This window comes from Hippopotamus amphibius, chromosome 7 (genome assembly GCF_030028045.1).
Source record: "Hippopotamus amphibius kiboko isolate mHipAmp2 chromosome 7, mHipAmp2.hap2, whole genome shotgun sequence".
Taxonomy (NCBI): domain Eukaryota; kingdom Metazoa; phylum Chordata; class Mammalia; order Artiodactyla; family Hippopotamidae; genus Hippopotamus; species Hippopotamus amphibius.
This window is the reverse complement of record NC_080192.1, coordinates 3,723,195-3,845,090: the sequence shown is the minus strand read 5'-3', so window position 1 is coordinate 3,845,090 and position 121,896 is coordinate 3,723,195. Positions and strand designations below refer to the sequence as shown.

General features: G+C 59.2%; 2 protein-coding genes and 3 long non-coding RNA genes across 10 annotated transcripts in view; 2 read left to right on the top strand and 3 right to left on the bottom strand.

The window, feature by feature from the left end:
• Positions 1 to 2,097: 2,097 nt before the first annotated feature.
• On the bottom strand, positions 2,098 to 53,886 carry WNT7B (Wnt family member 7B). 3 transcript variants are annotated; one of them, XM_057741963.1, is made up of 4 exons: positions 53,408 to 53,886; positions 26,628 to 26,850; positions 8,836 to 9,107; positions 2,098 to 3,305 (listed from the first exon to the last, which is right to left on the bottom strand). In XM_057741963.1, exons 1-4 carry the CDS (start codon positions 53,501 to 53,503, stop codon positions 2,826 to 2,828), a joined length of 1,071 nt encoding a protein of 356 aa, XP_057597946.1. In that variant the 5' UTR covers positions 53,504 to 53,886; the 3' UTR covers positions 2,098 to 2,825. The 3 variants fall into 3 exon arrangements, with proteins under 3 accessions (XP_057597946.1, XP_057597947.1, XP_057597945.1); XM_057741964.1 differs by having other exon boundaries at positions 26,624 to 26,850; positions 53,408 to 53,882; XM_057741962.1 differs by lacking the exon at positions 53,408 to 53,886 and adding an exon at positions 29,394 to 29,836 and having other exon boundaries at positions 26,624 to 26,850.
• Positions 53,887 to 55,541: 1,655 nt separating this feature from the next.
• Positions 55,542 to 66,442, top strand: LOC130856920 (uncharacterized). The gene is made up of 3 exons (XR_009054723.1): positions 55,542 to 55,677; positions 65,591 to 65,845; positions 66,226 to 66,442. It is a non-coding gene; the product is annotated as an uncharacterized LOC130856920 (long non-coding RNA).
• A 15,038-nt stretch (positions 66,443 to 81,480) lies between these two features.
• On the bottom strand, positions 81,481 to 84,981 carry LOC130857385 (uncharacterized). Of its 3 annotated transcripts, XM_057743022.1 has the most exons (4): positions 84,711 to 84,981; positions 84,023 to 84,196; positions 83,004 to 83,064; positions 81,481 to 82,786 (listed from the first exon to the last, which is right to left on the bottom strand). In XM_057743022.1, exon 4 carries the CDS (start codon positions 82,651 to 82,653, stop codon positions 81,727 to 81,729), a length of 927 nt encoding a protein of 308 aa, XP_057599005.1. In that variant the 5' UTR covers positions 82,654 to 82,786; positions 83,004 to 83,064; positions 84,023 to 84,196; positions 84,711 to 84,981; the 3' UTR covers positions 81,481 to 81,726. The 3 variants fall into 3 exon arrangements, with proteins under 3 accessions (XP_057599005.1, XP_057599004.1, XP_057599006.1); XM_057743021.1 differs by having other exon boundaries at positions 81,481 to 83,064; positions 83,975 to 84,196; XM_057743023.1 differs by having other exon boundaries at positions 81,481 to 83,064; positions 84,098 to 84,196.
• An 18,820-nt stretch (positions 84,982 to 103,801) lies between these two features.
• Positions 103,802 to 109,803, top strand: LOC130857010 (uncharacterized). Its single transcript, XR_009054735.1, has 3 exons — positions 103,802 to 107,910; positions 109,389 to 109,541; positions 109,689 to 109,803. It is a non-coding gene; the product is annotated as an uncharacterized LOC130857010 (long non-coding RNA).
• A 9,980-nt stretch (positions 109,804 to 119,783) lies between these two features.
• Positions 119,784 to 121,896, bottom strand: part of LOC130856637 (uncharacterized) — a 2,547-nt gene continuing 434 nt past the window's right edge. Inside the window, exons 1-3 of one of the 2 annotated variants that reach the window (XR_009054634.1) lie at positions 121,063 to 121,361; positions 120,492 to 120,858; positions 119,784 to 120,337 (exon numbers count right to left, since the gene is read on the bottom strand). This is a non-coding gene — a long non-coding RNA (uncharacterized LOC130856637). Of the gene's footprint in view, positions 120,338 to 120,395; positions 120,859 to 121,062; positions 121,362 to 121,896 lie in introns of those variants that run through there. The other variant, XR_009054635.1, reaches the window with a different exon arrangement.

Below are 121,896 nucleotides of genomic sequence, written 5' to 3'. Positions count from 1 at the left end.
GAGATGCAGCAAGGCCTGGTGGCCAGCCAGGGCCCTCGGGCGGCCTTCCCACACCCGGAGAGGGCAAGGAGCGCACGACAGGGCCACTGGAGTCAACACCCACCAGATACAACTGTACAGATCCGCGGGGACCCGGAGGACAGACCCCACCTGGGGTCCAAAGGGGAAGGAGGCACAGAGGGAGACAGATGGTGGGGGGGGGGGGGGCGGGCAGGGCCTCCTGGCTGTTGGTCACCCACCCTCAGGCTCCCGCTTCTCCTGAGAGCAGCACCCAGGCCCCCCGCCCCGTGATGGGCTCTGGCACCAGGCCACGGCCCTCCTGTCCCCGTGGCCTGACCCAGGCTGTCCGGGGAGGCCTTAGAGGGTGTGTCCCGACCCCACCAGTGGCCCTTGCTAGGTGGGGAGAGGCCTACAGGTTCCTGGAGGCAGGCATGGCAAGCCCCTCCCCCCGCCAGGTGCGAAGGACAGGGTGGGGGAGGGGCCATCCATACAGGGCCAGCCCAGCCCACACGGCGGGGGGGCCACATGAGGGCTGAGGGGGACGGGGGCTTGTCCTTGGGGGACCACCTCCCACCCCTGGAGCAAGAGCTCCGGAGACATCACACACTCACTTCTCTGATTCCAGCTTTATTGGAGCCGAGCGCTCCCCTCCTGGGGAGGCCAGGCACAGCCCGTCGGAAACCCGCCCGCTCTCCTGAAGCGGGGGCACCGCAGGGACGCGCAGCCCCTCGGCCACCAGCATCCCTGCCTGGGCCACGCGGACACCCCTACCCCCACCCAAGGGAAGGGCCGCTGCTGACACACGTTTAGGGGAGGGCGGGGTCTCGGCCGAGCGGCCGAGGGACAGTGCGCGTGACTTGGTGGCGTGAGGGGCCCCAGGGGTCCAAGGGTCTGTTTCGAGCAGGAGGAGCCTGGCTCGGGGACAGCGTGGCCACCCCCCGCCCCCCAGTACCCAGTGTAGGTCACAATAATTTAAAAGACACTATAGACATTTCGACGCTATATAACAATATAAGTTAACCAGGTTCCTTGGCAGAGGACGCTAGGCCTGTGGACTCCAGGGTGTCCTGGGACCTGGGATGGGAGGGAAAGGGGACGGGGGGCATTCACAGTGGCCTGGAAGCTCCCAGGACAGCAGCTGTTGGTGGAGTGTCCTGGCGTCATCGGGGCAGGCAGGGTGGACGCCAGGGCCAGGGCCCAGTGTCACTCACCCCAGGCTAACGTCCAGCCCAGCTGGCTGGTCAGTAGCCTGAAGACACATTTCCATAGGTTTCTGTGAGAAAACACCCTAAATTCAGGGCAGGGACAAGTGCACGGGCAGTGGCGCACCCGAAGCCGGGGCACACCCTCCTTTCCAGCCCGGGACACGTCGCTTCCTCCGTGCTTCAGTCTCCCCAGGGTGTGGGGGAGTGTTGGCAGAGGACACGTCCAGCACCGAGTCCCAGGCCCCCAATCTCTGCCCGCCCCGCACACAGTTTAGAACCAAGCAGGACCCCTCTCCAGGCCTGTCTCCCAGGTTTCGGGGCGATTCGGACCTCAGGGGAGGGTCCGCATGGTGTGGGGACCGCGGGGCAGTGTCTGGAGGGCAGGCGCCTGCTGGCACCGCACCCTGGGTCTGAGTTTTCTCAGCATCAGGGTCAGGGTGAAAGGACCGGTACTGGGCAAGGAGACCACTGGAGATGCTCTCAAAAGCACCTCGAGGGGGGCGTGGACCCCAGTGAGGCTGGCAGTGGGGGGAGAAGGGCACGGCCCAGAGCACATCTTTCAGGGTCAGGGGCCCTGGGATGAGAGTCAGGAAGCCTGAGCTAAGGTGGGAGCCTCCACGCATGGCCTTGGGGCCTCTGGCTAGTGCTTGGGCCATTCTGGGCCTCAGTGTCCCTGTCTGACAAATAAGGCAAACACCCCTGAACCATCCCCGCCCCACCAGCTGCCTCAGCACAGTGCTGCCCTGGGGGTCTGGCTGGTTCCGGGGTGGGAGGGGGCTCTGTAAACTAGGGGATGTCGGGTTGGTGGGGGACTGGAAAGGCGACAGCATTAGGGAGGGGGTGCAGCACGTCTGGAATCTGACATGGGTGACATTTTGATTTGCTAGAGCTGATTTTCAAAAGAAGGAAAGAAAGGGCCAGAGGTCCCTGTCCATGGCTCTCCTCAGAGCCCATCTTGGCCGTGTCAGTCACCAAGCCCCTGCCCAGCTCACATGGGGACCACATGCACCGCCACCTCCCCGGGGACAGGGCCATACACAGGGATGCTCCCGCGGGTACCCAGGGGCCAGAAGAGGAAGCAGAGGGCAGCGAGGGGATGAGCTAACACAGAGTACAGAGTTAGGACCGGCTATGCCTTAGTGCTAAAATCCTCTTCTGATACTAAGAAAACATAAATAATTTTTGTCAACATCTGCCCAGACTGCCCCAGAGCCCAGTGACGGATGCGGCCTGGGACAAAGTCTTTCCGTGTCCATACCACCAGGCGGGGGAGGAGGACACTCAGAGTCTTGTCGCTTTGCTTTCCAGAATATGTGTGTGCCCTTAAGGTTCACTATCCCGGAGAAAAGAAGAGGAGTTCACTGGGCCGCGTCAGGGACACTCATGCCATTGGCCTTGCCCTCTGGGCCAGGTGATGGGCACTGTTCTGCCACGGGAAGGGACAGGAATGGCAGGAGGGCGCCCCTGGTGGGGGCAAGGAGAGGATGATCGGCCCGTGGGAGCTCTCTCGGGCTGGGAGCTCCCACCTTCTCCACCCACCTCTGCCCCAGCCGGGCCAGGAGCAGATGTGCAAAGAGCCGCGGGGCGGGGTGGGCGGGGCCGCGGGCGGGGAGGAGCCGCTCACTTGCAGGTGAAGACCTCGGTGCGCTCGCTGCACGTGTTGCACTTGACGAAGCAGCACCAGTGGAACTTGCAGTTGCACTGCCAGACCTTGGTGTACTGGTGGGTGTTGTAGCCGCGGCCGCAGCACATGGTGTCGCAGCCGTCGGCGCCGGGCGAGGTGCGGTTGCACAGGCGGCCCTGCGTGCCCACGCTGCCCGTGGCTGCGTCCTCCTCGCAGTAGTTGGGCGACTTCTCAATGTACACCAGGTCCGTCTCCATGGGCTTCTGGTAGCTGCGCAGCTGCTTGATGCGCAGGAAGGTGGGCTGCCGCAGGCGGCTGGCGCGCACCACCTCCACCTGCACCGCCACGTTGTACTTCTCCTTGAGCAGGTGGCCCACCTCGCGGAACTTGGGCAGCGTGGTCCAGCACGTCTTGGTGGTGCACGAGCCCGACACGCCGTGGCACTTGCACTCCAGCTTCATGCGCTCCTCCAGGACCTGGGGGCCACAGGGCAGGCTCTGTGGGGTGGGGGGAGGGTGCTGGGGTGTCCCCCTCCCCCCCTTCTCCTGACCTGGAGCCGGCTCCCCACTTCCTGCTGTGTGACCACACATCAGTGTTTCCCCCTCCCCAGCCTCGGTCTCCTCATCCATTACATGGGGCTGCAGACCATAAGGTCGGTCCCTGTCGCACACGGCCTTGTGAGGGTCCAGTAAGAATATGCAGTACTGGGCAGAACTGGGCAGAACGTGGCGGACATTTATCAAATGTGTTTCACTAAATTCTTACGACCCTTCAGGGAGCTGCAGGTCAATGCACTGATAAGGAAACTGAGCCTGGTGGGGGGGGGGGGGGTGGCGTGGCTCCAGGACTCGCTGCAGGTCACAGAGCAGCAGGTGGAGAAGTTGGTGCATGCAGCCATCCAGGCTGGGGGAGGCACCTCTCGGTGGTAACAGGTCCAGCAACAGCAGGTGCTTAGTAAGTGTGGATCCCCCACCTCCTCTCTCCCACTCCCTACTCTCGTGCCTGGTGTCGGCTCCGGCGTGCAATCGGAGCTTAATAAGCGGCTGTTCAGTGAAAGCCTGGCACGCACACGGAGCGCTGCACACCTCTGCTGAAGGGCAGGGTGGGGGCGGGCGGGAGGTGAGTGCACAGATCAGGGAGGCCTGGGCGTGCTGGGAAGCCACCCTCCGGCCCGTGTTGTTCTTTCTCCCCAGCTCCCCGAGGGCCCGTGATGGATGCAGCCGTGTGTTTTCCTTGGGCCTCCCTCCTTGGGCCTCCCTCCTTGGCCCCGGAAGGCCGATTCCCAGAGCCAGCCCTGACCCCAGGCACTCATTTACCCGGATCGAAAAAGCCCTGCCAGCCAGGCCTGATTAAAGATGGGGAATCATTAGCTGCCGCCCCTGGCTGCACAAGGGCCATCTGTCAGCTGTCCGGGCTCCCGCTGGCCTCATGGTGACAGCCCAGCCCTTCAGGGCCTTGGCCACCCTCTATCCTCTGGGCCAGAACCCCAGCCCTGCCCCTCAGTGAATGAATGAATGAATGAAAACACAAAAGAAGGAAAAAGAGAGAGAGAGACATCCCACGGTGTCTGCTACAGCCCAGGCACGTTCCCCACCCTGACCACGTGGGGCCCTAGACCAAGTCGAGGAACCCCATGGGGGCTCACAGTTCAGCTGGGAAACAGAAGGAAACTGACACACAAAGCAGCAAAGTGCAGGGGCTGTGAGAAGGGGAGGCTGCCTGGGTGGGGGGCTTCCTGGAGGAGGCGGTGCCTGCACTAGGTGCGGACGGAGGTGGAGGAGCTCATCAGACAGAGAGGAGGGTGTCCCAGGAGGGGTGCAGCATGAGCAAGGGCTGGAGAGCCGTCACCGTCACCACGAAGGGAAGATTCGGCCGAAATGAACGTGACGTGAGGCTGGCGGCCCCGCGTCTGGGGGTGAGGCTCTCTGCCCCTGTGTGGAAGACGTCCTGGGTGGAGCCAGGAGAGCTGGGGAGGAGGGAGGTGGGAGGAGAGGGAAGGCTGATGCTCCACCATGGGGGGGCCAAGGTGGGGAGGGCCCCATGTCCAGAGGAGGGGAGGGGGGCCAGGTGTGGGGAGTATTCAGGACTGGAATTGCAGCGCTTGGTGACTGTGCCGTGGCGTGTTTGGGTCCAAGGCACTGGCCAGAAGCCTGGTCTGGGGGTCTGAGGGAAAGGTGGGACCCCCACCCTGGAAAAGTATGTCTGGGCCTCTTCTCTGCCTCCCACCCTCCCCCAACTCCTGCTCATCCCAGTCAGTCCTCTCCTTCCCCTCTCTCAGCCCCATCCCACCTTCATCTTTGCTTGGAACACCCCCTACCCCGAAAGCCCCTCCCTCCATTAATCTGCCCTTCAAGGCTTGGAAGCTTCCCCTGGCCTGGCCACACTGCCTGCCATGGATGCCCCCAGGCCAGGCGCGAACCAGAGGCACAGGCCTCTCAGAGCCCTCAGCCCAGGTAGCTCATCCCACCCCACGCCGCTGACCCAGTAGGTGCCTCCTCAGATGTGCGGTGATGGCTGCAGACCTGGCAGGCGTGTTCAGACTACCGTTTGTGCAGGCCAGGTGGTCCAGGCTTACTTGCCACCGGTGTGCCCACTTCAGCCCCTGCTGAACAGCTGCCCTGCCCCTCGCTCTGCCGCCTGCCCCGAGCCCCTTCCCTCCACGTTCAGACCCTGTGTGGCCAGATCCTGTGTGACAGCCGGCAGATGAAGCTGATCGGGCAGCTGTTTGCAGAGCAAGGGGCTGCAGCCTCGCTTGGCTGGGTCGCTGGGGCCTGAGCCTCTCCTGGGAAGTGATCACAGGATTCAAGAATGTGCCGTTTCCGTCTCCAGCGCCCTCGCGATAAGAGTGACAGCGACGGTGGCGCCAGTCCCGCTGCCCCAGGAGACCACCTAGGAGGGTGCAGAGTGACCCACCCTACCCGGAGGAGCTGCTGGCTGAGCAGGGCCCCTCCCCTCCCCTGGGCCTCTCCCCCACCACTCTAGGTAGTGGTGGAGGGTGGATGGGGAGGTACAGAGAGGACCGACTGGGGTTCTTTGCAGAATAAAGGATGGTCCACACTCTGGGGACAGTGTTTAATTAAGGCCAAGTTAGGGGGAGTCACAGGGTTGGTGGACCAAAGTCCCGAGGGAGCCTGGAGTTGAGCAGGTCTCCATGCTCAGCCTGTCTGACCCTGGCCCACCAGGGATGGGGTGGGCCGCGTGCCAGTCTGGGATGGGCTGAAGAGTGTCCCCCCAAATTCATGTCCACTCAGAACCTCAGAATGTGGCCTTATTTGGAGATAGGAACTTGGCAGATGTAAGTAAGGTAAGACTCAAGATGAGATCGTCTTAGAGACAAAGGCAGAGACTGGGTGATGAGGCCACAAGCCCAGGAGCGCCCGGGGCCAGAGGAGCTGGAAGAGGCAGACAGGATCTTTCCCTGGAGCCCTTGGAGGGAGCTCGGCCCTGCCGACACTGACACCTTGCTTTAGGAGCCCTGGCCCTACGAGAGAATGAATTTCTCCTGCTTTAAGCCACGCAGTTTGTGGGACTTCATCCGGGCAGCACCAGCTTCCTCTCCACCAGACTCGCTGAACTCTGGGGCCTTGGGGGTGGGGTGGGCGCAGGCCAGCCGCTCTGTAATGGGGCCAGGGTGCCCCCGCACTGGGGCTGGACTCAGTCCTCTAGGAAACTTCAAAAGCCACACCCACCCCACCTCCACCACCATGAGAAGCCCCCAGGGGCACTGTGTGGCCACCACCATCGGTGTCTTCCAAGGGCTCAGACCACACACACGCTGCACAGCTCCACGGGGTCAGGGCTGTGGGAGGGGCAGTGGGGGAAGGGGCACAGGTACATCACACCCACCCATCCCACTCAGTGCGGATGAGGAGACCGACTCAGGAGAAGGACAGGACCAGCCAGGGCCTCACAGACAGCTGGGGACAGTTGTGGCAGGGGAATCCTGGCTGCTGAATGCTTTATAGGCCTTTCCTGTGGCTGCCCTTGCACGGCTCATCTGCTCCCCCCGCCCCCGACAATCTCCTTCTCCTCAGTTCACAGCTTCCAGGTTCATGGCTTCACCCGGGTCCAAGGCCCCAAGATGCTGCCGCTCCTCCTTCCTTGTCTGCCTGGACAGGCTGCGCCCCAGCACGAGCCTCCCTGTTGCCAGGCCTCCTGTCTCCCCCGGGGACCCGATCCATCTCCCTTGTGCCTTTTTACCACCTGTCAATTGGCAGACTTCCCTGTCCCCCCCACCCCCTGCCACTGAGTCTTCATGTGTAAAACGGGGACAGTGAGACCATCCTCCCAGGGCTGTGGGAAAGCCCCTGCTCAAGACCTAAGCCACTGCAGAAGCTCAAAGGGTGGTGGTTCAGTTGAGAGTTCAGACACACCTCCTCCTCCAGGGAGCCCTCCTGGTGTCTCCGTGTGAGTGAACCTCTCCTTCCTCTGCCCTCCCAGATCCAGATCACTATTTCCTTGTGCCTAGAGAATGGGGCCTACATGCGGTCTGTGAGCTCCTCGAAGGCAAAGGCTGTCACTCATTTCTTCATTCATCTGTTCATTTGACAATAATTTAATAACCATCTGCTACACGGCAACCTCCACATCTACAAGATGAAGTCAAACGCCTGGTGCTCAAGGCCCATTCTGGGTCGGCCCCTGCTTACTTCTCAAGCCCTGTCGCACCCACCCCTCATGCTCCCACCGGCCCAAACCATTTGCAGCGCCCCCCTCGCCGCCTCCCTTCCCCTACTCCCACACCTCGCAAGTGCCAGCTCCTTCTGCCCCTGCTTTTCTCAGCTCTGGCACGCCCTTCAAGGCCGCACGTGGACACCACTGCCTCCAGGAAGCTGCTACTAACCCCCCCTCAGGTCCCTGGGCGCTCACTGTTTCTGGGTGCGGCCCCCGCTCCCCTCATGTGGACCCTGTCAGAGCTGCAGGAGCTCCCACGCCAGGGCCATGTCTCACTCCTCCCCATCCCTGTGCCCAGCGTAACGCCTGGCACACAGAGGGGCAGCGAGAGGCAACGAGCTCAGCTCCTGGTCCTGGGACGGAGGGCATTGTCAGCTCTTTGCCTGGAAAGGCAAGTCTGTCCCCAGCCTGCAGAGCCCCTCGGGCCCTGGCGCCCTGGGTGCAGCCCCCCGGGCTGGAGAGCCAGACCCAGAGGCGTTCCGCTCGGCTGGCTGCCCTATCTCGGGCCATCTTGCCGCCACGGCGGCCGCTCCTCCCAGCGCGGTATCTGGGACCTCATCTCCCAGAGGCGGGGCTGGACTCGCCCCGACTTCTTCCCCAGTGTGTCCCGGCTTGAATGTCCTCCATTTTCACCCACGGGCTCTGCGTCCCCGCCCCACGCGGGAAGCTGGCTGCTCAAGAGCCCCCAACTCAGTGTCTGCCCTTCCCTTCCTGCTTCCTGGGAACACCCCTTCCTCCGGTCTCTCCAGTAATCTGAGCCAAAGGCCGCCTCCTCCGGGAAGCCCTTCCTGGTGTAGCGGCACGACCCCTTTAGGAGCAGGGCAGGGACATGGACTGTGGCCCAGGGGGCTCCCCTCACCCTTGGGTCCAGGGCCAGGCCCGGCTCCCACCTGTGTGCAAACAGGGTCCCTGTCTCACCCCTGCCGCCCACCAGCTGGGGGCCGCGGGCACATCACTTCACCACTCCCAGCCTCAGTTTTCAAAGCTCTGTGATAGGAACAGTGAGGCCCACCTCTTCGGGCGGCTGGGACGGACAGACGTGACGGCCTGTCCTCAGCACTCCCCTCCCCCTCCCCGCACCTTCAGGGTTCAGTTCGCCAACTCCCTCCGCTAGGAGAGGAGCCCAAAGCTCGGAAAGGTCCACACCCTCCCTGGGTAAGGCAGCCTGCACGCTCGACCCAGGCCGGCCCACCCCGCGCCGCCCCGCCCCGCCCCGCCCCGTGCTCGCTAGCCCCGCCCCGTGCTCGCTAGCCCCGCCCCGTGCTCGCTAGCCCCGCCCCGCCCGCCCCGCCCGCTGCTCGCTAGCCCCGCCCCGCCCCGCGCCCGCCCTACCTTCCTGCCCGCCTCGTTGTTGTGCAGGTTCATGAGGCGCCTGGCGTTCTTCTTGATCTCGCGGGCGTCGACGAAGCGCCGGGAGAAGTCGATGCCGTAGCGCACGTCGGCGGAGCAGCCGCCCCACTTCCAGCCCTCGGCCTGGTTGTAGTAGCCCTGCTTCTCGCGGTCGCACCCGCAGTTGCTCAGGTTGCCCTGGCTGCAGGCGGCGGTGACGGCGTGGGCCACGCCCGCCGCGGTGATGGCGTAGGTGAAGGCGGCCTCACGGCTCCCTGCGGGCAGGGGCGGGTGCGGACGGTGAGGCCCCGCAGGTCCCGGCCCGGCGGGCTCGGGGCGCCGGCGCCGGGCCCTGGTCCCGCTGCCGGCCGGCTGTGTGACCCTGGGCTCAGCCCTTGCCCTCTCTGAGCTTCTCACTCCGCAAAGTGGGGCCGATGGTGAGGACAGTATACAGTGGGTACGTGAGACGCTTCTCTTCCTGCCTCAAGAGCCTGGGCTGGAGGGGCCCGGTTTCCTCCTGGGAGACAGCGGGGGGGGGGGGGGGGGGGGGGGCCCTGGGAGGGGATGGCTGGGGTCTGCACCTCTGCCAGCCTCCCAGCGCTGCTCGTCGTGAACCAGCCACTGTGCGCATCCCTTTGAGGGCACCCACCCCACCAGCCAGGAGCCAGGCAGAATCCCCCCAGCTCAGAACGGACCCCGGGCCCTTGTTGCTGTCTCTCTCTCTCATCACCCACTGTCATCCCCATCACCGCCTGAATCTTCCTTCTCCAACACCCCTGCCTGCTTCAGGGGCCTCTGAAATGCCAGACTTGGGTGCCAGTCCCCCCTGCCTCCCTCAGCCCCCAGCCACCCTCCAGGTGGGTGCAAAGTGCAGTTCTGTATCCCCCCCGCCCCCCAACACACACACTTTCCCTCCGTCTCCTCTGCCTGAACTGGGAAGGAAAGGCCTTGCCATCCAAGCCTGAAGTCTATGCCCGGCTGGACCCCCCAACCGCCTCTCTCCACACTCCACCCAAAACAACAATTCAAATTCCAGTGCTGCTCACATGCTTCTGGACGCTTCCTGGTCTTTTTGTGGAATTTCCTTCCCCTTCATCCCCAAATTTTAACAGCCTTCCGTGGCTGGTTCCAATGCCTCCTCCTCCAGGCAGCCTTCCTGACCACCAGCCAGAAGGGAGCCTGGGCTGCCTGATCCCCCTTAGTGGCAGATCTGACTCTCTCACTGCTCTTGACACTGTCCACCTGGTTAGCCCTAGCCCTGGGACTTCCTGGCTCCACATGGGTCAAAGGTCCCTTAGTTGGGTGGGTCCAGGCTCTTATTCTTTATGTTACATGGCCTCCAGCCTATGCATCCTGCCATCCTGGCCCCAGTCTTTCAGGTCCCTCTCACTTTGCCCACGAGCACAGAGGCTCCCTGGGGGCCACGGCCGTGTCTGTGTGGTCCCCGACAGCTGTAGTATGGGTACAGAGCTCAGTGACATCAACTGGACCAAAGCCAAGCTCTGGTGAGCAGGAATGGCCCTGCCTTCAGCAATAGTGGGGCGTGGCCACCGGAAGCCCACGCCCCCATCCTTGCACAAACCCTGTGCTTGTGCCCCGTGACCGCCACCATGCCCCTCTGTGTGCGTGGCTGCTGCCCCTGTTGTGGGGGGCTGGCGCGACACCCCCAGATTGAGAGAGTGTCGAGGGTCAAGTTAGGTCCATTCCGCGAACATCCATTGAGCGCCGACTGCATGCCCAGCCTTGTGCTGGGTGCTGACTGCGTGCTCTGGGGTCCACCTCCTCACCCACCAGCCGGCTGAGGGGGGTTCACCTAGATAGGCGTCCACATTCCCCTCGGCCACTCACCCTCAGGGGGGTCCCCATTCCCTTGAGGAGCTCAGCCTTGGCAGGGTCCCTGCTCCCAGGGTGGCCTTCATCCTCAGTGAGTCCCTCTACCCTGGGGGTGTCTCGCCCTCGCTGGGATCCCTCTTCCCTGGGGGGCTCACTTATATGGGGTCCCTGTTCCTGGGGTTTCTCCCATTCAGGGTGAGGACCAGGGTGAGACCTTCTGGTCTCAGGGGCCCAGAGCAGAGGAGGCTTTGGTTGCCATCTGCTGTCTCAGAGGGGGCCACAGCTTCCTGGAAACGTCCATCCTCTGAGAAGAGCTGAGGGGAAGGTGCTGTCAGGTGTCCCTGCCTCCCTGGAGAGATCAGGGCCTGCAAAGGGCACAGGGTGGCACAGCCCTCCCAGGGCCTTGCTGCTCATCCAGCCTCCCTCCCGGGCGGGCCCTTCCCACCCCCATGTCCCACCTCCCACCCAGGCACTGCTCTGTAAGAAGCCACTCTCAGCTCAGGGAGTGGCTCTTGGAGGAGCACCGAGGAACCCTGGTCCCTGCACCGTCCAGGCCACCAGCTAGGAGCACCAGACAGACACAGGGACAGGGAGAGTATGGTGCCTGGTGTCACGCAAGCCCAGGAAGTCCTTCCGACAAGCCTGCGCACAGGCATGTGAGGGCAGGGGATGCAGCAGTGAACTCGTGCAGGGATTCCAGGATAGGAGGGGACCACAGACCTCTGCGAGGAGGGCCACAGGGAACTATGGAACCTCCAAGAATGCATTGACCTTCCTTTCTAAAGGGGAAGGGAGTGGAGTCAGGGAAGGCTTCCTGCAGGAGGTGACATCTTAAAATAAATCTTACCAAGAAGTATGAATTAAGTCTCCATGAGTGCGTCTGTGTGGTGTGTGTGTGTAAAGTGTGTGAATGTGGGACTTCCCTGGTGGCACAGTGGTTGGAAATCTGCCTGCCAACGCAGGGCACACAAGTTCAGTCCCTGGTCCAGGAAGATCCCACATGCCACAGAGCAACTAAGCCCATGTGCCACTACTGAGCCTGTGCTCTAGAGCCTGTGAGCCACAACTGTTGAGCCCACGTGCCACAACTGCTGAAGCCTCAGAGCCTAGAGCCCGTGCTCCGCAACAAGAGACGCCACCCCAATAAGAAGCCCGTGCACCACAACAAAGAGTAGTCCCCGCTCTCCGCAACTAGAGAAAGCCCGTGTTCAGTGACAAAGACCCAACACAGCCAAAAATAAATAGATACATTTATATTAAAAAAAATACATTTTTAAAAAAAGCATGTGAATGCGTAGTTGTGTGGTGTGTATGTAGTAAGTGCACACTCCCGGTGCACGCACAGCAGGAGTGAAGGTACGGGGGTGTGAAACGGTTCGGTGCTGCTGGCGCTGCGAGTCTGAGATCAAGAGCAATAAGAGAAGAGGGGGCCGAGGTCCCAGGGAGCCAGCCTGTGGGTGGCCAGAGATGTCCTGTGTAGCATGTGGCACTTTCTGTGCAGATGCTGGGGCGAGAGGCTGTGGGACCTGGATCTCAGAGCTCACTCTGGCTACCCGAGGGGTGGGATCCCGGACCTACTTAGAAAGTGGGTCAGCAGAGCTGTGCTTCTCTCCTCATCACCACCATCACTCAGCTGCTCTCACAGGGCCAGCAGCCCTCTAACCCTTAACACGTGCTCTCATCAAACTGTCCCAACAATTATGCAAGACAGGTCCCCATCTCACAGGTAAGGACACTGAGGCACCCAGGAGTTGTGACACTAGGGGTCAGTGGCTGAAGCAGGACTTGAACCCAGGCAGTGGAATCAAAGCCCAGCGCGGCAGAGGGAGGGACGCGAGGCCTGGCGGGCATTGGAGGCCATCCTGCCCCAGCTTGGCCCCTTTGCAGCTCCGTAACCTTGGGCAGGAGGAGACAGGAGAAGAGGCACACACAGCCCCCTTGAAGAGGAGAGGCTGCATTTGAGCCACCTGTGGACGCCAGGCATGCAGTTGGGGGGCACTAGCTGGCAGGTGAATGCTGGTTGGGAGCTCTGGGGAGGCCACGCTAGCCTCAGAGTGGGTGTGTCACAAGCTGGGCACCCGGCAAGGGCTTAGAAATCTCCACCGGTTGTGTAATCACACCAGGAGGCCAGGCCAACAGAATTAAAAGTCCCACAACCAAGCCCTGCCTAAGCGAGCACGGTGCGGGCGTGCCCTCAGGGGCCCTGGACTCACTGCCACCCGGACCCTCTTCTTTCCCGAATGCCCTTCCTCCCCAGCAGCAGCCGGATGGCGGACGCCCACGTCCTCCATCCTAAAGCCCCCAAGCAGGCCCGTAGGCACCCCGGCCGGGCCTGTGTGTGTGGAGGGCATGTCACAGAACCCTCCCCCCGCCTTTCTGCTCCCGCCTGGTTTCTGCCCGTGCTCAGCTCAGACCCAGTTACTCATCAGTTACTCACTGGGCTGCCACTCCCGCTAATTCCTTTTTTATTTGGTTTTAATGAGCCAAACCCTCTCATCTCACCATGGAGACAAGGGGCAGGCGAGCAGTGAGGGAGTCGTAGTTTGGGGAGAACCGAGGAGGATGGTGTGAGGTCCTGGATGGAGGGGTTCCCGCCCTCTGCACGCGCGTCTCATTTCATGCTCACCGCAACCGCACGGCCCCATTTCACAGACCTGGATGCTGACTCGGAGGGCTTCGTAACTGGCCCCAGGTCACAGTGCGCCTGACGGAAGGAGGAGACGGCCCCCTCCTCAAAGCACCGCTGGGGCCGGCTTGCCATCCCCGGCGTGCCGCCCGCGTGTCCTCCAGGGTGAGAGCGAGCGACTGCTTAGATTTAGAAAGAAGCCCCTTGACCCCGTGGGCCTTGCCCAGCAAACATGGAAGGCTCCCCAGGCCTCAGAGATGCCCTCCAGCCCCGAGGCCCGACCCTACCCGTCCCACCCCCCGCCCCGTGAAGCCCCGCTTGGCCAAGTCTAACAGCTGGTCCACCTGTGGGCAGGTGCAGCTGTCTCCCGCACACCGCTCTGGAATAGGGAGTAGCCTGGCTCCCTGCCGCCTGTCCTGGTGGATGCTGGCCCCCTCTGTGCCTGGAACCCGGCCTGTGTTCCCATGTGGCTGCAGCTCACCCAGGTGCTGGACACAGCTGGGAGGCTCCCTGCGCCCGGAAGCCCCCCTGGGGCGAGGCACCCTCCTCTAGGCACTTGCCAGGTGCCCGAGGGCAGCAGGAGTGGTGGGTAGAATCCACGTCTGCTTCTTCCGGGTACCCCCACCTGGCAGCATTATTCCCTGAGCCCGCACACGAGCAGGGCTGGGGCTGGACGCGCTACACGCGTCACCTTCTTTTATCTCCATGACCACCCACAGAATAGATCCTCTTGATGAGACCCATCCCACAGGTGGGAACACTGAGCCTCAAAGGCGGAAAGTGATCTGCTCCAGGCAGTAGCAGTAACGGCCGTCTGAGCACAGCGGCTGCTCCGGATCTGCCTGGTGATAGGGGTGGGGAGTCGGGGGAAGGCAGTGTGGATGGTCTGTTCGGGGCCAGCAGCTGTCCTGGGGGTACACTTTGGTCTTGGGAGGCCCAGAGGCCCCTCTTGGGATCCAGAGCCCATCCCAGCGCGCATCTGCACCCTCGGACACCAGAGCCAGCAGCAGGGTCCTGTGGTCTGTGTCTGGCACCTGACAGGTAAGGTGGGCTCCATTAGCTATGTAAGGCCCCTTGGCCCGAGGTTTCGGGAAAGCAGAGAGGGAGGTATGGGGAGACTCAGGGAGGAGCGGGCAGAGAAGCACTGGACTTATAGTCTCACACCTGCTGTGTGGCCCCAGGCAAGTCACAAACCCTCTCTGAGCCTGCATCCTTATTTGCCCCACAGCCCCAGGAGCAGCTCTAAGAGCAAACAGGACAAACGGGCACCGCCCTCACTATCACCAGGGTGGGCCTAGGGACCACCAGGTACAGTGAGGACTCCTAGGACAGGCCCGGGCACCTCTCTGTGCTCTCCAGGGCCTCCTCCCAGCCAGCCCGCCCAGCCACCCCCTCCACGCATATTCCGGGTGAGTCCAGAATAGCCGAGCCCTCAGAGACCTCTGCTCATGGGTAAACTGAGGCGCTGGCCGCTCAGGGGCCACCAGCTCTGCTCTCTCTTTCCTATTGGCTAGTCAAACGTACACCCCCCACCGCTGGGCACAGCTCTGCCCCCCCTGCCCTGCTCCGTGCCAGCCAGGGAAAGAGGGTCTTCCTGCGGCAGCAGGACCTAGCCCACCCTGCCATCTGCCCACCCTGACCCCGAGGAGGACGCTGGGGACCAGGCAGATCTTTGCGAGCTGTTACTGAAGGGGACAAATGTGCCTCCTGAGTCCCTCGGGGGCATGGGCAGAACAGAGCTCCTCTCACCCTCCCAGGGCAGAGCCGGGGGCTCTGCCGCCCTCCCCAGGGCCCAGGCACGCCCCTCTCACTGTCCACCCAAAGCCACCGGCCACTTCCGAGCATCCCTAGAGGCCTGGCGCACTATCTTTAGAAAGCCACGAAAAGCCCTAACTGAGCTCACGATGACCTGGTTAACTGCAGGCCTGGGGAGGCAAGGGGAGAAAGCACTTGGTTCTCTCTGAGAAGAGGAGCTGGGAATCTGGAACCTCGGTGCTGGGAGGGCCTAGGGGACCATCCGGTGCTACCCCACAAGGAGTCGGAGGCCCAGAGAGGGGCAGCACGCTGCCCAAGGTCACACAGCAGCTCAGGAAGTGGCACCCCAGACTTGACATTCTGAAATGACTGAGATGAGGTCAAAGATCTGGGGGCCACACACAGTCCCAGAGAGCGGACTCAGAGTCTGGGACCTCAAATTCAAGTCCAGACCCTAAAATTGGCCCATTGGGTGACCTTGGAGCAATCAAGGGGCCTCTCTATGTCTCGGTGGCCTGCAGAATGAGGATAATTGCTCTGATACAGCCCAGTCGCCGTGTCAGAGGACCCATGCGTGGTCCCAGGGGGCAGGCCTGGCCCCAGCGCACAGAGGGTGGCTGACCCAACCTGAGCTTCATGTCCACACGTGTGGCACACACCACACACGGGCTCTCCGTGGTGCACACAGGTCTAGGCATCCGTGTGTGGACCTCTGCGTGTGTCCCTGGGCACAGGCCTGGACTTATGTTTGCACAAATGCAGTTCCCTTAAGTGTGAGCACCTGTGTGCTCCAGTGTGCGTGCCTGTGCTGTGGCCAACACAGCCCAGTTCTGTCAAACCCCGCCTCTCCGCCAACCTGTCCTTGCCCCTCTTTGAAAAAACACAGCAATGGGTCTTCCCTGGTGGCGCAGTGGTTAAGAATCTGTGCTCCCAAAGCAGGGGGCCCGAGTTCGATCCCTGGTCAGGGAACTGGATCCCACATGCATGCTGCAACTAAGAGTTTGCATGCCACAACTAAGGAGCCAGCGTGGCACAATTAAGGAGTCAGTAAGTTGCAACTAAGGAGCCCACCTGCTGCAACTAAGACCCAGCACAACCAAATAAATAAATGTTTTTTAAAAAATCAAAAAAAAAAAACACAGCATTTTCTACAATTCCATAATAAAAAGGCAAACAACCCAATTAAAAATGGGCAAAGGATCTGAATAGACATTTCTCCAAAGAAGGTATAAAAATGGCCACAAAGCACAAAAGGAAGATGCTCAACACTGTTGGCCATCAAGGAAATGCAGATCAAAGCCACGATGAGAGAACCCTTCACAGCCACTCGGGTGGCTAAAATAAAAAGAGAGACACTGACAAGTGCTGACAAGGACGTGGAGAAGTCAGAACCTTCATGCCCTGCGGGTGGGAATGGAAAATGGTGCAGCCACTATGGAAACGGTTTGGCGGTTCCTCAAAATGGAAAATACGGAGTGACTACGTAACCCAGCCATCCCTCTCCTAGATACGTACCCGAGAGAAATGAACACACGTGTCCACACAACAACTTGGATGTGAACACTCACAATAGCCAAAAGGTGGAAACACCCCAAATGTCCCTCAGCGGACGGATGGAGAGAGAAGCCGTGGTCTCTCAAGCAGTGAAACGCTATCCAGCCCCGTAAAGCAACGACGTGCTGACACAGGCTACGACACGGGTGAAGCTTGAAAACATGACGCTCAGTGAAAGAAGCCAGACACAAAAGCCACACATTGTATGATTCCATCGATACGAAATGTCCAGAAGACGCAAATGCATAGGGATAGGAAACAGCCAAGCGCAGCCAAGGGCGAGGGGGATTGGAGGATGATCGCCTAGGGGTACGGGGCTTCTTTCTGGAGTGATGAAAATGTCCTAACGTAGACAATGGCGATGGTCGCACAACCTGTGACCGCACCAGAAGCCACCGAGTTGTACACTTTTAAGTGCATGAATTGTACGGTATGTGAATTATATCTCAGTAAAGCTGCTACAAAAACATACACCATCTGACGGGTTTAGGGGATTGCACACAACCTGTCCTACTCGAGTTAAACCCTCACAGGGGCCCCACCTCACCCTGAGGATGCTTGGCTCCGAGGAGGCAGGTGACTGGCCCGAGGTCTCACGGCCAGCTGACCACAGACCTGGGATCTGACCCAGGGCCCCAGAGTCCATGCTCAGACCACTCCCCACCCACCAGAATGGGGAAGCCACACGGTCTGTCTCCCACCTCACTGACCAGGCCTGGGACCCGGGCTTGCCTGTGCCACGCCCAGGCACGCTCTTCCACCTCTCACCCTTCCCTCCCTCACTCCTCCGCTACCATCCCCGTGTCTCCCCAGCACCAAGCATGGCCCACCCTCCTGGCCAACCCCAGAGTCCCAGGGGTGCGACCCTCCGCCCCTACCCGTCCCCAAGCCCAAGGCCAAGCACACAGCAGGACAAGACGAACACATCACAGCCCAGGGGACTAGTGGACTGGGAGGGGTCACAGGGAGAGCAGGCAGAGGCTTCGATCAGGACCTCGGAGGGGTCCGCAGGACAGGGTGGCAGTGGGAAGGGACTTGGATGGAGGGTGACCAGGGAGGACCCCCTTTCAAGAAGGATGCCCAAGGTGAGTCCTAAATGACAAGAGAAATGAGCCCTGCAAAGGAGCAGGGAACAGTGTCCAGGCAGGGGAACAGCAATGCTAAGGCCCTGAGGAGGGAGGGAGCTGGGCGTGTGGGGTTTGACTCAGGAAAGAAAGCCACACCCTGTCGACTTTGGGAGCGCATGGGGACCATTTTAGATTTTATTCTACGAAGATGAAGAGCCCCTGGAGGCTGCTGCTGTGACCAACATTGGAGAGGACCCCCTGGCTGGCGGCAGGGGTGTTGTGGAAGCAGGGAGACCCAGAGAGAGGCTGTTGAAGGGTCTGGGTAAGACATGCCGATGCGCTGCCAGGTGGAGGAGGTGCGTGGCCAGGCTTGGGAGACGGTCTGAGGGTGGAGCCAATGGGACCAGCGGGCGGACTGGGTGAGGAGGTTTGGGGAAAGACAAGCCCAGAAGGACTCCTGACGTGGGACCTGGGCAGCTGGTGGGGCTGTCACCACGAGAAGGGTGGAGAGGCTCAGGTTTGGGGGAACTCAAGCAGCTGCCTTGGCCCCGGGTCGTTGGGGGCGCCCAGGGCACAGCAGAAGGGGAGCTGGGCAGCTGGGCACCCATGCCCTGCACCCATCCCCATCCAGTCACATCGCCAGGGCCAAGCCCAGGTGGAACCAGGGCTCCTGGGTGACCCTGGCCTGGTCCTTCACCCCTCCGCGCCTCAGTGTCCCCCTGAAACACGGGGGTGAGGCCCAGCGCCGTGGGTCCCAAACCTCTTTCACAGGGGCTTCTGCCGGACGGATTCTTCCCGAGGAGCAGGTCAGAATGAGGCTGTCCGGGCTGACGCTGGGTAGGGTGGGCTTCCCGAGGCCCAGGCCTGAGGCCCGGCTGCTGGGACCCTGCCAGCCAGGGAGCGCCCCCCCCTCCTCAGAGACCCTCACCCCCACCCCATCCGGCCCTCAGGCTCCCAGGAGCTTCGCAGGGGTGGGAGGATACCTCCCCCTGCTCATAGTTTATAGGCAGAGAGATGGAGGCCAGGGAGGCCAGGAGACACCCAAGGCCACGCCAGCAGCTTCTGGTCCCCGAGCGGGACAGGCGAGTGCCCGTGTTGCCCTCGGAGCTGCCACGCCCCAGCCTGGCCTCTGGGCCCCGGCCTTGGCTCCGTCAGGGGGCCTGGGCACGCGCCCCCTGCCTGCGCTGCACCCCAGGGCACACAAGACGAGGCGGGGAGGCCGAGGCGGGGGAGGCAGCGGAGCCCAGAGAGGCCTCGAGGCCCGCCAGGCCCCCTGCCAGCCTGACCTAGGGTTCTGGGGGGAGCGGCCCGGCCGGGGCCACCCGGGTCCAGTCTGCACTCTGCGGAGCCACTGCTGGAGAGGCTGCCTCGCACCCCGGGCCTGTTCCCGCGTCTGCTAAAGGGAGGTGATAACATCACCCGCCGGGCGGGGTCCCGCGTGGCCTGAGGGAGGGAGGGCCGAGTGCGCAGGAGCTGCTTTCCTCACGCATCTCAGAGCCGCCTGGACCTGGGCCGGGGGCGGGCGCCTAGGTGGCAAAGGCGTGCGGTGGCGCCGTGTGTGTGCCGTGTGTGATCACGCGTGCTGCGTGTGCCGTGTGATCACGCGTGCGCGTGTGTGCACCTGTGTGCCTGTGTACGTGTGTGTGGCCCTCTGCGTCCCTTTTCCTGACCGTCTCTGTCTGTCCTTCCCGCTCCGTTGCTGCCCCTCTCTCCACGTCCCTCTGTCCCTCTCTGTCCCCCTGTCCCTCTCTGTCCCCCTGGCTCTCTCCGGCCCCGCCCCGGCCCCCACCCCGGCTCGTCCGGGCTGAGTCAGTGTCTCCACAGTAAGCTCTTCCCTGCCGTTGTCATAAACAGAGCGTTGGAAACAGTCGTGCCAGGTCCGAACATGCCGGCACACCCGCGCCCGCGGCCTTTGTTCTGGCCCAGCGGGGCCCTCACCCCCGCGGCGGCCCTCCAGGGGGATCGTGCTCCAGCTGAGCCCGGGGGGGGCCTGGCCCGGGGCCACGTGGCAAGGGGCAGCACGGCCAGGGCCCCGGGGTCTGCATGCCCGCTGGGCTGGCCTTCCAGGAGCTTCCGCCCCTGCCCCGTGGCTGTGGGGAGGCTGGCAAGGCCTCTCCTGCAGCCTCTTTCCTTAGGGAGGCCAGGCCCAGGCAGCCTGCCCGCGGACCACTCCCTCCCTCGTCGGGCTTGTGCCAAATCCGCTGCCGCCTGTGAGGGGGACGTGGTGGAACCAGAGCCCCTTCCCCTGCCACAGCTGCCCCCGGGCCACCCCAGCCGGGACCTGGACCCCGACCGGGGCGCAGGGCTGAACTTCGGGTTCAGATCTCTAGTTCTTGCCAGTGTGTGGCCATGGGCAAGTCAGCCATCCGTGGGCCTCAGTCCCCCCTTCTATGCTGTGTGGACAGTAGAAGCAGGAGTGAGTGACATTTGCACAAGGGCCCAGCCGCAACGGGAGGAGTGGTGCGCCCACATGGTGGCAGGAGGGGTCCCACGTGGAGATGGGCTGAGGTCCGGGCCAGGCCTTGCCCTTGGACGCCGAGGGTGGAGGCCTGCCCACCTGTGATCTGTGTCCTGCTCGGTGAAGCAGAGCCCAGAGCCCTGGACCGCTTGTCCATGGAGCCCTTGGGCAGAACCCAGGTGTGGGCACTGAGGAAGCAGAGGGCCTTCCTGCCCTTATTCCGAGGAGAGACCCCCACGTCCTGGCGGTGTCGGGGCCCCACCTCAGCCCTGGTGCGGGTGGGTAGACGGGGGCCTGGAGAATGGGAGGCTGTGCCCTCTCCCCTCCCAGACGCCCTCCCCACCCCGCGGCCTGTCCTGTCTGTCGGGCCCTGCCAGGAAGGGTGGAAAACTCCCACCTTGGGTGAGTTCCAGGCGGACCTTGAGGGGCCGTGTGGAGCGATCTGCCACTGCCCAGCCCGAGGCCCCGGCTGGTCACGGCCAGCAGGTCCAGAGCCTGCCCACCTCAGGAACCACGGCTCCTGGGAGCAAGGGGCCTTCCGGTGTGGTGGCCAGAGCCAGGGCCGCCTGGAGTGACCACGGCTCCCTGCAGCCTTAACCAGGGGTGGGCGTGGGGCTCTTGGCCTCCAGGAAAGTCTTTCTGACTCTGACACCGTCCCCCGTGTCCTGGCTGCCCGGACCCTGAGCCTCAAGCCTGGACAATGTCTGCTCTGCTGCCTCAGGCTGGGCCCCTGGGCTGGGGGTGGGGGCTAGGGAGTGACCGGGGCAGACAGGACGAAGCTGTGTGTCCCACAGAGCTGGGGCCCGTGGCCCGAGAGGGCACGGCCAGTGCAAGGCTGGGGCCCAGCCAGGCCTCCCATCTCAGCCCCATCGGCTCACCCAGGGCATCCTGGGTGCAGGGCTCCAAGAGCAGGGCTGGGTGGCCTTCACTCCACCGCCAGCACCCTGCCCCAGGCCTGACATACAGCAGGCACTCAATGCTTGCCGGCTGAGCCGTTACAGGGGCTGCCAAAGGGAGCCACCCTCACCCCTGCGCTGCTGCAGGAAGCGGATGGTCAGTGACCCTCCGCCCTCGGCCAAGCTGGAGAATGGTGTCCTGGGAGGAGACAGTCACCCCTGAGTTCAAACGTCCAGTCTGCCCCTGACCAGGGTGGCTCGGGCGACTCCTGACCCCTCCGAGAGCCGTGTCACCAACAGAAGTCTCACAGGAGTCACAGAGGTCATTTAAAATCTTCTAGTTGCCACATAAAGAAAAGTGAAGATAATTAGATGAACTTCAATTTGGTAACATATCTTACTTAGCCAATATATCCAAATATTACCATTTCTACATCTTAATGGAAAATGTTCATTAAAGAGCTATGTTACGTGCTTCTTTCTTGCCAAGTCTTTGAAATCTGTCATGTATCTTACACTTACAGCACATCGCAGTTTGCACGTGCCTTTATCTCAAGTGCTCCCCTGCCCGCGGTGGCCCGGACCCCTGAGTGGACCGTGCAGCCCTCGCCCCTCCTGGGGACTCATGTCGGACCTGCCTGGGCCCGGTCTGCAAGCCCCACGCAGGGGGTCGGGCACACAGTGTGCCCAGGGCCTGGGAGCTGCCCTGTCTCCTCCAGGGCTCCAGCCAGTGGCCAACTTGGAGCCCGCAGACCCTCGCCTCGCAGACACTGGGAGGTAGGTCACTCTGCTCCCTGGGACTGTCCAGACACCGATGGCCTTTGCTGAGCCCCTACTGCAGGCAGCCTGGAGGCTCAGGGCTTGCTCCCAACGCAAATCTCACCCACAAAGCAAACGGGCGCCACGTGAGGAAGGATTAGGGGTGGCCCCTATGCCTGGTCATGTCCGAGCGGCACGTGATGGGCGGGACTCAGTGTCGCATGGCAGCTCGGGGTGGGGACGGGGGCGGGGGCCCGAGCGCACACGGCCACGGCCCCCATGCCCGTGCCGGTGGGTCCCAAGGGGCTCTGGGCTCAGGCAGAGGTGGGGCAGTGGGCTGCAGAAGCCCCTCTCTGCTCAGACACATCGGTGCCTTCCTGGCCTTCACAGTGCTCACACCTCAGGCCCACAGCCCTCCAGCTATGACCTCCCCTCCAGCCTTGGGTCTCCCCACCTTCCTGTTTGCTCCGGACTCTCCCACAGTTCCTGGAAAATACCACCCACTTTCTGCCCTCTGGACTCCGGTACACGTGGTTCCCTCCACCCAGAACCCCCTTCCCTGCTCTCATCTTCAGGCTGCTTTGGGCCGCTCCGTTCCTTCCTCCGGTCTCAACGGACACGTCACCCATCAAGGAAGCCCTCAACAACAGTCCTCCCTCCACTGTGGTGCCCGTTAGGAACGTCCTGCCTTGCTCGGGGTCCCTGGGCGCCCTGACTTTCTAACAGGTGTCCCTGGAATACGAGGTTCACCCCCGACTCTCATGTCTCCCCGCCGTCCTCCTCCTGCAGCCCATGGAAGAAGACAGCTGAGCTGGGGATACATTCACACACCCCACCCCTGAAAGTTCATCTCCAGGTAACGGAAGAGATGGGTAGGAGGGGCCAGGGTGGCCCAGCCTCACTCTGTAGAGGAGGAGCCCTGGGTGGGCTCAGGTGGCCAGAGGGTGGTGGCCGCCAGGCGTGAGGGGAGACCGTGTTGGTGGAGGGAGGGAAAGGGGGAGCCTCAACTCCCCAAAGGAAGCACAGCAACTGGCGCCCAGAGGGTCCCAGGGCAAAGCCAGCGCAGGGTCATCCTAAGAAAGATCTGTCTTATAGGGAGTAGTGAGCTCCCCATCCCTGGAGGCATACAAGCAACAGCACCAGGTGCTGGAAAAGGAGTTGCAACTTTGCACAGGGGTTGATTCGCACCTTTAAAGGGTTTGCCTTCTGCTCTCAAAATTTAGGCATGGCCCAAGGTCACAGGCAGGGCCTGAAGGGGGCCTGTCCCACACACCCAGGCTATCCCCCCTCTTAGGGCCAATCATTAATTGGCACTGCTCGAGTGGCTGCCTGCCAGCCCGTGGCCCAGCTCTGATCCCGAGCCCGGGGCACCCGCATGCCTCACTCGTGGGCTGGCCTCACGGCTCGGCCCCACTTCCTGCTCGTGACTCGCAGCCGCTGAGCCCTGGGAGGAGCAAGGTGCCTGCTCAGACCACCAGCACAGCACCCAGGGGGACTCCTGCTGCCTGCGGGACTCAGCCCAGCTCGGCCTGCAGCCAAGGCCCTTCTGGCTGAGAGCTGGGCATTCCTCAGAGGGCAGCAAGGAGCCAGGGAGGGCTTCAGGCCGGTCGGGAGACAGTTTGGGTGTTAGGAAGCCTGCCCATCCGGGGTCAGAGTGCAGAGGAGCCTTAGGCAGGCGCTGAGCTGGCCCGGGGCTGAGAGACCCTGGGAGGATGAAGCACCAGGGTGTGACTTCAGCCTGGCCGTGGACACGGAAGAGCCAGGAAGGGTGAAAAAAGGCGTTCCCGGCCGGTGGGGAAATCAGGTGTGAATAAGCAGAGCAGAGGGGAAGGGCCTCCCAGGGTGAGAAGCTACGGGAGCAAAGTCCCGGGGGAGGGAAGGGGCCGACAGGCTCGGGGAAGAGAAGGAAGTCGGCGATGGCCGAAGCTCCAGTTTTGAGAAGGGATGGAGGGAGGCAGGAACCACTCAGACTCCAAGCTGAGGAGCTAACTTTATCCTGGGCAATAGGGAGCTACTGCAGGTTTTGGAGGAAGTGAGTGGCATGGCATGGCCAGGTCTAAGTAGGAGGCAGAGGGAGGAGGAACTGACAGCTGCCAGAGGAGGGCCGGGGAGGCAGGCCCGCCGTGGCCGTGGGGCAGAGTGGAGGGATGGACACAGGGAACAAGCCCAGGTTTCTGCTGAGACGACGGGTGCTCAGGCCAGCGGGGGAGGCTGAGGATGGAGATTTCAGCAGCAAGGTGCTGGGCGTGTTCAGCCAGAGGCTCCCATGGGTCAGCCGCACCGAGCAGTCCACAGGGGGTGGCCGTGCGGGTCTTGACCACGGTGTGGGGGAAGGGGGAGGTGATTGGGGTGGGGGGGTCAGGGCTGGGAAGGAACAACCAGAGAGGCTGGAGGAAGGCCCGGCGAGCTGGGGCCCAGCCAAGGAAGAGGGTCAGCCAGCCACACCGAGGCCACTAAGGGCCAGGACAGGGGTGACTGGTGTGCGAACATGAGGCACGGGGACACGGGCTGTCCTCTCTGCCAAAAACTCTGCCTCTGAAACGCTCATGAAAGTGAGAGGAGGGGGTGTCCTAGGTGGGCTCCCTAGAAGCAGAACCTGAGCTGCCTGATCCCAGGGGGCGCTCAGGGCGTGAAGAACATCGCACACAGAGCAGCCTCACCTGCACAAGTGGCTCCTACACCCCCTGCATCAGCCGTCCTCGGCTGTGGGTGCCCCGCTCTGTGGGCAGAGAGCTAGTCTCCAAGAAGCAACAGCTGGGAGCTGCTGGCCGAGCTCCGCACAGCACAGGGAATGCTCTCAGGAAAAGGGATCTGGGTCCCCTGTGGGGGGGCCGGTCACTGGCAGGGGGGCCGACGCCACTCCTCTGGGCTTTGGAGGGTGCGTAGGAGCCTGGCATTTACTGGGTACTGTTGGTGAAGCTCCACGCCTGGGGTCTGACCCTGAGGAGAGGCTCAGAGCGGCCAGGGCTCCCTCACCACTTTTGTCTACCAACCTCATCCAGTTCGGATTAGGGTTAGGGTTAGGATTAGGGCTGGGTCCTAAATGAAGGGCAAGCTCCCACCTGTCTTCAGGCCACGGGACCATGTCCACTGCCCGTCCCCCTTTGCACAGGGAGGCCAGGAGGGCTACCAGAAAGAGGGGACCTGAACCCAGCTCCCCCGTGTGGCCACCAGCCACGGCACAACGCCCCTGGCCTCAGTGTCCTCAGCTGTGCGGTGGGGATGTTCACAGCTGCCCCAGAGCCCAAGGTCTTGGGGGCAGGGTTCCAAGCAGGCAAGTGGGCACCTGACATGAAGCCAGTCCCAGTGCCCACGCCCTCCCAACTGCAGGGGATGGGCAGGCAGCCCCATCCTCGCCTGCTGGCACCTGGAGGGAGGAAGCTGCACTTGGGTGGTGGGGCCCTCGAGAGGGGGCGGTGCCACCCTCCTGGCTGTGCCAGGTGCCACCCACAGGCTGCTCACCGCAAAGGGGCCCTTGGGGGCTTTCCCCTGTGCCTCCCTCAGCCCCACACAGGCACTCCAAGCCCTGCAGAGCTCAGCTCTGGCCTGGGTCCTGGCAGCTGTGGCTCCTCTCGGCAGGCCCAGGCTCCCTGGCCCTCCGGGAACGGAAGGACCTGTTGTAATCACACAGTTGGAGGCCCACCTGTGCCTGCAGGCTGGGGTCTGGGGTAGCAGGGCACCCCTGCACGCCCGGCGCTGTGGACCCTTATCCCTCTCCGCCTTCTAACCCTCACGACGGCCGGCGGGGGGCGGGTCGTCTCACCATCCCCACCCTCACTTGTTCCACAGCTGTGTATTAAGCACCTGCCCCACACAGGCACCGGGAGAGGCCCTGAGGACCCAGATGGGGGCCTGCTCGCTCGGAGCTCAGGTTACAAACAGGGAAACTGAGGCCCCGCAGCCCCGCGCGCCAGGCCCGAGGTCACACAGCAGCTCCAAATCAGGTCAGACTCCGCAAGTCCCACGTCTCCCTGCCAGTCCTCAGTCTCCCTCCCTGTAAAGTGGGTATGAGGGCGCCTCCCCCAGGGCCGTGAGGACAGGAAGCGGGTGCAGCCAGGACCGTGCAAAGCGCAGGGGGGCGCCGCCCGCAGGAATCTTGCCAGCCCTGTTTGATGTGCTTCGGCGGCTGCCACTGCCCGTGGAACTGGAGGCCAACCCCTCTCCCCTGTCCCGACTGCCCCTGCAGACCCCCCACCCTGCCCTCCCTCCAGCCGGACCCCTCCCCGCCCCCACGCGTCACGCTGCACACCCCGCGCACCTCCGCCCGCGCGGTTCCCTCCGCCTAGCGTCCTTTCGCTCTCGGAGTTCCAGCTACAATTATACAGCACTTCCTGTGGGCTGGGCACCTTTCCCATCAAGCCCCCCAACCACCCCCTGCAGGGACCACTCCTGTTATCCCACTTCCAGACACAGACGCAGAGACATGGAGAGACAAAGGCTCGCGCCCAGGACCACCCAGCTGCCGCGCAGCCGCAGGGCGCGCCTCTAACCGCCGCACCACCGGCCTGCCCCGCTCACATCCACACGGACGGTGTCCCCCAGCCCGACAGCCAAGACCGACGGCCTTTGTCCATTCACACGGGCTGGCTCCTATCAACCCCTTCCCATCCCAGATGCAGCAGTGTCCCAGAGGGCCAGGCCAGGTCCGGGTCTCCCTGGGGCCCTGGGCCTCCAGGAGGCGAGGCCCGCAGACGTGCTGTTACAGCAAAGAAATGGGCCAGCGGGTGCAGAAAAGTGAGCGTGGGTGGCCTGGCATGGCCTTCAGTGGATGGGCGGGTGGCCTGGCCCCCAGGCACCCAAAGCCCCGAAGGCAGGGTCCCCGGGAGCCTGGAGGCGCCCTTACCTACTCGGAGCTCTTGCCCGAAGACGGTCTTCTCGCCGAGGGCAGAGCAGTTCCAGCGTCCGAAGCGAAACTGGTACTGGCACTCGTTGATGCCCATCTGCGCCCCCTCTCCGATCACGATGATGGCATCGGGCCGGCTCTGGCAGATGGCGCGCTGCCGCGGGGCCAAGCCGGGGATCTTGTTGCAGATGATGTTGGCTCCCAGGGCCACGACGGACGACAGCGCCCTGCAGAGAGGAGAGGACGCCGGGCACGTCAGACACCTGGGCAGGCGCCCCACCCCCGCCTGCCCCTGTCCCCACTCAGCCTCCCGGGCAGCGAATGTGTTCCAGCAGCCCAGCCCGTGCCAGGTGCTGCCCGCCAGGGAACAAAGCACAGACCTCGGGGGCCACGTCCCACGGACCCTCACGCACGAGTCTAGCTTGAAAAGGCACACGCACCCGTGCCCCTTCAGCCTCGGATTTGCAGGAACAGGATCACAAGAACCACGGAACCACAAGTTCCACAGATCAAGAGCCCCACGGAATACAAGAACCACGCTTCTCTGCCCCTCAGAATCAGATACATAGACGCTTCAAGGAACTGACAACCACCCCCTTGGGGCTGTCTGCAGCTGCCCCCAAGCAGCAAACCCCAACTCCAAGCAGACGATTGAGACTTTCCCATCACCTGTAGACCCCCCACCCCAGGGTGCCTGGGCCAGGCAGGCTGCTACACGGGCCCGGCCGGCCGGGAGCCAAGCCCACCAGGTCCTGACTGCAGCTGCAGCCTGTGTGTGACCTTGGAAAGACACGGCCTCTCTGAGCCTCAGTTTTCACACCCATGACATGGGATGTAAAACACCTGTTCGCACCACACAGGCTCAGACCAGAGAACTGCAGGGAGAAAGGCTGCACACGAGGGGATGACTGTTATTTTTATCCCCGTTTCTGCAGGACTGGGTGCACTCAGAGGAGGAAACAGGAGCTGATGTGAACTGAGCACCTCCTGTGTGCTGGAGCTTTTACTGCAACATTGTGTCCTCAGAGTTGTCCCCTGAGGGTGCCTTGTACCCTCTCCCAGCACCCTGCAGGAACTGAGGGCACTTGCTGGGCTTCTTCTTTCTTCGCTTGGGTGTCTTCAGTGTGATTGTTTGTTTAAGGAGGTGAAATTCACGTAGCAGAAAGGTAACCACTTTACAGTCCTGTGGCATTGACTGTAGTCTCCCTGTTGGTCCGCTGCCACCTCTACCAAGCTCCCAGGCGTTGTCACCACCACGGACAGCAACCCCCTACCCCTTAGCAGCCACTCCCCCAGCCCCTGGCAGTCACTCATCTGCTTTCCGTGCCTGTGGCTGGTTCTGGCCATTTCACACACATGGAATCATACAACGTGTGACCTCTTGTGTCTGGCTTCTTTCACTTAGTATAACCTCCCCAAGGTCTATCCTCATTGTATCGTGAACTTCCTTCTTTTTATGGCCAAGTAACATTCCATCATACAGTGACGTCACCTTCCGTGGATGCAGGCATCGCTGATGGACCTTGGGGCTGTTTCCACCTTTTGGCTCTCTTGAGCAACGCTGCTCTGAACATGTGCGCACGGGTTTCGTCTGAGTCCCTGTTTTCCACTCTTCGGGGCATGTACCCAGGAGTGGAATTGCTGTGTCACATGGTACTTTGTTTTGTGTTTTGAGGAAGCTGCAGACTGTTTCCCACAGAAGCTGCATCAACTGTTTGGCTTTAAGCACCCAGGGAAGGGACAGCAAGCTGAAAGGAGGGGAGCTGGTTTCCACAGACCCACAGCAACCGCTGGGTCTCCAGACAAGAGTCTGGCTTCCGAGCAAGAGAACAGGGGGCAAAAGGTGGCAGTGGGGAGGCCACGAGGGGCTTCCCGAAGCCGGTGCGCAGGCCCTGGCCTCCTTGCCCAGCGAGTTCCCTCCTCCTGCCCACGGCCTGCCAGTGCCTTTCTTGAGAGAAACGAGCCAGTGTTTTTCCAGGGCAGCCGAGCACCCGCAGCCAGCTGGGAAAGTCCCCGTGTGGCCTGAGCCCACAGCACGTGCTGCGACCAGGATGCCCCAGCGACACTCAATCCCCGTGGCCCGCCCACCCCACCCGCTAATCTGGCCAAGACCCCCCTGGGACTCCCACGGGCACAATGGGCAGAAATGCCCCAGGCTGGCGTGGAGGAAGAGCATCTGGGCGGGCGGGGCTGGGAGCGGGCTGGAATCCGGGGAATTCAGCCCAAAGTAATTGTAGATGCTCAGAAAACCCGACCCGGGGAAGTGAGATGGATGGGAACCCTGCCGGGCACCAGCCTCCAGGCCTCGGGTCGGAGCCTGGACGCTAAAAGCACATTCCCCATCCCCAAGTCCTTCCAGCAGGCTCCGGGCCGCCAAGGCCCCGCTTCCCGGGGTAAGCAGCCCCGCTCCTAGCGGCGGGGGTGCAGACAAATGGGGGCTGACAGGATGGACCTGGGGGCAGAAACAGGTTATTGCAGCCCTGATCTCCCTCCTCCGGGCAGGCCACCCCTAGCGCCCCGCCCCCTCCACCCAGCACTGATCACGCCCCCGAGAGCCCACCCACAGCTCCCTGGGTTCCTTGGCCCAGAACTGCAGGCCTCCTAGGATCTGGCCTCTGAAGACCCTGCTTCCTCTGCTTGTGCTGGTCCCTCTGCCTGGGATGCTAGTCTCCCTGCCGTTTTGCTGTCTGGCAAACTCTCCTTCCTTTCCAGGCCCAAGGGCAAGCCCCGCTGGGCTCAAACCCCTCGGCCCCCGGCACCAAGGACACACCTTGTGGACTCTTGTCTCTCGAGTACCAGCCTCACCCCTGCTCTCGTGGTTGTTGCTTCCATGCCTGGCTTCCTCTCCGCAAACACGTTGAAGGCGTGCCAGGTCTCAGCTGGGGCCTCGGGGGCTGCCCCAGGTAGCCGACCATGCATGTGGAATGGGTGAATAAGTGAACGAATGAATGGATGCTCAGGGATTGTGTCTAAAAGAGCTCCTGCAACTCAATAACAAGGAGACAAGCCCATTTAAAAATGGGCAAAGGGGACTTCCCTGGTGGTATAGTGGTTAAGAATCCACCTGCCAATGCAGGGGACACAGGTTCGATCCCTGGGCCAGGAAGATCCCACATGCCGCGGAGCAACTAAGCCCGTGCACCAAAACTACTGAGTCCATGTACTGCAATTACTGAAGCCCGCACACCTAGGGCCCGTGCTCCACAACAAGAGAAGCCACCGCACTGAGAAGCCCGCGCACCACAATGAAGAGTAGCCCCCGCTCGCAGCAACTAGAGAAAGCCTGTGTGCAGCAACGAAGACCCAACACAGCCAATTAATTAACTAATTAATTTTTTAAAAAATGGGTGAAGGACTTAGACCTTTCTCCAAGGAGAGACAAATGGCCAACAAGCACGGGAAAAGATTCTAAACATCACTCATGGTTAGGGAAATACAAATCAGAACCGCAGTGAGGAGATACCTCACACCCACCAGCATGGCTGTGATCAAAACAACAGAAAACAGCACGCGTTGGGGAAGAGGTGGGGAAACTGGAAACGTGTGTGTCGCTGGTGGGACTGTGAAATGGTGCAGCCGCTGTGGACAGCGGTTGGGAAATTCCTCAGAAAGGAGTGACCATAGAATGGAGCAATTCCACTCGTAGGTGTACATTCAAAAGAATGAAGGCAGGTGTTCAAGCAGAAACCTGTACACAAATGTTCACAGCGGAACTAGTCACAAGAGCCAACAGGAGGAAATAACCCCACGTCCACCAACGGATGACGGATAAACAGAACGTGATCTACCCAGACAATGGAATATTATTTGGCCACAAAAAGGAAGGGAGTCCAGATACACGCTACGTGGACAAAGCTCAAAAACACAATGGACAGTGAAAGAAGTCACACACAAAAGGCCACATATTGTATGACTGCTTTTCTATGAAATGTCCAGCAAAGGCAAATCCACAGAGACAGAAGCAGGCTAGGCCAGGGGCTAGGGGTGGGGCAGTGGGGAGTCACCACTTAATAGGTGTGGAATTTCCACCTGCGGTGATGGAAATTACAGAACTAGATAGAGGTGATGGTTACACAACATGGTGAATGTACTAAGTGAATTCTGTGTGCTACGGAATTGTATACTTTAACACGGTGACAGTGGCAAATTTTAGGTTAAATGAATTTTAAACACAATTTTTAAAAATTTGGGCTTCCCTGGTGGCGCAGTGGTTAAGAATCCGCTTGCCAATGCAGGGGACACAGGTTCGATCCCTGCTCCAGGAAGATCCCACATGCTGTGGAGCAACTAAGCCTGTGCGCCACAACTATTGAGCCCATGTGCCACAACCACTGATGCCCAGACACCTAAAGCCCGTGCTCCACAACAAGAGAAGCCACGGCAATGAGGAGCCCACGCACCACAACAAAGAATAGCCCCTGCTCGCCGCAACTAGAGAAAGCCTGTGTGCAGCAACGAAGACCCAACACAGCCAATAAATAAATAGATAAATAAATAAATTTTTTAAAAACTCAGATGTAGTTGATAATTCAGAAATGATTTCAAAAGTGTCTTCCTTAGAACGAGCGGATCTTTTTCCCTTAAAGATATTAAATATTCCCATTCTGAGCACCCACCTTGGACGATACAGGCCTCTGCTGTGTCTCAATCCTCTCTTTCCGAGATGAGCCTTGCCACCCCCATGTTACAGGTGTGCGGACTGGAGCTCAGAGAGGCTGAGGGACCTGCCCAAGGTCACACAGCCAGGTCCCTGCTTCTGGAACTCAGGTGGAGGCAGCACGGTGGCTCAGAGCACAGCACACAGGAGGAGCGTAATATAGAAAAAATGGCCTGGGGTGGGAAACCACGTCCACTGTTCATTCTCAAAACCCAGCTTACGTCCTCCGCATGCTTAAAATCCTCCAGGTCACTTGTTAATTCAGCCAGCTTTCTGGACAGCTTCTATTGCTGGCGGTCGAGGTCTGGCAACCGATCCCGGGGCCCTGTCCATCCCCTCCCTCACAGCCTGACCTCTGTCCTCCCTGGGCAGGCCTGGCCCCGCCAGCCCCAAAGACCCGCTCGCACTGTTCCTTCTGCCTGGAGGGCAGGGGGCTGCAGACGTGAGCAGCCGGCACAGTAGGAAAGCGCTGGAGCGGGCAGGGGCACGAGTACACGGCCACCACGGAGCTGGGGACCCGCAGGGCCAGGAGGGCGGACGCAGGCAGCATTCTGGGGTAACTGCGGTTTGGGGGTGAGGGCATGCTATGGGCACTCGGCAAGGTGTCGCACCGGGTGGGCCCGGCTCTCACCCTCCGGGAGGCTGCCCGCCCTGAGCTGCCCGCCCAGGTGCCCCAGGAGAGGCTGGCAGGGCGGCTCCGCGTGGCCCTGAGTGCCAAATAGCCGGGCGGGGCGCTCGTGCTTCAGTCGCCGACTTTTTCCATGGAAAATTCTGCTCCGGGTTCATCCCCCTGCGCTATTCAGGGGCCTCGGGACACAGGCGAGATGCCAGGGGGAGTGGGCAAAGCTGAAAGTCTGGAAGTTTCCTCACCGTGGCCTGGGCCAGTCCCATGAAGGAAGCTTGGAGGAGGAGGGTTTCGGGCCCTGCAGACGAGAAGCCCCCGCCTCGTCCCCGTCCCTGGGGGCTGTGGGCAGGGCTCTCTGGTCCCACACCCGAGGGCGCTGGGTGTGAGCCGGGCATCGTGTGAGGAGAGGGCCGCCGCTGAACTGTTAGATCTTTCACCTGCCAGAGTGGTCCAGGTGGATGGGGCTGCCTCTAGGATGAGGGGGTTCCAGTAGGGGTGAGGGGCAGGTGACCACCGCCAGGTGACAGATGGGCAGAGACGTGGCCAAGGGGGTGGGGCCTTTGCTTATGATTAGCTGGGTACCAGGCTGCCCACCTGGCAGCCCGTGGGGAGGGGTTAGGAACGTGAGTGCTGGTGCAGGCCAGCTTGGTTGGAACCCTGGCTCTGCCTTTTCCTAGCTCTGAGACCTCAGGCAAGTTTCTTAACCTCTCTGTGCCTCAGTTTCCACATCTGTAAAGTGGGAGTAATAATAGCCATGATACATCCCAGAGCTGCCGGGAGGAGCACAGGAATCGAAGTACATGGCACTTCACAGCTGGCCTTGGTGAGAGGTCATCGATGTTGGCCATTAGTAACTAACCCTTGCAGCCTGAGACTGGAGCCCCATTGCTGACGCTCGTTCACTGAGCCCCCAGGACCCTGCTCCCTTTTGGGGATCAGGGAGGGACCAGACATCTTTGTTGGGGCCAGGGCTTAAACTGGCAACTCCGAAGCTCCCATCAGTTGCTGCATCTGCCACCAAGAGGCTCATTCCTGGACCAGCTCTTCCCTCTGACCCAGCAATTTCTACGATAGGGTCTCTACACCCAAGGAAAGACATGCACTCAGGTCTCCAGCTCAAACTGGGAACACCAACCCAGGTGTACTTGACCAGGAGCATGACAGACAAACTGCGGGATATTCACCCAGCCGGATGCAAACCACTTACACAGATGAGCTTCCCAGGCACTGTGTTGAGTGAAAGATGGGAGAACACTGATGCCACCACATATAAAAGCCTCCAGGCAAGCAGAGCTCAGAAGTCAGAAGAGCATTACCTTGAGGTGGGAGGCGCTGCTGGGGAGAGGCACGGGGAACCTGCACTGCTGGGGGCCAGCATGTTCTATCCCGAGCTGGGCAGTGGTTACACGGGTGTATCAAAATGCCCACTTGAGATTTCTGCACTTCACGTAAGTTATACCTCGACGCAAAAGTAAACTGTTGCAATACAAAACTTTACAGGGCTGGCAGAACAAGGCAAGAATGAAAACGCCAGGTTTTCTTACAAAAATTTAAAAAAGCACCCTTAAGAAATAAAATGTGAACATTGAAAATCATTCCTTGGGGGGGACTTCCCTGGTGGCGCAGTGGTTAAGAATCTGCCTGCCAATGCAGGGGACACGGGTTCAAGCCCCGGTCCAGGAAGATCCCACATGCCACGGGGCAACTAAGCCGGCACGCTGCAACTAGAGAGACTATGTGCTGCAATGAAGAGCCCACGCGCCGCAGTGAAGAGCCCACATGCCACAACTAAGACCCGATGCAGCCAAATAAATAAACAAATATTTTTAAAAAGTCATTCTTGGATGCTTTGTGTGCCTGGTCTTGAGGGACGCGAACCCCTCCTGCAACACACGCTCGTGGGGGCTGCTGTGGGCTGGGCCCCCAGCCCTTGCAGGCAGAGCGGGGTCAGGCCAGAGCACAGCCCAAACGCGGGCTCAGAGGCCCTGAGATCAAAGGGCACCCCAGCCTGGCTCAGCTGAGGGCCACCCACTGCCTGCGTGTCAGCCCCACTTCGTCCACAGATGTTGCCAGCCTGTCCCCACTGGTCCTGGTCCTCTGGGAACCCTGAACAGCGAGGCAGGCTGCCTCAGCACCTCCCGGGGCAGGGAGGGCAGTAGGCACAGGGGAGCCTGAGGACCGTGGGATTGGAGGGAGCCCTTCGTGGGTGGGGCTGCACCAGGCAGTGCCCTCCTGCTCTCAGCCCGTGCCTGGCCAGCACTGGGACCAGGGGCAGAGCGGCCCCCCCACTAGCTGTCCTCTGCCCAGAGATGCTGGGCCCATCGGCAGGGCCAGGCCCTGATGGGCAGCCTCCTCCCAGGGCTGCCCAGCTAGGAGCCCTGTCTAGGCCAAGCCCCCTCCTGCCTGGCCCAGCCGTGGGGCTCTTCCAGCACCCTTGGGGAACAACATCAGAGACCCTGAGGGCCCAAGAAGGGTCAGTGGGGGGAGCCAGCCTCACCAAAGCTCAGAATTAGAGCCGTCCTGTCCTTCGCTGTCTCTGGGTAGCACACCTGCTTCGTTCAGGAGCTAACGCGTCCTCACCTGCCCCAGAGGCTAGGAGTCTAACCTAAGCCCCTCACGCTGTTGGACTCAAGGTAGCGTGAGCACCTGCTGTGTGCTGGGCTCTGAGCTCAGGGGTCCCCTCAGTGGGGGGGCCAATGTTATAATAATAATTATTATTATTGTTATTCCTCAGAATAAGGACTGAAAGGCCCGGAAGCTCCAGCCACCTGCCAAGTAGCTCAGGGAGGGAGGGAGAGCGGGCGCCGGGACCTGGCCCCAGACCGGCCAGCACCTCACCACCCTGTCCCTGACCCTCACAGCCAGCTGGAGGGGTCACCTGTCCACCAGGAGAGCCAGCCTCCCCCATCGGTCCCTGGGGACAGGAGGCTGCCTTGGGGACCAGCTGTCTTGGGGGGCCTCTCGGGGGGCAGGGGCGCTGCTGAAGGAGGCCCCCACACTTGCGCCAGGCCCTCCCCACGCAGGCCCCGTGCTGCTCCAGGGTGGCGGGCCGTCTCACGTCCCACGTGCACACTGCCCGGGCCACGCCAGGCCCAGCTGAGCCTCAGTGGTCACCGTGGAGCCGCCACGTGAGGGACAGACAGACGCGTGAGCGAGTGGGACTCATGGGGACGGCTGCCCCACATCCGCGGGGGCCTCCCAGGGACAGCGGCCCCGCTAGCGCGGCCGCCGGCACACCCTCAGCAGGGCGGGGCACAGGGGCACCCCATTTTCTCCTCAACTGCCCCAGGTGGAAAAAGAGCAGCCTTTGTCCCCACTTTACATGGTGTTGAGTACGTAGCCTCTGGATGAAGGTCTAGCGCTCTGAGTCCCAGAAGGTGGGCAGGCTGCTAGGATGACGGGGGTGAAGACACCCTAGAGTGCCCTCAGCAGAGCACTGATGCACTGGTACCTCCTGTCTTCCAGCTTAACGCGCCGGAGAGAAATGGTACCACTGCCAGTCCTGGTCCACGCGACAGAACAGCCTCTCAGGCCCAGGGGAGGTCTCGAGCCATCTGATCTGTCCACTGGGCCTTAAAACTCTGGGCACGGATGCGGCCGCCAGAGCCAGGCACCTCCACCTCAGCATCTCGTTTCTCCTACACACTCCCCAGCAGCCAGCCTCACAGACCCCAGCCCTGGACAGGGATGCCCCAGCAGAGGGTAAGCGGCTCCCACGCAGGGACCGCCAGCTCCCTCCCACTCAGAGCCCTCTCGCTGGACAGAGCACCAGCTCTAAGGCAGCCCACCCACCCCACAGCGCTCTGGGTTGGGGCAGCCCCTGCGCCTGACCCATCACAGAGTCCTGGGTATGTTCCCCAGGCTAGGACCGGGGCAGCACTCCACAGGCAAAGACTAGGATCCAAGTACTTTCCGGAATCCAGACCTCAGGACCCCAGACCCTTCCCAGAGCCACGGGAGCCAGGAGGGGGGGGTCACCGGGGAGGAAGCTTGTACCACCCTTGGGAAGGTGAGCAGTGAGGAGAGAGGGCTTCCCACTGGCAGCCCTGGCTCCCTCTGCCCTCTGGGGCCACTCACCCCACCCCCAGCCTCCCCCTTTGCCCCGCCCCAGCATCAGCAGGACGTGCCCTCAGGGGCTGAGCCACGCCTCTCGCCCTGCCCTGGGCTGCTCCTCATTGGCCCTGGGTGCTGTCCGTCATGATGCTGGGCCTAGGCACGCTGCCATCACTCACTCCTACCCTCCGGCACTCTGCTCTCTGCCTCTGCACCTTCACCCTCCAGGCCGTCCTCCCAGACCTGCTGATCTCACCACCTCAGAGGCCCTCCTTCGAGAGCCTTCCCACCCACTGCCCCCCCACCTCCACCAGCCCCCATCCCCTCGCCCAAGGAACCAGGCCTGCGTGCTTGACCGCCTCAGGCTTTTCCTGAGCCATTTGGGGCAAGGCCTGTCCACCACCACCAGCACTGCCCAGCACCCAGCCAGGCTCTGAGCCGGCCTTGGACGTGAGCCCCCCACCCCCACCCCAGCCCCAGCTCCCTGGGAGATGGGGACAGGCTGACTGAGCTGGGCCACATCCCCAGCCTCCCCCAGGCCCCCAGCCCTGGCCTGGCCCCGGCCGCCCAGCTGCCCAGGGCTCTTCCAGCCCACGCTCCTGGCCCGGGGCGCTTTGTAATTCTTCATCCCGGGCATCCTCCAGCAAAATATTTGAAGAATGTTCTAATTATCTGCGATCAGCCAGGGAGGCGAGCCTGGGTCCACTTGTCCAGGAAGTAACTTGGCAAATACCTGGGAGGACAGCACCTGGCCCCCACGCCCACCCAAGGCTGCGGCCCAGCCAGCCTCTCCAGCAGGCGGGCAGGGGTTGGCCCAGAATGTGCTAGCCCCAGATGGGCCGGAAGCAGCTCTTCACCGGCCCTGGAGCCCAGAAGGGCCCCGTGGGTAGAGTGGAGGACAGGGGTGCCTCGTGGCCTCAGTTCTCCTGCCTGTCAGATGGGGACAAGAATGTCTTCCAGGTCTGGGGTCACTCTGCAGACCCCCTGGGCCACCATCACAGTCCCAGATCCAGAGCCAGCATGGTCCCCGCAGCCTTCCTCTGTCCGATGGGTCAGGATAGAATGGAACGGAAGGCTGGAGGCAGGTGCAGCCAGTGCAAGGGCCCTGTGGCACGCAGGCCACCCGCCCCTGCTCTGATCTGCCTTGAATCTGCTCATCTCCTTCCCCGGCTGGGGTTCTGGGCCAGCCTGAGGGGAAGCATGGGGCTTGGGGACATCCCCAGTCCTCAGGAAGGCCGCTCCAAAGCTGTTCTGAGACTCAGTTTCTCATGTGAAAATAGGACACAATCAACCCTCTGTTGCCAATGGCTTCTCCCTCTACTGGGTCAGGAAATACCTGAACCCCCGGGACATGGGGTGGGGGGGGGCATGTGTGCAGAGGGCAGGCCTGATGGCAGCCTGCCTGGCCGTCTGACCTGTCCCCTCACCTGCCCAGTCACAGGACCTGCACTTATGGGGGCGACAAGACAAAAAGACCGCACTTGTGGGAAAAAAAAAACAAAACTAAAAGACCACCCTTCCTGAGCAGCGTCCCCGACCCTGTCCTACTTCACCCCCAGGGGGTCTCTTCCAGGTGGGCCTTGTCAGCCCCCTTTACAGATGAGGAAACTGAGGCTTCAAGAGGACACACAGCAGGGAGCTTCGTGGTGGCGGACAGGGAAGAGGGTGTCCCAAGAGGCCTGGAGAGAGGCCTGGAGGCAGGAAGGGACCCAGCCAGCCCTCCCCGCCCCACCCAGGCCTCAGTTTCCCATCTGTGTACTGAGGGGCTGAGGTACCTGTAGCCATACCCTAAAGAGGGTTCTCTGGGTTGGGGTCTCGCGGTCAATTCTGCTCAGCCGCTGACTCTCACTGGCCTCTGGGAGCCTCAGTTTACCCATCCGTGCGATGGGGAGACCGGCCCCTGCTCGTGGGCAGGGTCTCCTGCAGGCTGGTTCCCTGCACCTGGGTCCGCCCGCTGCAATCTTTCCAGGCCAGTGCTCTGCTCAGCTCGCTGCCCGCAGTGTTCCCGGGGAAGAGAGCAGAGCGTCCGCCTGCTCCCTCGCGCCCCCGGCGGGCGGCTGCCCGCCCGCCCTCCCCACATAGCTGGCATTCCTGGCCTGGCGTCCTGGGACCCCACCCTGGAGAGAGATTGGGCAGCCTGAGGGAAAGCAGGTGGCGGGCAGGGGGTCTTGGGTAGGGCTGCAGCCACCACCATCCAGCCCCCACATCTGCCAAATCTCTGAAGTCAGAACCTCACCCATTCATCGTGACCCTAAAACCCCAAGACACTGACCTCGGACCTCAGAAACTTCTAGACCTCTGCTGGACATTTAGGCCCGTCGTGACACTCCCGACTTCCAACCACAATGGACCAGCAATTCCCCCTCCAGGGCCACCCTGCCCCTGCCCAGCAGCCAAGCAAAATTCAAGCCCAGCTTGGTGCCCCCTCCTCCAAGAAGCCCACCAGGTCTCTCCTCTATTGTCCCTTCCTCCTACCCAGCACGGTCACACCTATGCCAGGCTCCTGAGGAGGCCTTTAGGGGCTGACATTCAGCAATGCCTGTCAGGCCAGGCTACAACCACATTTCCTGCCTCCTCTGCTGTGCCCTAGACCGTCCCTAGGCTTTACCCCTGATCTTTCTCCTCGCTTCCCCTGGTATATGTGGAGATATTAACCCCCAGAGGCACCATGGCACCTGAGGCCCCACAGCAAATGGAGGCCCAAGCAGGGATGAGACCCCCCTGGCCCGGCCCCAGATCTGTCGGACGCGGGGGCGCCTGCAGGCCTGGGTGACCAGGATGCCAGTCTGAAACCTCAGGACAGACGGATAGACGGACAGGCAGGTGGAACAGGTGGGAGGAAGCTGGCAGGCCCCGCTGGCCCCTGGCCAGGCTGGGAGTCTGGGCGCCTAATGACTTGGCCAGCGCCTTGGCCTTCCTGACCACCCTGGACACGGTCTGAGCAGTGGGTCTGGGGGCCCAGCCCCTGTGGACAGTGAGCAAGGAGCATCCGCTCTGTGCCGACTGCAGGGCCGAGTCCCCGCCCTGGCACTAAGCCTCAGGCAGGCGTCCTGGAGGGTCTGTCTTCCAGGAACAGACGCAGGTGGGGGCCCTGCCTGGGCCACTCAGAGCAGAGTGTGAGCCTGAGTGAGCCCAGCCCCATCCAGGCTGTCCCCTGTCCCACAGCCCTGCCCGCTGCTCTCAACCAAGCAGGGGACCCCTCTGGGCCAGAACCCCCCTGCACAGAACCCTCACCACCCACCTCTTTTTTTTTCATCTTTTTTGGAGTCTAATTGCTTTACCGTATGGTGCTAATTCCTGCTGCACAGCAAAGCGAATCAGCTACATGTGTACGTGTATCCCCACATCCCCTCCCTCTCGAGCTTCCCTCCACCCTTCCTATCCGACCCCTCAGGTCGTCACAAAGCACCGCGCTGATCGCCCTGTGCTCTGCAGCAGCGTCCCACTAGCCCTCTGTGCTCGTTTGGTGGTGTCTGCATGTCAGTGCTGCTCTCTCTCTACGTCCCCGCTTCCCCTGCCCCACCCCGCCCCGCCCCGTGACCTCCAGGCCGTTCTCTCCGTCTGTGTCTTTGTTCTTGCCCTGCCACTGGGTGCCTCAGCACCATTTTTCTAGATTTACTATACATGCGTTAGCAACGGTATTTGTTTCTCTCTTTCTGACTTACTTCACCCTGGATGACAGACTCTAGGTCCATCCACCTCACTACGAGTAACTCAGCATCGTTCCTCCGCACGGCTCCCCTCTCTTTTTCGGCAGCCCACGGCTCCGGGCTGCTCCCACCGAGCGTTCCTGGGCCGCCAGGGCCTCCGCAGCCACGCGCCTCGGCGTGGATGCCTTTTGGGACAGGGGCTCCCTCTCCACCCTCACCCACCTCGTCAGTCTGGCGGTGGTGACCCGAACAAGTGGTGAGTGCTTCCTGGGCCAGAACACCTCACCGAGCTCAGGGGTCCCCGGGGCTTGACCCAGGTGGCCTGGGGTCCTGAGCACCACCCCTGTCTTCTGCAGCCAGCACCCCCCCCATCCCTGGCTAAAGGAGAGGGGCGGTACCCTGTCCCCAGTCACCCAGCCACCTGGCAGGGGTTTAGTATCAGAGCCAAGAGCAGGACATGGCTCTCCAGGCATTCTCCCCACTGCCAGCTCTGCCCCAGGCCCTGTCTGTCTCCTCAGCATCCTTCCACTGCCCCGCCGTCCTCCTGCTTCCCCGCCCCCCCCCCCCCAGGAGTCCCCACTGCAGAAGGAAGGTCAGGGGTCGGCTCTGGGTTACACTCAGACGTCACGGCAAACCCTTGCTCTCCGATCCTCTCTGGGACGGGCTGGGAAACAAGCACGTGAGCCCGGGGGTCAGCCGGAGCCTCCCCTCCGATGCCCACTCCTCGGGGCACAAGCGAGATGTCGAGGAGGACTTCCCTTCGGCCCTCAGACCCTGCCTCGCTCCTGGTGCTGCACAAAAGGAAAGAGAGGCCCTGGGCCGGGGGGTGGGGGCGGGGGGGAGGGTTCCACTCCTCACACAGCTCCGGGAGCTGCGGCCTGGAGTGAAGCCCTGCCTGACCACACAGCCCTCAGCTGGCATTTCCAGGCCAGTGTCTCCGGGGTCCCCCATGCCCTAGGCGATGAATCCAGAGTCCGCGTGTGCTCTGAACAACCAGGAACAGGGTGAGTGACCAGAGCCCAAGGCTGCTGATTCCCCGTCCGGTGCGCCACGGTACCAGCCTCACAGCCAGCGCCGGGTCCTGGCCCCGCCACCCCCAGGCACACTCCTTGTGCACCCCCACGGGCCGGCGCCTGGCACCCCAGCCTATTTCATGGACCTGAGGCTCAGGAGGGTCACCGTGGAACCTAGACATGCTGGACACCACACTCCTCTCCCGGAGCAGTGCCACCATGAGGGGTGACGGCCCCGCCAGGGCAGTGCCAGGGGTTTGGTCCAGGGGGGCCACCAAGCCAGCACAGTAGCCTGCTGCAGGGCCCAACACAGGCGGACGGGGCAGAGAGGACACGGGACAGGCCCAGGAAGATGGGGACGGCAAGGCGATGCAGCTGGCTGCTTCCGGAGGGGGCGTGTCAGCAGCACCTGGAAATTCCCAGAGCTCCCCCCACCCCCCGCCACAGTCACCTGGAGAGAGTGGAGTCTGGGGAGCCTGGCCGTCATCCAGCCCCACCCCCTTCAGACCACCCCCTGTGCCCACCTGTGCCAACACACCTGGGGCCTGGAGGCCTCTGCCACCCCTGGGCAGTGGGCCCTGACCAGGTCAGCGGGCCTCGCTGGGCCCCAGACACGCAAGCAGCCATCTGACCATCCGACGTGTTCACTGGGCACCAGCTGAGAGCCAAGGGCCGTGCTCAGCGCGGGGGGAGGGGCAGCGGTCAGCCCCACAACCGCAGACCTGGCCTCTCAGGGCCTGGGTGCTGACAGGGCTCCCCTCCTACACTCGGCCTCCCATCAGCCCTGCAGATCGCACCACGGGACGTCCACCCCTCCCCTCAGCACTCCCTCCATCTGCGGTCGGCAGGACAGCCTCCTCCCCTCTCCCCCATCGTCCACTCTGCGCCCAGGGTCTTTCCTTAGCTCTGGAGGAAGCTGCTCGTCCCTGTCCCCCCGAGGGTCCCCAGGACTGGCTCAGCTGCCCTGCCGCCACTCCAACCTCGCCTCCCGCTGCCTCACCCCACTCTAAGCAGCTGTCACCACTCCCCATCCCCCCAGCCCTCCCCCCCCCACCCCAGTCATCCCACCACCAGGACCGCCATTCTCCTTCTCTCCGGCACATTCTTTAGGGTCCAGGTCAGAGGTCACCTTCTGTGAGAGGTCCTGCTGTGGGTACCACAGGGCTTTGCACAAGGATGGGGAAGGAAGGCGGCTTCCCAGTTACACCTGCACAGAGGCGGCAGAGGGGGCTGCTGGCGTGGAGAGCAGGCTCGGACTGCTAGGGAGGGCTGGCGGGGGGCAGGAGGAGAGGGGAGGGCCCCTGAGCATCTAGGCCCAACACCCGGATGGAGAAACTGAGGTCCAGAAAAAGGGACGGCTGCCCACAAGGTTGCCTCAAGTCCACGGCGCGCGGCACCACACACGTGCCGACCCGGCAGAGGCCACAAAATGGGGCCACCTCCTCTCTGCTCAAGCTGGTCTCAGAGGAGAAAGGTCAGGGCCCAAGGCAGGGAGGGACCCAGGGCAGGAATCTGAGGGCTTCTTGGCTCCCCCTCACCCCCTGGGAAAGCTGCCCCTCTGGCCCCAAATCTAAATGTGGAGGCAGCCCCTGAGCTTGAGCAAGTCCTCACTCGGAGCCTCACGACTCCTGGTCAACAGACAGTTCTAACCAGCTGGGTGAGGTGGTTTCTGCCCCCATGTGAGGTTACAGGCAGCGAACTAGAGGGCAGTGGAGTTTGCTGGTGGCACGAAACCTGCGTCAGCAGGACACCGCGAGAGGCAGCGCAGACCCAAGGGTCAGGCACTTGGGTTCGAACCTGGGCTCAGCCCCACTGAGCATGACCTAGAGGGTCATTCGGTGCTCTGACCTCCACGTTCCTCCCAAGTGGGAGGCCCTTGCGAAGCTCCCTTTTTCTGGCAGCCCGGGAGGGAGCAGGTTCAAGGCAGACCCCTGAGCTGTGCACGCATCTGCCCCACGAGACAAAGCCTTTCCAGGGGCCCTGGTCCCACAGAAGGGGAATGCAAAGCTCTGTGTCCCCCCAGTCAGGGGCCCAGGGGGCAGGTAGTACATTCTGGAGGAATTCCCATTCGAAAGGGTTTTTCATCTGTTTCGCAGTTGGGGACAGTGAGGGCCTCAGTCTCAGCTCTGGCTCCCTCGGCGCCCTGGCAGCACTGCTGAGTGCTACGGGGAGGGTGAACGCAGCCACCACCCACCCTTCCCAAGGCTCCTGCCAGGGGCCTGCCCCTTCACAGCTCCAGCTGGGCATGGCACCAGGGCTTTCTAGCACAAGGAGTATCTCTGGCTTGGGAGGCACGTGGAGAAGGGTCGGGAGCAGGGATGGCCATGCAGGGTGGTTCTAGAAAGGGATGGAGGCCCACAGGTGTCACTGGGATGGGACTGCCAAGGGCTGCTGACTTGGGCCCTTCCAGACCACAGCTGATGCCGGGAGCTGCTTGCTGGGCAGGGTGGAGTCCGCCCTGGGTCCCGCTCCCGGCAGCTGGCAGGCTTTAGGGTCTGCGGCAGCAGTGGCTACTTAGGGGCTGCAGAATTTCAGTGTCTTCCACTCACAGCCTCAGACCAAGCCCTTCTGGCATCCCCAGTGCCTCAGAGGCCACCTGCTCCAGCCCGAGGCTGGGAGAGGCATCCGTGGGCAGGCGTCCAAGCTCTGCTCTGTGCTCTGCTGCTGAGGCTGCGGGATGACCTGCCCGGAGCCTCAGCATCCCCATCCACGGAGCAGGCAAACCACACCACATGGCTGCCTTGCCCAGAGGACCAGGCGTGCTGGCGTCCTTCCAGGCAAGGGCTTTCCCCATCATCCCTGGCCCTCAGTGCTGCATCTGCTTGTATGCCTCCAGGGCTGGAGAGCTCACTGCCTCCCTGCTGGCAGCGGGGCTGGCCCAGAGGATAAGGATGCCCTGGGTGAGAGGCAGAACGGGAAGGGGTCCTGGGCAAGCAAAGCAGCTCTGTGATGGAGACCGGGAAGATGGAGAAAGGGAAGAGGAGCGCACCTGTGCCCACCCCCGCCCCACCGGCCAGCCTCAGGGGAGGCCCCCGCCCCGAGCCAGGGAAGGAGGACAAATGGTGGTTTTGTCCTTGGCCAGCGGGCGGCCCGCACCACACAATGACCCTTTCATCAGGCTGAGGGAGCCCTGGGCCGGGGTTTCATCTGACAAGGGAGGGCGCCGGCCTCCTGTCCCCTTGCTGGGGGAGTGGGGGCGGGGGGGTGCGCCCGCTCTGAGCCGGACCCAGGACCACGCAACACGGAGGCCCCGGGAAGCCAACTGAAGCCCTCCGTCTGCCCCAGGACGAGCGAGGCCCCAAGAGTTTAGGGGGCTGGCCACAGGTGCACGGAGGGGCCTGTTCTAGGACCCCCCCAATCCTGAGCTGACAGAGGGTCTGCGTCCCCACAATCAAGACCTCCACCCCACCCCACCCCCTCGCCCGTCACCACCCACGGGTGCATCCAGGGCACGTGGACGACAGCCCAGGTTCCCAGCGTGGGTTGTGGGCTCCCCACAGGCTGACCAGCCCTGGGCCCTGCTCCCCGAGGCTGGCATCAGACTCCAGGGGACATGAGCATGGGGGCAAGGCAGAGGCAAGGAGTGTGACTTGCTAGGCCTGTGTCCACAGTGTCCCCAGAGAAGCCAAAGGAAACGACATGCAGTCAGGGCCTCGGAAATAAACAAGTCACCTCCCTTCATGGTGATCTCCCCATTCCAGGGCGCCAGCCTTCACCACCCCCAAGGCCCTGGGCATCCCGGGGCTCTTCTCCCTACTGGACCAGAGCCAGGAGGGCTGTTACCCTAGGCTCTGGGTGATCTCAGGAAAGGGCCTCTCCTGGACCCTGGCATTCCTGTCTGCCCACCTCAGCAAGATGCTGAGAGGCTACCTGGAGAGGAAACGTGGGTGATTGTGTTTGACGGTGAGTATCGTTCCTTCCTCTAGGAGTCTCTGCTGTGCTTCTGCTTAGCCTGGGCAACTCCTATTCATCCTTCAAAACCCTGTTCTCAGTGTGTCACCTTCTATATGAAGCCCTCCAAGATATCTCAGAGTTCATCCCTCTCTCCTGAACAAGCACAGCTACAGGGCCTCCCTCTGTCACAGGGGGTCAGGCTCCCTGCTCCTGTGACAGGCTCTGAGCTCCTAATAGCTGAAGATGACCCCATCTTCTGAGCACTTTCTATATACCAGCAGAGCACGTCTCTGCATTTGCTTGTGGAAGTCTCATACCTCCTCTAGGTTACTGTTCCCATGGCCCCCACTGTACAGAGGACACTGCTGAGGTTCCAGGATGCACACAGGCAGTAATAGACATGTGAACCTAGCATCGGGGTCACCCTCAGGCCCCTTGGCTTCACAAGGACCGAAGGGAAACCTGGTTAGAAAATGGGCCCTTCTCCTGGGGGCCACAATACATAGCTTCAGGGCCTAATGCAGCCCCAGGAGGAAGCACGTGGGACCCACTTTCCCCTCCCGCCCCTCCTGCCCCACACACAGAGGGGCAAAGGAGTCATGACTGAAATGCACCACTTCCCCCTTTAACTGACGCATCAGTGACGTCTGAAATTTTCTGTGATTGGAGCGGCTCTGCTCCTGCAGCTGGAACGGGGGGTCCCTTGGGGGTTGAGATTTTGTCAGGTTCCCTGGCTCTGATCTCCGGCGTGCACAGCTCTCTACAGAGTCACACGTGCTTTTGAATCCCAACGGTGTGCGGGCCTGACCTGAGCCTGTGGCAGAAGGATCTTCGTTTCCAAGTGACCGACGCCGAGCAGACTGAGGCCCAGAGAGGTCCGTGGACCTGCTCACGGCCCCACAGCCGACTTCCTCCCATCACCGGACACACACAGTCTCCTAGGCTAGGAGCTGCTCCTCCCCAGGGCAACCTGTCCTCGCTGGAGCCGGTGGCCCCATTCTGCCCCCACATGGGCTGTGATGCCACGGGGGTGGGCCTGATTCAGCACGCCCCCCACGGTCATGCCCACAGAGCTTCTGGGACTGCGGTTGGCACCACCAATAAAGCCACAGAAGCAGAGCCGGGAAGAGGCCCAGCCTTGGCAGGGCAGTGGTGAGCGCCCCTCACCCCCGACGGCCAGGTGGTCGGTGAGTAACTGCCCCGTCACCATGACTCACTCGGCTCCCCAGAGCGGCGGTCACCATGAGAAACGCGTACCGGAAGATCTGGGGGTATCACTGCAGCCAACCCCCACATCTGGGAGAGGGAGGCCGAAACCGGAAGGGACCTGCCCAGGACAGCAGGCCAGGCTGGTCCTGGCACGAGGCCTCGACCCGGCCCCTAGACCAGCCGACCCGGCACCGCAGGCCCTCCCCTCGGCCTGCGGTCCCCCACCTGCCCTCCCTAGGCCCCGAGAGCTCCTGCTCTGACAGCAGAGGAGAGCGGCGCGGGCCAGAGCTGCCTTGGATGGCTGACCGGGCCAGGCTCAGAGTCCGGCCGGGGCTCGGGGCTCTTCCAGGCCAGCACACCCGTCCGACCAGATCAGTGGCAGTGGCCCAGGCATGCATCTGGGATTTGCTGTGCACGGACCACAGCCCGGGATGCAGGTCTGGGAGAGCAGCCCAGAGGAAAGGGGCAGGATCCATTGTCCGCCAGCGTTTGTGATCCCAGCAATGGATGCCTTCTGGAAAGTTCTCTGGAGCAGAAAGAGAACTCTTCCCAGGGCCCCTCCTGCCCCTGGCATCCGCAGATCCCACAGAGCTTACCTTCCTGAGCATTCTGAGACGGCTACTGAGGTGGCCCTACCACCGACCCCCAACAGCGATGGAAGCACTTAGCAAGGCTGCCTCACCTGCATTCAGGCCTCTGCTCACAGACGGCCCACAGGGTCTTCTCACCACACTCACTTTCATTTGCGTCACTGAGGCCCTGCCCACCCACGGCATCTTACACCCCCAACCCTAGCCTAGTCAGCCCTATGCCCACCAACAGGCGGGGAGACCCCAGAGATGCGGGGGCCTCCCTCACTCTCGGGAACGCTGGAGGTAGCTTCTGCTCCGGAAAGGCTGGCATCAGCACTTTCTTCCCCCCGGGGGCTGCAGGTCAGGCTGGACGGACCCCAGGGCAGGGGTTGCTGAAGGCAGGGCAGGGGGCAGAGTCTGTTTCCCCGCCCTCCCCGCCAGCACCCACTCCAGACCCCAGCACTGGCCCAGGAACGTTAGGGAAAGCTGTTGCCTTAGGAGAATCTCTGCCAACAAAGCTGGCAGGGCACACTGGGGAGCAAGCCTCAGTGGGCACAGATGGTACTCACCGCAGGCCTGGATTTGCGGTGCCAACCACAAGGGAAAACTTAGGGTCAGTGGAGGTAACTGGCTACCACCTGCCCCAGGGTCCCTCATCGGCTGGCGAGGCGGCCCGCTCTCACCAGCTCCTGAGCCCCCAGCCCACCCCCTCCTCCCAGATCCTTACTCCAAACCACCCGGGGATGACTCCCGGTTTCCCACCCCTGGACACCTCCCCATGAAGGCCAAACCTCAGCCAGCTGGCTCCAAAAGCGATTTCTTACACAGAATAGCTCCCATTCCCTAGCAAGGCTTAAGACTGACATGCTGGGGATTCTCGGGAGGGGGAGGCCTCGGGACCTCCACCTCCCACCCCTGAGAACCAGAGGCTGAGATTTCAAGACCTCCTGAGTCGATCCAGAACCCAAGAGGGACGCCACAGCGGGAGTCCCGGGCCTGGCACTTTCCTCGCCTGAGTCCCCGTGATCAGGCGCTCCCCACCAGCCTCCGCGCCCTGCCCGGGGCGGCCTGCCCGCACCCCCCCCCAACTCCAGGCGATGCCTCCGCAGCCGGGGCTGCCCGCCGGGCCTGGAGCGCTCTCTGCGCCTGGACCTTGTAATTATGTCCCACAGCCCGGGAAACCGCGGGCCTCGCAGCATCTGGCTGCGGTTGCGAACTTTTGTTTCAAGATGCGCGACTATTTATAGAAGGAAAACTGGTAGGATAGTAATTTCCTAGGAGCTGGAGGAGAAATTGGCTGCGTCTCTATTAAAAGGGGGTAGGGGCGCGGCGATTTATTAGGACTGCGGCCGCGCGGGGGGCGGGGGTGGCGCAGGGAGCGGGAAGCCAGCGGCTGCCCCCTCTGGCCGCGTGAGTCGACCCCGGACGTGGCCCGCGTGTCAAGGAGGGGGAGGGGGAGGGGAGGCGAGAAGGGGAGGGAGAGCTGGCTCTGAGGTTTAATCAGTAGCATCCAGCTTAAATTCCCCCAAACGGCGGTTCCATAAATCAAACGTCTTTTTAAATCGGAGGCCAGAGCATATGCGTCCCATTAGGAATCCGGCGAAGCCACCGCTGCGCCGACGCGCCCCTCGGCTCCCTGGGCCCGGTCGGGCCCTGCCGGGAGCTTCCTGGAGCCCGGCGGGCGCTGCCCAGCCCGACGCACACGCGCGGCCAAGCTCCTCGCGGTGCCTCGGCCGGGACACCTGGGCGCACCTCGGCCGGCAGCACGCCCACCCCGCGCGCCCCCCTCGCCCCAGATGAGGAGTCGGCCGCGGCGAGGGTCCGGCCGCTCAGCGCGGCGGGAAGCTGCGCCAAACCACAGCAACCTCGGAGGACAGCTTGGGTGCTGTCTGGTGCGACGCGGCGTGCACGTGTGTGCCAGTGTGTACGCGGCGGAGCAGATGTGTGTGTTCGGCTCCCTAGAGTGTGGCACGGCCGTGCGGGCCGCGTGTATTTATATAGGGAGGGGCATCCCGTTGGTCCAGGACTCAACTGGGACGCGCAGGGAATCTCCGCGCTGCCCGCGCGCCCTCCGGCCCTCGCGCCCGCTGCGCGCAGCCAGGTCTACGGGCGCCGTCAGGCCTCTAGCGGGCCATCCTTTCTCTGACCTCAAAGCTAGAACTTCTTACTGTCTCAGCCGCCCCCCAATTCCTCAACCTTGGCGGCTTAGGCCGGCCAGGGGACCCAAAGCAGCCTCGCTCCCGCGCGCGCCGGCCGCCCGGCGCCCCGCCCAGGGACCTCACTGCCGCGCTCCCTGCTCGCCCAGTTCCAGCGCGGGAGGCCAGGGAGGGGGGCCCCCACCAGCCCACCCCGCGCGGGACCCGCGGCACTCACAGGTAGCTGCCGCTGGACAGGATGAGAAAGATCTGCGGGCAATAGACGGAGAGGAGCGCGCCGCGCGCCGCCAGCAGGAGCATGGTGGGCCGGCGCTCCTGGCGGGGGGTGGGGGCAGGCCCCGCGGGCAGCGCGCGTGAGCCGGCCGAGGCCGGGGTCTCCGCGGCCCTCCCGAGGTAGGGCGGCGGAACGGGGCGCTAGGGACCCGCGCTCCCGGGCCCCGGCGCAGGGGTGGCCCGTGCCCCGCCTCCAGGGCCGCGCATCTCGCTGGGGCTGGGGCTGGGGCTCGGGCTGCGGCGGGCGCTGGGGCTGGAGTGCCGGGCCGGGAGCGGGCAGTGGGCAGCGAGTGCGCCTCGGCCGCCGTGGGGCCCTCCGTCCGTCGATCGGTCGGAACCAGCTCTGTCGCTTGGTCTGGCTCACGTCTTCAAGTCTCCTGAGGCGCGCGGCTGCCATTGGACGGGCCACCCCTACATCCGCCTCCTCCGCGGGCGGGTTTTTTAAAGGGAAGGCTGACCGAAGCGTGCGGCGGGAGCCGCCTCCAGGGCTTGCCCAAACGGTCTTGGCTCGGACAACACCCCCCACCAACTTCCGCGAGCCACGTCGCTCCCGCCCGGTCTGGAGGGTGCACCTGGGGGGAGGCACCGCGGGGTAACCGCGCGGGGGCGTGCGCTCCCCTTGGTGTTGTGCTGGGCGATGTGTGCGCCTGTGTGCTTGCACGCGCCTGTGTGTGCCTGTGCGTGCCTGCGGGAGCGTGGGCGCGTCTGTGAGGGCGCAGGTGTGTGCGCCTAAATGCACTGTGTTCGCTGCGCCTCTGCCTGCCTGCGCCTCCGCCTGCGTGCGCCCCTGGGTTTGGTGAGACTGACTGTGGGTCGATTGCACTCACTGCCACGGCCAACCAGGCCCAGTGTGCTAGGGCTCCCTTGTGCACCAGCACGCTGGTGTCTCTGCAGGGTCCTGCCTCTGAGTCTCTTTGGAGAGCTTGTGCACTTGATGGAGACCCCCAACAAGTGCACAGAGGCCCCAACTCTGGCTTCCCTCACCTCACTGCTTTGCTCTCCTTTGAGAGGTTGGTTGGGATAGGTGTAGGGCGGAGCACACCCACAGGAACACACTTTTCTGAACAGTCCTCCTTCCAGTGATATTTTAAAGCCCAAAACACAGGGTTTTGAGTCCCACCTCCTATTGTCTGCCAAGCCGAGCCACGTATGAGTATCTCTCTAGATGCAGCGTAGATCCCTTAGGCAGGAGTTAAGGCACAAAGAGGGAAGATGACAAAAAAAGCGAGGTCTGTGCAGTATGGCCAATGGCCCCGGAGGGAGTGGATTTCCTGGCTTCTCGCCCACCATCCAGGAGGAGGGGGCCGCTTCCTCCACCTTCATCCCTCTGGGCCCTTCTGCATCTCCCGAACCCCAAGAGCAGGAGGCAGGCATGGAGCAAGGCTCATCCTGGGACTTCATGACTCCAGTTCCAGGGGACAGAGGGCACCCAGGTTCCAGATGGTTCCTCCCCGCCCCAGCTCGGCCTCCTCCAGGGCTGCAGCTTGGAGGCTGCTCAGTTTCAAAGTGAGGACTGCAGGCACTTTGTGACTCCTCAAAGCCATGTGTTTTGAAATTGCCCCCAAATCCAAAGTGCATCTGCTTTTGAAGCCCTATCCGCAAAACGATTTCAAGGGCTGAGTTTTCCGTTCCTGCTGGCACAGGGGCTCTCCAGAGGCTGCACATCTGCACCGGCTCCCCAGCTAGGGGGCATGCGCGTGGTGGCTGCACATGTAGAGATGGGGGTGAGGGGAGCTCCCCCTGAACATTCATAAACATGGGGGTGTGGGCTGGGGGAGGGGGCTGTGATCACGGAATGTTCCCCCGATACATACAATCTCAGATATTTGCTTGGAACTTTTATTTTCATTTTTTAAAAGATTTTTTTGATGTGGACCATTTTTAAAGTCTTTGTTGAATCTGTTACAATATTGCTTCTGTTTTTTTATGCTTTGTTTTTTGGCCGGGGCGGGGGGGGGGGGCATGTGGGATTTTAGCTCCCCACAAAGGATTGAACCTGCACCCCCTGCATTGGAAGGCGAAGTCTTAACCAGGGAAGTCCCTGCTTGGAACTTTTATGACTCTAAAATCCCAGCTCAAAAAATAAAATAAAATAAAATGAAATCCCAGCTCCTGGGACTCGTGGCCCTGGAATACACTGTCTGGAGGAGTCCCCAGGTGCCTGTGAGATCATTAACAACAAGAAAGGATTGACTTTATTTGGACCCCCTCCACCCCCAGAGCGAAGGCCCTCAGAACTAACCTTCCCAGCACCCAGGGAAGGAGGTGCTGCCGTTACCCCACTTTTCAGATGAGAGAAGATGGGCTGGGAGGTTAAAGAGCTCACTCAAAGCCACCCAGTGAGGGGTGAGGGAGAGGATGGATCTCCAAGCCTTATTTTTATGCACCCACCGGGCTTCCAGGTCATTTAACCCCTTAGGTCACATCTGGCCCAGCTGCCCCTCCTCCCCACCTTGTGTAGCCTAGATCAAGTAGCCTAGGTTCCTTCCCTCCAATACAAACACCACCAATGTGGTGATTACAGGGGCTGAGTCTCCTCCTTCCCCGCCCACCCCCCTCCTTGGCAGGTCCCAGGGTGACTCTCTGGCTTTCTTAGATCTAGTTCCACAGGGGTGTTGGGAGACCACATCATCTCCCCCCCCAGGACTGGGAAAGTATATGTTTCAGGGGGCATGCCAGGAGGAGGAGTTCCCCCCTCCAGGGCTTCTTGGTAGGGGGCAGAAGATAGAGCCAGGGCCACTGCCTGGCTGTCTCATGCACTCCCAGAGAGCCTGGCACAGGTGCCTGGGCGCACAGGCTGGGACTCACTTGCTGGCTTCTCTCTGTTCAGACACTGGCCTATTCAGAACAGCCCGAGCTGCAGTCCCATTTACAGAAGGGAACGAGGAGGCTCAGGAAGGAGTGGCAAGGGGGAAACTACCCACAATCACATCACCTCAAGCCCTGGCCCCACCCCTGGGAGCCCAGGCCGGCACCGCCTTCAGCTCCTTCCACTGTCCTGGGCGGGGGAGGTGGGGCGGATTCAGAGAGCTCTTCCTGCAGCTGGGGGAAGGGGTGCATTCAGATGACTCCTGTTAGGAAGAGTGGTCAGTGGTGGATGTCCCAGCTCTGCCACTTACTCTCGTAGACAGTGACTTGGCCTCCCTTGCTCCATCACTTCCTAGTTCTTAAAACGAACGGGAAGAGTAAAAGCACTCACCTCCAGGGTTGCCAGAAGGCAAGAAGGCCTCAGTGCCGAGAACCAGGCAGCAGAAGGCAAGCCTCATGAGGGGTTGCCTATTATTTTAGGGGGCACAAGGGGAGTCACCAAATGCAGAGGCTTCAGGAGGGTCCGGAAAACAGTGCCTCCCTCCCTACCCCACCCCCACCCCCCAGCAGACTCAACGGGCACTGAACCCTCACCTCCCATAAACAAACACCCAGGGACACAGCCTACACACAGACCCACAATAAACAGAGCCACCAGCAGCCGCAGACACGCCCGCCCAGGCCTGCAGAACTGAGGCTTGGACAGGGAGCTTCCAGCCCTGCCTCTGAGGCCACTGGCCTCAGTCTCTGCCGGCCCTGGGCCTCAGTTTCTCCATCTGTAAAATGGCGGAGTAGGCGACAGATGGAGGGGCGATGGATGAAACTATTCTCAGGTCTGCTTCTACCTCTCCGCCTGGGAGGCCGCGGCTCGGCCGGCGGCACCGGGGCTGGCCCTCCCTTAGGGCTTTTCACCAGCTTTGCCCGCGGCCGGACCCGGCCTGCCTTCCCACCGTTGGCGGCGCACAGTAGGCGTGCAGGGCGCGTCGGGGCGCGGAGCCGTGGGCGAGGTGCACAGCACCCCCCTCACGGTCACACTGCCCCCCCACCTCCACTTCGAGCAAGGCCGAGACAGATTCTGTCTAAAGGAGATCGCAGCTCAACAGGTAAGGACTCGGCTGGGTTCAGGAATGTGGAAATACGACTCGGAGCAGCTACTGCAGCAAGCAGCGAGCGCGGCCCGCCGGGCGCCCGCCCGCCCGCCGGGCCGCGCGAGGGGGAGCGCGGCGAGAGGGGGCCGGGACGAGGGCCCAGGGCGGGCGGGGGCGCGGGGCCCGGACCGAGCCCGAGGCGGCCGGGCCGCCCGTGCGGCCCATCCCGAGCCAGCCGGACGAGTTGTCAAGGTAATTTCAACACGTCCGGGTGATGGATAGAGACGAAGGGCCGTGGCGGGTGCCCAGGCCTGCGCGCTCGCTGCCGGGGTGCGCGCCCCCCGCCCGCCCGGGGCCCTCGGCCGCCCGAAGCCCCCCGCCCCCCGCCCCGGCGCGCCCTCCAGGCGGCGAGCGCTCGGCCCGGGCTCGGCGCCCAGTGCAGCCCGGGGGAGGGAAGGCGCGTCCCACCCCCGGGGCCTGGAGCCCAAACAGGTGAAAGTACGCGCCGGGCACGCTCGCCGCTACCCGCGAGCCTGGCCGCCCGCGCCTCCTGCTCTCCCTCCTCCAGTCCTGGGCTGGGCGTCCCTCGGGTGTACCCGCCGCTCAGAGGGCTCGGCTGCGTCTCTGCCGGCCCGGGGCGAGCGTCCAACACACAGGCCAGCCCCGGATCCCCGAGAGCTGCCCGTGCTCCCCTCCGGTCCCCACGTCCCCTCGGGGACCCCTGGAAGCGGCTCCTGCTGGCTGCTCCGATCCTGGGCACCGGCCCCTGCCCACGGGGCTACTCACCCCAGCTTCACGTAGAGAACGCCAAAGCAGAGAAACACGTAGAAAATCCACTTGCGAAAGTTTCTGTGCATGATCCAGGGAGGGGGGCTGCGCCATAGACAGCGGCGGCCGGAGGGGACGCGCGGGCCGGGCGAGGAGCGAGCAGGAGCGGGGGGCTTCGGTGGACAGCTCTCAGCCGGCGCTGCGGCTCCGGCGGCCGGCGACGCGCGGGCACTCGGCGCGCGCTGCCACCATGGTGAGCCCGGGCCGCCGCCGCCGCGTGCGCCTGGGGGAGTGACCTGGGCCGGGGGCCGCAGCCTCGGAGCGGGGCTGAGTGACCGCGGGTCCCCACGAGCGCCGGCCGGTGCCCGAGGCGGAGCGCGGCGGGCGGGCGGGCGGGCGGGCGCTGCCTCCACTGGGCGCAGCCGCCTGGGGCCGTGCGCGCCTCGCCGAGCGCTGCGGCGGCCAATGTGTCCGCACTTGTCGGCCTCCCCAGGTGACTCGCGGCCCCGGCAAGCGAGCTGCGAGCGAGCGAGCGCGCCCCAGGTAGGAGGATCCGCCTCCCGCCCGCCCTCCTCGCTCGCCGCGCGCTCTCTCTCCCTCGCTCGCGGGCTCTCCCCTCCCTTTTCTCCTCCCTCCCCCGTGACACACAAACGCATCTATCCCCCGGAACCCCCTCCCCAGGCCGGCTCCCTTCCGATCGCCCTGCCGGGACTGGGAGGGAGGAAGAGGGTTGGGTGCGTGGGGAGGGGGGGTTGCGCGGGGAAGGGTGCGGCACCGAAGAGACACCTGCGGAGGGGCCAGCCTCTCCTCTGCGCCCGCGAGGGTGGGGGTGGGGGGAGGGGGCCGGGGGAATGGCCGGTTCAGGTTTTGGTAGTCACTTGGCTTCCAGTTTCTAGTAGGGGACGGAGAGACCACCCACCCCCATCGCAGTTCTGGGCACTTCTCCCCTACCCCCAGCAATTATCCACCCGGGGTCCCCCAGGGCCACACCCTTAGCCCAGGCATCTCTGCCAACCCCACAGACCTTGATCAGAGCCCTCCTGCAGTGCCCAGGGTCCCCCCACACTTGTCAGTACCACTGCCAGTGGCGCCTACTCAGAGTAGGGACAGGGAAGGGTCAGACAGATGCAGCGGGGTGGCTCAGATGACCTCCTACAGAAGCCATTTGGCTAAGCACCATGATGGAGATGGATAGGAGGATGTTGAGGGAGCTTCCCTGGCTCCGTGGGACGCTCCCACCCCAAGGATTCCATCACAGCTCTCCCTGCCGCCCCTGGTCCCCTCAGTCTGCGCCATCTCCTCTGCAATGCTGGGCTCAGTATTCACTGTTCAGTGACCAGAGGGTGAGGTCAGAACCACTGTGGTGCCTTGCACACCAGAGTGATCTGACTTGGCTCAGTCCTGGGCAGTGAGCACCCAGACGGGCAGACCTGGCTGCTGGCCAAAGTCCTGTCTGTTCTGAGAGGGCAGGATGGTGACCTCTGCCTAAGCACTGTCCTGACCAGGCTCCTGTCCTGCTCCGAGCGTCTACAAATCTGGATGCCTCTTAGGCAAGTGGATGGAACTGGGAAGCACCTAGTCCCCGAGGACGAAGCACAAGACCCAAGACTTGCTGGGGTGGCAGTGAGAGTGCCAGAGGTGGGGGGAGGCCTGTTGCTTCCAGTCACCCTTGGGCCCACCTAGCCGAGCCCCAGCGGGGATCTTAACTCAGAGTCCACCTCCCCCACCCCGCCCCACCGCCATCCCTCTCGACGCCCAGCTCCTGATCCTCTCTTAATCCTTCCAAATCCCCTGAACCTTTGCCACGACCCGGGCGCGGGCCATTCCTCGGCCCCAGGATCAGAGGCCGGACGGGTGCAGCTGCGCGGAGCGGGGCAGGTAGAGAGCGTTCACAGAGGAAAGGGACGTTGACGATACGCACAAGCAGGGAAATCGAGGCACAGAAAGACGCGAAAGGACAAGAGCAGCCTACCCCCCCCAAGGGTGCCCTGCGTCCCAGCTCCCCAGATGTCACCCCATTTCACGGACCGGGAAGCTGAGCCCCGGAGACGGGAGGGTGGGGCCGAGCCCTCGCAGCCGGCGGCCGGCAGCCGCGGGAGGAGCTGGGGCGCGCGAGCCGATGCTGCCACCCGGCGGCCACGCGGAGGGCGCGCCGAGACCGGGGCGGCCGGGGGGTGTCGCGGGCCGCTCGGGCCACGCCGGGTCCCGGCGCTGCGAGGCGGACGGCGCGCCGCGCCCTGGCACCTCGCCCCCAGCGCCCCCAGCCTCAGTCCCCGCCTCCGATAATGGTGAGTCCTCGGGGGCCGTGGAGCGCGGCGGGACTCGAGCGATGACCCCCGCCGCGGCTGCCTCCTCCCGGCCCGGGGCCTGGCGACCGCCCCGACCTCATCCGCACGGACCCCCGCCCCGCGCCCCCGGTCCGCTCCCGGCGCCGAGGTCGGGGGGGCCTCCCGGGCCAGCCGGGCGCGGCGGGGCCAGCAGAGGAGCGCGTTACGGCCGGCGGGCGGGACGCCTGGGTGGGTCCACTCGCCCGGCCCGCCGCCCCGTGCCTCGGTTTCCCCGGGAGACCCGGAGGCAGGGCCGCGCGTCTCGGGACACGGGGGACAGCGGCGCAGCGTCGTGCCGCCCCCTGCCGGCCGCGGGAGGGAGGCGGCGCCGGAGAGGAAGGTCGGCGGAGCTGCTACCGCTGGGCCAGGTTCGAGCACCGCCCGCGTGACCGCCCGCAAGCAGCTCCCCAGAGCGGCCCGATTTCTTGTGGGCGTCTCCCAGAGGGTCCCTGAACGGCTCCAAGGATGGGGCAAATCTGGTGTGGAAGACTCTGTGACTCCCCTCCCTGTGTGTGCGTGCAAGCATGTGTGGGGATGCGCGCACGCGCGCGCACACACGTGCAGGCAGCAGGCCTGAGGTTCCTACCCAGCCTGGGTCCCCAGGGCTGGTTCCAGGGCTCTGAGGTCTGCTGACACAGACAGGGACACCCCCCACCCCCCGCCCAGCCCCGTCCCTCCTCCCTCCTCCCAAATGGAATTGCAGCTCCCATCATCCTGAACAGGGTGTGGCCAGTGTCTGCCTCCCGGGGTCCCGCATCTGTTTGTTTGTTTTTTTGAGGGGGGAACAACTGGGTGGAAGTGGAAGGGGTGCTTCTGCTGGGAATGGGGGTCTGGTGCTCAATGAATACAGCCACCTGCCACGGCCCAGGGACAGAAGCCTCCAGAGTCAGGGTGTCCTGGGGACCCCAGATGGGTCTTAGGCCACTTTTGGGCTCAGTAGGGGTCGATGGCCTCAGCCGCCCCTTCCCTACATGACCTCAAGCAAAGCTCTCAAGCTCTGCAGCCTGGGTTTCCTCATCGCTACATGGAGAAAACGATAGCACCTACACCTCGTGGGGTTCTGACACTTGAGTGAGTTAACCCAGGTGAAGGTGCTGGGGCGGTGCCGGGCACGTGGCGAGCACTGTCTGTGCAGCCTCAGCCTGGCATCTTCTGGCCCCTACCTGCCCCTCAACCTCATCACACACACACGAGCACCCTTGTTCTCCTCTCCCTTGTCTTTCCTCCTGCTGCTTGAAGACATCAAGCTGGTCCTGCCCCAGGGCCTTTGCACTTGCTGTACCTTCTGGCACAGTGCTCTTCTTCTGGTTCTGTGTGGCCTCAGCATAAATGTCCCCATCAGAGGGGTGCTCACATTCCTCCCCCCAAACATACTCACCGGTGTTCTCTATCATAGCATTGCTGTTCCCTTTGTGACACTGAGGACAAAGTGTTGTTATTTGTTTCTTGTGTACCACCAGCCTGTAAGCTCCATGGGGACTACCTCCACATCTGCTTTGGTTCCTGTCCTATTCCCAAGATAAGAGACAACCTGGCAGATAGTAAAGTCTCAATAGGCAATTATGGCATGAAAGATTTTCCAGGAGGCAGCTACAGTTGTGACTGATCGTATCAGGGCTGTATCAGTATTGTATCTCTGTGCTCTAAGCTGTGGAGAGCAGGGACCAGACATCCGCTCCTTTGAACCTGGAGTTTGAGCTCAACCACCATCTCCCGCATTGGCCACACCCCATTTTCGTGCGCTTTCTCCTGCCTCATTCTTGCATCTTGGGACTGGCTTCACTGTTTAGTGTTTCCTGAACCCCAGCAACTCCTACTGAGGTGACACTGAATGTGTGCTGGGCCCCTTCTAGATAAGCAGCAAGTGCTCATCTACTGGGCCTCACACAGCCTTGTGAAATGGTGCTAGTAGACCCATTGCACAGATGAGGACACCGAGGTAGAGAAGGAAGTGCTTGGCCAAAGTCACACAGTTGGTGGAGCCCGGATGTGAACCCGGGCCCATCAGGCCCAGAGCATGTCTCAGCATCTAGGGAGGCAGGGCCTGGGCCTCATGGAGTGGAGGGTGCAGGGCTACCTATTCACTTCCTGCTGCTGGAAGCCCCAGTTCAATGGGAGGACAGGAGGCCATGAGGAAGTTGCTGATGGTGCTGGGAAAACCCCAGGGGAGGGAAGGTATGTGAGGAGGGCCCGAAAAGGAGGGGAAGTGCAGTGGACAGAATCCCTAACGGCCCCACTAGATGTCCTGCCCTAATCCCAGAGACTGTGAATGTGATGAGATATCGTGCTCACGATGATGTTATATTATGTGGCAAAAGATGTGATACGTTTACTCATTAGTTGACTTTAAATTCTTCAAAAAGAGGGTTATCCCAGCGGGTCTGACCTAATCACACGAGCCCTTTAAAGACAGAGAATTTGCTTGTGGCAAAGGGGCAGGCAGAGAGATTCGAAGCACAAGAAGGATTTGACATGCCATTCCTAGTTTTGAAGATGGAGGGAACTTCATGGCAAAGAATTCAGGTGGCCTCTAAGAGCTGAGAGTTCTTAGAATTGGAGAAGAATAGAGATGGATGCCCCATCTCCTGGAGGAAGGCCCCTTGGGCTGGATGAGATGGAGAGGAAAGGGGCTGTGACCTTCAAGGTTGGGGTGGGAAGGGAAGAGGGAGGGGAAGGACTAGGGGTTGGCATTGGGAGGACATCTGGGCCAGTCCTTGGAGAGTTACGTGGACATGATCCATCACATGGAAGTTCATCCAATACCAAGGATAAGCACCATTCAGGAGAATGCCACATGCTTGCCCAGGTGGAGGAGCTACTTAACAGCTTGCCAGAGAGAGGGGATCCCCAGGATGAGAGATTTTCAGTTCTAAAACCGGATGGTCCCAGGCAAACTGGGCCACATTGGTGGCCCTAGCTAGAGCAGCTCTTTTTCTCATTGAGATGGAGTAAGAAACTTGTTTCAGTAGCTGCCAGGACATAACCTGTGAATTTTCTAGTGGAAGGATGTCTGCCAAGGCCCAGGCCTTTTCACTCCCTATCCAAATTTCCCTGCGCAAACACCTTCTCCTCACTCTTTTCAAAGACCCAGGATACTCAGAAGCCCCACAGGTCAGAGGGTGGGGGCCGTGATAGACAGTGAGTATGGAAAGAGAAGTCCCCATATCAGTACTTGGGTGGGCGAAGATGGTTGGGAAATTAACCTCCATTTACTACCTGCCACAACTTGCAGAAGGCAGTCAAAGCCATACTCAGAGGCAAATGCGTTGCTTTCATCACTAAAAGGAAAGATGAAAGTAAGTGAACTGGGTATTGAGATTAAGAATTTTTATTAGCAATGTATTAGTTCAGGATTCAGCAAACTTTTTCTGAAAAGGGCCAGATAGTAAATATTTTAGGCTTTGCTGAGCTACATGCAGTCACTATCACATAGTCTTCTTTGATTTATTAATCTTTTTACAACTCTTTAAAAGTGTAACATCCATTCTTTTTTTTCTTTTTTTAAATGTATTTCTTTCTTTTTCTTTTTTTTAATTAATTAATTAATTAATTTATTTATTTATTTATTTTATTGGCTGTGTTGGGTCTTTTTTGCTGTGCGTGGGCTTTCTTTTTAGTTGCCGTGAGTGGGGGCTACTCTTCATTGTGGTGCACAGGCTCCTCATTGCCGTGGCTTCTCTTGTTGCAGAGCACAGGCTCTAGGCACGTGGGCTTCAGTACTTGCAGCACATGGGCTCAATAGTTGTGGCTCACTGGCTCTAAAGTGCAGGCTCAGTAGTTGTGGCGCATGGGCTTAGTTGCTCCGCGGCATGTGGGATCTTCCCGGAGCAGGTGTCGAACCTGTGTCCCCTGTGTTGGCAGGCAGATTCTCAACCACTGCACCACCTAGGAAGCCCTGTAACATCCATTCTTAGCTTGGGGATTTGGCCCCCAGCCATAGCTTGCTGATTCCTGATTTAGTCAGGACTGTTTTCCATTGCAAATGACAGAAGCCAAGCTGTAAGCAATTTAAAAAAAAAAGGGAAACGGTGATTCATATAACTGAAGAGTCTAAGGGCAGTGTGACTTCAGGTACAGCTGGATCCAGGGCTCAAATAAAGTTACCATGATTTTTGTCTCTCTTTCTGTCAATTCTGCTTACCTAGAAATTAGCCTTATTCCCAGGCAGGCCCTCTCCATGCAGTGGCCCCTCACTGCTCCAGGGTTCTGCCTTACAGGTTGATAACCACAGAAAAAGAGAACTTCTCTCTCCCAGCTTCCAACAAAATTCCAGGGTTGCCTGTCACTGCCTTTGACTGGCCTGCTTGGGTCACATGCCTCTTCTTTAGCTGGTCACTGTGGCTGGAGAGGGAAGCACTGGCCTAGAATTTGGAGCTCAGGTTGGGGTCATTGCCATCCCAATTGCATAGACTGAAAAAAGGGCCGCAGTGGCTCAAAAAAAAAAAAAAAATGGAAGAAGGGAGTGAATGCTGGGTGGGAAGAATAACCAGTGTCCACTGCACACTTAAAGCTCTGTGTTGAACAAACAGTTATATAGCACAGCCTCTGTCAGTAAGTCATTTATGGTTCATTGCAGCCCTGTGAGGGAAGTTTTGTTATCACCGCATTTACAGATGAGAAAACTGAGGCACAGAGAGGCCTTGCTCAGGGACGCGAGGGTGATCCAATATTGGAAAATTACTATAGCATGTTCCATCCATAGGTCAAAGAAGAAAGGTCACAGGCTCATCTCCAAGGATGCCAAAGAGGCATTGAGAAAAACTGAAGACTCCTTCCTGGTTTGAAAAAACAAGCATATATCGATAACAAACAAAAACGCTTAGAGAACTTGGACCAGAGGCTGCTTCGTTAGCATGACAGGAAATACCCGGACTTCACCATCTCTCTGTTGCTCTCTCCCCAAGGCCAGCCTTTTGAGCCCCTCTCACTCTGGGCTCTTGGCTTGTGCCCTAAAGCCACTCAGCCTGGAGTCCAGGCAATAGTCTGCGGCCCATGATTTGATCCCACCTCTGTGCCTTCTCCATGCTGTTCCCCACCTGGAACTCCTGTCCCTCTCCTTTCCACAGCTAGTTACAGCGTGACTCCGACCATTGACCTCCTGAGACCTTAGGCTGGGTCAGGCCATAAAGGGCACTGAAATCCAGACCAAGACCTTGAACCTTGTCCTAGCTAAGGGCCAAACACTATGCACTCGGGTGCCTGAGTGAGCTGGGGTTTCTCAACAGTGGCGCCTTGGACATTCGGGGGCTGGACCATTCTCAGGGTGGGGGGGAGGCTGTGCTGGACACTGTAGGCTGTTTAGCAGCTTCCCTGGCCTCCACCCACGAGACGCTTATAGCCTCCCTCCCCCTGTTGTGACAACCAAAAGTGTTTCCAGACATTCTCATGAGAACCGGGGGTCTAAGCTACAAGATGTGGACTTTGGGGTGTGGGGAATGCAGGTTCTGTCCATCCTGTTGCTCTGATGGACAGCTCTGTCCATCCCCAGGCCATGGCTGAGTCAGCCAGGCTCAAAGGGGCGCGGGCACATTTGAGCTCCCGCTTGGCGGAAAAGTCCAAATAAGCAATTTCCTTTTAAGCCAGTGACACAGCATCTGCATTGCCTCTGCTCTCATTCCACTGATGCTGGCTGGTCTCCAGCCACACTCAGCTACAGGGGGCCGGGAACCCTGGTCGTGGGCTGGGCTGCTGCCTGGGGCCAGCTTCCATTTTCTAGGACAGGTAGACACACACACCCAGACCAGGGGAGATGGGGACAGTGGGTTTTGGAGGACTAATGGCAGTCCCTCACACCCCTTTAGACTCTGGTCCCCACCGCAGTCCTCTCCATGCCCATTGTCTGACATCTTCCCATGCTACTCATCAGATCCCTATGGGCCCTTCTAGGCCTTTGGTCTAGAGGGTACAGCCCGAGCCCCTTAGCTTAGTGCAGGAGACCTTGTACCCAGGGCAGGTCCTGCCCTGGCCTGGCCAGTCATCCACTGGTCCTATGTGAGCCACTCAAACCACCTGCAGGCCTTCAGCCTGATCACTCCTCTTGTTTTCATGTTGTCCTCTCTTCTTCAAGAGCTCTTCCCCACGATACCAGTTCTGATTAGGTTTGAATGCCTATTACAGCAAAACTCAAAACTGATTGCCTATTACAGCAAAACTCAAAACTGCAGTGCTTAAACAAGATAAATGTGTGTAGTTTCTTTCCCATAAAAGAAGTCTAGAGGTAGGCAAACTAGGGCTGGTATAAGGGCCATACATGTCATCAGGGACTCAGGGTCCTGCCGGCTCATTGTTCCGCCTTCCTGAGCATGTGTTCCTTCACCTCAGACTCCAAGATGGCTGCCCGAGTTCTGCCATCACATCTGCTTTCCAGGCTGCCGGATGGAAAAAGGGCCAAAGAAGGGCATGCCTCTTCCCATTCCTGGACACTCCCACTCACTTCTCATTGGCCAGAACTTGGTCACATGGTCATACTTAGCTGCAAGGGAGGTGGGAAATGTAATCTTTCAGCTGAGCAGCACTAGGCCCAGGTAAAATTGTTCCTAAGGCAGATGGGGAGATGATATTGGAGCACACCATCGCCAATTCTCCCCACCCACTCTGTGATCCACTCAGATGTTCTATCCTGAATCCACCCAGCCTGGATCCAGGATGTCCAGACATTGTCCAGACATTCCTCCCTTGGGGCTCAGCTGGGCCCCAGCCTGCAGCCAGATCAGAAAGTCTGTGCTGAAGAAATAAAGGAGCAGGTCGACACCCCCACCTCCCCACCCCCAGCCACCCCTGTGCATGAGAAGAGGGTTGAGTCAGACCCACCCCGGGCTGCTCTGGGAAAAGCCACTGACACAGGGCCGGGAGGTGCCGGCGAGGCCTCACTGTCGAATGCAGACACTTCCATGTCTCCTGGTCGTCACCCTGCCCCTGCGTTTAATGTCATGCATTTTTCACGCCTCTTAAGCAAAGTGTATTCTTTAGAAAACAGAGCTGAGTCACCCACTTTCCCAGCCTCTCAGAGAATGACTGGCCCATCATTTGGGAGGGGGGAAGCTCATTTCTGCACCGGGGACTCATCCTTAAGAAGCTGGATTAACTGTCTGAAATGTAACTGCATCTCTATAGCCATAATCCTATTTGCCAGGTTGATCTCCTAAAAGCAATGAGGTGTTTGTTCTCTGCCTTGGGCACCAAAAGCCAGGGCACCAGGGCTGACCCCTGACCGCAGCGATGCCTGGGAACCTGTATTCTTACCCCACACCCCAGGTGACTCATGAACAGCAAAGACTTTGACTCGTGGCCAAAGTATTTGGTCAGAACCCCTTGCTTTAAGGGCGGGAAGACTGAGACTCAGGGAGGGAAAGGACTGCCAGGGTCACCCAGTGGCCAAGCAAGGACTGGAGCCCTAGTGCACTGCCGCAGTGCCCAGGGTCTCTGAGCTCTCGTGGCAGGGGTGCCAGGGGTTCTTGCCCTGCCCCCGCTCCTGTAGCTGCAGCCGGCAGAGCCAGCATCTGACCCTGGGGCTGGGGTCTCAGGCATGGACTTCATTGCCTGCACCCATCCCACCGTGCGGGGCCCTGAGGAGGGCACACGGACCCAGGTTCCACGGAGGCTCCTCATCTCAGCCTGAGATGCACACAAGGCCACAAGAGGGCAGCACCCAGGGCATCAGGGCCGTCTCCAGTCCCGGCTTCTCTCCCAAGGCATCTGGAAAACTCGAGCCTCAGTTTGCTCAGCTGTGCGATGGGAGGTTGTCACCAGTGCTGAGGCCTTGGTCAACACTGATGCCCTGTGACCCCTTATCGCTGGTGGCGTCCCCGTAATGCTGAATGAATGAAGGGCTGGGTGAATGAACGAATGAAAGACCCGCCTTGGCCTGCCAAAGCCTGCTTCCCTCCTCAGCACCTGTCGCCCTGCCCCCGCCCCGCTGCCGTCGCCTCCACCCCAGCGGTGGTGGGGCGGGGTGCTTACGAGGCCCCTCACAGCCGGCTCCCAGATTCCTGGTGAGCAAGCGGAAAGAGGGCTGGGGGGAAGACGGGGGCTGTGGGCCCCAGGCTCTGTGACCCTGAGCCTCAGTTTCCCCATCCGTGAAACGCTCGCTGCTGCCTTGGTTGTCACCCTGCACAGGGCTGGGCACACACTAAGGGCCCCCGTAAATGAGAGGCATCAGCCCGTGAATGGCTCTGACTGCAAACACTGGGGCATCTCCAGGGCGCTTGTAATACGGAAACTGCTCTGCTCCACGGCCCCGCCTCTCTCGAGGATCTGTGCGCAAAAGAGGGAGCAGGTGCGCACGTGTGGATGGCGGAGCCGCTGGCCTCCTCCACTTCCAGGGGGACAGCTGGGACCCCTGTGGGTGGACAGGGCAAGATCCAGCCTGGGGCCCAGAACGGAGCCCTGCCTCTGGGAAAGTGGGTCCTGCTGGCATACCACGCCCCTCCCCCACCACCCAGAACACGGGGACCGGCAGCTCCTGCCTCCCAGGACGCACTGCGTTTCACTCCACACGACTTCCCCGCCTCTCGAGCCACCTCAGCGCGCCAGGCGCCCTTGCCGTCCCTGCCTGGTGGGCGGTGGACAAAAATGGATGCCGAGGCGCCTGGGCTTGGGGTCCACACACAGTTTCCCTCCTCCCCTCTGCACACCTCCAAACCTTCTCTGTGAGTGTGTGTGTTTCTGTTTTTGTTTAATTATTTGCCCGCACCAGACAGTATGCAGTATCTTAGTTCCTCAACAAGGTATCGAACCCGTGCTCCCTGCAGTGGAAGCTTGGAGACCTGACCATTAGACGACCAAGCAAGTCCTCTCCGCACCTTCTCTGGTACTGGTCCCTGCCCCCCTGCCGGAAGATTGTTTCTTGGACTGTCTGCCTGGCTTCTCCTCCAGGGCTCGGCAATGGCTGCCCTCCTCCAGGAAGTCTTCCCTGAACACCCCCATCTGGGGCTCCCGCGGCCCTCGGCTTCTGTCCGTTTCTGTGGTATCTCCCCGGGAGTGCAGAGCCACCCCATTTCTTCCTGGGGGACTGGGGCTTCTACCACATTCTCCCCAGAAACTGGAGAAAACATGGGGAAGATTTTAGGGGCTGGGAATAGCGTGGTGCAAACAAACATACCTCAAACACACACATCTAACTGGTTTCCAGGCTGGTGAAGATGGTCTCCCGGAGCCAAGCCAGGAAGAACTGGGCCTGACCCAGGAGAGAAAAGTACTGAAAGCTCGCAGTGGGCGCTGGGCGGGCTTGCAGTTGAATTGTATAGGATCTGCGGTCCTGCCCATGAGGCCAGCTGGGGCCCTGTGAGCCACTGGGCTATTAAAGCAGGTAAATTCCTGCGGTGGTTTGGCTGTCAGGGTCCACAGGCAGATGCCTCTTTCTCTGGCCACAGAAAGGGCCTTCTTTTCTGGTCGAGTTTTTAAGAGCCCAGAGAAATAGGTGCAGACGTTATGAGGCCCTAAAGCTCCCATCACGCCCCCTGGGACTTGCGCCCCAGGCCAAGTGCTTGGAGGAGGCCAGAGATAGAGGCGTGAGCTGGGGGGCCTGCTGTTCCACCCCAGCAGGGAGAGCATGGGTGCGTTTCCAGCCTCTCCGGGCACAGCATCCTCACTCCTTTGAGACAGAGGCTCATTCACGGCACTGGTGACAGCGAAAGGGGGACCACCACCTGCGTTTGATGGGCAGGCCAGGCTGTCCAGAGCCCGGGGGTCCAGAAAGACACAGGGTGACTCTGCCCTCCAGGGAAGATGCCCCTGAAACTGACAAGAGCCTAGCGCCGTGGGAGTCCCAAGGAGGCCAGCACCAGACGGGGGTATTCAGGGAAGGTTTCCTGGAGAAGGGCAGCCATTGCTGAGCCTTTTAAATTTATTTAAACTTTTTTTTCTGGCCTTACAGCATGCGGAATCTTAGTTCCCCTGTCAGGGGTCGAACCCCTGCCCCCTGCAGTGGAAGCGCAGACATTGCCGAGCCTCCAGGGATGAGCAGGCAGACAGTGCATGGAACCGTCTCCGGCCGAGGGACCAGCCTGAGGGAAGGCACAGAGATGAGCAAGAGGGAGCCTGAGTGAGGGGCCAGAGGCCGAGGCTCCACTCCAGTGCTGGGCGAGTGGCTTCCTTTCAGAAGCTTCAGGGTTTTCATCTGTAAAATGAGGTGACAATGCCTGCCTGCCCCCAACGGACCCTGCAGGCACCTCCCTGAGGGTCTCAGGAGCACAGTGCCTGTACCCCACCCTCAGCAAACCCACTTGCACTGAGCCCCCAGCCCCCACCACCCCTTCCGGACACACAGATGGTCTTCAGTGACCCCTCATGCTCTATTTTAAACACATTGCCTAGATCTCCTGCCCCCAGACCGTCACCAGAAGGCTCCTTAAACTCCTCTTCAACCCATGTAGGGGCTGCCACCTCCTCCAGGGAGCCCTCCTGGTTGTCCCAGGTAGCCTTTAGATGCTCCCTCCCCTTCCCCCGCCCCCCACAGCCCCCCTTGCTCTCAACCTGATCCCGCTGTGCTGTCTGTCTCCCTCCCTCCAGGAGAAGCCTCTGGGCAGATCTGGGATGATGATTTGTCTGCGCTCTGCACTTGTCAAGTCCAGAGTGGTGCCCGGGCCACGACCGCACGGCCAGGGCGACTGTGGGCTGCCCAGGGGTGACCACTGCGAAGCCTCCTTTGGCAAGTGGAGGTGGTGATGGTGACGATGGTGACGACAGCGGAGGTGATGGTGGTGTTTGAGATTAAAAACAAGGGAAATTTCTTCACAAACTGGGTCCAGTTTTGAACCTGGATTTACCCTTACATGTTACAGTCCTTGGACAAGACCTGCCCACTTCGGCCTCAGTTTTCAGCGGCGGTAACAGGGGAGGATGGTTGGGGTGCTGTTGGGGGGGTGTTAGGTGACTCAGTGACTATCCTGAATGTTCTGCACCCAATCTGGATGTGGGGCTTCTTTCCCCACCAAGCCGTTCTCAGATACCAGCCGGGCATCCCACAGTTCAACTCTGTCCCGACGCTACGTACCCAGAGATGGTGTCAGACCCCACAGGGTCAGGGCTCCGTCCTACAAGACCACCCCCCACTCTTCAGATGTCAGTTGTACGTCCAGGTTGTCACCTGTGCTTCTGACCCGCTGGCTCTAGATGGAGGTTCTGACAACTCCCTCCCCCGGTGGGATTAATTTGCTAGTGCGGCTCACAGAACTCAGGGAAACATTCCATTTACTAGACTACCAGCTGATTATGAAAGGGTAAGACTCAAGAACACCCAGATGGAAGGGATGCACAGGGCACGGTGCGGGGAGGGGCACCGCGCTCCCCAGCCTCGCCGCCCTCCCAGCACCCCCACGGCTTCATCAGCCCGGAAGCTCTGGGAACCCTGTCCTTTCTGAGTTGTTCTGGAGGCTTTATTACTTCCACGATTGATTAAGTCATTGGCCATTGGCGATTGATTCAAACTCCAGCCTCTCTCCCCTGCCCAGAGGTCCGGGATGTGGGGTGGGACTGAAAGTTCTGACCCTTCGATCATTTGATTGGTTCTTCTGGTGACCGACCCCCTCTCCTACGTGCTTCCCGGGCGTCACCTCGTTCACATAACAAAAGACACCTTTCTCATTCTCAGCACTTAGGAAATTCCCAAAGTTTTAAGAGCTCCGTGAACAACAAAGGCCAAACATCTATTTCTTATAATAAATCTCAATATCACCCTGCCCAGCTGCACCCCTCAGCTCTGGGCTCCTGGGGCCTCTCTGCGCTCTTCCAAGGGTAGATTCGGGATCCGGGTTGGGGGTCTGCAGGTGGGCCGGGCAGGGGGGTGGGGAGGGCCGGCCCCGCTGTGCATGGTGGGCTGCCCGAGCCTACAAGCCCCTGGGTGCCCAGGCTGGAAGGGTGGCCCCGGCCTGGGTGCAGAGGTGAGTGGGAGGAAATGGGTCCCCGGGGTGAGAGGCCTGGTGACACCGCCCTTCCCGCCCTCACCTGCACCCTGGGGACCGTAAGGACACTCGCTCCCGAGAAGTCAGAGGTCGCTGTCCCCCTCCCCCATGCTGCCCAATGTGCTTCCCGCCCCCGTCCCCCAGGACTCACGTGGACACGTCTTCGTCCGCAGACAGCCCCTGGCCTCTCACCCTTGACCTTGGGGGTCCACCCAGTGCTGGGCTCCTCCAGAGTCCCCCGACAACCCCCTGTGTTCCCACCAGAGGGCGCTCTGCGGCCGGGAAAGGATGCGCGGGAGGGACTGGCCATGCTTAAGAAGAAGGGCGCGACCTGGTGTACCTCCCAAAAAAAAAATTAAAAAATTAAAAAATTAATAAATAAATAAATAAGAAGAAGGGCGCGGGGTGTGGGGGCCGCACCCGGGGCTGTGAGCCCTGCAGGCCCCTCCCTGGTGGTGCTGCCTGGGGGCTGCCAGGAGGACAGTTGGGGTCTGCAAAGGGCTTGGGTGCATCCCCCCCAAGGTGGGGAGACCGAGGCCGGGACGGCCACGGGAAGCGGTGGGGGAAGCATCTGAAGCTAGGGCCCCCTTGGGGCTAAGGGGTGACCGAGGCCCCAGAATCGCCCTCCTGGGGGCCGAGGGCCCTGAACCGGACACAGCGGAGGCCAGCCCGGCCCGGGGGCTGGGTAAGTGTGGGCGGCTGGATGGCATTCTGAACTCTCCCCCCAGGAGCTCAGGGTCGGGACGGAGACACCCGAACGCCAACCAACACGCCCAGGGTCAAGGGCGGCCACAGTGGCAGCGGGTGGGGGAGGAATCGGTGCTTCCAGGAAGCTTCCAGAGGGACAAGGCGAGCTGGCCGGCGGGGCGAGTGTGGAGTCTCGCGTGCTCCAGGCAGCGGTGGACCACACACACTCACTCACACACACCCCCTCACCCGCTGAGGACTGTGCTGTCACCACTGCTCGCTCAGCCATATGCCCACAAGGGTCTTTCTGAGGCCTACTATGTACCAGGGTTTGTGTGTTTTGGAGGATGTAGAAATAAGCAAAAATTTAACTCCTTCCCTTTGAAAAAAAAATGGAGTCAAGTCTGGCAGGAGAGAGAAGACCCAGCTGGAGCCGCACAAACCTCCTTCCTCGGGGCTGGGAAGGGCTGGGACGCCAGAGAGCACAGCAGGCAGATCCCAGAGGGCTTCCTGGGGCAGCGCCGCTGGCCGAGTGAGTCTGAGGGCTGAGGAGCGGGGCCGGCAGCGCTGCGGTCACGGGGTACGGAGCAGGCAAGGCCCTGGGGTGACTCTCAGCTGAAAGGAGGCCGTGTGGCTGGGGGCCTGGGTGAGGGCCGAGGGCTGTGGGCACAGCAGCCGGGGGGCAGCGCCAGAGGCCTGGGAAGGAGCCGGTCTTCGGCCAGGGGCACGGAGGGTGGGACGGTCTGTCCACTGAGCAGGGCTCGGGGAAGGGCAGCTCCACTCATGAGACTCTGAGACTTCTACCCTCAGCTCCTCCATCTGGTTCAGGGGGGCCGGCCTCCTGGTCCACAGGCCTGGAGGCTGGGCCGTGTCCTGTCTCCAAGGGCAAGCCCCAGGTTCAGAGAGGAAGCAAATCGTCAGCGGCTTTGACTCCGACCAATCACTGGAGTGATGGCAGGACCCTCACCCCAGCCTTTGGGCCGGATAGAGAGCAGCAAGCGATAGACATTGGGGTGCAGGGTGTGCACCAGCGGAGGCGCACAGGGGCTGGGGGACCACCAGAGCTGAGCCTGCGGGGAGGGGATGGCTGGAGCGGGTGCACAGGGGAGGCAGGGGAGGGGTGACTGGGGAGGACTCACACAGTCCCCCTGGCTACAGCGGGGACCAAGACAGGCAGGTCTCAGCACGGGTCTGAGCCTGTGGGGGGCCGGGAGGGGAAGAGGGAGGACGGCACAGGAACACCCGACAGGAAGGAGAGGGATGTGGGCCATGGGAGGCCACTGCAGCTGAGACCAGGGGGAGGCAGCCTTGAAGGGACCCGGATGTGAGCACGGCAGGCAGAGGGCACAGCCAGTGCAAAGGCCCCGCGGTAGGAAGCAGCTCAGCACAGCCCAAGGGCAAGGGCAGCAGGAGATGCACAGACACAGATGTGAGGCTGAGATTTTCTAAAGTCCCCCCACCCCACCCCCCAGTCAGGGTCCCAGGGCCCCTCATCACTTTAAGGCTGAAAGGAGTCAGTTTGATTCAACTGGAGGCACCTCCTCTGGGAATCTGGGGCCCTAAGTCACAGCCCGGCGGAGGGTTCACTCCAGGACGCGCTGTCTTCTGAGTTCGGGCTTCCTGTGTGGCTGGGATGGGGGTGGGGGGGTCTGGCCCAGGGCCACCCCTCCCCAGGCCAGCCCATCGTCCGCCCTGCGGCCGGAAGCGGCTCCTGCCCAGGGCAGGCGGGGCCTTGGGGACCGTGAACCCGGCTCCGCATCTGCGCAGAAGCCGCCCTGGCCCCCGTCACCCTCTGCTCACAGGGCACCCCCCACAGGGCCGCCTCCACCTAAAGTGAGGAGGCTGGACGTGGCGGGGGGCCCCTGCCTCCAGCACAGCCTCCCAGGCTGGGGCCCCCTCCCTGTGCTTCCAGCCCCACAGCTCTCCCCACGACCGTCTAGTCACCCGGCTGGGGGGTGACCACCCCATCATTGTCCCGTACGGCAGATGGTCACCGCTCAGCCAAGGCAAAGGGGAGACAGCCAGAGGGGAGAGAGAAGCCAAGGCCCCATTTACAAGTGAAATGACTCCAGGGCTGGCCGCAGCCTCCCCCTCAGAGGAAACTAATCCAGCTCCTAGGTTCCCACCAAGCCAGGGTAGCTGCAGAGGCTTCGGTTACTGGCCCCAAGGGAACTGGACCTTAGACACCAGGCGCAGGGGTTGGTGGGTGGACCCGTGCAGAAGTCCCCTGGTCCCCAGGGTGCCCACCCTGGGCTGGGGTTGCCCAGGGGGGACCAAGGCACCCCAGCCGGAGTCTACTCTCCTCCAGGTCTCAGGATCACAGCGCGCTCCCCCTCCCCCGCCCCCGAGCATCCTTGAGGAACGATGTCTACGTCCAGCGGGGAAAACAGAATCCATTTGTTCACAGCTGAATTTGTAGCTAGCGCTCTGGCTTTAGCAGACCCGTGATCTTGGTCGACAGGGTAAACTGAGTCAGCTCAGAGTCCTCCTTCTCCAGTGGTATCTGACTCCTACAGCATCACCATCAGCGGTGCCCAGCCTCGGACACCCTCTGTCCAGGCAGATCCAGGATCCTCCTTCCAGCCAGGTCCCCCTGGGCCACCCATGCCTCCCTCACAGCACATCCCTCTCGGGGCATCTGGAAAAGTGGACCTGCTCTCATGGCCACTCCAGGACCGCCCAGCCTCACCTTCACCAAAGCTGGGACTGACACACGGCTCCACCCACTGTGCTCCCAGGGCAGGGGGCACAGGCCAGCCCCGCCGGCCCTCAGAGCCCAGCCCTGCCCTGTCCCGAGGGTCGGCGACTCCTTCAGGTCCACCCCCCAGGAGGCCTGCAGCAGTGCCAGGTCAGGGTCACTGGCTCATCGTCTCCCCAGAGCCATTGGGATGTGAACTCATGCTGGCTGGGGCTCTGGCTTCTAGAAGCTTCTTTTGTTGTTTTTCTTTCAAAAACGTTGTCTCAGCCATGCTTTTCAAAGTCTATTTTAATGTCAAAAGCTGACCAGAATCTATTATCCTTCCCTGAGATATCTCCCTTCTTGCTGCTGCTGCCTAGCGGGCCGTGGGGGGTTGTGCTGCCAGTCTTGGGGAGAAAGACACCCCTCCCACGGCAGGCCAGGGAGGCCAGGCTCATCTGCCAGAGGAGGCCTCAGGTCTGATTGGATGATCAGGTCAGAACTGTGCTCTGAGTGGACATCTCAGAGTCTGGCACACACTCCTCCCATAACTTTCCATGGCTACCCATGGCCCCCCAGCCTGCCGCCTGCTCCCTCCTCTCCAGGCACGGGGGAGCCCTGCCTCCGCTGACACAGGCCCCAGAGCCCCATCAGCACAAGTTCACAGGGCCAGCTTCAAAGGGCCATGGGTCCACCTGTCCTGACCACTCCTCACAGGCTCCTTCGCACCTGCTCTCCCCTACACCACCTCCTCCTGATTGACCCTATTCAGCTTCAGGTCTCACCCGTGAGGCCCCCTCCTCCAGGCAGCCTCTCCTGATTGCCCCCTGCACCCCAGGCTCTTACAGCCCCAGGACTTCTTCTATCACCCTGCCTCCTGGCTAGAGTGAGTTCCTTGGGACAGAGGCCTGGGGTGCCTTCTGCCGGGCATCCTTTCTGAAGAGAGGGCACCACTCAGGGGTGGTGGGGGTACTTCCTGCCTCCTGCACTCAGGAACTGGGGGGCCAGGCTGAAGGAGATCAGCCAAGAATCAAACAGGAGAAGAAATAGAAGTGATGCTGGCAGCTACCACATGTGCAGGTGCCGGTCCTTCCATCCTCACAAGAGTCACTGACCCTGAGGAAGCAGGTGTGAGAGTGGAGGGGCAGCCTTGACACAGCCGTCCCAGGCCCTTCTGGCATGTATCCCGAGGGCAGAATTCTGTATCATTCGGGGGTGGGGGCCTCTAAAGGGCTGTGGGGGCTGAGGAGCCTGAAGGAAGGAGTCAGAAGGGATTTGGGGTACAATCAAGACGCCACAGGATGTGGCATGAAAAGTAGAGGTAAAAGATGAAGGGAAACTAAGAGCAAGAAGGTAGGTTTAAGTGGAATCAGAGGTGAGCTCACAGCTTTGGTTCGAAGCTCCCCAGCAGCCAAGGCGAAAAGGGAAAGTGGCAACTTACAGAAGTGATTCCTCTATGTTTGGAGTCAGAAGCCTTCAGGTCTCAATCCAAGTCGGGCTGCTGGGTGCAGTGGCCTCCCCTGCTAGGCCCTCAGTACACGCCCATCACTGCCACTCACTTTGACCTGATGACAGCCTACCCAGTGCCTGTCACTCCCCTCACTATATGCATACAGAGATGAAGGGAAGACGCAAGCGGTCCTTCATGATATGGTGGGTCTGTGTGTCCTCAGGGTGAATCCCTCAGCTTTGTATGGATTTCACTCCACAGCCCTGATCACTCTCTCCTTTTTGGCTGACCCCATTACCCTGTGACGGGAACACTGAACCCTGGTCACCCCGTCATCCCAGCCAGGGGCCTCTGGGTGCTGGGTCTGTGCTGGAGGACTTGTCTCTGCCCGGCTCCTGGGGGGCTGCCACCTCTGTCCTTCCCCTTCCCTGGCTACTGCCCAGGCCAGGGCTCTCTCCCTGCCTCCCTGCAGACCAGCAGGAGGGGAGCCCAAGAAGATCAGAAGGCGTCATTCGGAGTAAAGAGAGAGAAGGTAGTGGTTCAACACTGTCCAGAGAGACCGTGCAGAGATGCTGGGGCCAACCTATGTCGTGACGCCTGTCCCAGTTGCCGGGTTAGCTGCTAACAGATCACCCCGAAGGACGGAGGCTTGTCATGGCCGTTTTACTCCCCTCAGGGACTCCTTGGTCCAGAGTTTGAACCGGACACAGCGGGAAGGCCTCGCCCCTGCAGCACCAGGTCGGGGGGCCTCGCTGGAGGCAGCTCAGGGTCCGGGGCTGGCATCGCTGCAGGGGCCTCGCTCACACGTCAGACAGTGCCGGCCGTGGTCTGTGACCCCTCCAGGGGCCTGCCCCTCCCCCGCTGGGTTCCTGGAGCCAGTGCCCGAGAGAGCCAGGTGGAGGTGCCGCCTGTCACAGCCCAGCCCTGAAACCACCAGCGGCCTTCCATGCCGTCCACTCGCCCAGGCTGTCCCGGGCCCACCCACACCCAGGAGAGGGGAATTAGATGCCGCCCCCGCATGGGCATCAGCCAGGTTCTAAAGAAAGGCCACAGAGCTCCATCCTTCCGTTTGGCTCCACGCGGCGCTCTCTGTGCTTCTGCAGCAAGAAAGTACGGTGGCTGCTGCCACCCCCACACCTAGCGGGGAACATTCTATAGGCGCAGGCTCCCTCCTTCAGGGGCTTTGCTGCCCCCGTTCCCTTTGCAGCTGCAGACCCACTCCAGCCGCCCGGGGGCTGGCCTGGACAGAGGACCGCAGCTACATGCTCCCTGAGCGCTGGCGTCCGGCCGGGCTCAGCCAGTGGGAGGCGCTGGCGGGAGGACAGGGGCCTCCACCAAAGGCTGGCCCCAGGCTTGGGACCCCATCCCTCCCTCGCCCCTCTGCCGCCAGCCCCGGGGAGCTCCTCGTCCCCTGCAGCTTGTCCTCAGCTCTGCCCACGCCCGTGTCCCTTCAGGAACTGCTCCTCAAATAGCCCACACTGAGGGTGCTCTCTGCTCCCTGTTCACAGGGACCTTGCCCGACAGAAACGCCAGGGAGAGGAGATGCCCGCTTCTGCTTGGCTAGGGTGGCCCCCCGGTCCTGCCGTGTCCATTGGGCTCTGGCCGGGGCCTGGGCCTCCACGCGGTGGCTCTCCCCGCAAGCCTCCCACAGAGAACTCCTGCTTTGAGCAGGTCACTGCCCAGTGATGGGGACGGGGCCGAGTGTTTTAACTCCAGAAAGACCAGGCCCCCGTGGGGGAGCCGGCGCCAACTCAGACAGCTGAGTAAACAGCCACGGTCATGTTTCCAGGCCCCCTGCAGCCTGGCTGCCCAGCACGCCGGAGGCCACTCAAGGCCAAGAGTGGGCCTGTGTCCCTCGGTAGAGATGGCGGCATGCCCCCCCCGCCAGCCCCCATTTCCCAGCTCCTGAGTCCCATAGGACTCTGTCTGGTGGACAGTGGGAGGGAGGGGGGTTGGCCGTCCCAGAGTGGGGTTCAGACCCACATCCCAGACCTGGCTCTGCTGCTTTCACCCTGGGACCTTCTGAATGTTCCTTCCGCTCCCTGGCCTCGATGTCTCCAGCTGTGAAATGGACTGAAATGCCCCCTATTGTCATAGGACAAACAAGGCAATGGTGTCAAAAGCCATGGGAATTGAGGTGCAGGGTGGGGACCTGGCTGGGCAACCCTTGAGCGGGCGCTGTGAGGTCTCCCAGAGGGTGGGGAGCCAGGACTAGGCCACATGGAATTTTAAGAAAACCACTCAGGTGGTGGACAAATGGAGGTAGAGGGCAGGTGTGGGGAGACCCAGTGGAGGCCGTGCAGGGCTAGGCTCACAGTGCAGCTGAGCTCGGGGTTGAGGGGGGCCTCGGTGGGAGGTGGACAGAGCTGGGATTTGGAGGGTGACCTGGCAGGCACCCATGCCACCCTGTTCTGGCTGGGCCAGGCCTGGGGGCAGTGTCACCCTCACTGTCCTCTTTCCTCACATCCCTGGAATCCAGGGACCCTGCTCCCTGGGACCCAAGGGGCTACATGATGAGAACACACCCTTGAGGTGTTTGGCCATCACCTTGGGGAGATTAGTTTCGATTTAACCCCCAAACGATAACTTCTCAGCTTTCCTAATTGCATCCAGCTGTGCAGGGCCTCATGCAGCCCTTGCCTCCCTCAATAGCCCTGGCCTGGACCCGCGATGGAGACTCCAGGGCACAGGGGTGATGGTGGCCTGGTGCCTCCTGTCTTTCCAGGCCTGGTGGAGGCAGAGCTCACCTCAGCCTGCCCCACAGGGGTGTCGCGGCCATTGTCAAGGGGGTGAGTGGATGGCTTCTCCAGCCATTGGCTCTAGGGCCACTCATGGCACAAACTCAGACCTTCTGGAGCCAGCGTGCATAGCACCGACCTCGCCCTGCACCCTCAGTCTCCTGCATCCCCCACCCCATCCCCTCTACCTGGGATGCTGCTCACCTGTTCAGGGCCAGGTAGCCCCTCCCCACCCTCTTTGCAAACCCCACCTCCCGGGGAATGAGTCACTCGCTCCTGCTCCAGGCTGCCCAGAGAGTGACATCCGTCAGGTTTCTGCCTCTGGACTCAGAGACCCCAAGAGCAGGGCCACGTCTGGTTCCCCTCCAAATCCCTAGCCTTGATCCATCATGTCAATACTATTACCTAAGTTTCACTCAGTGTTTCCCTTGCACTGGGTGCTATAGCATCTTCTGTGTGTTGGTTCACTGTGCTTTATAAAGTCATTCCCCCCTCCACGCACAGAGAAGTTGAGTGAGCTGCCCAGTGACACACAGGACAGGGGCCTGGAGGGAGAGGGGCGGCCTGGCCCTAACACTGTGCATCCTACCTGAGGACCCCGGGTGAGTGGCCGCAGGACCAGTGGCTGGGCCTTGTTACCTCTGCTTGGCCTGAGGGCCTAGGTCACAGGACAGCAAGATGGCCACCCCTGGGTTAGGTAAGCTTGCTCCCCGCCTCCCATCATATCATTCCATCGGGGGGCCCAGCCCCCAGCAGACCCGCGGAAGTGACTCGCTCACCTCCCAAGAGTCTCTTCATTCAGAGGCCAGGGTCCCAGAACAGAGGGGGCCGAGGGGAGGGCACGCAAAATGACACTTGGGGTCATAGCAAGACTGGACGCCTCACTGGGCTCTCCAGCGCTCGCCTCCTAGGCTGAGTCCCCGGGGACAGCCCTGGAGGGAGTGGGAGATAGGGCACGCCCGCGGCTTCCCCTCCCTGCCCCGCTGGGGCCCCGCCAAGCCTCACTCCCGCCCGTCCTGCTGCTCGCCAGTCACACATGCACAGTGGTGCCCGTCGCCTGTCTCCTTTCCTGCAGGACACTCGGGGAGACAGGGTGGAGGGGCTTGGGGGACCTCACCCGTCCTCTGTCCCCCCGGCCCCTCTGGGACTCAGTGCCACAGACGTGGGGCCAGTGGTGGGAACCCCTGGATTCTGGCTCTGATCCCACTCCAATTCTGTGTCTGGCCCATCCTGGGCCTAGTCAAGTCCTTCCTCTCTCTGGGCCTCAGTTTCCCCACCCGCAAAAATTGACGCTCAGGTTCCGTGGTTGATGGCCCTTCCTACCCTAAAACCACATGGCCCTGCTGGGTGCCCGTTTCGTGCCCGGCCTGGCGCCAGCATCGTGCCCACTGTGATGGGTGTCCAGGCCGGGCCCCGGGAAGCGGGGGTGGGGTGGAGCCTGGCTGAAGAGCCTGATCGTGCTTCATGCGGGCCAGGGAGGTGAAGCGTGTCAGACCTTAGAGAGCAGAGGTGGGGCCCGTGTGAGCAGGCACGTGCAGAGGGGAGCGGCCGGCACATCCTCGGCTACTGACCCGTCAGCCCTCCCACCGCCATCGCGATGGTGCTGTTGGGAACGTGGGTCTGCAGGCCGCCCGCCACGGTGGCCGCGGGGTGGCCTCAGGCAGGTTGCTGGACCTCTCTGAGCACATCTCCCTCCCCTGTGAAAGCCCTTGGTGACCAGTACAGGACTGCGGGAGGGCGTGCAGCCCCTGGCCCAGAGCCCCTGACACACCGTGGGGACTCAGCTAGGCGGAGCCCGGGCCTGGAGGCTAAAAGCCCCAGAGGGTGGTGGTGGCTCTGGGGACCCCAGGTGTGGGCCTGGCCCCTGGCTCCCCTCTGCCCTGGGGCCGGGGGCCTCAGGGTGGCGGCACCACCCCACTCCTGCCCCTACACCCAGGGCCCTGTGAGAGCATCCCAGACATGCCCCTTCCTGCTCCCGTGACCGGGGCCCTTCTCTTCCTTAGTTGGGCGGCCCCCGCAGAATAGTGAGGCCGGCCGGCCGCCCCCGCCCCTCCTCTCCTCCTCAAGCCCCTGGTGGCTGCTGGTTGGGGTCGGGGGCACTTTTCCACCCGAGGCGTCTGACGACGCACATCACCAGCCGCCTGACAAGTCACGTCCCTGCAGGGTCTGCCCATCTGGCCACTGACCCCCCGAGGCTTCGATTCCGCACCTGTAAAAGGGCAAGCCCGTCTATGGGAGAACAGGGAGACTCCGTGAACTAGCACAGGTGGCGCTCTCAGCCAGGGCTCCTAGTGAGGGTACGTAGGTCCGTGTGGATGCACACGTTTGTGGGGGTCTCTGGGTCTGTGGGCGCCCAGCCCTGCGGTGCCAGGGGCTTGGGCATTGGGCCGCCATGTGTCACATCAGCCACCAGGGGGCAGCAGCGGGGAGCCGTTGGGCCCCGGGAGCCGGAGCCAGGCCCTCCCCGAGCCTGCGCTTAGTGCCGGGAAGGCGGGAGGGAGGCGAGGAGGCCCGGCGGGGTCACTCGGGGCCAGCAGAGGCGTCTGGACTCGGATCCCAGCCCTGCCGCTGACGCCCGCACCCCGGCCCGCCCCTGCGCGCGGGCGCTGCGCTGCGGTGGCTGGGGCTCTTCCAACGCGGAAACGCGAGGCCAGGCCCCGCGCAGCTGCGGGCCTGGGCCTGGGCCTTCAGGCCTGGGGGCCCCTGCCCGCGCGCCTCCGGCCTCCGGCTGGGGAGCAGGGGCTTGGCCAACGCCTCCCAGCAAATTCGAGGCAGAGGCGGGAGCAGCCGGGCCTGCGGACGCCAAGGCCTGCCCTGCACACCACCAGTCCCAGAGGCCACCAAGAGCAGCCGTCCTGCCGGGCCTCCAGCTGGGCCCACCCTCAGGGAGGTGACCGTCCTCTGGCTCCCAGGCCCCCGGGAGGACCCGATGAGGCTTCCGTGGGCCCTGCTCCACCCGCCTTCATGGGGCAGTTTCAAATCTCAGGGTCCCTTCCTCTCCCCTGGGAGGTCCAGGGGCTGCCGGGTCGCGCTAGCTCCCGTGGCCTCCGTGGGGAAGGGAGGTGAGTCACCCCTTGGGACCCTTCCGTGCCCAGTTCCCATCTCTCCTGGGCAGGTCCCACCTGCAGAGGAGCCCGGCCAAGAGCCCCAGGAAAGGAGAGGTGCCAGGCCTGATGGGGAAAGGGGGCCTGGCTTCACGTGGGCCAGGGGAGGCCTGACAGGGACGTGAGCGGACGTCCCCGGCCGCCCTCCGCACGCCCCAGCTCGGCGTTTCCTCTGGGCCCGGCACAGGAAGGCGGGCGGCCTGGAGCTCTCTGCTCTGAGGCCGGAAAGGACGCATGTTCCAGGAACATGCAGCTTGGCAGGTTGCAGCTGGCAGATCAGGCAGCTTCCGAGGCGTCCGTGCTGCGGAGCCACCCTTGCGGCCCAGCATGCGTCCACTCCCGCTGGGACTGGGCCTCAGTCCCCTGCAGGTGCTGCTATGATCGCAGGCCGGGCTCCAGGCTCAATACGAGGCCACGGCCAAGGCTGGGGCCTGAGGGCCGCACCATTGAGGCCAGGAGATGAGTGAACATCCAGGGTCCCCCAGCGGCCCCAGGGTGAGGCCACCAAGCAGTCCAGCCCGGCATCCTCTCCCCGCTTGGCCCCGTGGCCCCCGTCTGGGGCAGGGCCGGGAGGCCACGGGCGGCCATCTTCCAGGCGAACTGGGGCCCAGCCAGCAGCGTCTCCCCGCGGCCTCCTCCCTCGCTCTGAGCGGCATGACCTCATCGGGAAGCCATTCCGGAAAGGAGCTGCAGAGCCCCTGGGAGTGGGAGTGGAGAGGAGCTTTCCAAGGGCCCTCCTGGCAGCCTCTGGTGCCAGACCAGGGCAGGCGTCACGCCTCCGGGTGTCTGCCTGTGTGCGACCGCTGGGAGGGCAGCTGGCTTTTGTCAGCTTTTCGGGGTGACCAGGCCAGGCTGGGGAAGTCAGGCAGCAGGGCACTGGCCCCGGGCGGCTGGCAACCCGGCGGGCAGAGGATGGCTCTCAGGAGCCGGAACCGAATGGCTGGACAGGAGGGGAAGCTGGGCCCTCCCCTCTTCCGGGCCTTGGTTTCCCTCAGTCCAGCCCCCTCCCCGCCTGAGATCTTGCCCTCCCCCTCCTGTGGCCTCAAGGAGCGCTGGACATAAGTGAGCACGTGACTGTGCTCCCTGCTGCCTGCTGATCTAAACCAGAGGCCCGGCTGCCTGCAGCTGGCTCTGAATCGCTCTTTCTGGGCCATGTGGTCAGGGCTGAGAAGGGTGGGGAGCTGCAGGGGCAGCTGGGGTGCTGGGAAGAGAGGAGAAACTTCCTGCCCTGCCTGAGGTGGGTCCCGTGGGGCAGACAAGAGGAGCTGCAAACCCTGGTCCCAGCCCTCCCACCCAACTTGGATTCCAGAGAAACCTCTCAGAGCCTCAGTTTTCTCATCTGTGAAATGGGGCTCACAGTGCCCACCCACCCACCCACCCCAGAGAATACTTGGAAGGACTCTGGAAACCACATAAAACAGAGAATAGGAGGCACAGGTGCTTGCGGGGGCCCCGCAGAAGAGCACCAGCATCAGCTCCCTGGAGGCCAGCTGCTGGTCTTCACACTGTTGGGGCCAGAAGGGTCCTCCCAAGACATGGGTCTGTGTGATGCTCGTTCCCACGAAAAGCTCCTTGCCCTAGGGCAGATGAGACTGTCCTCCAGCCACACCTGGCTGTGTGTGTGCCCAAGCTCACCACACCTTCTTTCAAATTCTGTCTAGAGAACACCTACTCATCCTGCAAAACTCCAGGTGAGATGCCCCCCCCTCTGAAATGTCTCACAGGATTGCTCTGAGAACCAGAAAAGAACCTGCATGTGTGAACACGTGGGCAAGATAAGGGCTATCACGCTCACCGCTGTTCTTGTTATTTTCTAGAAAGGGGTTGGGACTTCCCTGGTGGCACAGTGGTTAAGACTCCAGGCTCCCAAGGCAGGGGACCCCGGTTAGATCCCTGGTCAGGGAACTAGATTCCACGTGGATGCCACAACTAAGGAGCTCACGTGATGCAACTAAATAGCCAGCAAGCCACAAATAAGGAGCCCGCCTGCCACAACGAAGACCCGGTACAACCAAATGAATAAATTAAATATTATAAAAGAAAAAAGAAAAGGGTCATAACCAAGGGCCTATGGGTGAGCAGTAAGTTCTCCTGGGGATAGGATTTAGCAGGAGGATTTTCGGGCTTGGGATTTAAGCCCAGCCTTGGTAGCTGGTAGATTCTCAAAGAGGAGAGGAAGAAATTGGAGGCTAAGAATAGGCAGTAGTGCAGCAGTTTTAAATACAGTTGCCAATTCCTTGGTTCTCCTCGCATTGAGAGGTAGGGTCTATGTTCTCTTCTCTTGAGTGTGGGCAGGCTTGTGACCACTTCAATCAACAACAGGGCGTGGCGACAGTGCTAACTGCCAAGGCTGCTACCCTGGTCACCCTGAGTCACCGTGTCAGAAGGATGTTCAACTCCCCTGAGACCTCCATGCTGTGAGGAAGCCCAAGCTACATGGAAAGGCCACACAGAGGTGTCCTAGCCCGGGCACCAGACATCGCAGAGCAGAGCAGAGATGTCCCCACTGTGCCCTTTCAGGATAACTGACCCACTGAATTCATGAGCAGAATAAAGTGGCTGTAGTCTTATGTCACTGTTTGGGGCACTTTGTTATGCAGCACTAGCTAACTAAAACAGGTGAGGAGCTCAGCCAGCCCCGTGGCCCCGTGAAACAAGACCGTCCCAATTCAGTCCCAGCAATGGATTCTCCCCAAACGCTCTCGGCGTTCCTCAGCCCAGTCTGATGTGTAGCCAGTGCTCGCGGCGGGCTCGCTGAATAGATGAATAACATCAACCTCCTTCATGGAGCTGTTCCTGGGTCACTCCCCAAATCCGGAAAAGGGTCTCCCCTCCCCAGAACTCCCAAGGACCTTTGTGGCTTGGGTAACGATGGACCCAAAGCTCTGGGGAGTTATCCAGGTTCTGTGTGGCATGTTTGTGCCCTGTGTCTCGGTTTCCCCACCCATGGAATAGGGCACTGAACTCATAACCTCTGGGGTCCTCTGGGCTCCCAGGTCTGCTTGGCTGGGGGCAGAGCTTGTGTGTCTCCCCCCAAGTCCCACATCCACGTGATTCCACCTCCCACAAAGGCAGGAATCATGACTGTAATCTCACCCTTGCCTGCTCAGCCCCTGGCCCTGGACCAAGGTCAAAGGTAGACACCGCTGGTTTTCATTGAATGAAAGAATGAGACAGTGAATTAATGAATGAAAGAACGCTTCCCATGTTCATTCAGTCAGTTTTCCACACACACAACCAGGATTCCCTTAGAGCAGCTCTGGGAGCCTACTCTTGCATGTCCCCTGTGATGGGGAGCTCACCACCTTTCAAGATAGCCTGTTTCATGTTGAGGCAGCTGTGATCAGAGAGTGTTGCCCTGAGCTGGCCTCCTTCCTGGGCCCCAGGGGAAAGTGGCTGGAGGAAGAGGGAAGGGGCACATGCCAGAGGAAGGAGCCCTTGGTACCCACAGTCCTCAGAGCCTGCACCTGAGGAGTGCCAGGAGCAGGTGAGGGGACCCCAGGGCTCCAGAACCCCCTTGGCTCTCTCCGCACTGGCCCAGCTGAGGTCCCAGGGTGGGCGGGGGCAAGGGTAGTGAGGGCTGTTCTGCCCAGAGCCCAGAGCCCAGCTGGGGCAGGGCCAGCACACCAGGAGGTCTGCAGAGCCTAAGAAAGCAACTGGGCAGAGAGAAGAGCTGGGGCGGGACAGGTGGTCTGTGTGGTTTCCATGGCTTCCATGCTTCTGCCTGCCCAGCCTGGCCTGGGAAAAACAAGCTGGGCACAGAGCACGCGGCGCCTGTGACCAGCAGGACAAAGGCTGGCTGTTCGGCACCCAGGGCAGCCAACCGGGCCTGGCCGGCGGAACGCGGTTTAGACCAGGCCCGTCGGGGCTGAGCTGCCAGCCCTGCCGCCTGCCCCTCGGGCTCCTGGCGAACGAGCTGGGGCTGCGGACGGCGGTGGGGGCAGCAAGGAGGGCCGGAGGCAAACACCCTCCCCAGCCCTGCCCTCTGGGCACACAATCCCCTGGCCAAGGCGCTCGGGAAATTGAGGCCAGCCGAAGCTCTTTGGACAAAGGAATAGGATTTCCTCCTCCATCGCTGGGTGAGGAGCCAGGAGGCCAGGGCGTCAGCGGCAACACACCCGTGGGTCTCCCACCCCCCGAGGGGCACCCCCAAACGTGTGTCTTTGCTGCCTCTGTGGACAGACGCTGTCTCTGGCCCCAAGCCAGACAAACCCAAAGTGCAGCCCCCACTCGAGGATGGACGGAGCAGGTGGCCGACTGCCCCCCGGCCGGGGCCGCTCAGCACTGCACCCCCCAGCAGCCTCAGAGGCGACTTGCTTGAGGACACAGGCTGTGATAGCTGTGTCCCCTCCCTGCCGCAACTTCTCCACACCCTCCTCATGTCTCCTGGAGTCCCCTCCTGAGCCAGCCAGGCTCACACAAATGGGTGTTTCAGAGCTTCCCTGGCAGTCCAGTGGTTAAGACTGTGAGCTTCCACTGCAGGGGCACGGGTGCAACCCCTGGTAGGGGACGTTCTGCATGCAGTGCAGGGTGGCAAAAAAGAAAACAAAAAGCAAATTGGCGCTTCAGGACCGGCTTCTGGGAAGACCCCGAGGGAGCCAGGGGCTCACAGAGGGGGCTCCTGCCAGCATTTCGGTCACAGGGGCTTTGCCGTCCAGAGCTCAGAGACCGAGGGGGTGGGTGACCTGTCATCCCCATAACTGTGACCCTGGGCAGCGTGGGCAGCCTCACCAAGGAAGGACGCTGAGGCCAGAAGGACCCAGGACCATGAACCAAGGATGCTGGGCTGCACCTACAGGAAAGAGGCCTTGAGGTTAGCAGAGATGGGGAGGGGGCTCAGAGCAAGGGGTCTGCCCACATTGCAGCTCTCAGGCCTACAGAAGCCCCTTGCTGACCCCTCGTCTGTGCCTCCCCGGGGGTGGGGGAGTTCCCGGCACCCCTCCCCTCTCCTCTCCCCACTTAGGGCTAGGCCACCTGCCTGCCGGGGTCTTAGCCCCGCAGCTGAGTAGGGGGCGGAGTGGGGCAGTGTGGGCTCCCAGGGCAAGCTTCAGGGAGCAGGATGTCAGTTAGCCATGGCCTGGCATCACCACTGTGGCCGGGAGGGGAAGGATGCAGGCCTGGCAGAGGCCACACCCTGTGGGAGCTCTGGAAACTGGAGAGGCCACCGGCACTGGCCTGAATTGGGTGGAAGCGACCAGACCTTATACTCTCACCTGCATGCATCACCGGACGTGGCCGGCCCAAGGAGGCCATGACCTTGGGCCAGGTGGGTCTCTACATGTCAAGGCCAGCCCTGAAGGGGCTAGGGCCCAGGGCTGCGTACACCGAGGGGAGACCTTCGGGGGGACAGGGGAGGCCCAAAGCACCCACAGGCAGGCGCTGCCTTGGGGCCTCTGTCCTGTGCAGCTGCCCCTGGCTGTCCCGCCGGCCCCTCACCCTCAGCCCCACCCCCAGCCAAACTCCTCCTGCCTCCTGCAGGGTCTGGGTGAAGCCACACGTCCGCGGGGCCAGCCTGGCCCTCACCACCCCTTCCCACCTCTCCGCCCTCGCCCTCGCCCTCACCTGTGGCCCTGACCTCACAGGCCCCCAGCCTCCACTCCCCAGGCCTTTCCGAGCACGGTCCCCACCCTGGGTTTCCTCCATCACACCCCTGCTTCGGCCACCCACTCAGCCTGCAGTGCCCGAGCGTGTGTCCCACTCACCTCTACCTTTGCCACCTAAAACCGTCCCCTGCCCTGTCCCTGAGTCACCCCGTCGCTCTCAGCTGAGGTCTTAGGAGGCCTTCCCTGGCCCACGGCCCCAGCTCCGGATTCTCAGCCTCTCACCGGCTTTGCTGCTGCAGGGGCATAACTTCCGTGGGCTCCTGCGCAGACACCGTGTCTGCCTGCATCACGTGGTGTCCCAGGGCCTGGGGCCTAGCTGACCTGCAGTGAACACATGGAAATAAGGAAGGAAGCCAGGAACTAATGAATGGACACGTGACTGGGTGAACGGCGTCGGGGTGACCGTGAACTAGCTTTGCCACACTGAAGACGGTGAAGGATTTCCTTTTGAGCCCCACGAGGGGCAAGCCCTGAGCTCAGAGGCCACAGGACCAGCTCAGAAAACGTCTTTGAACTCTGGGAGAGGGATAGAAGCCGCCCTTCATTCGGGACCAAAGAGCACTCTGGAGGACTTCCCTGGCTGTCCAGTGGTCAGGACTCTGTCCTTTTACTGCCAAGGGCACCGATTCGATTCCTGGTAGGGGAACTAACATACCACATGCCACGCAGCGCAGCCAAAAAATATAATTAAAAAAAGTCGCTCTGGAACATTCCCAGGAAAGGGCGCTCAGGGGCAGGGTAGATCCCTCAGGACCCCCTTCATCACCCCAGTGGCAGCCCTGCTGAATCAGGGCCTGAGTCAGCGTCCGCCTCCCACCTGCTCCCGCGGGGGTACCTGCCGGGATCTGCATCCCTGCATCCTGGTGCTGGCTGAGACCTGCAGCCCTGGGCGCCCGCAGCCTGCGCCGCTGCTGGGCAGATCTCTGTGTCGGAACTTGTATGTTTCTGCACTCAGACGTCCCTCCAGCTGTCTTCCCATGGAGCTGCCACAGCCCATCAGATTGTCACAGAGATAAGTCATCGGGTCCCAGGTGCTGGGGCAGGCGGGGGGTGGTGAAAGGCAGTCCCTTGACCCAGAGCAAGTCGCTGCCTCACCCACCTGCTTCTCGGTGGCGCCCCCCGCCCCCACCCCCGCCCCCGCCTCCTGCCACCAAACCCGCTGTGCAGAGTCCACGCCCTCCCTTCCACGTCCCCACCTGCTCTTCCAGGCTCCACCCGTTCCCTCTGCCTCCTTGACAACGACCTTCTATCTCTGCTGCATCTCCCACTGCTCCCTTCCCTCCAACGCCCAGCACTCTCAGCTCTCTCCCTCTTCAGGGAAAAAGCACACTCCATGCCACACCCATCTTTCTGCCACTGTCATCCCCATCACAACCCCCAACACGCTCCTCAGCCCTTTTTGTCCGGTGCTGTCACCCCCCACCTCCCCCCAAAACAGCTCTTATGGGGCGGACAAAGAGCTCCATCTTGCCAAAGCCAAGATCCCCTGCGATTCCATCTCACAGCCAATACACGTCCCCCCAGAAGCTTTTGTCCTCCAGCCTGCACCCTCTCCAGCCTCACTGGGTGCTCCTTCCCTACGTCATGGCCAGTCAGTGGAGGAGAGGATAGGGTGAGCTGCAGTGAGGCCTGGGCCGTGAGTCCCTAATGCCATGAGATGCTCCCGTGCACCCCAGCAGCTCTGTCTGGTACTCGTCCAGGTGTGGGCAGGCCCTTCTGCCTCTGGCCTCGTGCGGGTCCACCCATCTCCCAGACAGAGGAAACCTGGTTGTCCTCCTGGGATCCCCAATACCTCCCCGGACGTCCTAACCCACCCCATCAGGGCTTCCTGGACCTGGGCAGGGTACCAGCCGCTTCTGGACCAGAAGCCACCCCTTGACTTCTGACCTCTGACCTCTGACTCACTCTACTCCTTCAGGCCCCAGGGTAGAGGCAGATGTCTGCCCCTAGGGGTGTCACTCTCAGACCTCAGGCAGATGCCCCGTGTCACCTGGGCTTCTCAGTGCATTATCTCTGCCACTACCTAGATCTCAGCCATGTCATCCCTCACCTGGGCTACTGCCAATGTCCCCCATAGTCCACTCTCCCCACCCCCAGCAGCCAGAGGATCTTTCTGAAATATTCAGACCCCACAGGTAAGTCTGTCCCTGGCCAGCCCCTCCCCAATCCCAGGCACCTCTCCCCAGAAAGGGCCATGATTTCAGGCCACTGGAAAATTGCTGTGAGTGAAAAATGATAAATTGCTGTTGTAAGTTTATTTCCTCTGATTACTAATGAGGTGGCTTCTCTGTTTAACAACTTTGCTCATTTTTAATTGGATTTGTGTCTTTTTTTTATGCATAGGAGCTCTTTTTCTACTTATATATCACCTTTTTTATGTATAGGAGCTCTTTTTCTACTTATCTACCGTATCCTTGTGGACAAAGAATAATTTTTAAAGAGATCAAAGCATGATCCTCATGCAGCTAGAAAATGAGCACATCTAAGACTTTGCTTAACTCATTAATTACTGCGGGAACCAGTAAGATGCGAAAAACAGCTTGAAGGAGCATCTGAAGGACAGACATATGAGTAGGTAATCAGAAATGCTGACATGAATTTGCTAATAGGTACAAAACTGGTTACTATCCTATAGAGCAACAAGGTGTACTGTTTGGGATTATCTTTACCATAAGGCAGAATATAAATATAGCCCTACTGTAAAAAATTAATTTGCAGGACTTCCCTGGTGGCACAGTGGTTAAGAATCTGCCTGCCAATGCAGGGGACACAGGTTCAATCCCTGGTCCGGGAAGATCCCACGTGCCTCGGAGCAACTAAGCTCGTGCGCCACAACTACTGAAGCCCACGCATTTAGAGCCTGTGCTCCACAACAAGAGAAGCCACCACAATGAGAAGCCCGTGCACCACAACGAAGAGTAGCCCCTGCTCACCACAATTAGAGAAAGCCTGCACACAGCAAAGAAGACCCAACGCAACCAATAAATTAATTAATTAATTAAAAAAAATTCATTTGCATTGCTATGGACAAAAATCATTTGCCCTGTAATCAATTTTCTACAGCTTCACTTCTACTCGGACAGAGCTTATAAACTTTTAGAAGTACTTTTTGTAATATATACTTTTGTAATCTTTGTATAATTATTTAAAAAACTAGCAGCATAGTGACTTATAGTTTCTTATAATTTTAGATTTTTTTCCTCTCTCCCAATGTCCTGAAATTCCATCCTGATGTGCCTTGCTGTGGAACATTGAGATTTTTCTTTTTGTTCATTTATTTTTCTTGCTTTGTGTCCACCGAGCATTTTCAGTCTGAGCTCTCACATCAGTTTTAGGGAATTCTTGTTTAGTATATGACTAAACATTAATGTTTTTCCCATCTCACTAATATCTACTCTTGGGGTTCTTAATAGATAAGTGAGGCAACCTCTGGATTTGTCCCTTTGTTTTTTGGTGAGAAGCCAGGTATTAAATACTCCCCTTCATGGAACAAGCTGAGTTTTTTTTCTCTCCAAACTTTTCAAGATTTTCTCTTTTCCTCTGGCTTTCCGAGTTTGACTATGATTTACCTGGAAGTGTTTTTACTTGTGTTTACCCTCTTGGGGTTTTGAGCTTCTTGGGTATTTAAGTTAATGTTTTCCATTAACATTGAGAAGTTTTCACTCATTATTTCATCACGTTTTTTCCCTGCCCTCTATCTCTCTACTCTGGAGAGGAAGCATGCATTTGGACCACTCAATATTGTCTCTCAGTTCTCTGAAGTCCTATTATTTTTTCCTCCCATCTTATTTCTTGTCTTTTTTTGCATTGAATACTTTCTGATGATTTATCTTCACATTTACTGATCCTTTCTTCTGCCCTCTCTAGAATTGGAAGCCCATCCAGTGAATTTTTTAAAATTTTAGTTATTGTCCTTTTCAATTCTGGAATTTTGATGAAGTTCTCATTTGTTTGTGGAGATGCACTATCTGTTCACTCATTGATGTGATACTTTTGTTTAATTCCTTGACCCTATTTTCCTCTAAACATCTTTTTCTTTAATTCTTTGACCATATTTACAGTAGCTGCTTTGAAGTATATGACTGCTAAGTATTTGAAATCTGGTCCCACTCAGAGTTCATATCTATTGACTTCCTTTGTGAGGCACACTTTCCTGTCTCTTGGATAGTCTAATAGTTTGGGGTTGAAAACTGGCTATTGGAGATAGTACATTGTAGCAGCTCTGGAATCAGGAGTTGAGTCAGGAAAGATCAGCAGGGACCAGAGCATGCCAGGAATCACAGGTTGGAGAGGTTAGGGGAACAGTCCCAGGGTTCATCAGGACTTTCACTTTGTCATTTTCTCTGCCCAGAACAGTTTCCCTCTCTATTCTCCTCACTAAATCTTTCTAGTTGTGTGAGACTTGGCTACAGAATCACTCCTCTAGGGAAGTCTCCCCAGTCATCCTGACCAGGTTAGGACCCCTCGTTAAACACATTAATAAGTATGTTCTACAACTGAAGTAATTACTAGCTTGTTTGTGCACTTTCTTCTTTCATGTCTATCTCTCCACTACACTGGGAGGGAAGTGAGAGCACGATGAGCAGTGTGTTGTTGCCACGTGCCTGGCACACAGAGAAGCTCCATAAATATTTGTCTAGTGAATGAACGCTGCCCACTTTGCCTCCAGGATATTTTCCCAATTTGTTGTCTCACCAGCAACACATAAGATTGTTCATTCCCTGAACTCTCACTGGTACCTACAATCTTTTAAAAGTACTTTCATCTTTTATAAGCTTTTTCAATCTAATAGTTGAAAATTTTATCTTAGATTAATTTGCAGCCTTTGAAATTAAACCTTTTTCATAGATGTATTGGAAATTTGAAATTTCTCTTCTGTAAATTTTTTTCCCATATATTTGCAGATGTTTTGTCATGTTGATTTGCAAAGGGGTTTTTGTATATTGAGTTAGAACTACTTTTTCAGTTTGTTTTTTGTCTTTCAACTCTGTTTATTTTTCCCCCATATGGGAATTTTTATTTTTATTAATTTATTTATTTGTTTGTTTGGCCACACAACATGCAGGATCTTAGTTCTCTGACCAGGGATTGAGCCCATGCCCGCTACAGTGGAAGTGTGGAGTCTTAACCACTGGACCACTAGGAAAGTCCTGGGAATTTTTATTTTTATATAGCAAAAATCTTCATTAATTCCCTTAATAGATCCTGTTGTGGGTGGCATTGCTTAGGAAGATTTTTATTCACCTCAAAATTATGTAAATAAATATATTTCCTCCCAGTATATTTATGATTTCATTGTTTTACCTTAAGATTCTTAATCCATGTTAAGTTTATTTTGGTGCAAGAAGAGAGACATGGGCCTACTGTCAGGTCATTTTTCAGAATGTTGCCAATTACTCCATCCCTATTTTTTTTTTAAGTATACCTAAACAGAGAAACGTGTATCCCCTACCTTCACCTCTTTCTAGATTTTCTATTCTTTTTATTGATCTACCCAGCCCAGTGGTAGTCCTATACTTTTTTGAAAATGTTCGCTTTATAATACATTTTATAGATATTAAATTCCACCTGAATTTTTTTTGTTTTATTTATTCTGCTAATAATTGTTGAATTCCTATTTTGAGCCCAGCATTGTTCTAGGTACTGGAAATACAGCAATGACCAATACAGACAAGAATTCTGTTTTCATGGAACTTTCATTCTGTCTGGAGAGTCATTGCTCATCCCTTCGAAATCTGGTGAACAGTAAGTGGCAAGTACTTTCAATGTCAGAGGGTGGGAGATGAACTTAGATATATGGTGCTCTGTCTCCAATATTAAAGTACGTTGGTCTAGGAAACAAGGGGAATACATTGGTCCAGAACGTGAGGTTCTGGTCCCCATGGGGGAATTCTTCCACCAGGGGACAAATTAAAGATTCCATAGATCTTGAAGCATCAACTATATATTGGTTATTTGGGCTTCTCATGCCAGTGTAGCAACAGGCAAAATAGTCGTCACTATACTAGCGGGAGGAGGTAGGCTTGGGGACAGGCAGGAATATTCCTCAGAACAAGAGAATTCACTGGAAACAAGGCCTGTTGTTGCTTCCAAGATGGTGATAACAGTGAGTAGTCAACAGCAGCCACCACAGGCCAGCAGGGGCGATGCCACAAAGGGCTTGGGTCCCTCAGTGATGAAGGTCTAGGGCTCCCCACTGTCCAGGCAACCCAGACCAGTTGAGATGCTCGTCTGGAATTCGTGATGCAGAACGGAGATGATGGGGAACATTCATGGGCTCAAACCAGCTGCAGTGATGGAGACTGCATCTTGCCCCACGAATAAGCTTGTTTTTAAAACTTTTAGAGCTTGAACTTCCCTGGTGGTGCAGTGGTTGAGAATCCACCTGCCAATGCAGGGGACACGGGTTCAAGTCCCGGTCCGGGAAGATCCCACATGCCAGGGAGCAAATAAGCCTGTGTGCCACAACTACTGAGCCTGTGCTCTAGAGTTCAACAGCCTCAACTATCAAGCCTTTGAAGCCCGTGAGCCTAGAGCCCACGCTCTGCAACAAGAGAAGCCACCGCAAGGAGAAGCCTGCTCACCGCAAAGAAGAGTGGCCCCTGCTAGCCGGAACTAGAGAAACCCCATGTGCAGCAATGAAGACCCAACACAGCCAAATAAATAAATAAAATTAATTAATTAATTTTTTAAAATAAATAAATAATTAAATTAAACATTTTTTAAAACTTATAGAGCTTGCAGCTGGCCATTGACTTAAAGGGAACTCTGTGTCTCCTCTGCCTTTTGGCTAAGATTACATGAAGAGAACTTTGTGGCAGGTTAGACTTTATCAAAGGCAGAAGCAGCGATGAGCTATGCCAGGGGTGGACCACATTGGCCCCTAGTGCACCAGTTCAGGATCCTTTCAACCTCAACTCTTACTGCAACCACTGGCACTTGCAGCCGTTTCACAGTGGCTGTGGCCAGCTTTGGACAGGTCCAACCACACAGTGCCTTACCTTGGGTCCATGCTGGACAGCACTTGCTTCCTGCTCTGGTGCTTGTCTGAGAATGTGACTTAGGACACCTGGGAGATCCCGCTCTGCCCTCACACTCACACAACCTTGAGAGCTGGGAAGTCAATGCTCACAGAGCCATCCTGGACCAACAGTGAGCTGGAGCTGGTGGGTAGATGCTTCTGCCTTTAATCCCCTGGGTTTAAAGGTGTATTTCATGAGTACCCCAGAAGTTCCCGTAGGATCAAGTACCAGCCCCCAGCAGCAGTGACAAAGCTAATGAAACACCCTTTCTTGGTTACCCCCAGGATCTCATTCCCAACTGAGCTGCCAGCAGGCAAGCCTTTATCTCAGGTCCTGCTTTCAGGGAAACCAGATTAAGGCACATACCATCACAGAGAGATAGATTATGAAAAAATAAGCTCACACATTTGAATAAATATACATGCTAGGAAGAAATAACAGCCTGGTGAGATGGAGTTGTGACTAGACTCATGCTGTCTGATACAGTAAGCCCCTAGTCACGGGTGACTAGTTACATTTGGTGTTTTGTTTGTTTGTTTGTCTGTTTGTTTATTGGCTGTATTGGATCTTTGTTGCTGCACACGGGCTTTCTCTAGTTGGGGAGAGCAGGGATTACTCTTCGTTGTGGTACTCAGGCTCCTCATTGCCGTGGCTTCTCTTGTTGCAGAGCATGGGCTTTAGGTGAGTGGGCTTCCATAGTTGTGGCACGTGGGCTCAACAGTTGTGGCTCACAGGCTCTAAAGCACAGGCTCAATAGTTGTGGTGCATGGGCTTAGTTGCTCCACGGCATGTGGGATCTTCCTGGACCAGGGCTTGAATCCATGTCCCCTGCATTGGCAGGCAGATTCTTAACGACTGCGCCACCTAGGAAGCCCTGACTAGTTACATTTGAATTAATTTAAATGAAATAAAATTTAAAATTCAGCTCTTCAGTAGCCACTGTTCAAGAACTCACTAGTCACACGTGGCTGGTGGCTACTGTAGTGGGAAGTTCAGATACAGAAGGGTTTGCCCATCACAGAAAGTTCTATCAGACACAGTTTCTCTGGATTACTTGCACGATACCTGCTGCCTTGCACTGGATTGTAGGTGTGGAAATGACAGGGTCAATATCTGCTCAGTTTTGCCCTCTATTTCCAGCAACTAGCACAGGGACAGGCACAGAAATAGAAATAGAGCTGAGAGAGAGAGGAATGGAGGGAGGAAGAGAGGGCAGGTGACCAGCTTAGCGATGGACACAGAGGGTGACTTCCTGTCAGCTCTTTGGGACCAAAGCCTTCCTTTGCCACCTCCCTCGTGGCCCTCATGCAACTCAGTGAAGCTGCCAGCTTCAGTGTCTGAGTCGGTTTCTCCCCTAGGGTCTGAAGCCCTGCTCCCGACGGGCTGGAGCAGAACAACCCTGCCCAGCAGGCTTTGCCTGGACACCAGTGACGGGTGTTGGACACCCAGACCCCTTCCTTCCAGCTCCCAGCTTATTCCGCATGGAGCAGTTTGGGACCTCAGACCTGGGGACCAGAAGGTGGGGGAGATGGGACAAAACTGACAGGGCTCCATGTCTGGGTGTAGGACCATGATGGGGGGTGGAGAGGGGAGAAGGGACAGTCTGCACATCAAAGAATCGCTGGCCTTTACTGAGCTCTTTACCATGTATCAGACACCCAGCTATGTTTGCTATCCAATTTCACAGAGGAGGAAACTGAGGCCCAGGGAGGTAAAGCAGCCTGTCTGGGGGCACAGGACCAGGGAGTAGCAAGCCAGGGTCAAGTCCAGGCAGGCAGGCTCCAGTGCTACCTTGCACGCCTCCAGGCCTGCCCAGGACACGAGCAGGACGGCGCTGGGGGACCTGAGCCGAGTGTCCACGTTTCCTTTCCCTCCTCCTGGGCCCAAGAGGCTCTGAGGCCTTGTCATCACCCTCGGGCCAGCTGGCCACCCACCCTGATCCTCTCTGCCAGCGACCCAGCCCCAGGGTGGTGGCAGCCCTGGCGGAAGGGGTGCTTCCCCAGCCAGAGGCCTCGGGGGGCTGATTTCACACAGGAGACCTGCGACCTGCCCGTGATGTCAGCACTGCCAAAGCATCCTTGTTAACTGCCCGGGGGACATAAGCCAGGTCCTCTCTCTGCACGGGATCTGGGAGGGACCCACCGTGTCCCAGGTGCTCGCGAGGAGCCAGAACGGAAACTATGACTCTCTTCTTCCCCCAGCGTGGGATCACTTTTCCATTGCTAATTTCTGAGGAATCCGGTGAAGTAGTGGAAAGACCTAGAAGGCGGGAGACCTGGTTTTCTCCCTGGCCCCATCTGGGCTTCAGACAAGCGCCCCCAGGGCCTCAGTCTCCCCTTCCGTGGGTCAGGAACCAGGGTCTGTGATGCTCAGGGCCCTGTCCCGTTTGGTCTCGCCAAGATGCCCAGGTGTCGGTGAGGCCCAAGAGTTTCAAGGGCAGCAGCCGGTGGACAGCTGGGGCTTTTTGTTTGTTTTTAAATGTGTCTTTGGGAGTAAAGAACAGTCAACCGTGACTTACCAATGTTACGTGGCTTCCCCCCAACCCCTGCCACCCTCTGGATGTCGCGGCTTTATCCCCGGGGCAGCCAGATTTTCAGCCAACTGAGGACACAGAGGAGGTGCCTTTTGCCCCCGGGGCTTACTGTGTGCCAATCTCATTTTCATCCTCCCCCACCCTGGGAGGTTTGTACCATTGTTACTGCCATTTTGCAGCCATGCTAACCTTCCTGCCAGAATCAGAACAACCCTTTGCCATCACTTCCTCCAGGAAGCCTTCCCTGACTTCCAAGTCCTGCCCAGGCACCCTGCCATATCCCTCCCCCCCACCCCCCCGTCAGCCAAGTGGACCATGCCACCCAGCGTGTGTTCCACCATGTTGAGATTTCCTCTCCCCTCCCGGCTGTGCCCACGCTGAGAACAGCAGCCCTGGTCCCTGGCACTGTACCCCGTGATGCCTGGTGCCCTGCTCATCAGAAGAATGAGGTGAGGACCTGGTGCTTGTTTTCAGGGACAGAGTCCAACTGCCAGGCTCCTCTGCATGCAGCCCCTCCTCAGCACCCCGACTCTTTTGCTCTGAGGGCAAGGGTGGCCCCACCTGCGACTCCTTCACCCCTCCCCCATCTCTTTCTCCTGCCCTGACAGTTCCCTGCCCCGGACCCACGCTGAGATTTTATTTTAATTTAGGTGTTTCTAGTTCTGCTGGCCAGCCATGAGGCACAGTGTATAAATGCAAAGAAGTAGAAAATTTTGCCTAAGGAAGGGATTTCCCTAGAGTGCATTCTTCACATCCTTCACCTTTTAGGAGGCCCCCTCCGCCTGGAAAGTTCCTTGTGCCAGGACAACTCCCTCTGTCCCCAATTTTCTCCACTCTCTTCTCCTGACAAGAATCTACTCATCCTCCTTAAGACTCAGCTCAGGCAGCCCCCTCGCAAGAGCCCGGCCATTGCCTGCTCCGTTCTCCCACCCCGGCCATTGCCTGCTCCGTTCTCCCACTCCACCACGCCCACCACCCACCCAGCTTCCTCCTTCACCACCCTCACCATCTGCTTCCTTATCCATCCCTTCCCACCCCACCTGCCTCCACCAGGCTTCGAGCTCCTCGAGGACAGGGGCCGGGTATCATCCGCTTTGGGAGTCTGTCCCAGCATCCAGCCCAGAGAGGCCTCAGCGTGCAAGTCAGCTGCTAAGAAGCAGTCGCGTCAGCCGGTTCAGGCGCCCCGGCTGTGAAGGATGCAGTCGTGAGCACTATTCCCAGCCTTTAAAAAGCGATCCTAGTCATGTATCTCAGAAAGCAGGAACAAGCCTTAGAGATTCTCTCTACACCCCCCTCATACGTCACCTGGGGAAGCTGAGGCCCAGAGAGAAAGTCTTGCCTAGGTCACCTCATCTGAGCCTATCACTCCTGCCCTGGGCCCTCTCTGCCGCAGAACCGGGCTCCCCAGCCCCTCGGCGGGTAGGAACGGACTTGGGCACATGGCCCGCACACACAGCGGCCTCCCTCACATCTGGGCACCTCCTGCACCCACAGGCTGGGCCCTCACACCACTGCCTCTGTGAGATGGGCAGGCAGGTGCCAGACCCCCAGTCCCAGCAGAACAAGGTACCAGTCACCAGCCAGCTTTGGGGCTGCAACATCTGACTCTGGTCTGGGCCTCTGGCTCCTACCGTGAATGTGTTCAAGTCAAATTAATAGAAGGTGTTAGAATCACCTGGTCACGCACGTGTGCATAAAAGCCAGCTTAAGCTGCCCACGTGGTATGCATGCTTTCTAAGGTACCCACTTAGTCAGATAATAAAGACAATATCCAGGCCAGTGAGGAGAGGACTCACGCTGAACCCTTCTGGGTTCAATTTAGCAACTTGTAATTTAGGAACCCCCACCCCCACCCCACCCCGCCCTCCCCAGTGTTTCCTCTCTGAAGGGCTCCTTATGGACTGGTACCACCCTGTTGACACGTGTTGTCCCTGGGATGGGGACACCCAGGTGACAGGGACTACAGCTCAGCCGCCGACAACGATACTGTTCACCCTTTAAAAGGGACATTGGTGAAGGGTGTGGACGACAAAGGGACATGCCCAGGGACAAAGGCAAGATGCTGAATTGGAAGAGTTCACCGTCCGCGGGGAGAAGGAGAGGAACGTGCCCCCAGGAGAGGGAACGGGGCAGGAAGCCACCCCGGGGAGCACCAGGCCCCTCTGGGTGAGGCGGTTCTTGGGGCCACCTTTATGTTGCTACCGATCATTTGGAGGATTTAAAGAAATAAAACCAATCCGAGAAAGACGGGAAGAGCGGGCCGGAGGGAGGGAGAGACAGTCCCCTAAGAGAGCCTAAGATCTCCGGCACGTAGCCACCCAGGTCGCAGGGCGCGGGGCCGGGGTCGCCCGCACCCCACCCCCACCCCGCCGCCCCCGGGCCCGCGCCCCCCGCCGCGCCGGTGCACCGGCATTGGCATTCCGCGCCGCGCCGCCGGGTGCGTGCCCGCGCCGTTCCCAGCCCGCGGCTCCGCGCGGGGACAGTGGCGCATTGTTCGCCCGGACACCCCGGGCGGCGCAGCGCCCTCGGGGCTTGGCGCGGCCGCGCCGCGATTTGCATGCGCTCCAGTCACAAAGGTTCAAGGTCAGGAGCGCGGGGCGGCCGAGCCCCGCCCGGCCCAGGCGCTATTCTTCGCCCCGGCGGCGGGAATCCCTCGCCGCCCGCGCCCGGGCCGCCCCTGCGCGTGAATGGCCGAGCGCCGCCGCCGTCTGAGGCGCTTTGTGTCTCGGCCCGGCCAGCTGGGCCCGCGAGGGACGTGCCAGCTCGGCCGGCGGAGCCCCCGCGCCAGCGCCCCTCGCCCATGCTAATCAGCCTGGCAGGGCGACCGGCCGGGCGGCCCGCCGGGAGCCTCTCCACGGTCCCTGCCAGGAGCCCCCCAGCCTCCCGCTACTGCCCAGAGGTCCTCAAGTCCCATGCCGCGGGTCCCCCACTCCTCTGCCGGGTGCCCTCCATCCCACTCCACCTCCACCCCTCCTGCCGGGAGACCCTCCTCTCCAGCTGCCAGGAGTACCCCCGCCCCTGTGGGAAAAGCAGGGCCACAGTTAAGGGAGTGGCTGGCCAGGGCGCAGAGCACGGCCTGGGACCCTGCCCCTCTGGGACCCTGCCCCTGGTGCAGCCTGGGGCATCCTCTCTTGGCCGGAGCAGTAGGGCAGGTTGCCCTGGATGGCCTCCACGGGCCCATCTGGACCTGGCCGCCGGGAATGGGGTGGTTAGACAGCTCTCCCGCAGGCTTTGGCCTCTTCTGCAGCTCTCCAGCCTGACAGCCTGGTGGCCTGGGACAGTCGCTCCTTCCCAAAGTCTGAGACATTTTGAGGACAGACAGGGTGGCTCTGTGACCGTCACTCCCCAGCAAGGCCCTGGTCACCCTGTGTTCTAATTGTCCGCTTTCCCCCCACTCCCCCACCCCGCCCCCTAGTTTCTTGTGGCGCAGAAACTGCTGGATCCCCACCGCGGGGCAGCAGCCAGGATGTATGTACTGACTTCGTAATCGGATGAATGGAGGCCAACCAGCATGGGTTACACTGTGCGGTGGTGGAGGGGCAGGCCAGGGCGTTTGGCGTTTTCAGTACTTGGAAAGAGGCATAGAGCCCTACCTGCGAAGTGGCAGCAGGCTTCTCTTAGGGGAGCCCCACTGTACCCCAGGAGTGTCCCCTCCTCTGACGGTCCGGGGAGGCTTGGGAGTTGTCTCTCTGCAGGAGGTTGTCCCGCGGGGGTGCCCGTCAAGAGGTCTAGAGGCTGGTGCTGCAGGATGAGAGGCCCTCGGCTCTCTGCAGCCTCTGTCCTCGTGGCCCTGCCGGAGGCCTGCAGGTTGGGAGGCATTACGCTCTGGGTGCATTTCCGTGGCATCTCCAACAGCAGCCGGGACTGAGCTGAGCCTCAGGGCCAGTCCCCCAGGAAGGAGGGACTGGGAGGTGTGGTGGCATGGGGCACCAGAGAGGGGACTCCCAGCCCTAGTCAGGCCCTCAGGTGGTGCAGAGTCTGGCCTTGGGAGTCAGAGAGATCCAGGTTCAAGTCCTTTCCCCAGTATTCACTCACTGCGTGTCCCTACTCTCCGAGCCTGTGAAATGGGAGTGGTTTTGTGTTCCCCACGGCTCTGAGCAGCCCCCAGGCCCCTGGTGTTAGACTCCCCAGCTTCCCTAACCCCATCCCTGCTCAGCCGATCCCACTCTTAGCTGTTTCCAACCATCCCAGCACATGATGCTTCTCAGAGGCGTGGAAGGCCCTCTCCAGCCTGCACCCCCCGCCCCCCCCATCTACCCCTGGCCAACTGGCTCAGCCTGTAAGGTCTGGTTCAGTTACCACTTCCTCCAGAAAGCTACCCCTGACCCTTGTCTTCTTCTTCCCGCCCCCCACCTTGCCAGACTTCCCATGCCACTGGAAGGACCCTGGCTCCAAACCCAAAGGTAACAGGGAGACACTGCGGGCTTTAAACAGAGCGGCAAGCCTCCCCGGCGGCCTCAACAGGGAGCGCGCAGAAGCGGGTTCTCAGACATCTGGAACTCACAGGCCGGTCAGATTTCAAAAGAAATATTGCAGTTCTACTGGAGATTGCCAACTTTCTATTTTTCCATGTTGGGACCTTTAGAAAAATAACTAATTATAATTTCCTTTCTTGAAAGGATATATTTGAACAACAACAACAAAAAAGAAAGCCAGTCTCACGATAAAGGCCATCTCTTCATGCTGATCAAACGAAGCATGTTGAATAACCGGCCACGTCGTCCTCACATTTGTCATTTCACCCGAACACTTGCAGCCCTGATTGTGGCTGGGCCCTCACCGAGATGGGTCCTCCTTGAGGCATTTTTCCCTCTGATTTCCTGACCCCACTGGACCGGGTGGGTCTCCTGATGGTCCCCTGACTCCGCTGGGGTCCTCTAACCTAGCAGCCCTTAGAGACCCACCCAGGGTACCCAGTCAGTCTGGGCAATGAGCTGAACCATGAGGAGGGTCCCCAGGGGTGGCCTGCGGAGGGCCTGCTACAGGCTGGCGGGGGCGGGGGCGGGTCTAACCACGCAAGGGGGAGCGGAGGGCCCGGCCACCTGGAGGGAAGCAGCGGCACTGAACCCTGTGGAATGTTCGAGAAGGAGAGTCATCCTCACTTCCAGGGGCAGGCTGCACCATGAAGCTTTTGCTGACTGCAGGCACCATCAGTAATTAGCATTGAAATCCTGTACCCAGTCTCAGAGCTGGGAGGCCTGGAGTGGTCACTGAGGGCTGAGGCCCAGAGAGGGACAACCCTTGCCCAAGGTCACACAGCAGGGTTACACTGGAAAAACAATTGCTCTATTAGGTGATGTGAACTTGTAATCTTGTTTCCAGCTTTCCTTTGCCCTTTTATCCCTCTGTCAAGAACAAATTTCAGGCTTTCCTGTTTCCAGATCGTTGTGAGCTTAAAACTAGACAGTCTGAATTAATTTCTGAGCAGCGCTGCTCAGTGTGTGAGTGCTCGACTGCTTGCTTTTCCCCGCTGTGCTGTCCTGGACCTACTGCCCCAAACAGGATGTGACCTGACACCTGGGACGGGCCCTGGGCTGGGCGCTGAGGGCAGGGAAGACTCATATCCTTGCTCTCTGAATATTCACAGCCTGGTAGGGCTCCAAGGCGAGGATGTGGAGCTTGTTACCAAAGGCCAGAAGCCCCAGACACTGCTGCAGTGCTGTGTCCTAGCCCGGGGATCCACACCAGAAAGCTTCCCGGAGGAGGCGGTAGCTGGGCTGAGCCTTGTCCATGGTACAAGCTCAGTGACCAATAACGGCAGCTGCTATTGTTATTCACGACAGAAGTAAGGGGAGTAGAAGCTGGGAAGGCAACATGGGAAGAAAGAACATCCCTTTCAGAGGGAATAGCATGTGAGCAAGGCAGGCAGTTCTTTCTGGCGGGAGAAGGGGGAGGCAGCGTTGGGGAACGGGTGGGAGGTGAGGCTGGAGAGAGAAGCAAGGGACCACCTGCTTAAGAAGTGGGGACAGGAGCTGTGTGTTTGGGGAACCACTCTGGCAGCCACACTAGAGGAGGCAGGGGCAGTGAAGGGGTGACTGTCCAGATGAGGGAAGGTTGTGGCCCTAAGGAGGGGAGGATGTATCTCTAGTGTCCCTGATGGCCTTGCTCATAACTAGGATGGAAAGCTGTGGAAGGCACGCCCCAGGCCAGCCCTGGGCTTTGGGCTGAGCCCCTGCGTGACTGGGCTGAGAGCAGCGACCACCTGAGGGTCCAGACACCCTGTGCCGCCGTGATGCGTGGCCTGATGGAGAGAGGCCGTGGTCTTGGGGGTGGGGTTTCCTAGTGGTGACCACTTGGTACAGGAGTCGTTTCATACCAGAGATGTGTCCAAGACAGGTGGCCCTGCAGTGGAGGATGCCATATTCCAAGCCATCTTTTTCCCCAGGGTGGGCCTGGGGTAAAGTTGGAGGCCCTTCCACACCCCACACCTGGGAAATGGTCCAGGTGGTCCCGACAGCGCCAGCGAACAAGCAGTGAAAAGTACTCAGTGGCCTCCAGGGGCAAGTAGGAGTCTAACCTTCCCCGGGTGCCGTGAGTTCGGGGCCATTGCCCCCGCAGAGGTCAGAGTCGAGGTCTTCCCTGCCTGACGCCTGGGGACTGTTCAGCAAAGGCAAGAGACAGAAGTCCACAGTGACCCCCCTCCCAGAACAGTGGTGTTCCCGCTGTACGGATCCCTGGCCAGGTAGAACTAAGACGTCTCTGTAAAAACACGCCCACGAACCCTCGTGCTCTTGGTGCTGCAATAACCTGTTCATCTTTCCTGCGGGGCCAGTTGGTAATATATTCAAGAGCTTTAAAAAGCAAATCCTCTGTGAGGTTACAATGCTTCTCCTAGGAGTACCTAAATTATTAGAATTTGGAATTTGGTGGATAAACAGCAAGGTCCTACTGTATAACACCGAGAACCATGTTAAATATCTTATGATGAATCATAATGGAAAAGAATATAAAAAAGGAATGCAGATAGATAGATAGATAGATAGATAGATAGATAGATAGATAGATATAGATGATAGCGGAATCATTTTGCTGTACAGCAGAATTAACACATTAAATCAACTATACTTCAATTAAAAAAAGGAAAAAAGAAAGAAAGAAAACACAGCTAAGGCTCAAAAAAAAAAGAATTTAGAACTTGGGAATTATTAAAGGTGTGCAGGGAAGATGTTCATCACGGCACATCTGTAAATCACCCGGACAGCCAACAGTGAACGGGGTACAGAAGTTAAATACAGGGGACAGCTAAACAGCGGACTCTTCTGCAAACGTTAAAACGTGGGCTACAGAAACATATTTAAAGACAAAGTGAATTGTTCATTGTGTATTAGCGAAAGTGTGGATTATAAAACATGATACATGACCACGATGGTTTTAGGTATGTATTATGAACAGAGAAGGAAGACTGGTCAAATACACACTAGAATGTCAACTGTGGTTTCTCAGAGGTGGGATTCCATGTATTTGTTATTTCCTCATGGGTGTTTTTCTGTGTTTGTTGACGACAGTAAATGTGTATTCTATTTACAATCAAGACAAAGAGAGGGGTGTGTGTGTGTGTGTGTGTGTGTGTGTGTGTGTGTGTGTGTGTTTCAGTGGCTTAGAAAGAAAACAACAATTTCAGATAAAGATCCACAGTGACTCACTACTTCCCAAAGCAGGTTTCTCTCTCCCAGCTTGGAAATTATTATGGAAAATGCTGAATGTGTAAGGCTGAGCTTGGCCCCTACTTCCCTAGAACAGAGCTCCCCAGAAGGGCTGTCCTGACCAGCTGGGCAGGGTCACCCACCAGGAGTTTGTGACATGTGCAGGCCTTGTCCCATCCAGACATCTTAGGACCAGAACCTCGGAGAGATCTTTTCCCCCAAGAAATGTCTTGTGTGTGTGTGTGTGTGCAGTAACATATACATAGAATGTACCATTTACCATTTCGATGTCATTAAGTATCCACATCTGTTGTGCAACCATCACTACCACCCACCTCCAGAACGTCTGGTCATCCCAAACAGAAACTCTCTACCTATTAAATCGTAACTCCCCACTCTTCCCTCCCCCCAGCCCCTGGTAACCGCAGTTCTACTTTCCGTCTCTATGAATTTGACGACTCTAGGTGTCTCATATAGTGGGATCATACAGTATTTATCCTTTTGTGTCTGGCTTCTTTCACTTAGGATATGTTTTCAAGCTTCATCCATGTTGCAGCATGTGTCAGAAGTTCATTCCTCTTTAAGGCTGAATACTATTCCAGTGTATGTACACACCACCGTTTACCCATTCATTCGTTGGTGGACATTTGGGTGGTTTCCACCATTTGTCTGTTGTGAATAATGCTACTATGAACATGGATGTGTACTATCTGCTAGAGTCCGTGCTTTCACTTCTTTGAGGGTATATACCTAGGCGTGGAATTGTTGGGTCATATGGCAATTCTATGTTTAATTTTTCAAGGAACTGCCATATGGTTTTCCACAGCAGCTGCACCACTACACATTCCCACTAGCCATGCAGGAGCGTCCCAATTTCTTTACATCCTCACCAATGCCTATTATTATTTTAATAATAGCTATCTTAATATGTGTGAGGTGGTATTACGTTGTGGTTTCGATTTGCATTTCCTTAGTGATGTTAAGCATCTTTTCATGTGCTTATTGACCATTTGTATATCACCTTTGCAGAAATGTCTTTTTAAGTCTTTTGCCTGCTTTTTAACCAGGTTTGTTGTTGTTGAGTTGTAGGAATTCTTTACATATTGTGGATACGGGTGATCATTTTTTGCATACACAGTATTCTTGGGTCATATCACTTGTTAAAACATTCATTTATTACTTTTTAAATTTGGAGAACACGGAAAGAAAAAAAGGGGCACAAGAAGCAGTAGTGATTATATTCTCTGACTCAGCAATTCCACATCTAGGGATTTTTGTGAACATGCACAAAGATTTAGCTACAAGCATGCTCATCATAAAAGAAGGCGGAAGCAAGGATTAATGTCTCATCATAGGGTACAGGTTAAATAAAACATGGGTCACCCTACACAGTGCCCTGAGATTACAAGTGACATTGAAGATGAACACTCCAGGATGCGGGGACATTTATAATTAGCTATGCATGAAAGGAGAAAGTTGCAAAACAATATTTACAGTGCGATCCCAATTTTGTTTCAAACATATGTGTAATTCTGTAAAGAGGCAGGAAAAATGCCAACCTGTTAATACTGGTGATCACGTGTGGTGGAATCTCAGGTTATTTTTATTTTCTTCTTTGTTATTTTTTCCATTTTCCAAATTTCTGCAATAAACGTGTGGCTTTACAGTAAAAAAAAAGTTATTTTTAAGGAATCCACAAGAGTATGTATAGTGTTACCCCGACTATGTGAAAATCTACATATTTATTGGAAAAAAAAAAAGGAAGGACTCGAGACCAGAGTTCACGCCACACCCTCGGCCGCCGCGGTCTGCGCTGTGAGCTTCTGAGATTTCTCATTTTTATTCGTATTTTTATTCGTATTCTCCTAGGTTTTCCAAATTCCCTACTGTCCAGTTGTTTTGTTAACTGCTTAAGGAAGGGGGGGGAGAAGGAAAATTGTTAACCTTTTAAAAATGAAATTCTACAGTAAATGGAAACCTGAGTTACATGAAACTCGGCTCCAACACATCGGATGCGCGGCCAAGAGCCGAGCCAGACACCGGAGGCGTGGCGCGGACGCAGCCGCCCGCGCCGCCGCAGACACGAGGCCCCGCCTGGGCCCCGCCCCCGGCCGCGCGAGGCCCCGCCCAGGCCTCGGCCGCTCGCCTGCGACGCGACGTCCGCACCGTCCTCTGCCCGCGCCGCTCGGCGACGGCCGCGCAGCGGCCCCGCCCCCAGTCGCGTGGAGACCACGCCCCAGCTGCCGCCCCGCCCCCGCGGCCGCGCCGCCGCGATGGTTCACAGCGCCCGCGGGCCGCGCCCTCGCCCTCGCCGGGGCTTCCGGAGTCGGCCGCGCAGAGGCCCCGCCCCCGGGGACGTAGGCCCCGCCCTCCCGCCGCCACGCTGCGTCCGCGCCGCCCGTCGCGCCGGTCCTGGCTTCCGGAGCGGGACGGAAGGGCGGACGGCCGGCGAGGCCGGGGGCGCCGGGCCCCGCGCTGGCAGGGCGCGGAGGAGGCCGCACAGCAGGGGCCGGCATCAGCGCAGGGCGGGCCGGCCGGGCCCCGGGGACGCGCGCTGCGGGCGGGTCAGAGCGCGCCGGCCCGGCCCGGCCCCTTCCGAGCGGCTGCCCGGGACGCAGCGCGACTGGGCGGGCCGCGGGCTGCGGCGTCTGCGGTGAGCAGGCCGGGCCCCGCGAGGCGACTCGCCCCCGGCCGCGCCGCGCTCCGCCCCGCGTCGGGGCTTGCGGCGTCCTGCCTGGCGCTGGCCGTGCCTCGGCCCTGACCCGGAGCTGTGCGAGCCGGGGCTGCGTCCGCGCGCGGTGCCGCTTCAGAGCGGGAAGGCCTGAAGCCAGTGCCAGGCGGGCCAGGGCCCTGTGCCTTTGCAGCCTCTCATGATTCCTCCAGCAGCTCCATTAGGGACTGGTGAGCGGCCACCTCCTGTCCCAGAGGAGGGGCTGCGATCAGAGAGGAGGCTCGTCTGAGGCTTCTCAGGCGAAGGCGCGCAGCCTGCGCGGGGGCCCAGACCTCCGATGGTGGATCTCAGACTTTTACGCTTTGTGCTGACCTGGCTGCTCTGCTAAGCTTCCTGGCAGTAGGCACAGCTGGCTGCCAGCGCCTCCTTACCCAGCTCACTGCCGCCTCATCCCCGGCAGGTAGATCCTCCACCTGAAGCGGAGCCCCTCCCCACTCTGAAGGTGCCCGGCATCCACGAGCTCTGCCCCAGGAGTCTGGAGATCCCATCCACGTTAACACCCACCTGGTACACGGGACCACTTTGCTTCAGGTGTTAGGAAGGACACTCTTGGTCCAGCATCTGAGAAGAGGGTGTGAAAAATCAGGTGGTTCCGGGATGGTGGGTGTGTTGGACAGGGTCACCCATGCTAGTGGCGCAAGGCCGAGAGGTGTGAGTGAGGGCATCCCAGGGTGTTCACACACACACAAACACACACACACACACACACACACACACACACACACACGGACTGTGTTGAAGAAAGGCTGCCTGCCTCTCCCATCTGCACCCACCTGCTTCCTGGGGGACACCGGGGGGCATTTTGTTTTCCACGTGGCTTTCCAGGTTGGTATACGAAGGCCACGTGATGCTGGACATTGGCAGTAGATAGGACACAAGGCCTCAGCCTGGGTCAGCTCGAGGCCCAGCACGGCGGCGCCCCTGCAGCAATCCAGATTTTCCAGCCTCCAAACGTACCTCAGAGAGGAAGCTGCACATTTGATTTTTTTTTTTTGGCTCCATATTAAAGAACAAAGCATGGGAACTGGACAGGCCCGTCTGTAAACAGAAAACACATGTTTTCTGAGAGGATGGGCTCTTCCTTTCCTGGTTTCTTCTCCCATGGACAAAGGCCTTCTTAGCCCTCCTGGCTTCAAGAGCAGGGAGGCCCCTGGCCCAGGGCTGAGAACAGGTGATTATTTTGTGCCTGCACTCAGGGCGCAGCTCCCACATGCTTAAATGGGGACAGGAACAGGGTGTTAAGGGGTCCACTCAGCAATGGGGCAAGACTAGGGTGTGGTCCCAGGAAGGAAGCCCCTCAGGAACCTGAACAGGATTTGGGAGGGGAAAAGGAGAGGGAATCTGGAGCATTTGTATCTTACAAGCACTTGAGAATCATCTTGGGTTCTGCTTGAGCTAGCCTCAGATGAATTGTGTTTTGTGGGGGCCTACTAGCCACACACAGGGGCAGAGACCTCTCTAACTCAGAAGAGAGGCTGGGGCCTGATGTCTGCAAAGAGTAGGCACACTGAGACTGAGTGCACACTGCTATGTGACCTCAAGCAAGTTTCTTACCCTCTCTGAGCCTTAGTTTTTTCATCTGTAGAATGGGGATAACAATATTTGGTTGTTGAGGATTAAATAAGATAATAAGTATAGCCCTGTCAGACACAGAACCAATTAATAAGTGAAAGAAATCAAAGTATGTCTCAGTTTCGGTGGTGAGCTGTTTCCACAGCTCCCAGAGTGGCCTGAGAACCCTCTACAAATACCCAGGATTCCTGTACTTCACAGAGCACCTCCACATACCCCGTCCTCCGCCCAGCACTGTATGAGCACCAGGGCTCAGCTACCCCCAGACCAGCTGCGACACCTCTTTGGAAGCAGTCATCTCGGGAATGGATCATTCTTTTGAATCACCCCAGCAGCCTGATCTTTGTCCTCGGAGGAGTTTTGATTTTGGGAAATAACCAGATGTCCTTTGGGCCAAGTTGGCTAGTAGATGTGCGGAAGCCAAGCCAGGGCCCCCATCCAGTGCCAGAATGTGCCATGACTGCAGAGTCAGGAGACCTGTGGCTCCCAGCTCTGAAGGCAGTTTGGAAGGAGGACCTGGACCGGGTCGTCTGGACTGGCCGCCGCTGGTGTGGGTGGGCGTGAGTGTGCCAACGTGCGGGTGTCTGAAAACGGAGACAGTCACACACAGCCAGGCGCAGTGGACGGACCAAACCAAAGCCAGACTAATTAGCACGAGGCTGCCTTTCATCTCTCAGCTTGCAATTTGATTTTCATGGAACTCTTTGTGGGAAAATTCTGAGCATTTCTGACACAGGCAGATGCGTGAGAGTGAGGCAGGAAGTGGTCCTGGAAGAGTATAGGGCTCAGAGGTTGGGATTTCCTCCCAGCTCTGTACTTAACCAGCTCCGTGGCCTCTGGCTGGTCATTTCATCTCTCCAGCCCTTGGTTTTCCCGTCTGAACAATGGGGATCGTGATGCCTGTCATTAGTACGACAAGTAAATGGTTGGGGGGGGTGGGGAATGGATAAGAACATGCCTAAAAGTCCTGACCTCGTGTGGCGAGGGCCTTAAGAGTATGGACCCCATTTGACCTAACACTCCTGCTTCTGGGAATTTATCTTCAGGAAAGCAGCATAGCCACATGTGAAACTGTCAGTATAAAGATGTTCCAGCAGCATTTTTTTTTCTTTTCTTTTTTTTTTTTTGCTGAGAAGCATGCAGGATCTTAGTTCCCCGACCAGGGATCAAGCCCATCCCTGCTGCAGTGGAAGCGTGGAGTCCTAACCACTGGACCACCAGGGAAGTCCCCCCAGCAGCATTGTTTGTAATAGCAAAAACTTTAAAGAAACTACATGTCCAACAATAGTGGCAAAAATTATAGGATGGACTACTGTGCAGCTCTCCCAGTGCTCCATGCAAGAAGTACACAGGCTACATCCACATGATGGGTACTTAACCTGTGCCAGTGACATTGTTAAAAAAAGAAAAAAATTAGCATTCACAAAGTTCTATTCACAATAGCCAAAACATCAGAAACAACTCAGTTGTCCACCAACAGCTGAACAGGTAAACAAGCTGTGATAGGCATACAGTGGGATAATATAAAACAGTAAAGAGGAGTGAGCTGTCAGTGGACATATTGATGGACATAGATGAACGTCAGCTATGCTGAGAGAGTCCACACTCTGTGATCCCATTTATATTAAATTAAAGTAAAACATCACAGACATATATATACTACCAACTGTAGATAGCCAGTGGGAAGTTGTTGTATAACAAAGGGAGTTCAACTCGAGGATGGAAGATGCCTTAGAGGACTGGGACCAGGAGGGTGGGGGGGACTTGAGGGAGGGAGGGAATATGGGGATATGTGTATAAAAACAGATAATTGAACTTGGTGTACCCCCAAAAAATAATAAATTAATTAAAAAAAAAAGTAAAACATCTATAGCGGTAGGATTCAGATCTGTGCTTGCCTGGGGCCAAGGAGGCTAAGATTGCCTGCCAGGGGACATTTTGTGGTGATGGTATTTTCTTTCTTGATTGTAATGGTGGTTACAGGGGTGAATACATTTGTCAAAACTCATTGAACAGTAAAGTGAAAGGGATCTTATTGCATGGAAATTATACCTCAGGAAAGCTGATTTTTCAAATTAATGGTATTTAAGATTTTATTTTTCAAATCTCGGAAAGAATAAAATTTAATCACATAAAATGCTCAAAACATATTAAACAAAAAGATTGTGAAATAACCTATAGTGTGATCTCACACACACACACACACACACACACACACACACACACACACAGAGAGACACACAGAGTACAGATACGTATATGGTTTGGAAATATACCAAAATGACTTTCATCAAAATGTACCTGGTAATTATCTCATGGGTAATTTTTGTTTTCTTTTTTGTGCTTTTCTATATTTCTAAATTTTCTATAATAAACACTTTTATTTTATAAACAAATTAAATCAAAACAAACAGATCTCCTTTCCTTTCTTCCAGCTGTAGCCGGCCAGGGACGCAGGACTAGGCTCCGGACAATGCCCGGGTCCAGCGAAAGGGAACTGCCTGGAAGGCGGGAGCAGACGATGGGCGTGTGAGGTGGGGCTCCCTGCCCCGGTCCTTTGGCCCAGTTTCTGTGCTGGGTTATTCTTGAGGGCTGCCATGCCCACTGGGCACTACGGACGCAGAGAGAAGCACGGTCCCTGGGCCAGCTTAGGTGGCTGGGAAGCCAGACCCTCCCGTTTTGAGTGACAGGAACCTGTGGCTCCAAGTCCCCCTCCCGCATGTGCCTGCTGGCGAGGGGAGGGGGGGTTCTGGTCTCTGCTCCAGGGCCACTTTCCCTGCTGCACGAGGCCCTCCTCGCTGAGATCTGCAGGGACTGGTAGGGGCGAGGGGGTGGCAGATCCGGTGCCAGTAACTGAGCTGTGGCGTGTCTCCCGGCCCAGCGGCCCTAGGAGGTTGCAGCTGTTGTTGATCACCACCACTCCCTCCAAACTGGGGGAGACTGAGCGGAGAAGTGACTTGTCCAGAGTCATTCAGCCAGTAGCCGCAGGCAGCTCAGACCTGGCCCCACGCCTGGATTCTCACTGCCTTCAAACTTCAGTTCCCAGGAGCTTCTGGGCCCCAAATAGCTCATTAATGCAGCGTGGGTTTGGGGGTCAGGGGCTGTGTTGTTCCTGTGCCTGCTGTCTGCTCCGGGTTATTGTAGGATTTATAATCTCGGTGGACCTGTCAGCTGGGCTTAGTGGTTAAACGTGGGCTTCTCTGAGCACAGGGCTCTGCCTGTATTTGAAGCTGCTAGGACCCCCCCCCCCCCATCGAGCCCCTCCCCTCCAACCAGCTGGCCTCACAAAGGTGCCGGGAGGAGACCTGATTGACCGGGTTTCTTTCCCCTCCCTGACTGAGCAGATTCTACAACAGAATGTGGAAATTAAAAACAAGAGGCCGAAACTGTTAAAAATGTTTTTTTAACCAAGTCACAAATGGGAAAGATGAGGCAGCAGCAGGTTAAGGACATTTTGTGATGTAGAGTTTTTATCACCCAGCACTTTCGTGACTGTAGATGTCACAGTGTATGGTCCTTGGGAGCAGGTGGCGGTGGAGACTGGGTTTGTACCTGTGTGTGAAGCTGCACTGAACTGTGGTCAGCCTGGATTTAGTTCACAATGTGGGGCCATTAGTCCTGCTTGGTTAGGGATGGGGCAAAAGTTGATGGGTGAAAAGAAGAGTTTTCTTAAATGAAATGTATTTGTATGTCTATTTTTGTAAAGAAATAAACTGTAATGTGAGTGGCCAAAGGTGGTTTTGGATTAAAGGGATTGAGAGACATGCTTACTTTCTCTATATCTATATCTACATCTATATTTATATCTTTATCTGTCTCCAAACTTTCTGTAACATTGTGTAGTCTGTATTTCTTCATAGCAAGAAGGGACAAAATACGCTCATTAAAAGTAGCCAAACTTCACCTAAGCCTTCATGTCAAATGATATAACATGATGATCCAGGGTATTTTTATTGAGTATCTGGCATGTGGTGATATTCTGCCAAACTCTCCCACCTTCCTGGCTCCTTAGATCACCCCACCGGTGGGAGCTGTCACCCCTGCACACGAGAGTCGAGGCCCTGAGTCGGTACACAGCACCCACCTGGCAGAGCTGGGGGCTGAACGTGGATGATTCCAATCTCAGAGCTGTGCTATTTCCATAACAACTTCCTGCCTCTTCAAGGTGAACATTTTTCCTAAATACAATGATCTTTCATTCAAATATTTTATCTTGTTTAGATAGAATCTGAAATTATTTCTGTAAACAGAATTTAGTAAAAGAAATATAAAAATCATGTTTTTTTTTGTTGTTGTTGTTTTTTAAACCCAGGACCCTGTTAACCAACAGCCAAAGTAGGCAACAGCCCAGGATCCAGGGCAAAATGAAAATGTGGGACCCCCTAGATTAAGAAGTTTTTAAAAAACAAGGTCCTACTGTAGAGCACAGAGACCTATATTCAATAACCTATGATAAACCATGGTGGAAGACAATACTTTAAAAAAAGAATGTCTACATGTATAACTGTATAGCAGAAATTCACACATTGTAAATTGTCAAAAATAAAAAATATATTGATAAATAAAAACACTGATTAAAAAAAAAAGAACTTTAAGACCGGGACAGCAGAGCATAGAGTATGGGGTGACTGCACACGCTATTACACCCGTGAAGCCACGCCAAACAAGGTCCTGGCGCTTTTTGACGGAGCTAGGGTGCCATCCCCTTTGGGGACAAAGTGAGCACCAGTGACCACACACCAGGAAGCCAATGGGTGGGTTCAAGCTTCAGGAACCCGTGCAGCTCTGGATACATTGTTCCAGTCCTGGAAATACAAAGTGCTTGCAGCTCAGGAATGGAGTCCCCCACTGAGGATGCCTCTGGAAAGTACAGGCAGCTTCCCTCCCCCGGAAAGGGCCCGGCCTTTGAGTGAGGAGCTTTCGTGTCACCGAGGGGTACCTACTGCAGCAGGCACCCTGGCGCTGAGCCCTGATGGAACTTCGGTGCCTGGCTGGAGTGTGCACGGCTGACCAGCCTAGGTCGTGGGGGAAGAAATGCTTGTTCCTGGGAAAATACCCCTTCTGGGAAAGGATCTTGGGCTTCGTTGGCAGGTGGATTTTTCCCCAGATGAGGCAAACTGTGGGCCCTGGGGACGAACTGGCAGCCTAGGTACATAAGCTGACAATTATCTGTGGCTCTGAACACCCGCTTCACACGCCGCCCCAGCCAGCCCTAGGCTGCCCTGCCCACCTCTGCCACCTCTATGGTCTCAGCCCCATGTTAAGTTCTGAAGTTCCCAGGTGGATGGGCAGCGTCCACCAGGTGCCCCCAGGTGCAGCCTCTTCCATGAATGACATGTGCGTGTCTGGGGCCGACTCCAGAAAGAGTCACATTTGAGAAATCACTGGAAGGGCAAGTATCCACTGAGGGGAGAAGCTCTCCAGCACTGAGAGGTTATCACTCACTTTTCTGGGACAAGAGACAAGATAATCCCCCCCTCCCACTCCAACCCCACCCTGTCTCCACAGCCCCCTTGCTCATTTTTCTTTAAACAAACAAACATCCCCATTCTCCCAGCCTTTTGCAGAGCTCTGGAATAGCAGGCCTGGGATTGTTTTCTCTCTAAACATGTCTTGCCGGGAAGGATGGACGAAGTGATGAACAGGGCAGGGCAGTGGCATCCCAAGGCTAAGTGACAGATGATGCCCTGTGCCCCTCAGCTCCCGTTCCAGTGCTCAGACGGCCCTTGAAGGGACTGGGTATGGCCACTGTGAAGGTTCCAGGCCCGGGGACACTCAGCTGCCTCCTTCAGCCCACGTGTGTCCCCAGGACCCTGCCAAGCAGAGCCAGAAGGGCAGAGAATGGTGCCAGCAGCCAGGGCGCTCCTGAGAAGACGAGGCCTGAGCGTCCAGGTTAGGGCAAGGCCTGTGAGTCCTCCCGCCTCACACACAGAACAGCTGCCTAGAGGGCGAGGACTGGGTCCTACAGTTACTGCACGTGCAGGCTGGGAGCAGGGGGGCCAGGGTCCACAACGCCGTATGGAGCCCAGGTCCTCTCCTGGACACCGGGGGTCCCAGCTGTCCCTCTGCTCCCGGGGCAGAAACACAGGGGAGCTGCTTGTAGCGGCTGACCCAAGGCCATGTGCTGCGGGCACAAGACGAGAGGGAGCCCTCCGAGCCCAGGCCCACACTGGGGTCAACCACCTTTCAGGAAGCATCTTGTGCCCACCTCACATCACCACCCCTCCGCCCCCAGATTTGCCCAAGATGCTTTGGAGTGGGTGATAAAACAGGCAGGTGCCGAGGAAGGTGCCCCAGCCATGGGCCCAGAGGATGGGGAAAGGGCTCCATCCTGAGCTGGGGGTGGTTGTTTACCACTTAAGAAAAAACATCCAAAAAAAGCTTCTGGGTGGAATTTCAAGTCCTGGAGATTTCTAAGTAGCCGGGCCTCTCCCCGTCGTATTTCTTTCCTTCCTCCCCTCTCCCGGCCTGCTTTCCCCCTTTGTTGCCAAGCTCAGACGACGCTGCTGAAACCCAGCCCAGCGCCCGCGAAGCCCGGAAACTTCCAGCTCCGCGATTGTGCGGAAAGTTGGGGTCGCGGGACCGGGGTGACAGCGGCGCCGCGGGGCCGGGTGCGGCGTGACCCGGGCCGGCGTGCAGTCGCGGCCTCGCTCTGCCCGGCCGCGCCGGGACCTCGGACAGTCGGACGTGAACTTGACTCCGGCGGGACCGCGGGGCACTCGGGGATGACCTGGTAAGCGGCGCCCGCTCTCCCGTCCTCGCCCTGGGCGCCCCCCGCGGCGGGCGGGGGCCGGGGCCGGGGGCCGGGGTTCGGGGTTCGGGCCGGGGCCGGGGCCGGGAGGGGCGCCCCGGGGGGCGAGCGCGGGGGGTCGCCGCCGCCGCCGTGCCCGTGGCCGCCATGGAGCGCACGGCTGGGCCCGCGGCCCTCCGCCCGGCGAAGCCGCCCGCCCCGGCCGCCTCCCGAACAAAGACTCGGGAAGTTCGGAAGGGAATCTTTCGCGACATTTTCGTCCCCGGGCCGCTGGGTTTGGGCGGCGGCCATCAGGGCTCTTAAAGGGGAAAGAAGCTCGCTCTGGTTTTCTCTCCCCTTCGGTCCTGCACGCCCCCCACCCCCTTTGCCTGGAGGGAGGAAGGAGGGGGCACCGGTACCACTCTGGCTTTCAGGTGCTAAACCCCGAGGCCCAGGCCCCCCAGGGGCTGCACGCGGATCAGGGCCTGCGGGGTGAGGGCCCCCCGCAGCTCAGCGGGAGGCAGCCCTGGCCCACCTGCCCAGCTGACCCTGGCCGCTGCAGTGCCAGCGGGTTCTGGGGGGGTCCGGGTGGGTACTGCTCCTGATCCTCCCCACCCGCCTGAGGGGCTTCCCTGTGCCCATCTTGGGTGACCCTCCTGCGCAAGACCCCCAGCCGCCGCCACCTCTCTGCTCTGCCCTGGGCAGCCGTGCCAAGGCAGCCTCGGTGCCAAGCTGCTATGGCCGGTTCAGGGACACAACATGGCAGCTGTGGTCAGAGCCTGGGGAGGAGGAGGCGCCTGGGCCCTGTGGGGCCTTGTCCCTGGGGAGCAGGGCTGTTGACACGGGTGACTCCACTTGCCTCTGCACGCAGGCGCAGGCCTAGGACCCCCTCCAGCCGTTTTCTCTGCACCCTCCTCCTCCCTTTGCCTGAGACAAGGCCTCCTCTGAGTGGCCTGATCCCTGGGGGGCACCTACAGGGTGAGCAGTGGCAGGACCTCGGAGGCCCCCAGCACTGTGCCCTGGGCTCTGAGTTTGATCCCCCAACCGCAGCAAGGAATGCCTGGCTGGGCCTGCTCTCAGTCTTGGGGAGGTTCCCACCTTCCAGAGGCCATTGCTAACCTCACCTCCATCCCAGGGCACCTGGACCCCAAAGTCCCCCTCAGCGAAAGGCTACAGGGGCCATGGATGGAGAAGGCCCGGGCCCACCGGGGGCTGGACAGGTCACCACCCTCTGTACCCTGGACACTCCAGCAGGGGCCTTGAACGGACAGCCTACAGGGGTCAGGTGCAGTGGGGCGTTTTGGGGACTGGGGGAATAGAGAGCCCAGGCCTGCCCTAAAGGGAGGCCTCGTGTCAGTTGCTGCCGAGAGGGTAAAGGCCTAGGATTCCAGAGCTTCTGGCGCTTCAGGAGAAGGATATCTGGATTTGTGCACAGGATGCCCAGAGTTTGAAAATCCCGAATGCATGAGAGAGGAAACACATCCTTGGGTTTAACCCAGCCCCTCGCCCTCCGGGTTGCAACCCCTGTGTCCATGTGAGCTGTCTTTTATTTTTATTTATTTTTTAATTTTTTAATTTTGCGTGGCATGCAGGATCTTAACTCCCCCCAGGGATTGAACCCGTGCCTCTTACAGTGGAGGCGTGGAGTCTTAACCATTGGACCACCAGGGAAGTCCAACGTGAGCTGTCTAATGTTAAAAGGGAGGCAGGTTTCTTAGTGTGCCCGGCCCCAGCCCAAGCTCTGACAAGGAAGCCCTATAGATCTGGGACACAGGGAGGGAGGGGAGTTTGCACCTTGTTTACCCCTCATCACGACGGGATCACAGGGAGATGTTGGCCTCCACATACTGAGTCCTTCAGGTGGCTGAAGCTGGCTTGCCTCTTTAAGACCTGATCTGCTTAACTGAGCTGATTTGAAGTTAAAAATCTCCCTAAAACTAGGTAGCTGACTTACCTTGGCCCCAAATCCTCTGGGGAACCTCTGTGTCCACTCAGGCTGTGCCTGCAGTGCTCTGTGAGTAATGAAGGAGAGGCAGGATGCAGAAAGTGAACCTGAACTTGAACTTGAACTTTCTTGACATCCCAGGCAATAGAGCCACCACTAGATAGGAAAGCCTGGGCTTATTATTGCACTGAAGGGTTGCCTCTTTCGCAAGCCAGGTCTGCACTCAAAACCCTTGCCTTGTGATAGCTGGGTGGTCCTGGGCCAGTAACCTCACCTCTCTGAGCCTCAACTTCCTCACTCATAAAATGAGCTTAATAATAGTTCTGATTCAGTGGAGTCTTGGGGGAGAATTGTGATACCATGTGAATGCTCAGCCTGGCACTAGCCCGAGGAGGCTCTCGGTAAATCTAGTTGCTATTTGACTGTAGTCGAGGGGGGCTGTGGCTTCTGGATCCTCTAACAGAGCACCTGCTCCTGGGGCAGCTCAGGAATTTCTTGAGTCTCATGTCAACTCTCAACTGCTTGCCTGTCCCCACTTTTTGTTTCTTTTCTTATCCCAAAAGAAACCATCCCCAAGTCCCTTCCCTGTGTTTATAGGCCTGTGCTGAGCACAGGGGGTCAAGAGGTGAGTCTGACATTGGCCCTGCCTTGAGAAGCTGCCGGATGCCCCTTGCAATTATAACACCAGGATGAGGCTCTCTGAGCTAACTTTCCATCCAGAGAAGGTGTTTCCTGCAGTGCTCCTACTGCTGGCCGTGCAGTCTTTGTTGAATGCCCCCAGGGACGAGCAGCTCACCACCTCTCTGGTGGTGTTTCTGCAGAAGCTGTAGGAGGAGGCCTCCCAGGTATCCCTGAACCTTCACTGGGAGGACCAGATGTGGGACAGGACTGCATCAGTGGTTCTGGGTCTGAGGCTTCTGGTTTTCCTGGGGAAAATACACACCTGGTAAGAAGGTCCTAAAAACTTGGTGAGGTGCTGATTTCAGTCTCCAGGGAAAGCACTGCAAGTGACTGATGCGCATGTTTACAAAACACAGCCCCATTTCCCATTTCTGCCGACAGTCTGGACCGTCCACGTAGCTAGGAGAGGCAGGAGAGAAGGGGTCACGGAGTGGGAAATCCAACAAACTGAGCACAAAACGCTGGCTGCTGCACTCAGGACACTGGAAAGTAAGGTCCAGGATCCAGAGGCCCAGAGCTGCTTGCCGGGACTGGCTACATCCGTGCAGAGCCCAGGGCAACATTTAAATGCGGGTGGGGGGCGGGGGCGGTGCTCTTCACCAAAACATATGAAGAATGTCAGGACGTTAAAGCAGAGCATTAAAGCTCGCGTGAGTGCCAGGCCTGGACGCAGGGCCTTGCTGAGTGTGGGGCCCTGCGTGGCAGAGAGGCCACCGACCCCACCGCGCCCAGCTGGCCAGGCTCCCTGCACATGTTCCTGCCGCGTGCCGAGGGCTGGGGAGGACCCACGGGCAGCTCCGTTGAAGGAGCGTGGCTCTTCTCCTGCATTGATTTTTTTTTCCATCACTGATGTTACATGCTAATTTTAGAACATTTTGAATCCTCATAAAAGAAAAAAAGGTTTCAGTCACCTGTGAAACCACCCTCAGAAATAACCGGTGAGAACAGGTCACCTTGCTTCTATGAAAACATACATTTAAGCACCATTGGCATCTTAGCATCTGATTATATGTAGCATTTTATCTTCTGCTTGTTTCACTAAATATTTTATCACAACCCCTTCCCTAAGTCAGAAGATACTACTCTGTAAGTCAGTTTTTAATGATTGTTTTTAATATTCCGGTGATGAAGCTCCTTAACTAACCCCTTATTATTGGACTCTTGGGTTATTCCCACTTATTTCTGGTTTTCCCTGTTGTGAAAAACACTTCGAGGACTGTCTGTGTGCACATTTCTGCTTATTTCCTAAGGGACGGAAGGCTATGAGGAGAGACCTTTAGGCTGCGGAAGCCTCTGGAGGTTGTCTGAAATGCCTCCTTGGCCAGAGGCACAGGGCCCACCTCCCTGCACAGTGACAGAACTGAGAGGATGGCCTGCCTGGCATCTTTTGACTTTTAGAGAAAAACCCAGCCTTCCCCAGAGCTGACTTGACCAGGCAGTTTTGTGCCCACGCAGCACCGGCTGCGCGTTCCACAGCTGCCCTGTTAGGGCCTGTCATCAGCCCTCTTTACAGATGAGGACCCTGGGCCCAAAGACCGGAGACACTGGCCCAAGGACCTCCTGCCTGTCCGATTGTGAGGACACGTTTATGAGTACGAAACAGGCCCCGCGTCCCGCTAAACTGCTGATAGGATCCGGGGGTCCGGGCTGCCTCGACCCCTGAGCCTGTCGGGCGGGGGGGGAATGAGATAAGGTTTATCATGGTGCCCACGCATGGGCGATGTGCAGTAAGTGGTGGTGAGGAGGTTGAGGAGGGTGAAGGGGGGGGGAGGAGGAGGGGGCGGAAGAGCTGGAGGAGGAGCCAGGAGGTGAGGTCACAGCCCCTGGGGCGGGGAGGGCTCTGCAGGGCCTCTGGCCAGCTGACCGAAGGCGCCTGAGGGCAGGGATGAGGTCTGCTGACCCCAGCCCAGCGCCACCCACGGCAGAGGAGCACTGTGTGTGGAGTGACTACGTCAGCGGGCCACATGCCCGGGGTCTCCCTCAGAGCCACCTGGGCAAGCCGGGGGTGGGGTGGGGTGTGAGCTTCTTATTGCTGCCACCACAAAGTCCACTGGTCTCATGGCTCAAGCAATCAAGCTGATGGAGGCTGGAAAGCTGAAAGGTCTCCCAGAGCTGAGATCGAGGTGCGCGCAGGGCTGGTTTCTTCCGGAGGCTCCAGGGGAGGATCCGTTTCCTTGCCTTTCCCGGCTTCTAGAGACGCCCATGTTCCTTGGCTCGTGGTCCCTTCCTTCATCTCCCGAGAGAGCGGCGTGTGTGTGTGTGTCTCTCTGATCGTAGCTGGGAAGAAGTCTTGTGATTAGATTGGCCCCACCCGGATAATCCAGCTGCCCTCCCAGCTCCAAGCCCTTAACGTCATCCACTTGCAAAGTGGATTCAGCCTGTCCTGGATTTGTTCCTGGGCTGAGGAACTTCCTGCCAGAGGCCCCACTGACTCCAGCCTTTGCCCACCTCAAGGGCAGAGGTTCTGGAAACTCAGGCAGGTTCTGTGCTCAACCAGGAGCTGCTCTTCCTCCCCTCAGCTCCTTGGGGCAGGTGCAGTGGGCACTGCTATCACATCCATTTTACAGGTGGGCAAACTGAGGCCCACAGAGGCCAGGTAACTCGCGCAAGGCCACACAGCTGGCAAGGGGCAGGGCTGAATCTTGGCGACAGCTGGATCCTAGATCCAGGGCTCCGTGGGGCCCACCACCTGCTTCCAGGAAGGTGGTCTTTCGTAGCTCTCACTTAGCCACAGCTCTTGATTCTTTCCAGAAGGGTGGCAAGCCTTCCTGCCCCATTCCCAGAGCAGGCTGCTGCTCTAGGGGACAGAAGGGCCGTGGGGCAGCCCTCGGCAGGGGGCTCATGTGAGTGTGGAGGGATCTGGGAGCCTCGCGGGGCGCAGGGCCTCAGGGCAGCTTGCACGTCGTGGGGTAAAGGTGTCAATGGCCAAGGACAAGTCGTCCCAGCCGCAACGGCAGCCGCTTTCCCCCGGCCAGCCCCCCACCAGGGACTCTGGGATGTCTTTTCCGGGCACCAGCACAAAGCTGAGCTGCTCTGAATAAGAAAATGAGGTAGAGGATATTCCCAGGGCAGCGTTTGAAGCTGGGGTGGCACTCGAGGCGTGAAGGGGCCAAGGGTGTGCCCCCCAGGGCCGGGGACCCCGCAGAGGGCACAGCGGCACCCCCTCCCAGCCGCCCGCTGCAGCCGCCCCAGCTCCCGGGCCCGGGCCTGGCAGGGGAGGGGTTAAGCCGCCGCCGCCGCGGGCACCCTGGCACCTTGTGCTGCCCAGAACGTCCGGCTCCCCACCCCCACCGCTTTTCTTCCTTTTTTGCCTTTTTCCTTCTTAATTAATCATACGCTGCTGCCCAATTTAAATATGGAAATACCCAGGCCGGGCGATGCCATTATTCCCGAGGCCCGGCGGGCTGTCCGGCCCTCGGCTGCAGGGAGCAGGGTGGCATCGCCCCCTCTCTGGTGTGTGTGAAACGATGTGCACAAAAGGCGTCTCCTCATCCGAGTGTGTGAACTAAATAAATAAATAAGGGCTTTTGTTTGTTTGCCGGCTCCCGCACATGACTGTTTTGACTAAACCGCCCGTGTTGTCTGTGCCTTTATGGGACTCGGGAGACAGGAGGCAGGGGGAGGCCCCGCAGGCCGGCCGGGGGCTGGGGGGGCGGCCGCCGGGCATCTGGGCCCCTCCCTCCCCTGGCACCCCCGCACCCCGCGCCCCTCCCCACACACACCCTCGCAGGAAAGTTCCCCAGCCCGGGCCGGGCTCCCAGGCAGCTTGGCACCGTGCCAGGCTCGCCGCCGAGCGCGGGCAGCCGGGTGGGGCGAGCGGCAGCGGCGCCGAGGACGTGGCCGGGCGGCCCGGGCGCCAGCAGGACCCGAGGCCCGGAGGCCGGGGCCCAGGAGGTGAGGGCACCCCGGGGTGGGCGCGGGATGGCCGATCGGCGGGCGGCGGGCGGAGGACGCGGCCAGCCTGGAGCAGGCCTGGGGCCGGCCGAGGGGCGGCGGGCGGAGGACGCGGCCACAAAGCGGGGCAGTGCCAGGCATCACCGCCGCCCGGCCGCCCGGCCGGCTGGCCTCCCTCTCGCCCTCCCGGCCCAGCTCCGCGGGGAGGCCGCGCGTGCACGGGGCCGGCCAGGTGCTGCAGACCGAGCTGTGGCCGCTCTGGCCGGAGGAAGGCCCGGCGAGGCGGGGCCCAGGGCTGTCAAGGAGAAAAACATCCCAAGGCCTGCAAATTGCTGCTCTCAGCTTTTTTTTTTTCTCCTCCTGCTTGGGAGAAAAAAAAAAAAAAGCAGCGCTTCCTCTGGAGGCGGATGCAAAAGGGACGCAGAATTTTAACCATCTCCTGTACCGTCCTTCCCCAGCAGGGTGGCCCGGGCCCTGCACCGGGGCACCGTGGGAGGGGATGGCAGAGCCTAAGATGCCTCTTGCTGGGAGATGCTGGGAGGCCAGGCCTCGTCGCCCCCGGTCCAGAAGCTGGGCCTGACACAGGGGTGGGAGGACTGGAGGGCGTGGGTGCCTAGGCCGGCACAGAGCTGGCACGTGGTGGACGAGGGGCGCCCTAACACTTCCCTCTTGTGTCACCATCACACGTGCTTGGTGGGCTCATCCCTTGCTGGTGACCCCAGCCCTGAGCTGGGCAGGAGGTGGGGGGGGGGGGGGCAGCTTCAGTCACACTGGGATCCTGGGCCTTTGTCATAATTGATTTTTGTGTTTTAAAAATAACGTGGAAAGTTTTCTGGTGTCTGGTGGGGACCTCACAAGCCATCCGTCCAGGGCAGGACTTAAGGAATGAATTCTAGCGTGAGGAGGGTGATCGGGTCACTGGAGGAACGGCAGGCACATCCCAAATGCAGCAGGGGAGGCCCGTGCACCTCTCTGGGCAAGGATGCTGTTCAGGGAGTGGCTGTGGGAGCTCAGGGGGACGGCCCGGGGAAGCACAGCGCCCAGGGCCCAGGAATATGCTTTCATTTTAACGTCTTTTAAAATCAGAAGAAAAAACATGACGATAGTATCGATGAATACCCAGTGAAGAATTCAGCGCGGGTTACAGTCATCTTTATATCAGTGCAGTCATGGAATATAATTTTTAATATTTATGGAGGAAGGAGCCGTGAAAACAAAAGTGCTTGGGTCCAGGAAAGCCATGATGGGGCCCTGGGCAGGTCCAGTCTGTCCCAGGGCAAAGGGTCAAATGTCTGGCTCCAGGGGGGCCTTTGGGGGCTGTCTGGGGGGCCCTGTGACTCGGGCTTCTCTGAACGCCAGCCAGGATGGGTTGACAAGGCCTGCAGTGAAGAGTCAGGGCCCTCGAGCACGCATGTGCGTGTTCCTATGCACACTTACGTGTTTTACAGAGGATTCCCAGACATCTGAGTGTGCAAGACCCAGCCCTCGAGGCAAATGAACACAGGGCTGCTCAGGTGTGGCCATGAGGGCCTGGTATTCCTGGCTGTTGGGTGAGGGGTTGTCACTGGGCAGGGAGGTACGGTGGCATCTTCCATTGTCTGCCTGGGAGAAAGCAGGCTGCGTGTGAGGCCTGTTCCCAGGCCCCAGTACCCACAGCCTGGCACGGCTATGTCCGGTAGAAACATCGCGTCAGCCGCAAACGCAGCCACATCTGTAATTTAACACGTTCCAGCAGCCACGTTTTTTAAAAAGTAAAAATAGACAGGTGAAATTCACTTTAATAATACGATTTCTCTTACCTAATATACATTCAAAAGAGTATATTTCAATGTGTAATTAATGAAATTATTCATGAGATATTTTACCTTTTTTATTTTCCTTTTGTACTAAGTCTTTGAAATCCAGAGTGTATTTTACACATACGTCTCAGTTCAGAGGGACTCTCTGAATTTCAAAGGCTCAGGGGCTGCATGTAGGAAAGGACCACTGCATCGGGCAGGGCAGGTTTAGCGGTCCCTAGGTCCCTCCCCCAGCGGTGGGGGGACTGGTTTTTCTGCTTCTTTTTTGCTGATGTGGCCCTTCTTGGCCAGGGGAAAGGACGCTTCCACTGGCCAGTCAAGTCCCCAGCAGCCCCGAGAGCTGAAAGAATGGGTGTTGAGGCTGCAAGCTTCCAGGACGAGGAGGGTTCCTCGGCCGCGCTCCCAGACGCCAGGGGACGGTACAAAGGGCTGGCTTCAGGGTACAATAGTGGTGCGGTTAGTCACAGTGCCGGGCAGCGGGCAGGCAGACAGAGCTCCCTGTGTCTGCGCCTGTTCAGGCTGGGCCCTGCAGCCCGATTTCCCCTGCCCCTGGCCTTTTGTTTGCACCCCTCCCCACTCCCCGCTTAACCCCCTGCTGCCCGCTGCCTACCTGGCCACCTGGCTGGGGCATCCTTACCAAGTTCTGGTTCCCATCAGCCACCCTGGCCAGAGGCAAGCTTCTTCTCGAAGCCGGGCTCAGGCCTGCGTGATTTCATTGGCATCTCTGGGGACAGAGACGTCGGGACGGCTCTGTCGCTGTCACCGCGGCCAGGCAGCATTTGTGCAGCTCCAGGACGAGTTTCGTGTGACTTAAAGATCCCATCAGCATTTGAGAGTATTCGCTATGCACGGGCTGTGCATTTCTGGAAACAATGAAAAGCCAAAACTGTGAAAAATTAAGGAGTGGCCCTGAAGCTGGTGCCTGTGCTGCATGTTTTAAAGTGAACAGACTGATATAAATATTTTAATCCTGCGCATAGAAAGATGGATAAGATAAAATAAATTAGTCATGTCCCAGCCCTGCCTGGGGATTGAGAGCAGGACTTCTGTCAGCATTTGCTATTTAGCAGTCACAATTAAAACCTCGCCTTGTAGGTTGCCATCCTAGCATCTCAGAGATGGAATTAGCTGTTTGTTGTGATTTGACAGTTAAAGTATTAACACATGGAGAAGGTAACGGCCCCCCAAAGGGTAAAAAACACAGTTAACAGTCTCCCCCCCTCTTTAATTTAAAAATTATCTGTGCAGAGATCCTGCATTTTGGCTTTTCTTTGCTAAATTAAAGGGGCATGTGTTTCTATTTTAGAAGGCAGAGATGGTTTGCTGCACCCTGGGTGAGGAGGGGAAGTAAAATAAGGGTCTTGTGAAAATGTGCCCATCTACTTACAGCTTAAAAAGCCAAGAGCCAGACATTTTTTTCTCGGAGGAAATAAAGGTCTCCAGTTTATTCACCTTACCTGTTGATTACATT

Coding starts and splice junctions, on each gene's coding strand:
- WNT7B (XM_057741962.1), bottom strand. CDS start 29,542: ATGCATGGTCGGCTACCTGGGGCAGCCCCCGAGGCCCCAGCTGAGACC. Junction 26,851..29,393: donor GAGAGACAAGAGTCCACAAG/GTGTGTCCTTGG, acceptor TCCTCTCTGCAG/GGCGCTGTCGTCCGTCGTGG. Junction 3,306..8,835: donor ACAACGAGGCGGGCAGGAAG/GTAGGGCGGGCG, acceptor TGTGGCCCCCAG/GTCCTGGAGGAGCGCATGAA.
- LOC130857385 (XM_057743021.1), bottom strand. CDS start 82,653: ATGAGGAGGGTGTGGAGAAGTTGCGGCAGGGAGGGGACACAGCTATCA.